This window comes from Pituophis catenifer, unplaced genomic scaffold, assembly GCF_029215685.1.
Source record: "Pituophis catenifer annectens isolate HBS135680 unplaced genomic scaffold, rPitCat1.0.hap2 SCAF_1, whole genome shotgun sequence".
NCBI classification, from domain to species: Eukaryota; Metazoa; Chordata; class Lepidosauria; order Squamata; family Colubridae; genus Pituophis; species Pituophis catenifer.
In genome coordinates this window covers 344,678,306-344,812,908 of record NW_027256881.1, presented here as the reverse complement: position 1 = coordinate 344,812,908, position 134,603 = coordinate 344,678,306, and the positions used below count along the sequence as shown (strand labels likewise).

Genomic DNA, 134,603 nt, shown 5'->3' with positions numbered 1-134,603 from the left:
GAAACGTCTGTAAGAAAACCACTAAGCTCAGAGAGCACCAAGGACCCCACAGTCCTTTTCTTCCTCTTCTTCCTCCTCTTCTTCTTCCTCTTCTTCTTCCTCTTGCTCCTCCTCCTCTCCACAAATCCCATTCCCTTCTAACACTGATGAGGTTACCTAGTTGGGTCATGAAACGTCTGCAAGGAAACAACCAAGCTCAGAGAGTGCCCCCACAGTCTTTTCTTCCTCTTCCTCCTCTTCCTCCTGTTCTGTCCCCCTTCCTCACACAGGCAAACGTAATACCAAGCACGCCTGCCAATATTTTATTAGGTAAACAGATTAGAATTCCTGGCAGGCCAAGGTTTTGGCAGCAAACTGCCGAATGCCTGCCAAGACCGTTTTCACTCCCATAAAGCAGAAGAGGACTTATCTTCAGTCCGTTCCAGGAGCAACAAATTATCCACGAGACAAGAGTTTAGTCAATGTTCAGTCCAAAATATATCCAAGCCGAATTTCAGAGATCAGGATGTGACTTTCAGGGTTTAACTTTGTCCGTCACGAAGCCTGAAGAGCAATCCCACCCACTTTTATTCCTGGTGGGGCGTGGCTCCGTGACTCAGCTCAATCTCTGGCCCTCCCACGCCTCTCCCGTTGCTGCGCACGCTTCTCCCTCCGACGCTGCCTGGGATCAAGCCAGGATTCATCCTCCTTGCTCCCTATCAATTGGTGCTCCGATATGCCTTCCACCCGGCACATCCCAGGCGGTTCCTCCTGGCCTTCGGATGGAACCTGAGGCATTGCCAGAAAGGAGGGTCCTGGAGAGGGAGTCCTTGTCAGTTCCTCCCCATCACCTTCTGAGTCCTCCTCCTCTGTTAGGAAAGGCTCGGGAGTCGGGGTCACAACACCTCCTCCTCTCCACAAACCCGATTCCCTTCTAACACTGATGAGGTTACCTAATTGGGTCATGAAATGTCTGCCAACAAACCAGGCTCAACGGAGCACCTGGGACCCCACCTGAGCTACAAAACGTTCCCTCCTATCCGTGTGTCAGTAGGAATCGTCTTAACAAAACACCGAACATCCGCCGAGCTGTTGTTGAGCCGAGCTCAGGCTGGGGTTGTTTTCGGTTGCAGGAAAGGGGAAACCCTTGGCATCCCATCGCAAACGGGCTGTCGTTTGCGTAGAGCGTACAATCGCTTTCGGCTTGGGCAGGTTCCCCTTGGGAGGGAGATTAATTGCTTAAAAAAAAAAATCAATCAATATTTGTGTCGAAGGCGTGCAGTTTTTTTAAATTGCTCATTTCTTCGCCACCGCCGTAGCTCCCCGGGAAGGGGTTATTCAGAGCGGCCTCCGATGCAGAAAACAGAACAAATCTTTACTGTTCTGGTGACAGCTGAAGGGAGGCGGAAATCGGAGCACGGATTCTGCATGATGCAGGGTTCAAAAGAAGCATCTCTCCCCCCCCCATCTTCCCTCTCTCTCTCTCTCTCTCTCTCTCTCTCTCTCTCTCTTTCTCTCTCTCCCTCCCTCTCTTTCTCTCTCTCTCCCTCCCCCTCCCTCCTTCCCCTCTGCTTTCTCTCTGCCAGAAAGCCTCCCAATGACTCAGCAGGCCAAGGAAGGAAGTCTGGCTGGAAGGAATTTCTTTCATCTGCTTTCCCTCCCTCCACACCCCCAACTCCATTTTTAATGTTTGGACTACAGTTCCCAGAAGCCCAAGCGAGCAAAGCGATGGATGGATGCAGGGGTGAAATGTAAAATGTGTTACTACCGGTTCTGTGGGCGTGGCTTGGTGGGGGGGGCAATGTGACTGGGTGGGCGTGGCCAACTTTTTTTTAAAAAAAAACTTTTCAAAGCATTTTTTCTAATGCTTTGAAAAGCCTTTGCCGATCAGGCAACTCAGCTGGGATCATCAGAGACTTTTCAAAGCATTTTTTTTAACCACCTCTTCGGCCACGAGGTTGCAGAAAAAAATGCTTGGAAAAGCCTCTGACGATCCCAGCTGAGCCGCGCGATCCTCAGAGGCTTTTTTTTCTTTTTTTTTACTTTTAAAAGCATTTTTTCATCGGAAGAGGTTGTAGAAAAAATGCTTTTAAAAGTAAAAAAAAAAAAAAAGCCTCTGATGATCGTGCGACTCAGCTGGGCATGGTGGGGGGGCGATCCGGTCTGAACCGGGAGCATTTCACCCCTGGATGGATGGATGCCTGATTGTGGGATGTTCAGAATTTCAAATCTGGGATATTCAGCATAATGGAATGGGCGGAGGACCTTGGGAGACGAAGGGAAAAATGGAACTTTAATAAAAAAAAAAAAAACATTGGAGGCAGGAGCCCCTAGTGTAGTGATGTCTAACCTTTTTGCCATCGCGTGCCAGTAGCGGGAGGGGGGAGGGGGGAGGGGGGGGTGTCGTGCGCACACGTGCCCACACACATAATTGTCTGCGCCCCACCCCCACGCATGCATGCGCGACTCCTCCGCTCCTCTCCCCCCGCTCCTGGCATAGCACGGTGGGCCAAGTAGGCCTGTTTTTCTCTCTCACCAGGCTCCAGAGCCTTTCTAGGAGCCTGGGGAGGGCGAAAACGGCCTTCCCCACCCCCATCCCCAGAGGCCCTCCGGAGGCTGGAAACAGCCTGTTTACCAACTTCCAGAAGGCCCGAAAATCAGAGCTGAGCTCACGTGACCACCGATATGGCTAGGCATGCCACAGGTTCGCCATCACGGCCCTAGTGGGTTAAAAGTGGGGTTAAAAGTGGGGGTTTTGGTGGTCTCTGAGCTTGGTGTTCTTTTTTTTTTTTTTTTTTTTTTTTTTTGAGGACGTTTTGTGATCCAGCTAGGGAACATCATCGGGGCCTAGAAGGGAGTAGAGTTTATGAGGAGGAGGAGGACTGGAGTCCTTGGTGGTCTCTAAGCTTGGTTGTTTGCTTGCAGATGTTTCATGACCCAACTAGATAACATCATCAGTTCTAGAAGGGGTTGGGGGCGGGGTGATGGCAAATGGAATAGTTATATTAAGCCTTTGCAGTGCATCTTAGGGAGCAACGTGGTATTGAAGTAACTTCCTTCCTTCTCCCCCATCCTCATTCCTTCCTTCCTTCCTCTCTCCTTCCCTCCCTCCCTCCCTTCCCTTCCCTTCTGCATCCATTTACTCCCTTCCCTTCCTTCCTCCTTTCCTTTCCTTTCCTTTCCTTTCCTTTCCCTCCCTTCCCTTCCCTTCTACATCCATTTACTCCCTTCCCTTCCTTCCTTCCTTCTTTCCTTCCCTTCCTTTCCCTTCCCTTCCCTTCTTCCCTTTCCTTCCCTTCCCTCCCTCCCTTCCCTTCCCAATGAATCCATTTACTCCTTTCCTTCCCTCCCCTCCTTCCCTTCCCTTCCCTTCCATTCTTTCCTTTCCTTTCCTTTCCTTTCCTTTCCTTTCCTTTCCTTTCCTTTCCTTTCCTTTCCTTTCCTTTCCTTTCCTTTCCTTTCCTTTCCCTCCCTTCCCTTCCCTTCTACATCCATTTACTCCCTTCCCTTCCTTCCTTCCTTCTTTCCTTTCCTTCCCTTCCCTTTCCTTCTTCCCTTTCCTTCCCTTCCCTCCCTCCCTTCCCTTCCCAATGAATCCATTTACTCCTTTCCTTCCCTCCCCTCCTTCCCTTCCCTTCCCTTCCCTTCCCTTCTTTCCTTTCCTTTTCCTTCCTTACCTTACCTTCTTCATCAATTTTCCTTCCTTCCCTTCCCCTTCCCTTCCCTTTCCTTTCCTTTCCTTTCCTTCTATCTACATCTACATCTGTCTATCTATCTATCTATCTATCTATCTATCTATCTATCATCCATCCATCCATCCCTCTATATCTCCCGTTAAGAGAATCCCCATAGTCCTTCTGAAGTTCACCCCCCAAAAGATGCTTCTATTCCTCTCGAGGCCTCTTTCTTGAGTGAGATTATGGGGGTTTGGGTTTGGGGGGGGGGGGCAAAGGCGCGAAAAACGGGGTGTTGCCAACGGAGAAACAATGAAGATGGTGTGGCGACGGCTGATTCATTGGGCTCTTATTTTTAATTTAGCGCCTCGAAATAGCAGCCGTCTCATCGGCGTGCGATCGATGTTCATTGGCACCTTTTTTGGGGAAGAAAAAAAAACGTTTCGACTGGAACAAGAGGGGGGGTGTTAAAAATCCCCCTTTTCCCCACAAATATGAGTTATCTCTGTCCGTCTTCCCGCCTTCTGTTCCATGTCGGTTGAAAAGCTTCGTATCTGCAGTGCGTCCCCCTTCAAAACCCCCAAAGGGGAAGTGGGGGGAAAAAAACGGATCGAAAATCTGAGGCGAAGTGGGGCCAGGGTCGAACGGAGAAAACCTCTAACAGCCTGACAGAATCTGGGTTATTTCTTGAGGGGGGAAAAAAATCTTTTTCTGTCAAGATCGTCAAACTTAAGAGTTAATTTGAGGTGAAAAACAGTTTGCCTTGAAGAATCTGCCAATATGGACCCAAAAAAACGCCTCATAAAAGTTTAGGAAAGATAACCGGAGTCCATTTACACTTAGTCCTCGACTTACAACCGTTCGTTTAGTGACCGAAATGTCACTAAACGAATCAAAGGGACAACGGCACTGGGAAAAAAAGCAACTTATGAGCCTTTTTCACGCTTAACGACCTTCGCGGCATCCCTGTGGTCACGTGATCGACATTCGGACGCTTGGCAACTGACTCGTATTTATGACGGTCGCAGTGACCTGGGGTCACGTAATCCCCTTTGGCGACCTTCTGATGAGAAACGTCAATGGGGGAGATAGATTCACTTTACGACGGCGTTGCCAACTTAACAGCTGCAGTAACTCACTTAACAACTGTGGGAAGAAGGGTCATAAAATGAGGCAAAATTCGCTTAACAAATGTCTCACTTAGCAACAGAAATGTTGGGCTCAATTGTGGTCATAAATCGAGGACTGCCTGTACCGTCCTAAGACTTTCCGCAAACTGAAACCCTGAGGCCTTCTCTAACCCGGGAAAAACTCAAGTAGTCCTCAATTTACAACCGTTCATTTAGTGACCATTCGAACGGCACTGAAAATGCTGTTTTACGACCAGTTCTCACACTTAACAACGATTGCAACCTCCTTATGGTCATGTGATCCAAATTTGGGTGCTTGGCAGCTGTAGTTTCAAAGTTTGCGGCATCCCGGAGTCACATGATTCACATTTGCAACTTTCCTGGCTGTCTTCCGCCAAGCAAAGTCCATGGGGGAAGCCGGATTCATTTAACAACCACATGATTCGCTTAACGACCACAGGAGGTTTGCTTAACAGCTGCGGCAAAAAATGTCGGGCGTGACTCACTTCCTTACCAACAGAATTTCTGGTACGAGTTGTGGTTGGACATCCGAAAGCCTTCTCCATCTATAGAAGTTTCCGGGTGGGAAAAAAACTCCCTGCAGGGTAGGCCAAATCCAACAACTCAGTGAAGGGGGTTTGTGGGAGTTTGCAGTAGTGGAAAAGAGAGGAGCAAGGAATGGAGCATCCATTAAGGAAAGCTATCTGACTTTTCCCCCTTCGTTTGCAAGAGCTGGTATGGTATCTTGTCTGTCGGTGCCTAGAACAACCCTCTTTAAGCTGACAACACATGGATGCAGTGGGACTACAATTCCCATAGTTCTCAGCAGCAGTGGGAAGCCTGGGAGTGATTCTCATGTTACTAGGCCGTTATGAGTTCTGTTGATTGATAACTGATTCTTACATAGAAAATCTTTAGTGCAATGGAGTTCCTTTAAGATGGGTGGACTTCAACTCCCAGAATTCCCCAGCCGGCATCCTTTAAGATAATTGTACTTCAACTCCCAGAATTCCCCAGCCGGCATCCTTTAAGATAATTGTACTTCAACTCCCAGAATTCCCCAGCCGGCATCCTTTAAGATAATTGTACTTCAACTCCCAGAATTCCCCAGCCGGCATCCTTTAAGATAATTGTACTTCAACTCCCAGAATTCCCTAGCTGGCATCCTTTAAGACAATTGGATTTCAACTCCCAGAATTCCCTAGTCGGCATCCTTTAAGACAATTGGACTTCAACTCCCAGAATTCCCTAGCCAACAAGCATTAAGATAATTGGACTTCAACTCCCAGAATTCCCCAGTCAGCATGCTTTAAGATAATTGGACTTCAACTCCCAGAATTCCCTAGTCGGCATCCTTTAAGACAATTGGACTTCAACTCCCAGAATTCCCCAGCCGGCATCCTTTAAGACAATTGGACTTCAACTCCCAGAATTCCCCAGCCGGCATCCTTTAAGACAATTGGACTTCAACTCCCAGAATTCCCTAGCCAACAAGCTTTAAACCAATTGGACTTCAACTCCCAGAATTCCCCAGCCAGCATGCTTTAAGACAATTGGACTTCAACTCCCAGAATTCCCCAGCCGGCATCCTTTAAGACAATTGGACTTCAACTCCCAGAATTCCCCAGCCAACAAGCTTTAAACCAATTGGACTTCAACTCCCAGAATTCCCCAGCCAGCATGCTTTAAGACATATGTTTTCCCAGAATTCTCCAGTTAACATGCTTTAAAAGATGGTTGGACTGAATGAACTGGATTATCATCACTATTGATTCCGTTTCAATTATCTCTGCGTTTAAACCGATGAGGACTAGAATGTTGAGCCGCCCTGCCCTGACCTCTCCTTTGGACACAGAAGGCCCCCCCAGCATCTCTTGATACCTCTAAACTGATTTTCTCTGACCCAGTTTCTTCTTCCCGTTAAGCAGGATTTGAATTCTGTCTGGATTATTCATCCTCCGAAGTTCTTCTTCTTCTTTTTTTCCCAACCGTTAAGTAAGTTCCCGTCTCAGATAAATTAGGTATGTTCAAAGGGGACTAATACAATGAGCCGCCATGTCAGGTTGGTTATAAGGCTATTACATAAATCTGGAGCAAGGATCATAATGGCATTATATAAATCCTCCACACAGCACAATTTCCAATGCAATGCAGCATTCCAGCCACCGCATTTCAAGGGGGAGAAAAAAAAGGGGGGGAGGGGGAGGGGGAGGTGGTATCGAGGAAAAGATTTCAGACAGAAATAAATGAGCAGGGCTGCAGCGCTTTCCCTTGGAGGATAGGCTGGCAAATTTTAAGGGTTCTGTGGTTTTTCTTCCCCCCCATTTTAAATATAAAACGAGGGGAAAGAACAGAGGAGAGGGTTTAGCAAGCTGCAATTCGTATTTCGGGGACGGCACCTTCAACGGGGGCGGCAGCTTCCCCAGGTAAACCAGACAGGGATCACGACCGGATGAGCTAAATCCACTTTGTTGTAAAACCTTCATTGGCAGAGTTTTGCAAGTCCAAATCTCCTGCCGTCTCCTTTACGTCGCAAGAAATTAAGGAAGGTCCCGTCTGAGTCTCTTTCTCCGCTCGTTATGCAGCAGAGGGCTGGGCTGTCTCTTATCTGACCGTTCCCTAGGCGGGATTTCTTTCCCTGTCTCCTTTACATCGCAAGAAACTAGGTACTGTAGAATCCCTTCTTCGAACAGTCCTTGGTGTCAGTGGTGGGATTCAAATAATTTAACAACCGTGGCCGTGGCCGTGGCCAGGGGGTGTGATTCAGGCAGTTCAGACTGTTTCGGGCATATCGGTAGTTCCGACAATCAGCTGGGAGCGAACCGGTTCGCTCCAACGATCAGGTGGGCCTGCCCTGCGTGCTTTACTTACCTTTATCCTCTCAACTGATTCGCGCAGCAGAGCGAATTGCCGCGCCTCAGCTGTGTTAGTCCCCAGAAGTAACATGAAAGTTTAGTTTTGTTAAAACTGTGTACACGCGCGCAGCGTGTGAAACATATGATCACCGAACTGGTTGTTAAACTGGCAGGATCCCACCACTGACAGGCAGCACTTGGCCTCCTGCACACACACCCGGGAGCAAAAATGGCCCATGGGGGGGGACGTGCTGCCTATCGTGCCCCATTTTGGGCCTAGTAGGCCTCCCTGAAGCCTCCTGGGAGTGAAAATGGGCTGGGGGGCACCGCATCACCCCCTTGCACCCGATTTTGGGCCTAGGAGACCTCCCTGCACTTACCTTAGGAGCCTGGATAGCTCTGCAGACTAAGCACTGTAATTTAACACCAGCTGTCTGCAATTAAAGTAAGTTCGAATCTCACCAGGCTCAAGGTTGACTCAGCCTTCCATCCTTTCTAAGGTAGGTAATTTGAGGACCCAGTTTGTGGGGGCAATAAGCTGACTTTGTATAAAATATACAAAAGTTTGAAGGCTATTGCTTAACGCATTGTAAGCCGCCCTGAATCTCCGGAGAAGGTCGGCATATAAATCAATTTTTTTAAAAAAAAATGGGGCACATGGGGACTCCTGGAAGGGGCGGGAAGTGGCCACCCAGCAATTTAACTACCAGTTCGCCCGAACTGGCATGAACCGGCTGAATCCCACCACTGCTTTGATTGTATAAACCGAGGCATAGAATCAAAATCACCAAAATCACCGAAGTCTTAGTACCGCTTTATAAAGCCTTAGTAAGGCCACACCTGGAATAACTCCCTTCAGTTTTTTATCCACCAGATGACAAAAAAGATATTGAGACTTTGGAAAAAGTGCAGAGAAGAGCAACTAAGATGTTTAAAGGCGTGGAGAGTAAAACATATAAAGAACGGTTGCCGGAATTGGGTATATCTAGTCTAGAGAAAAGAAGGACTAGAGCAGGGGTGGGTTCTACTTACCTTTACTACCAGTTTGCAGCGGGGGGGGGCGCTCTTCTGCACAAGTGCAGAAGCTTCTGCGCATGCGCAGAAGTCTTTTGATGACATCGGGGTCAGTGGGCGGAGCCTCCCGCCAGTTTTACTACCGGTTCTATAGAACCAGTGCGAGCCGGGGGCAACCCACCACTGGACTAGAGATGACATGATAGCAATATTCCAGTATTCCCGTCCTTAAATGTGAGATTTCAGGTGGAATTGATTCAGCGGGACCTTAGGTGGAGCATAGAAGAGGTAAAAGTGTACCTATAGTATGGCATTCACTGCAGCCAGGTGCCTTTCCACAAAGCAAAAGAGGCAGGGTGGCTCAAAGCCCAATGTCCTCCACATTCAAAGGCAGTCTACCTTACCGCAAAAATACAATTCCCAAAAGGAGTCCAAAAAGTCGAGATCGGGATCATTCATGCACGACAAAATCTGTACCTCTGTTGTTATATGTGTCCCACACGCAGAGCAGGTAAAAACAGGGCAGGGGTGCCAGCCATGCTGTCAGGACCCCAAGTAACATACCCTGGCCTCACTGAAGCCATTTTGAGACTTCAGAGCTGACACATGCTCTCATAGCTGCCATGTTGATTTTTTTTGACCTCCGATGTGTCAGCGTTCCAATTTATGATCTCCTCCAGCGCTGACATGAATGAGAGAGGGAGAAGGCTTGCTTTAAGGCTGAGATGAACTTTCACTTAGTTTCTTGCTCCTTGATAGATAACGTTACTTAGGAGATAGAGGGAGGGGGAAATTCCTGTGAATAGAAAGTGCTTGGGACGGAGAGATGGATCTGCACGATGGCCAATGGGACATTGGGGATGAAGAACAGAAAAGGAGGGGTTTGGAAGGAGATGCCAGTCTTGGCTCCATCCAGAGTTCAGGAATGACGTTTTATTCTTAAATAAAGAAAAGATTCATCAGAGACTTTGCGTTTGAGAATGAAGTTTATTTAAGATAACACCGAAACCTGACACGATGGATACTCTGGATCAGATGGGTCAGCCCCACCTTGCTGTCTCCTCAGCATCTTCTGGATAAGCGCTATGGAAGGCTGTCTGGCGGTGGAGAAGATGTCGGATTAGAGATGATGAGATCCGGGTTCTAATCTTGCCTCCTCTGTTGAAGCTCATTGGCTGAATTTGGACCCGCCCCTCCCTCTCTGCCCAACCTCCCTCACGTTGGGGGGGGGGGGCAGAAGATGCTCAGAGGGCTCCTGCAGCAACAAATAAGACACACAAATCCACCAGAAGGTCCAAACAGAACATACTACGTCGCTCCAAATTTTTCCTCCCTCCTTCGTCCTCCCCACCAGCATCTCTGACTCATCGCCACCTGCTTCTCCATTGTTTGCATTGAAACCATTTTGGGAGACAGTCCCAAGTTGTTTCTCCCACCTCCTCCGCCCTCTCCCCCAGGGGGAAGGCACCACGGCGGCTGCCATCCCCACCAGATGTTTCCGAACGCCCCTAGCCTGCCATTCCAGAAAACGGGGATGTCTCATTTGGATGCTTCCTGACAATGGGGAGAAATTTTGTCGCCGACAGCACTATTGCAACCAAAACTGTCTGTGAGCCGGTTTTGTTAATGTCCCAACAAGCTACAAGTAATCCTCAATTTACAACCACAATTTTTGTTGTTGTTGTTTAATGACCCCGTAATCCCTTGCGGGGTGGAGTCAGGGCAATTGAATGCAGCTGAGTGCTTACTGGCCAGATGCCTTTCCTGTCACCAATGTGGAGTTTTGTTCAGCAGACACATTCTCATTGTGCCCAGAGAGAGAAATATCTACCTCTACCTAGGATCAAACTCACAGCCTCCTGATTGTGAGGCGAGCGCTCCACCTCTAGGCCACCGCACCACTTGATTTATGACCACAATGAAGCCCCACATTTCTGTTGTGAAGCCAGACAGTTGCGAAGTGAGCTTTGTCCCGTTTTTACGACTTTGCTCGCCACCGCTGTTAAGTGAATCCCTGCAGTTGTTAAATTAATAACACGGTTATTAATCAAATCGGGCTTCCCCATGTCAGAAGATCGCACAAGGTGAGATCACCTGACCCCGGGAGTCTGCAACCGTCATAAATGTGAGTCAGTTGCCAAGCGTCTAAATTTTGATCACGTGACCACGGGGATGTGGCAATGGTTGTTAAGTGTTTTATTTATTTATGTATTTATTTTACTGAATTTGTATACCGCCCTACTCCCGAAGGACTCAGGGCGGTGAACAGCCATGAAATAAAACATATAAATACAAAATTTAAAATAGATTAAAATGAATTAAATAATTTGGCTGAACAAATTTAAAACCCCAATAATTTAAAACCAGATTTAAAATTTCCATTTAAAAAGGGGAAAAACTTACGTCAGGCCGGCTTGATGAAATAGGAAGGTCTTAAGCGCGCGACGGAAGGTGCGCAGATCCGGGATCCTCCGTATCTCCGGGGGGAGCTCGTTCCAGATCGTAGGTGCCCCCACAGAGACGGCTCTCCCCCTGGGGGCCGCCAGTCGACATTGTTTGGCCGATGGCACCCGGAGGAGCCCCTCTCTATGGGAGCGTACTGGCCGGTGGGAGGCCTTTGGTGGTAGCAGGCGGTCCCGTAAAGAAGTGTGAAACACAGTCATAAGTCACTTTTTTTGGTGCCGGCTCACCAGCTAGTAATGCTGATGGAAGACTTCCAGTTAGATCGCTGTTTTTCAACCTTAAAGGAGGAGAAAGAATGGCAGAAACAGCGGTCGGAGTCAAGAGAGGTATCAATCTAGAATCCCTACGTAGCCACAAGCGAAATAAGTCCAATCGCCCTTGAATTCCCTTGACCCTCATCTAACTCCCAGCAGGTTCTAATCATTCGTTGAGAAGTTTCCCCTGTGGAGGTATCAGGTGCAATACATCACTTTTAATTGGACCTTCACCAGAGGTGGGATTCAGCCGGTTCGCACCACTTCGGGAGAACCGGTTGTTAACTTTCTGAGCAGTTTGGTGCTTCCAACTGGTTGTTGGAAGAAATCATTAGGGCAGAGAACCGGTTGTTAAATTATTTGAATCCCACCACTGCCTAGTCCTACTGGATGATCTCTTGAATATGAGCCAGCCGTGTGCTGGGTTCCTCCCGGTTCGGCCCGGTTCTCCCGAGCTGGTAGTGGTGACGATATGACATCACCGAACTGGTTCTGCCCGCCCCCCACGCCCTCCCCCCAGCCCCTGCACCCCCACCCCCCCGTGTTATTCTTATCTTTTATTTGGCCCCACCCCCAATCTATTGCTGCCTCCTGAGTCCCAGCTGATGGCTAGAGGGAAAAAAACTGTAGACCAGTGCCTGCAAAAATACATGAGTAGATCAGTGCCTGCAAAAATACATGAGTAGATCAGTACCTGCAAAAATAAATGGGTAGACCAGTGCCTGCAAAAATACATGAGTAGATCAGTGCCTGCAAAAATACATGAGTAGATCAATACCTGCAAAACTACATGGGTAGACCAGTGCCTGAAAAAATAAATGGGTAGACCAGTGCCTGCAACAATACATGAGTAGATCAGTGCCTGCAAAAATACATGAGTAGATCAATACCTGCAAAAATACATGAGTAGACCAGTGCCTGCAAAAATACATGAGTAGATCAGTGTCTGCAAAAATACATAAGTAGATCAGTGCCTGCAAAAATACATGAGTAGACCAGTGCCTGCAAAAAATACATGAGTAGACCGGTACAGCTCTGCAAGCAGTTAAAAGCCTGGTAGACCAGTACCTCTGCTAAATCCTAAATCATTGTCACATGACCATCAAGCCACACCCACAAAATAAGCCACGCCCACAGAACAGGTAGTAAAAAAATTTAGAACCCACCCCTGGGGGGGGAAAACCTATTCTCCAAAGCACCCGAGGGCAGGACAAGAAGCAATGGGTGGAAACTCATCAAGGAGAGAAGCAACTTAGAACGAAGGAGAAATGTCCTGACAGAACAATTAACCAGTGGAACGACTTGCCACCAGAAATTGTAGATGCTCCAACACAGGATGTTTTTAAGAAGAGACTGGACAACCATTTGTCTGAAATTGTATAGAGTTTCCTGCTTGGGCAGGGGGTTGGACTAGAAGACCTCCAAGGACCCTTCCAATTCTGTTATTCTGTTTCCACCCGATTCTTAGCAACTTTAAGATTTGTGGACTTCAGCTCCCAGAATTCCCCAGCCAGCTTGTCTATTCTGGAGGCGGGCACACTTTGAAGAACAATCTTCCAGAGGGTAACCAAGAATTTGAAATGTACCCATTTCTTATATTAAAATAAAAAATAAAAAAATGAGAGAAGCCTGCAGAAATAGCTAGAAAAAGAAGGAAAAAAAATTCTCACTCTCCGTTTGTCCTTTGACGGCACAGATGTCGGTTTTGGACAAGATACAGAATCCAAATTTAATTATCTGGTATTGTTTGGATGTGGGATGTCTCAGGCATCATTGGCTTCAAAGCTGTTTTGGTTGAGCGAGAAGGAAAAGAATTTCTTTCGGCAGTGATGGAGGCCTCTACGGCCAAAAATCTACCAATATTAATAACCGAAGCAAGCAGCTATTTTTTTTTTTAACCAATCAAAAGCGTGTTCAGGTCAGTGGTGGGTTTCAAAATTTTTTACTACCGGTTCTGTGGGCATGGCTTGGTGGGCGTGGCAGGGAAAGGTTACTGCAAAATCCCCATTCCCTCCCGATCAGCCGGGACTCGGGAGGCAGAGAATAGATGGGGGAGGGGCCAGTCAGAATTTATATTACTGGTTCTGTGGGTGTGGCTTGGTGGGCGTGACTTGATGGGCGTGGCAGGGGAAGGATAATGTAAAATCTCCATTCCCTCCCCACTCCAGGGGAAGGATACTGCAAAATCCCCATTTCCTCCCAATCAGCTGGGACTCGGGAAGCAGAGAATAGATGGGGGTGGGGCCAGTCAGAATTTTTATTACTGGTTCTGTGGGTGTGGCTTGATGGGCGTGGCATGGCTTGGTGGGCGTGGCAGGGAAAGGATACTGTAAAATCTCCATTCCCTCCCCACTCCAGGGGAAGGTTACTGCAAAATCCCCATTCCCTCCCAATCAGCTGGGACTCGGGAGGCAGAGAATAGATGGGGGCAGGGCCAGTCAGAATTTTTACTACCAGTTCTCTGAACTACTCAAAATTTCCGCTACCGGTTCTCCAGAACTGGTCAGAACCTGCTGAAACCCACCTCTGATTCAGATGGTCCTCGCCTTACGACCAAGATTGAGCCCTACATTTCCAAGACAGTTGACAAGTTTTCTCCTGTTTTATGACCCTTTTTTACCCCACGGTGGCTAAGCGAATCGCTGCCATTGTTAAGCGAATTACACAGCCGTTAAACGAATCCACCTCCCCCCCCCCACTGGCTTTGTTTGTCGAAAGGAGAATCCCGTGACCCCCGGGACACTGCAACCGTCACAAATCCGGGTCAGTTGCCAAGCGTGTGAATTTGAATGACGTGACCCTGGGGATGCTGCAACGGTCGTAAGTGTGAAAAACGGTCACTTTTCTCAGTGCCGTTGTAACTTCAGACGGTCACTAAACGAAAGCCACAAGGGTCACATTAAATTGTTTGGGCAGATAGTCCAACGCAGTGTTTTTCAACTTTAAGATATGTGGACTTCAACTCCCAGAATTCCCCTGCCAGCATGGCTGGCTGGGGAATTCTGGGAGTTGAAGTCCCAATGTCTTCAAATTGAGAAACATTGGGCCAACCCATCAGGAAGAGAAGATGGCCCCACTCGCTCCTCTGTCCTTCTGGTTCTTGACCAACCACAACGAACAAAAACCGATATGTGTTTGTGGTTGGGTGTGCAAAGCAGACAACCTCTTGAAAAGGGAGCCACGGAGAGGTCCCAGGTCTTCCTGACAGACGAAGGTCCCCGGTGGACTTCGTTGTTGGCAGAAGAAGCTTGTTAAATCAGTGTTGGGTTTGGAGAAGGCGCCTGGGAATTTCCTGAAGAGCTGAAGAAGCAAGTCAATAGATCATCGAACGCGTCAATCCCAAGGCCTCCCTGGAGACAACATTGACCAAGCGCTAACTTTCACTTGTTGGACGCATTATGTGAAGGTCTTGTCTTTCAAGAGAAGTCCCCAATGCTGAGAGAGAGGGAAGGGAAGGGAAGAAGAGGACAACCAACAAGAAGGAGGAGTGGACTTAGTTACACAGGTGGTAAATGGACCATCGAAGGTCTGAAGGACCAGGTTGGGGGAAGAGATCTTCCTGGAGAAAATCCACCTATGTGGTTATTAAGAGTCCATACACATTTGACGATCCATGATCTTTCTTGATCAGGGATGGGAGGCAGAGGTGGTATTCAGCCGGTTTGGATCAATTTTCCCGGTAGCGGAAATCGGCTTTATGCAATCCTATTTAGGCACATTTTTGAGGCCGGGCGCATGCACAGAAGGCAGGCACGCCAGCAGAGCACATACATGGAAGGCCATGCACATGCATGGATGGGGCGCATGTGCTCTCATTTGTGAACTAGTAGGGAAAGTATAGGGATGCGGTGGCTCAGTAGCTAAGACGCTGAGCCTGTCGATCGAAAGTTCGGCGGTTCGAATCCCTAGTGCCGCGTAGTGGGGTGAGCTCCCGTGACTTGTCCCAGCTTCTGCCAACCTAGCAGTTCGAAAGCAGGTAAAAAATGCAAGTAGAAAAATAGGGACCACCTTTGGTGGGAAGGGAACAGCGTTCCGTGCGCCATTGGCGTTGAGTCATGCCGGCCACATGACCACGGAGACGTCTTCAGACAGCGCTGGGTCTTGGGCTTTGAAACGGAGATGAGCACCGCCCCCTAGAGTCAGGAACGACTAGCACATATGTGCGAGGGGAACTTTTACCTTTATCTTTTTAGGGAAAGTAAGTGAATACCACTTCTGATGGGAGGCCAATAGGAAATCTCTAGGTTAGGTGGAGGTGGACAGCATCCCTTAGAACAGTGATAGCTAACTTTTTTGCCATCACGTGCCAGGAAGGGGAGGCCGGGGAGGTTCGCATACACACGTGCCCACACCCATAATTCTATGTGCCCCGTCCCATGCATACGCAAGTGACCCCCCCGCCCCTGCCCCCCCCCGCTCTTGGCACGTGATGGCCCGTTTTTCTTTCTCACCTGGCTCCAGATCCTCTCTATGCATCTGGGGAGGGCGAAAACAGCCTTCCCCACCCCCTCGGAGGCCCTCCGTAGGCTCGAAACGGCCCATTTCCCTACTTCCAGTTGGACAGGAAGTGATGTTTTTTGCTGTCCCCAGCCTCCAGAGACTCCCGGAGCTAAGTTGGCGTGCCAAGCGACATGGCTCCGTGTGCCATCTTTGGCACGCATGCCATAGGTTCGCCATCACGGCCTTAGAAGGATGCGAAAACCGTTTCCGTGGAATTTCAGGAAATCATCGGGGGTATAATTTTGGGCTGAAAGATGATGTCACCTTTTGTAAGCATTGTGCTTCTTAACTTCCCAGTTGGAAAGGCTGATCTCCCCCCTGCTCCGTCTTGTGAAATGCGGTTAATGGAAATTTGATTCGATTTTTGAGATTTGATTTTATTATTTATATCCCACCTTTATTATATTTTTTTTGCAAACAGCTCAAGGTGCTGAACTTATCTAATGCTCCTTCTTCCTATTCTCTCCACAACGACCCTGTGAGGTGGGTTGGGCTGAGAGAGATGGACTAGCCCAAAGTCACCCAACCGGCTTTCGTGCCATCCCCTGGTGATTAGCCCAAAGTCTCCCATTTGATTTTCATGCCTTAGGCGGGACTAGAACTCACTGTCTCCTAATGATTGTCCCAAATCCACCAAGTCGTTTTTCATGCCTAAGGTGGAACTAGAACTCACTGTCTCCTAGTGATTGTCCCAAAGACACCCAGCCGGCTTTCCTGCCTAACGTGGAACTAGAACTCACCATCTCCTGGTGATTGGCCCAAAGCCACCAAGCCGTTTTTCATGCCTAAGGCGGGACTAGAACTCACTGTCTCCTAGTGATTGTCCCAAAGACACCCAGCCGGCTTTCCTGCCTAAGGTGGAACTAGAACTCACTATCTCCTGGTGATTGGCCCAAAGCCCCCCAGCCTGCTTTCATTCCTAAGGCAGAACTAGAACTCCTCATCGCCCAGTTTCTTGGCTGGTGCCTTCACCACTTGACCAAACTATACTTTCCCCACCTCCAGACTTACACAGAATTTCCCCACATCCAATATTCTTTAGACCTACGGAATCCCTTAAGGGTGAGATGGGCTGCATGTAAATTCAATGAGCAAATTAAAAATAAATTATATCTCCTTTTCTAGTTCTTTATCTAGTTAAAAGGCCTCCTGGACCTTTATTTTCTCTCTCCCTCTTTCTCCCTTTAGCTGTCACCTCCCATCGCTTATACCTGTGAAGGGAAAGTGAAAATTAGGATTTAATGGCACCTTCCTGCCTTAAAGGAGAGGAGAGAAGGATTTGCAGGGGTGTGGGGAATAAATTATTGAAATATCAATTTATTCGGGAAGCGGCGTGCGAGTGACCCAGCCTCGCCGTGTTTCAGTGCATGGACGTGTGGTGCAAAACCAGGCATTTTCGGCTTTGATTTCTGGTATCTTTTGTCAGGTCCAGAGGTGGTATTCAGCCGGTTTGGGCGAATTGGTAGTGGCGACCTGCCTGTCCGGGCGCAATCCCGTCCTATATCGCTGCTTTTTTGACGACGCACGCCTGCACGGACAAGGCACGTGAGCGAATTGCCCTGTTGTTTGATGTCGCACGCATGTGTGGACGGCGTGCGAGAGTGAATTGCCATGTTTTGTGACGCCGTGTGCATGTGCTCGTTCACATTTCTGGTCCTGGATGAACCAGTTGCTACAGTATGCAGAAGCCCACATCTGGTCAGGTCCCTCAAAGGAGTTTAGACAAGTTTTATTGATCAGGACATTGTGACCTGCAGTCAAAAGAACATCAAAACACGGCTTGGAAACAGGACCGGTGTCCCCAAGCTTCCATAAGAGACGGAGAACACGGAATACAAAAAGCATATAACTGAAGTGATGTCCCAGTGCCTGGAGGCTGTGCGGATCTGGATGGGGAGGAACAGGCTCAGGCTCAACCCTTCCAAGACTGAGTGGCTGTGGCTCCCGGCATCCCGATATAGTCAGTTGACTCCATCACTGACTATTGGGGGCAAGTCGTTGGCCCCCACAGAGAGGGCTCGCAATCTGGGAGTCCTCCTGGATAGGCAGCTGTCCTTGGAGGAACATCTGACGGCTGTAACCAGGGGGACCTTTTGTCAGGTTCGCCTGATCCGCCAGTTGCGGCCCTTTCTTGATCGGGATTCCCTGTGCACAGTCACTCATGCCCTCGTCACCTCTCGCCTTGACTACTGCAACGCTCTCTACATGGGGCTCCCCTTGAGGAGCACCCGGAGGCTCCAACTGGTCCAGAATGCAGCAGCGCGGGTAGTGACGGGAGCAGCCTGGCGCTCCCATGTAACACCGCTCCTGCGCGAGCTGCACTGGCTCCCAGTGGTCTTCCGGGTGCGCTTCAAGGTGTTGGTTATCACCTTTAAAGCGCTCCATGGCATAGGGCCTAGCTATCTTCGAGACCGCCTGCTGCCACCGACGACCTCCCATCGACCCGTGCGCTCCCACAGAGAGGGCCTCCTCAGGGTGCCATCAGCCAAACAGTGCAGGCTGGTGACCCCCAGGGGGAGGGCCTTCTCTGTGGGGGCACCTACCCTCTGGAATCAATTGCCTCCAGAGATAAGGAGAATCCAAGACCTCGGTGCCTTCCGCCGTGCCCTTAAAACCTTCCTTTTCCAGCAAGCCGGGCTGGCCTAATTTTTTAAGTGTTTTTAAGTGTTTTGTTTATTGTTTTTAATTAATGGGGCCAAATTTATATATGTATATTTTAACTGTATTTTAATATTTGTACTTGATGTTTTTACTTGGCTGTTCACCGCCCTGAGTCCTCAGGGAGAAGGGCGGTATACAAATTCAAAATAAAATAAAAAAATAAAAAATAAACTGTATGAATTTTTGCCATTTGAGACTTGAGTTGGCCGGAAAGGTCCCAAATCACAGACAAAGGATGTCTTGCTTGATGGCTGGTCTAACAAAGAGAAGGACTAGAAACACAATAGAATAGAGCAGAGCTGGAAGGGGCCTTAGAGGTCATCTAGTCCAACCCCCTGCTCAAGCAGGAGACCCTTCATTCCGACAGATGGCAGTCCAGTCTCTTCTTGAAAGCCTCCAGTGATGAAGCTCCCACAACTTCCTAAGGCAACGTCTGTTCCATGGGTTGATTGTTCTCATTGTCAGAAAGTTCCTCCTGATTTCTAGGTTGAATCTCTCCTTGTTCAGTTTCCATCCATTATTCCTTGCCTGGCCTTCAGGTGGTTTGGAAAATAGCTTGACCCCCTTCCTCTCTGTGGCAGCCCCTCAAATATTGGAATAATTACTATCCTGTCTCCCCTGGTCCTTCTCTTCACTAGACTAGCCATGCCCAGTTCCTGCAACTGTTCATCGTATGTTTTGGCCTCCAGTCCCCACATCATCCTGCTTGCTCTTCTCTGCACTTTTTCTAGAGTCTCAACCTCTTTTTTTATAGTGGGGTAACCAAAACTGGATGCAGTGTCCATTGATTGATTGTTCTCACTGTCAGAAAATTTCTCCTTATTTCTAAGTTGAATCTCTCCTTGGTCAGTTTCCATCCATTATTCCTTGTCTGGCCTTCATGTGCTTTGGAAAATAGCTTGATCCCTTCCTCCCTGTGGCAGCCTCTCAAATAGGGAGCCTGGATAGCTCTGCAGACAAGGCACTGTAATTTAACACCAGCTGTCTGCAATTAAAGTAAGTTCGAATCTTGCCAGGCTCAAGGTTGACTCAGCCTTCCATCCTTTCTAAGGTAGGTAAATTGAGGACCCAGTTTGTGGGGGCAATAAGCTGACTTTGTATAAAATATACAAAAGTATGAAGGCTATTGCTTAACGCACTGTAAGCCGCCCTGAGTCTCCCGAGAAGGGCGGCATATAAATCAAATTAAAAAAAAAAATATCGGAAGACGGCTATCCTGGTCCTTCTCTTCACTAGACTAGCCATGCCCAGTTCCTGCAATTGGTCGCATCCGATGTTTCCTTTCCTGCCCTCTGGTGCTTTGGAAAATAAGTTGACCCTTTTTGTGGCAGCTCCTCAAATACTGGAATTCTGCTCTCACGTCACCTCCTAGTCCTCCTTTTCTCTAGACTGGCCAAACCCCAATCCTGCAACCGTCCTTCGTATGTTTTAGTCTCCAGGCCATAATTCATCTCACTTGCTCTTCTCTGCGCTTTTTCCAAAGTCTCAAAATCTTTTTTTTTTTTTATTAGGGGTGACCCAATAGCACTCTTCCAATATTCGAGGGGTTGCTGCAAAAAGAGGGGGGGGATCAACGTATTCTCCAAAGCACCTAAAAGGCAGGATAAGAAGCAACGGATGGAAACGAATCAAGGAGAGAAGCAATAGAGCCTTAATAGTACAGTGGTTTAGTGCACCCTGTTATTAACACAGCTGCCTGCAATTTCTGCTGGTTCGAATCTCTCCAAGGCTCAAGGTTGACTCAGCCTTCCATCCTTTCTAAGGTAGGTGAAATGAGGACCCAGTTTGTGGGGGCAATAAGCTGACTTTGTATAAAATATACAAAAGAATGAAGGCTATTGCTTAATGCATTGTAAGCCGCCCTGAGTCTCCGGAGAAGGGCGGCATATAAATCAAATTTAAAAAAAAAAAAAATTAACCAGTGGAACAGCTTGCCACCAGAAGTTGTGGGTCCTCCCATCACTGGAGGTTTTTAAGAAGAGATTGGACAGCCATTCGTCTGGAATGATATAGTGTCTCCTGCTCGAATAGGGGGTTGGACTAGAAGATCTCTAAGGTCCTTTTTCAGCTCTGTTATTCTGCTTTGCGATGGAGAGCAAGCAGCAAGGACCAAATCTCAACTAGCCAGGTGGTGCCCATCAAACGTAATCCGATCACTTACGAAGCTTGTTTGGAAAGTAGCTTTTGCACACCTCTCAAGGCAGTGGAACTCCCTAAGTAGATTATGTGATGCTTGATGAAATATTTTCCTTTTGTTTGTCCTCAATTTGCTGATTTCATTAGTTCTCGCAGCAATCTGCCGTCAGGTGGTTGCACCGGAGGGGGGGAGAGAGGGGGGGAAACGACAGTTTCTCTCTTCCTTCGCTCTTCTCGGCACGCAATTTGGTGTCTGGGGGAAGAAAATCAGTGTTATTCACATCCTTCTCATTTCCATCTCCCCCTACTCAATACAATCGAAGGCTAGTTTGGTTCAGTGGTTGGGCACCAGGACAATCACCAGGAGACGAGAAGTTCTAGTCCCACCTTAGGCATGAAAGCCAGCTGGGTGACTTTGGACCAGTTGCCAGGAGATGGTGAGTTCTAGTCTCAACTTAGGCATGGAAGCCAACTGGGTGACTCTGGACCAATCACCAGGAGATGATGAGTTCTAGTCCTGCCTTAGGCATGAAAGCCAACTGAATGACTTTGGGCCAATCATCAGGAGACAGTGAGTTCTAATCCTGCCTTAGGCATGAAAGCCGGCTCGGTGACCTTGGGACAACCACCAGGAGACAGGGAGTTCTAGTCCCGCTTTAGGTATGAAAGCCGGCTGGGTGACTTTGGGACAATCACCAGGAGACAGGGAGTTCTAGTCCCGCTTTAGATATGAAAGCCGGCTGGGTGACTTTGGGACAATTACCAGGAGACAGGGAATTCTAGTCCTGCCTTAGGCATGAAAGCCACTTGGGTGACTTTGGGCCAGTTGCCAGGAGACAGTGAGTTCTAGTCTCAGTTTAGGCATGGAAGCCAACTGAGTGACTTTGCTCCGATCACTAGGAGACTGTGAGTTCTAGTCCTGCCTTAGGCATGAAAGCTGGCTGGTTGACTTTGGGCCAATCACCAGGAGAGTGTGAGTTCTAGTTCTGCCTTAGGCATGAAAGCCAGTTGGGTGACTTTGGGCCAGTTGCCAGGAGATGGTGAGTTCTAGTCTTAGCTTAGGAATGGAAGCCAAGTGGGTGACTCTGGACCAATCACCAGGAGATGATGAGTTCTAGTCCTGCCTTAGGCATGAAAGCCAACTGAATGACTTTGGGCCAATCACCAGGAGACAGTGAGTTCTAGTCCTGATTTAGGCATGAAAGCTGGTTGCGAGACTTTTGGCCAATCACCAGGAGACAGTGAGTTCTAGTCCTGCCTTAGGCATGAAATCCACTTGGATGACTTTGGGCCAGTTGCCAGGAGACAGTGAGTTCTAGTCTCAGTTTAGGCATGGAAGCCAACTGAGTGACTTTGCTCCGATCACTAGGAGACTGTGAGTTCTAGTCCTGCCTTAGGCATGAAAGCTGGCTGGTTGACTTTGGGCCAATCACCAGGAGAGTGTGAGTTCTAGTTCTGCCTTAGGCATGAAAGCCAGTTGGGTGACTTTGAGCCAGTTGCCAGGAGATGGTGAATTCTAGTCTCAGCTTAGGCATGGAAGCCAACTGGGTGACTCTGGACCAGTCACCAGGAGTGTGTGAGTTCTAGTCCCACTATAGGCATCAAAGCCAGCTGTGAGACTTTGGACCAATCACCAGGAGACGGTGAGTTCTAGTCCTGCCTTAGGCATGAAAGCCAACTGAATGACTTTGGGCCAATCACCAGGAGACAGTGAGTTCTAGTCCTGATTTAGGCATGAAAGCTGGTTGCGAGACTTTTGGCCAATCACCAGGAGACAGTGAGTTCTAGTCCTGCCTTAGGCATGAAAGCCGGCTGGGTGACTTTGGGACAATCTCAGGAGACAGGGAGTTCTAGTCCCGCTTTAGATATGAAAGCCGGCTGGGTGACTTTGGGACAATTACTAGGAGACAGGGAATTCTAGTCCTGCCTTAGGCATGAAATCCACTTGGATGACTTTGGGCCAGTTGCCAGGAGACAGTGAGTTCTAGTCTCAGTTTAGGCATGGAAGCCAACTGAGTGACTTTGCTCTGATCACTAGGAGACTGTGAGTTCTAGTCCTGCCTTAGGCATGAAAGCCAGTTGGGTGACTTTGAGCCAGTTGCCAGGAGATGGTGAATTCTAGTCTCAGCTTAGGCATGGAAGCCAACTGGGTGACTCTGGACCAGTCACCAGGAGTGTGTGAGTTCTAGTCCCACTATAGGCATCAAAGCCAGCTGTGAGACTTTGGACCAATCACCAGGAGACGGTGAGTTCTAGTCCTGCCTTAGGCATGAAAGCCAGCTGGGTGACTTTGGGCCAGTCGCTCTCTTTCAGCCCAACCCACCTCACAGGACTGTTGTGGAGAAGCTGGGAGGCAGAAGGCACATTAGAGATGTTCACCACCTATAATTATTTCCTGACAAGAATAAAGGCGGGATAACAAAAAATCTTTTTAAAAAAACGTGACGGCATGTAATCCATCCATCCATCACTGCAATAACAGATGGCCCTCCGTGTCTCCCACTCCTGCTTTTGACTGACAGATGACTTGCCAGTGATTTTGCAAAGGAGGAATTTGCAAACCGCTAATTATTCATTTGGAGGAAAATAGGTCCCAACGAATTTAATGGGGCTAACTTCTAAATTGATATCTTAAAATATATTTCCAGGCAGGGCTTCTGCTGGTTTTCTTAAAAATAGACCCTTTTTTTCATCCAAACCGAGTTACGTGCGGGGACACGAGGCACATGTGTGTTGGCATCCCCGCATAAGTGGCATTAGCTGGTCCTCGACTTACGACCACATTTGAGCCCAAAATTTCCGTTGTTAAACGAGACAGTTTAGTGACTTTTGCCCCATTTTACGACCTTTCTTGCCACTGCTGTTAAGTGAATCATTACCATTTTTTAAGTTACATGGATGTTAAGTGAATCTGGCTTCCCAGGGTGGATTTGATTTAAATCGAGTTGATTTAAATCACAATTTAAATCATGATTTAACTCACTAGTAAAAAGGCTTGATTTAAATCAACTCGATTTAAATCATAATTTTTAAAGAGCAACTGTCATCTCTGCTACTCCTTTGACCCACTGTTGACTCACCGATAGTCCCAGGGTTGCAGAATATACAGCCTCATGCTACATAACTTGGTAGTAGAGCCTTGGTAGTACGGTGGTCTAAAGCACCCTGTTATTAAGACCAGCTGCCTGCAATTACTGCAGGTTCGAATCTCGCCAGGCTCAAGGTCGACTCAGCCTTCCATCCTTTCTAAGGTAGGTAAATTGAGGACCCAGTTTGTGGGGGCAATAAGCTGACTTTGTATAAATATACAAAAGGATGAAGGCTATTGCTTAGCGCATTGTAAGCCGCCTTGAGTCTCCGGAGAAGGGCGGCATATAAATCAAATTAAAAAAAATAAATAAATAACTAAGCTCCATTTCATGCTGTATAAACTAAATTATTTATGTATCTTAAATAGAAAACTATTTTACGATAGATTTTTACCCCAAAAGTTTTTTATTAAAATAAATTCAATAAAAATAAAAAAAAATCCGATTTAAATCAAAAAAATCTGATTTAAATCAAAAAAATCTGATTTTTTTTATTTTTTTTTAAAAAAACCATTGATTTTTATCCACCCTGTGGCTTCCCCATGGGCTTTGCTTGTCAGAAGGACGCAAAAGGGGATTGCATGACCACGGGATGCTGCGACCGTCATAAATACAAGTCAGTTGCCAAGCTCTTAAATTTTGATCATGTGACCATGGAGATGCTGCGACAGTCATCATCATCATCATCATCTCCTTTTAATGATCCCATAATCCCTTGCGGGGTGGAGCCAGGGCAACTGAATGGAGCAGAGAGTTTACTGGCCAGATGCCCTTCCTGTTGCCAGTGCGGAGTTATATCCAGCAGATATATTCTCATTGTGCCCAGAGAGAGAAATATCTGCCTCCACCTAGGATCGAACTCACAGCCTCCTGATTGTGAGGCGAGAGCTCCACCTCTAGGCCACCACACCACTCTATGCTGCGACAGTCGTAAGTGTGAAAAATGGTCATAAGTCACTTTTTTCAGGACCGTCGTAACTTTGAACAGTCCCTAAACGGTCTGTTGTAAGTCAAGGGCTACCTATAGGGTAGTGTTTCTTGACCTTAGCAATTTTAAAGTGCGTGGACTTCAACTTCCAGAATTCCTCGGCCAGCAGGAGTATGTTCTGTCCCCGTTCCACTCACGCACCCCCACAGACGGCCCGGAGTTAATAAGCCACACGACAAAGTTCTTTGAAAATAAAGCTGGCAGCAACCCAGTGGCTAGCTGCCAATTCAGACTTTACTCACACAAAACAAAGATTAGACTGCCAGCATTCCGATAAAACAGGCAGTGTGTCAACAATACAAGGATTAATCCAAATGCAGTCCGATAAAGCAGGCAAAGTCCAGTAACGCAGAGATCATGGATTATTTCTAGTTTTTGCTCGTCACAAACTGAACCGGCCACCACACCCACATTTATACCCTGTGGGGTGTGGTCCAGTGACTCAGCTAATCTCTGACACGCCTTCCCCTCTGCTGTGCACGCTTCTCCCTGCGCCTCTGGCAAGGGTCCAGCCAGCACTTATCTCCTTCGTCGCTGTCCACCTGTGGCTGCGGGGACGTGCTTGGTTCTGAGCCTATCTTTTGGCCTTCGGTGTCCTCCGGAGGCATTGCCAGAGAGGAGGGTCCTGGAGAGGGAGGCCTTGCCAACTCCTCTTCCTCACTCTCAGAGTCTGCATCTGTCGATAGCCCAGGCTCAGGCAACGGAGCCACAACAGAGTAGAATAAAGTTATTTCTCCCATTTCTAAGGATTTCTCCACCTTGTACCTGTGGGAAACTTACTTCTTACTTATGCATAAATGAAAGGGGGATTTATACACCTTTCTGGATAGATGCTATTTTGGCCCCGGGGTACACCAAGCTGAAAATCATGATTTACGGCCAACAAGGCTAACTCCTAGAAAACAGCAATATCGGAATTGGAAATGTAACCAAAAAAACTGGCACATTTTATCATATGTGGTGGGACTTGTGTAAAAGCAAAAAAAAAAAAAAAAATTGGGCAAAAATACATAGGTGGATAGAAATGATGATAGGGAAACATATAGATTTTAAACCTGAACTGTTTTTATAATGCGTAATACCAGAAAAACTTGATAAACGAAGTAGATATTTAATATTGCATGTCTTAACAGAAGCGAGGATTATATCCTCCAAACCACCAGAAGGCAGGATAAGAAGCAATGGATGGAAACTAATCATGGAGAGAAGCAGTTTAGAACTAAGGAGAAATTTCCTGACAGTGAGAACAATTAACCAGTGGAACAACTTGCCTCCAGAAGTTGTGAATGTTCCAACACGGGAAGTTATTAAAATATTAGATAACCATTTATTTGGAGTGGTGTACGGTTTCCTGCCTGAGCTGGCGGTTGGACTAGAAGACTTCCAACTCTGTTATTCTATATTCCATATAAATGCGCCCAATATTGGAAAAATGAAGAAACGCCACGAGACGAAGAGATAATTGGGAAGATACTAGATTGTGCGGAAATGGATAGACTTACACTGAAAATTAAACAGAAAGAATATTCTCAGACGTGGAACTTATTTTACTAGTGGTTGGGAAAAAGGGGTGGAGATTAAGAATGTAATCTCTATTGTTAAGCAAATTAAATATCCAGACAACACGATATCTATTAAGCACTAACAAATGTAAACAATAGAAAATTAATTAGGTAGGTAGGTAGGTAGATAGCAGTGGTGGGTTCCTCCCGATTTGGCCCGGTTCAGATGAGCTGGTAGTGGTGACGATATGACGTCACTGAACCGGTTCTCTTTGTTCGGGAGCTGGGCCCTCCCACCTCCCCCCCACCCGCATTATTCTTACCTTTTATTTGGCCCCCAATTTTTCGCTGCCTCCCGAGTCCCAGCTGATCGGCTGGAAGGAAAAAAACTGTTTAAACTCTTGCCGCAGGGCTTCAAAGGGCCGCCTTACAGCTGATCAGTGTTAAAAGGCAGTGTGACGGTAGACCAGTGCGCTCGAAAAACAAATGGGTAGACCGGTGCCTCCAAAAACAAATGAGTAGACCAGTGCCTCCAAAAACAAATGGGTAGACCAGTGCCTCCAAAAACAAATTGGTAGACCAGTGCCTCCAAAAACAAATGGGTAGACCGGTGCCTCCAAAAACAAATGGGTAGACCGGTGCCTCCAAAAACAAATGAGTAGACCGGTGCCTCCAAAAACAAATGAGTAGACCGGTGCCTCCAAAAACAAATGAGTAGACCGGTGCCTCCAAAAACAAATGAGTAGACCGGAACGCTCCAAGAACAAATGGGTAGATTGGTACAGCTCTACAAGCAATTAAAAGCCTGGTAGACCAGTACCTCTGCTAAATCCTAAATAATTGTCACATGACCATTAAGCCACGCCCGCAAAATAAGCCACGCCCACAGAACCGGTAGTAAAAAAATTTAGAACCCACCCCTGGTAGGTAGGTAGGTAGGTAGATAGATAGATAGATAAAGAATTGACCCCTTTTCTTCACTTCCATCAAACCAAGTGAGCTTAAAAACTTTCCCAGTGGAATTCAAAGGAAAACCGGGAGGCAAGTAGAAATCGGATGATAAATTGGTCAGACACGGGGGGGTCATCCGAGGGGAGATCTATCTTGGCAACTGGCATCTTCATTCTCGCAACCAAGCGCTAAGGGAAAGAGGAAGGGGGAGGCAAGACAAGCAGTGTCTTGGGTGGATTTTGGAAACAAATCAACAATAGAACGGCAAGCGTAGGTGCGCGGTGCGGCCCGGGGTTCAAGCTATTCGGATGCTAGCTGTCTTTATTTGGGTTTGGGTTTTCTTCCCCAAGCGATACGGTGGTGTAATGTTGAGTTTCTTTGGCCTAACGGCTTAATATTCTTAATATCCATGAAATTTTTCAGGGGTGCGAAGGGCACGCCGCACGGACGCCATGAGCCCCGCCTGCCTGCCTCTCGTCTTCCTACTGCTGCTGGAGAGGACGTCTCGTGCCCACTTCCCCGAAGAATCTGGGCCCATCAGCGTTGCTCTGGACGACTGTAAGTGCCCTGGCAGGAGAGGTTTTGCCATCTGGGAGGTTTTCCAACTGGGGACATTAACAGAATCTTGCAAATCTGAAAGTACCCCCCCATCACCTATGCACCCCAAGAAACTAGGGAGAGTCCCCTCCCCCCAAGCAGGGCTGTTGGGACTTCGCAGGAGAACCTCTAGCTAAGATTCTGTGCAGTTCGGAGAACCCCCAAATCCGACTCCTGGCTGGTCCCTCCCATCCCGCCCCTCCCAGGAGTCCCCACGCGGCCCGTTTTGGATGCAGGTAAGTGCGGGGCATGTGCGGAGGCTCGGGGGAGAGTGAAAAACGGGCATACTGGAAGTTCGGGAAGACTGGAAATGGCCCGTTTCCGGCCTCTAGAGGGCCTCCAGAGCCTGGGGAGGCCATTTTTGCCCTCCCGGAGGCTCGAGAAAAGGCTCTGGAGCCCGGGGAGGGCAGAAAGACACCCCCCCACCCCCCCCCACCATGGTACAGGAGGCCGACTAGGCCATGCCCACCATGGCCACACCCACCCAGCAACCTGGCAGAGAACCCCTTGCTAAAATTTTTGAAGCCCACCCCGCCCCTAAGACATTATCCACCCCTCCATTCAGCCCCAGCGGCCTCTTATCCAATTGTTGCCTTATCTCCAGCTCTTCCTCCTGTCTCCCAAGGCCATTCGCACAGACTATTACAACTTTGCATATAGGGGAAGCAGTGATTTCAATCCAGACCTTGATCCTACACTCATCAAAAAGCACCTTGGATTTTCCTCATCCTGAGGTTGGATAACTAGACCAGGATTCCTTTGGGAAGTGCCCAATACCAGTAGTCCTTGACTTACAACAGTTCGTTTAGTGACTCTTTGGAGTTACAACCGCACTAAAAACAGCGACTGGTTTTCAGATTTACGACCGTTGCAGCATCCCCATGATCACATAATCAAAATTCAGATGCTCAGCAAGTGACTCATACTTACGACGGATACCGTGTCTCGGGGCTCACATGAACCCCTTTTGCGGCCTTCTGACAAAGTCCAGGGGAAAGCCAAGTTCGCTTAACAACTGGATTACTAATTTAACAACTACAGTGATTCACTTAGCAACTGCTGTGGGAAAGGCCGTAAAATGGGGCAAAAAGCTCACTTAACAACGGTCTCAGAAATGCTGGGCTCTGTTGTGGTAGTAAGTTAAGAACCACCTGTGACTTCTCACCCGTCGTTCCTTTGATTTCCTGCAGACGTGAAGCAATATGCGGTGTTCGTGGGCAACGGACTCGGCCGGTTCGCTGGCCAAGACGGCGGGGCCGAGCGCCTCCATATTCAACGGATGCTGACCATCAACCGGACTCTGTTTATCGGAGAGAGGTAATTCGACGCTGCCCATTTTTAGTGACTTTTCTGTGGCATCGGACATCTGGAACTTTTCCTAGCGATCGGCTGGTACAATCTAAGACAGACTGCCTCTGGCAGTGGAGGTTCTATCCTTTCTACGCTGTTAGTTTTAAGGGGGGGTGGGGGTGGTAGCTACATGATATGGGGGCCGAGGCACTGGTGAATATTTCAGCGAGTCTGGGAGAGGTTGGGAAGCTTGCAACACGAGATTGGCTAGAATTGATTGCAAAGTTGTCAATATGACTACAATAACCCCCTTGAATCCAATGTCGTTTTACAGAGCAGTCCAGAGCAATGTTTCTCAGTTTGAGGCCTGGACTTCAACTCCCAGAATTCCCTAGCCAGCCATGCTGACTGGGGAATTCTGGGAGTTGAAGTCCACTCCTCTTAAAGTGACACAGATTGAGAAATACTGTTCTAGAATATTAATATATTGGTTATGTATTGTGTTCTGTTGTGTTATTTATTTATTTATTTATTTATTTATTTATTTATTTATTTATTTATTTATTTATTTTTAAATTTGTATACCGCCCTTCTCCCTGAGGACTCAGGGCGATGAACAGCCAAGTAAAAGCATAAACTACAAACATTAAAATATAATTAAAAAGATATATATAAATTTGGCCCCATGACTAAAAACAATAACAAACAATTAAAAACATTTTTAAAAGTGTTAGGCCAGCCCGGCTTGCTGGAAAAAGAAGGTTTTAAGGGCATGGCGGAAGGCTTTTTGTGTTGTGTTGTGTTGTGTTGTGTTGTGTCTGGAATGGTGTAGTGTTGTTACGTTACGTTGTTATGTATGCTATGCTATGTTTGTTGTGTAGTGGTGTGTTGTGGTGTTATGTTGTGTTGTGTTGTTTTTTTTTTTAATTTGATTTATATGCCGCCCTTCTCCAGAGACTCAGGGCGACTTACAGTGCGTTAAGCAATAGCCTTCATCTTTTTGTATATTTATACAAAGTCAGCTTATTGCCCCCCACAAACTGGGTCCTCAATTTACCTACCTTAGAAAGGATGGAAGGCTGAGTCAATCTTGAGCCTGGCGAGATTCGAACCTGCAGTAATTGCAGGCAGCTGGTCTTAATAACCAGCTTAATAACAGGGTGCCTTAGACCACTGTACTACCAAGGCTCTTGTGTTGTTATGTATGCTATGTTATGTTTGTTGTGTTATGTTGTGTTATGTTGTGTTACGTTTTGTTTCGTTACGTTATTGTTTGTTTTATGGAGTTGTTAAGGATCAGCACCAACCTTAGAATTAGAATAACTTTATTGTCACTTCGAATGTACAACTCATCGGCATGCATTAAAATGAAATTTTATTGCATACAGCTCTCAAAGGGTCACCCCCTCCAGTATACACAACATAAACATGGCAAAATAAAGAAATACAACATTATGCATCGGCCCACATATATTATATGACACAGAGAAACAAACATACAACCTGACAGAATATTATTTTATTTATTTTATTCGATTTCTATACCACCCTACTCCCGAAGGACTCAGGGCGGTGCACAGCCAAACAATAAAACACATCCATACAAAATTTAAAAGTAAAATAAAATCAAATTAAATAATGTTGGCTACGACAAATTTAAAACCCTGAACTATTTAAAACCAATTTTAAAATTGAATGTATAAAATACTAAAAGATATTAAAAATTAAAAATCTTTTATGAAAGAGGGAGAAAATTAGGCCAGGCCTGCCTGGTGAAACAATAAGGTCTTTAAAGCGCGGCGGAAGGTGCGCAGATCCGGGATCCTCCGTATCTCTGGGGGGAGCTCGTTCCAGATCGTAGGTGCCCCCACAGAGAAGGCTCTCCCCCTGGGGGCCGCCAGTCGACATTGTTTGGCCGACGGCACCCGGAGGAGCCCCTCTCTATGGGAGCGTACCGGCCGGTGGGAGGCTATTGGTGGTAGTAGGCGGTCCCGCAAGTACCCAGGTCCTAAGCCATGGAGCGCTTTAAAGGTGGTAACCAAAACCTTGAAGCGCACCCGGAAGACCACCGGGAGCCAGTGCAGCTCGCGCAGGAGAGGTGTTACATGGGAACGCCATGTCGCTCCCATTACCACCCGCGCGGCCGCACTCTGCGCCAGTTGGAGCCTCCGGGTGCTCTTCAAGGCGAGCCCCATGTAGAGAGCGTTGCAATAGTCCAGGCGGGAGGTGACAAGGGCATGAGTGACCGTGTGTAACGAGTCCCGATCCAGAAAGGGACGCAACTGGTGAATCAGGCGAACCTGATGAAAAATCCTCCCGGTCACGGCCATCAAATGCTCTTCTAAAGACAGCCGTGAATCCAGGAGGACGCCCAAGTTGCGTGCCCTCTCCGTGGGGGCCAATGATTCGCCCCCAATAGTCAGTGATGGCACCAACTGACTATATCGGGACATCGGAAACCACAGCCACTCGGTCTTGGATGGGTTGAGCCTGAGCCTGTTCCTCCCCATCCAGATCCGCACGGCCTCCAGGCACCAGGGGTCTCCAAACTTGGCAATTTTAAGACTTGTGGATTTCAACTCCCAGAATTCCTCAGCCAGCTTTGCTGGGAGTTGAAGCCCACAAGTCTTAAAATTGCCAAGTTTGGAGACCCCTGATATAAACAGTTTAGAACAGGGGTCTCCAATCTTGGCAACCAGAGGTTCTGGGAGCTGGAGTCCACAAGTCTTACAGTTGCCAAAGTTGGAGACCCCTGGTTTAATAGACCCCAGATTATAAGAGCCACGGTTTTTAGAAACTACGATCCTCTCCTTCTACAAACCGGAATTAAGCCATTATTGGTGGAAAAGGAGCCTGTGTTAATTCAGAGGTTCTACCATTCAACCTTTCTCTACAGAGCTAGGTGCGTATTGCTCGGAAAGGTTCTCTTCACATGCTCAGAGGCTAGTGGGTTTCGGGAGCAGGCTGAGGCAGGCAGCTTCCGGGGACCCTGCCCCAGATTCAAATTAGAGATTTCAAAAAAGAAATCTAATAAAATGAAATGAAGCCCTGGAATGGGGTTCACACCCCAGATTTGCAAGTCTGGATTCTTCCAGTTTGCAAATGCAGGATGTTTAAAAGGCAGGAAAAAAAGCACTCTGTCCATGCACCGGTTCCCTCTCGTTAGCTTCCGAGGAGGCTTTGCTTTTATTATGATAGCTTTAAATCCTGGTTAAAGGAGGCCCTGTCTTCAGCTGGCTCCCCACGGGGTGGAAAGAAAAAGAAAGGTTTCTGTAATCCGAGGCGATGGCATAGCGTCCTGATACCGGAGTAAGCAGGCCGGAGGATGGAGCCAGCGGCCTGCTGCGTTGCCATGGCAACCTACAGACCACGGGAAGCGCCTGAAATGGAGAACCAGGAAAGCGAGACAAATGAGCAATGGTGGTCAGGTTGCAGCAGGAGGAAGAAGCGAGAGGTTTTCGGAACAGGTTGCAGAAAAGAGGTTGCTCAAAGGAGATGGGCATTATGGGAAAAGTTGGCGCTTTCCCCCATAATGCCCCTCTCGGATTGCCACCCCCCCCCGAAGTGAGGTCTAGCGACTTGCGGCGTCTCCTGACAAGGTTCCCGGGTCCCGCCTCCTGCCCCCTTCATTGCTCTGACAACTCAACAGAATTGCAGGTCTCTCAGGCAACTGCATGAGGACTAGCACCTTGGCTGAGCCAAAGAGACATTGAGTAACGATGGCACGATCTCGCTGGGGTTGCCATCAGGCATGCTTTTTCTACTACCCATTGTGCTCAGCAAAGCATGGGATCATGGTCTTGGGGGGGGGTTTAAAAGGGCGGACAAAGGCAAGAGTTAGGGGGGAAGTATGAATTTAATTAATTAATGCACCCGCTGTGACATCACAGGGAGGCAGTAGGAAGGGTTAAGCGTAATGGTTAAGGCATCGGGGAAGAAAACAGGAGGCAGCGAGTTCTAGTTCCATATTGCGCATGAAGCCGGCTGGTTGACTTTGCGCCAATCACTAGGAGACGGTGAGTTCTAGTCCTGCCTTAGGCATGAAAGCTAGCTGGATGACTTTGGGCCAATCACCAGGAGACAGTGAGTTCTAGTCCCGATTTAGGCATGAAAGCTGGCTGCGAGACTTTAGGCCAATCACCAGGAGAGTGTGAGTTCTAGTTCTGTCTTAGGCATGAGAACTAGCTGGTTGACTTTGCACCAATCACTAGGAGACGGTGAGTTCTAGTACTGCCTTAGACATGAAAGCTGGCTGGATGACTTTGGGCCAATCACCAGGAGACAGTGAGTTCTAGTCCCGATTTAGGCATGAAAGCTGGCTGTGAGACTTTAGGCCAATCACCAGGAGAGTGTGAGTTCTAGTCCTGCCTTAGACATGAAAGCTGGCTGGATGACTTTGGGCCAATCACCAGGAGACAGTGAGTTCTAGTCCCGATTTAGGCATGAAAGCTGGCTGCGAGACTTTAGGCCAGTCACCAGGAGAGTGTGAGTTCTAGTTCTGCCTTAGGCATGAGAACTAACTGGTTGACTTTCATCCAACCACTAGGAGACTGTGAGTTCTGGTCTTGCCATAGACCTGAAAGCTAGCTGGTTGATTTTGGCCCAAACACTGGGAGACTGTGAGTTCTAGTTCTATTTTAGGCATAAAAACTAGCTAGGTGACTTCAGGGCTAATTGCTAGGAGACTGTGATCTCTAGTCCTACTTTAGACCAGAAAGCCAGCTAAGCCAATGAATGAATCTCTCTTAAGCCCAGCCCACCTCACAAGGTTGTTGTGGTGGAGAAAAGAAAAGGAGAAAGGATCGTAGGTAATTTTTTATTTTAATTTTTATTTTTATTTTTTTGTGGTGCAAAATCATTTTATCTTACAACGGGGCTGTCCTGGCCCCACAATCTTTGCAACAATGGCCTAGCTTCACAGCCCCTGGCCCAGACTGCAACCCCCTTGCCGAAATCTGGGAATTAATTAATTTAGGTTTGGAGGGTATCTTTTTGCAAGTCGAGTTAATGGCGCCCCAAGCGCCTCAGAGACCTGGAGGTTTTCTTCAGTCGCCATTGTTCGAGTCCCAGGTGCCAATCAATCGGTGCGCATGCGAGAGGTTTTGCCGTCTCGCAACGTAGGAAATAAGGACCGGCGGGGGGGGGGGAAGGTCTGCTCGGGGGCAAATTCTTGTCTTTCTCCAGCTCAATTAGGCTAACGTATTGCCGTCGGCGATGCGAGAAATCAAATCACGCAGAATCCTAGAAATTGGCTGAGAGGGGATTTTTTTTTTTCTCCCCCCAAAGATTCTGTAGTTTGGAAATTAGGTCCCAAAAGTGAACATGTCAGAAGAGAAGATTTTAGTTCAGCCGTAAAAATGTTGTTTTTAAAAATAGTCCTTCTCGGGAACAATTCCTTGGAGTTTTTCTTTAGAGAGAAGTATACTTGCTGCTTCGTTTATCCTTCCTTCCCTCCTTCCTCCCGCCCTTCCTTTTTCTTCTTCCATCGACTTCCTACCTCCCCTTCCTTTTTCTCTTTCTTCCCCCCTTCCTCCTTCCTTCGATTTACCTTCTTCCTTCCTCTCTCCCTCCTTCCACCTTATCTCTTTTTCTTCCTGCCTGCCTGCTTTCATCCCTTCTTCCCTCCCTTCTCTTTTTCCTTCCTTCCTTCCTCTCTCCCTCCTTCCACCTTATCTCTTTTCCTTCTGCCTGCCTGCCTTCATTCCCCCTTCCCTCCTTTCTCTTTTTCCTTCCTTCCTTCCTTCCTCTCTCCCTCCTTCCACCTTATCTCTTTTCCTTCCTGCCCGCCTTCATCCCCCCTTCCCTTCCTTCTCTTTTTCCTTCCTTCCTTCCTTCCTTCCTCCCTCTCTCCCTTCCACCTTCCACCTTATCTCTTTTTCTTCCTGCCTGCCTGCTTTCATCCCTTCTTCCCTCCCTTCTCTTTTTCCTTCCTTCCTTCCTTCCTTCCTGCCTGCCTGCCTTCCTATCTTCCTACATTCTTGCCTTCCTTCATCCCTCCCTTTCTCTCTCCTCTGTTTTTCCTTCCTTCCTTCTTTCCCTCCCTCCGTCGTCCCTCCCTCCCTCTCTCCCTTCCTTCTTTCCTCCCTTCTCTCTTTCTTCTCTTCTTTCTTGCCTCCTCTCTCTCCTCCCCCCCCCTTATTCTACTTGATTCTATGGCCACCCATCTCAAGTACACTTAATTTATCTCTTTGTCAAATTTATACAGCCACCCATCTCACAAATGTGACTCTGGGCAGTGTACAATAAAATCAACAATTCAAACCATCTTAAATAACCATTAAAAGCCATTAAACCCAAATCTAAACAAGATCGCGGGAGGAAATACATGACTCTGAGCAACTCACATCATTAAAAACAAATATATATATATATATATATATATACACCCACACACACCCCGACACACATACAGTAGAAAAAAATAAGAGCATGAAAATACACAGAAGAATCATTAAAAAATACTCTTCGCTTAGCCGAGGGTCGTATTCATTAGATGGACGGTATGTAAATTTGTAGGATAGGATGGGCTGGGCTGGGCTGGGCTGAGATGGGATGGGATGGGATGGGATGGAATGGAATGGAATCAATGGTGGGTAGCTACCTGTTCGCCCCAGATCAGATGAACAGGTAGCGGTGGCGGTGGTGAGAGGCTCCACCCACCCGCCTGGACGTCTCTGCACACGTGCAGAAGCTTCTGCGCAGAAGCATAGCGCGAGCGCACCCATGACCAAACCAGTAGTGCTCAAAATTGAAACCCACTACGCTATAGCATAGCATAGCATAGCATAGCATAGCATAGCATAGCATAGCATAGCATAGCATAGCATAAAATAGAATAAAATAGAATAGAATAGAAAATACGGAAGGGAAGGGAAGGGAAGGGAAGGGAAGGGAAGGGAAGGGAAGAGAAGAGAAGAGAAGAGAAGAGAAGAGAAGAGAAGAGAAGAGAAGAGAAGAGAAGAGAAGAGAAGAGAAGAGAAGAGAAAATATGGAATGGAATAGAATAGAATAGAATAGAATAGAATAGAATAGAATAGAATAGAATAGAATAGAATAGAATAGAATAGAAAATACGGAAGGGAAGGGAAGGGAAGGGAAGAGAAAATGTGGAATGGAATAAATAGAATAGAATAGAATAGAATAGAATAGAATAGAATAGAATAGAATAGAATAGAATAGAATAGAATAGAATAGAAAATATGGAATGGAATGGAGTGGAATAGCATAGCATAGCATAGCATAGCATAGCATAGCATAGCATAGCATAGCATAGCATAGCATAGAATAGAATAGAATAGAATAGAATAGAATAGAATAGAATAGAAAATATGGAATGGAATGGAGTGGAATAGCATAGCATAGCATAGCATAGCATAGCATAGCATAGCATAGCATAGAATAGAATAGAATAGAATAGAATAGAATAGAATAGAATAGAATAGAATAGAATAGAATAGAATAGAATAGAAAATATGGAATGGAATGGAGTGGAATAGCATAGCATAGCATAGCATAGCATAGCATAGCATAGCATAGAATAGAATAGAATAGAATAGAATAGAATAGAATAGAATAGAATAGAATAGAATAGAATAGAATAGAATAGAATAACAGAGTTGGAAGGGACCTTGGAGGTCTTCTAGTCCAACCCCCTACTCAGGCAGGAAACCCTACACCACATCAGACAAACGGTTATCTAATATCTTCTTAAAAACTTCCAGCAGTGACGGAGCATTCACAACTTCTGGAGGCAAGCCGTTCCACGGACTAATTGTTCCCACAGTCAGGAAATTCCTCCGTAGTTCTGGGTTGCTTCTCTCCTTGATTAGTATCTGGATGCTCTCCGGTGTCTCATTCCGCTGACTCCAAAGGGGAGGCCTGGCAAACGCAGCTCGGCCAACTGCTCCTTCAAGCCGCTCCGTCTCGTTTTAATGGGGACGGATAAAAGTTTAAAGAAGGACAGATGTGCGCAAGATGGAGCCGATTCCCTGGAGCGTGCGTGGCCCTCAAATTGCAACGGTAACAGCCGCTTTGGTGGTGAAGCCGAAAGACACCGGCCCGGTGCTATAATTGTCTGGCCAGAGAAAGATGATGGGCATTAGATGGTACACCAGCGCTGTTCTTTCAATCATTCGTCATATGTTTTAGCCTCCGGCTCCCTCATCCTCTTTGTTGCTCTTCTCTGCACCCGTTCTAGAGTCTCAACATCTTTTTTGTATCGCGGTGACCAAAAACTGGGTGCAAAAGAGCCTTGGTAGTACAGTGGTCTAAAGCACCCTGTTATTAAGACCAGCTGCCTGCAATTACTGCAGGTTCGAATCTCTCCTTGAAGGCTCAAGGTTGACTCAGCCTTCCATCCTTTCAAAGGTAGGTGAAATGAGGACCCAGTTTATGGGGGCAATAAGCTGACTTTGTATAAATATACAAAAGGAGGAAGGCTATTGCTTAGCGCATTGTAAGCCGCCCTGAGTCTCCGGAGAAGGGCGGCATAAAAATCAAAATTAAAAAAATATATATTAAAAAAAAAATATTCCAAGTATTCCTTATCACTTCTTGTGATCTTGATATTGTAGGACGCCCCCCTCCCAGAGAATGAAATATTTTGGGGGAGATTAAAAGAGGCAGAATATTATATTTCCCGAAAAAGGAGAAATGGAGAAAAAATCTTAACAAAGGCAGAAAGCAGTCCCAACAACCTCCAGCAGACGCTTGAAGTCTTTAGAGATGGCATATTTGGCACCTGTTAAGAAATCCAGGCCAGCCTATTCACAAACAAAACACCGTCGGCTCCAGTTGATGGGATTAAGAGTTTATCTCTGCCCCCCGCCACACCACCCAAATTCTAAGAACAGGACATGACCTTTAGGACATAATAGGACTGTGATGGCGAACCTATGGCCCGTGTGCCAGAGGTGGCATGCAGCGCCCTCTCTGATGGCATGCGAGCCATCGCCCTAGTTCAACTCCGTTGCACATGCGCACACGCCTCCCGCCAGGCAGCTAGTCTTCAGGTCTCTGTCACGCATGCAGTGGGGCAGAGTGCATGCGGGGGCCCACTCACACATACGCAGGGGGTGCCTGCATGGGGGGCCCGTGCATATTGTGTCTTGGGGGTTTGGACGTGCGCACACATGCGCATTCGCAAGCACACGCACTTTGGACACTCAGTCCGGAAAAGGTTAGCCATCACTGTAATAGGATTAACCTGCTACCATTAGAATAGGAAAAGGCACAAGGCCCACTACATTATGCAACACCCCTGGAGCTTCTCAAAATCCTTGAACTCGTCAAACCAATTGCTCAGCTGTCCCAGAACGACATGCTGTTGTTGGTTCTGCTCATCCATAAAAAGAATCCTTCTTTCCAATGAGTCTCCATTTTATTTCTTTTTCCTGGATTGGGACCTTCTGCCACCAACAGCCTCCCACCGACCAGTTCGCTCCCACAGAGAGGGACTCCTCAGGGTGCCGTCAGCCAAGTTATGTCGGCTGGCGACACCCAGGAGGAGAGCCTTCTCTGTGGGAGCTCCTGCCCTCTGGAATGAATTGCCCCCGGATATTCGTAACATTTCTGACCTCCAGGTTTTTCGCTGCGCCCTCAAGACCCTACTGTTCCGACAGGCGGGGCTATCAAATTGATTGATTTTAAATTGGGTTTTAATTTGGGGTTTTAAAATTCGGCCAAAACTATTTAATGATTGTAATTAATTTTAACTAGATATTGTATATTTGTATTTTAATTTTGGCTGTATACCGCCCTTAGTCCTTCGGGAGAATGGGCGGTATATAAATAAAATTATTATTATTATTCATACAGCCAAGACTGTGTTGCCTTTTGGCGGGGGGGATTAACTCAATTCATTGAGGTTTCAATGGGTCTGTTTCAGGGGCGGTATGCAGCCAATTTGTACTAGTTTGGGCAAACTAGTAGCGGAGATCGTGGGTGGGGGTTGGCCCGCCCCCGCCCAACCGGCCACCCAGCCACCCGGCCACCCAACCTGGCGTAAAGACATCCTATTTAGCCATATTTTTGAGGTCGAGCACGTGCGCGGAAGGCTGGGCACATGCATGGATGGCGCATGTGCACAATGAACTGGTGGCACCGCTGGTCTCTTTGCCGAAAGAGAGGCCTGCCAGCTGGTGCCACATTCAAAGGATTAACCTGGAGAGTTAACCTGGAGAGGCCTGCTATCCCCTAAGGGCGTGCAATCCAAGAACTCAGATTTTTTATGCATCCATCAAGCACCTGGCAGGCCGGGAGAGGGAACAAATCTTTTGCGTGAATTTAAAATCTCAAAACAGGGCAAGGAGACAGGATATCCACGCACCCTTTAAGTTCCGACTTCAGGTTTTAAAAGAGTGGGATGTTCTCGCTTTGCAAACATTCTTTAAAAATTGCAGGCTGCTTTGGTCTTTGTTTCTTTACTATTGTTTTAATGAAAAGAAGGACTAGGGATGACATGGTAGCAGTCTTCCAATATCTCAGGGGCGGCCACAAAGAAGAGGGAGTCAAGCTATTCTCCAAAGCCCCTGAAGGCAGGACAAGAAGCAATGGGTGGAAACTCATCAAGGAGAGAAGCAACCTAAAACTAAGGAGAAACTTACTAACAGTGAGAACAATTAATAGTGGAACAACTTGCCTTCAGAACAGTGGTGAAATCCAATTTTTTTTTACTACCGGTTCTGTGGGCGTGGCTTGGTGGGCATGGTATGGCTTGGTGGGCGTGGCAAGGGAAGGATACTGCAAAATCTCCAATCCCACCCCACTCTGGAGCCAGCCAGAGGTGGTATTTGCCGGTTCTCTAAACTACTCAAAATTTCCGCTACCGGTTCTCTGAACTGCTCAAAATTTCCGCTACCAGTTCGCCAGAACCTGTCAGAACCTGCTGGATTTCATCAATTGTGGGTGCTCCAATACTGGAGGTTTTTAGGACAACCATTTGTCTGAAATGGTATAAGGTCTCCTGCCTGAGCAGGGGGTTGGACTAGAAGACCTCCAAAGACCCGTCCAACTCTTGTTATTCTATTAAATGTGGCCTGGCTGTATTTGGGGAGATCTCCAAACATTGAGGGGAAATGCAAAGTTATTTCTCTCAATGAGTTTCATTTTCTCCCCCCCTTCTCCTTCTTGTCTTTCTCTGCAGGGATAATTTATACCGGATCAGCTTGGAATCTGCTACGGCCGGAGAGATGCGATACCATCGGGTGAGTTCTGGAGCTTTCCTTCCTGCTGGTAAATTGGAGATTAGAAAGACAACAATTGTAAAGAATATTATGATTGCATTTTGGTCTATTGGTTACGGCTGGCTTTGTTGACTGAATTAATCACCAGGAGACGGTGAGTTCTAGTCCCGCCTTAGGCATGAAAGCTGCCTGAGTGACTTTGGGCCAATCATCAGGAGACGGTGAGTTTTAGCCCCGCCTTAGGCATGAAAGCTGTCTGAGTGACTTTGGACCAATCACCAGGAGACGGTGAGTTTTAGTCCCGCCTTAGGCATGAAAGCTGGCTGAGTGACTTTGGGCCAATCATCAGGAGACGGTGAGTTTTAGCCCCGCCTTAGGCATGAAAGCTGTCTGAGTGACTTTGGACCAATCACCAGGAGACTGTGAGTTTTAGTCCCGCCTTAGGCATGAAAGCTGTCTGAGTGACTTTGGGCCAATCACCAGGAGACGGTGAGTTCTAGTCCCGCCTTAGGCATGAAAGCTGCCTGAGTGACTTTGGACCAATCACCAGGAGACGGTGAGTTTTAGCCCCGCCTTAGGCATGAAAGCTGTCTGAGTGACTTTGGGCCAATCATCAGGAGACGGTGAGTTTTAGCCCCGCCTTAGGCATGAAAGCTGTCTGAGTGACTTTGGACCAATCACCAGGAGACTGTGAGTTTTAGTCCCGCCTTAGGCATGAAAGCTGCCTGAGTGACTTTGGACCAATAACCAGGAGACGGTGAGTTTTAGTCCCGCCTTAGGTATGAAAGCTGGCTGAGTGACTTTGGGCCAATCATCAGGAGACGGAGAGTTTTAGCCCCGCCTTAGGCATGAAAGCTGTCTGAGTGACTTTGGACCAATCACCAGGAGACTGTGAGTTTTAGTCCCGCCTTAGGCATGAAAGCTGGCTGAGTGACTTTGGGCCAATCATCAGGAGACGGAGAGTTTTAGCCCCGCCTTAGGCATGAAAGCTGTCTGAGTGACTTTGGACCAATCACCAGGAGACTGTGAGTTTTAGTCCCGCCTTAGGCATGAAAGCTGTCTGAGTGACTTTGGGCCAATCACCAGGAGACGGTGAGTTCTAGTCCCGCCTTAGGCATGAAAGCTGCCTGAGTGACTTTGGACCAATCACCAGGAGACGGTGAGTTTTAGCCCCGCCTTAGGCATGAAAGCTGGCTGAGTGACTTTGGGCCAATCACCAGGAGACGGTGAGTTTTAGTCCAGCCTTAGGCATGAAAGCTGTCTGAGTGACTTTGGGCCAATCACCAGGAGACGGTGAGTTCTAGTCCCGCCTTAGGCATGAAAGCCGGCTGGGTGACTTTGGGCCAATCACCAGGAGACGGTGAGTTCTAGTCCCGCCTTAGGCATGAAAGCCGGCTGGGTGACTTTGGGCCAATCACCAGGAGACGGTGAGTTCTAGTCCCGCCTTAGGCATGAAAGCTGTCTGAGTGACTTTGGGCCAATCACCAGGAGACAGTGAGTTCTAGTCTCGCCTTAGGCATGAAACCTGGCTGAGTGACTTTGGGCCAATCACCAGGAGACGGTGAGTTCTAGTCCCGCCTTAGGCATGAAAGCTGTCTGAGTGACTTTGGGCCAATCACCAGGAGACTGTGAGTTTTAGTCCCGCCTTAGGCATGAAAGCTGTTTGAGTGACTTTGGACCAATCACCAGGAGACGGTGAGTTCTAGTCCTGCCTTAGGCATGAAAGCTGTCTGAGTGACTTTGGACCAATCACCAAGAGACGGTGAGTTCTAGTCCCGCTTTAGGCAGATAAAATGAAGAATTGTGTTGTGTTACAATTACAGTAAGTCTAACAGACAAATTCTCAATAAATACAGGTTGCCCTCCATATACGGCTGTAATTAACCCCCAGTGAGGCATTACCTTGACATGGTTATTTATTAATATTATTTTCTTACAGGCAGTCCTCAGCTTACAACAGTACATTTAGTGACCATTTGAAGTTGCAAAGCCCCTGGAAAAAAGCGACCTATGACCATTTTTCACACTTTGCAGCATCCAACACAGTCACATGATCAAAATTCAGACGCTTGGCAACTGTCTCGCATTTATGACAGTTGCAGCATCTCGGGGTCACCTGATCCCCTTTTGCAACCTTCGGACGAGCAAAATCAACGGGGAGGCCATATTCACTTAACAACCGTGTGATTAACTTAAGAGCTGAAGCGATTCACTTAACAACGGTGGCAAGGAAGGTGGTAAAAAGCAGCAAAACTCCCTTAACAAATGACTCCCTTAGCAAAACATTCCTTAGTTATTATTTTCTTTCAGGGCCGTTTTAACTCTGAACGGTCAATAAATCAGCATTTCGCCGCTAGATGTTTAACCTGAATTTAGCATTATTCAAGGGAGGCGGTGGCCCAGTGGCTGAGACGCTGAGCTTGTCGATCGAAAGGTCAGCAGTTCGGCGGTTTGAATCCCTAGTGCCGCGTAACGGGGTGAGCTCCCATGACTTGTCCCAGCTTCTGCCAACCTAGCAGTTCGAAAACAGGTAAAAAAGGCAAGTAGAAAAATAGGGACCACCTTTGGTGGGAAGGTAACAGCGTTCCGTGCGCCTTTGGCGTTGAGTCATGCCGGCCACAGGACCACGGAGACGTCTTCGGACAGCACTGGCTCTTGGGCTTTGAAACGGAGATGAGCACCGCCCCCTAGAGTCAGGAACGACTAGCACATATGTGCGAGGGGAACCTTTATCTTTACCTTTACCTAGCATTATTCTCTATCTCTCGAGTCCTTCCGAGGAACCTGGGATACGCAGGTGTGGGTGTTTAATAATATTAAAGATAGGGTTGCAATACGTAAACTATTCCGAGTAAAACTACCTTTTGCAATTGACAGTTGGAGATTTTCTCAGTGCCCATTCTGTTCAAGTGGTGCTCCACTTGCTATAAATTATTATTATTATTATTGTTGTGAATCAATTGCAGCCTACCACCACTCAAAGAATTTCTTCTTTTCCTGTATATTCTCTAAAGCGCATGTCCAGGTGGCATTAGAGAGAAATAACTGCCTTTTTATTGCTATTTTTCGAGATTGTTTGGGCTGTTTTAATTCTCCTGTCGCTTACCGCCAGTAATTTAATTTTCCAGTCGCTTTGTCATGTTGAAACATTCACGTGCGTCTGTTTTAAAAAGAAATTGTCGGTTCCTTCTTTTTTTCTTATTTATCAAAGAGAGGGAGCTAACAGAAAAATCTCATGAAAAGAAAAAGCATTTTTGCACGCTCTCAAAGGGAATTTGGAGACATATATTTGCTACCTGCATTTGAATATTAACTTACCTTGTTTTGCATTTTTAGAACAATTCAATAAATGTTTGCAAGACTGGATTGGCAAACATTAGAAACAAATACGTACATACTCAAAAATATTTATATATAATATATGATAATATAATTAATATAATACAGTACAATGTAATTAATATATATTGTACTATATACAATACATGCATGCACATTCATACATACACATATGTATATGTGGATGCATGCATGTGGATGCATGTATGTATAATATATATATAATATAATGCATTATATTAATTATATTGTTATAGTAATACAATATAATATACACACACACACAAACATACAAATACACATGTGTATGTGTATATCTATCTATGTATGTATGTACAGGGAGTCCTTGACTTACAGCCCCAATTGAGCCCCAAATTTCTGTTGCTAAGTGAGACATTCATTAAGTGAGTCTTGCCCCATTTTATGACCTTCCTTTCCATGCTTGTTAAGGGAATCAGTGCAGTTGTTAATGTTAGTAACACAGTTCTTAATTGAATCTGGCTTTCCCTTTGAGTTTGCTGGTCCAAAAGGGAATCATCTGGGACCGTCATAAATACGAGTCAGTTACCAAGCATCCGAATTTTGATCACGTGACCACGGGGACGCTGCAACGGTCCCAAGGGTGAAAATGGTCGTTTCAGTGCCCGTTGTAACTTTCAACAGTCACTAAACGAATGGTTGTAAGTTGAACACTATTATACGCATACAGACACCTGCGTAGACTATAGCTATCCACCCAGGCATCTTGGTGTGTCTACAAAAATACCGTATTTTTCGGTGTATAAAATATACTTTCCCCCCAACAAAAAAAGTGGGTGGAAATGTCTGTGTGTCTTACACAGCAAATGTTTCCGAAGCCCACCCACAGTCCCCATCCTTCGGCCTCTGTCTCCCAGTAATTTACCTCCTTGCAGCAAACAGCCTGGTCAGCTTCAGCACAGCCTGATTTAGCACAAGCAGCTGATTGGCGGTTGGATCGGCCTCCCAGAATACCGCCTATCAGCTGTTCAAGGATGCAGGGATCGCCGCCGCCCATCACCCCCATCGCCGCTCATTGCTGCTGCCACCTATTGCCACCTCAGTGCGCCTCATTTTCGGCCTCCGCGTGTCCCATTTTTGGCCTGTTCCAGGGGCAGCGATCCCTGCCGCCTGGAATGGGCCAAAAACGGGACATGCGGAGGCCGAAAATGGGGTGTGCTGAGGCCAAAAATGGGATGCGCAGAGGCCAAAAATGGGGCACGCAGAGGTGGCAATAGGCAGCAGCAGCGACAGGTGGTGGCAATCCCCGCAGCCTGGAACAGCTTCAAGGTGTGCTTCAAGGTGTTGGTCACCACCTTTAAAGCGCTCCATGGCATAGGACCTGGGTATTTGCGGGACCGCCTTCTGCCGCTGATAGCCTCCCACCGACCAGTACGCTCCCACAGAGAGGGACTCCTCAGGGTGCCGTCAGCCAGGCAATGTCGGCTGGCGACCCCCAGGGGGAGGGCCTTCTCTGTGGGAGCTCCTGCCCTCTGGGAATGATTTGCCCCCGGAGATAACGAAGGATATCGGATCTCCGGGTCTTTCGCCGTGCCCTAAAAACTTTTCTTTTCCATCAAGCAGGGCTAGCGTGAAAACCCCCCCCCCTTTTTTTTTAGCTTTTTTTAGCTTTTTAAATTGTCAATGGGTTTTAGTTTGAATGTTTTAAATTTTAAATTTTGTATTGGTATGTGTTTTAGTTCTGGCTGTGCACCGTCCTGACTCCACTTGGAGAAGGGCGGGATATAAATTGAATGAATGAATGAATGAATGAATAAATGAATAAATAAATAAATAAATAAATAAATAAATAAATAAATAAATAAATAAATAAATAAACAGCTGATAGACAGTATTCCGGAGGCCGATCCAACCGCCAATCAGCTGCTTGTGCTAAATCAGGTTGTGCTGAAGCTGACCAGGCTGTTTGCTGCAAGGAGGTAAATTGCTGGGAGGCAGAGGCAGATTTTTTCCCCCTTTGTTTTCCTCCCCAAAAACTAGGGGCATCTTATACTTCAGAGCGTCTTATAGTCTGAAAAACACGGTAAATATTCTTGATGGAAAATTGCAGACACAGTATGCATGTCTCCGGCAACAGGTTTCCAAATTGAAATGCCTGTGTTTGTAAAACTGTTAATCACCAAATTGCAGACATGAGCAGTGCAAGCTAAAACAGAACCAGCTAAGACAGGTTGGAAGATTGCAAACAACAGAAACCAAGAACAATTCCCCAAAAAGGTGCCCTAATTCTCGGCAGTGCAATGGAATTGTTCCTTTTTTTTTTTTTGCGGCCTTGAGATGCATTCGAGGGGGTTTAAAATTTGCATTTTAAACAGTTTATTTATATATTTTTCGTTAACACACATACGTGCTTCATGAACAGCGTATCATCTGGGTCAGTTTGCTTACAGAATAGTAAATATATAATATATTAAACATAATAGTATTTTTCCAATTTCTACTTTTTACTTCTATTGGCCAATCATTGCTAAAATAAGTCTCATGTTTGCAGGGGTGGGCTTCAAAAATTTTAGCAAGGGGTTCTCTGCCTGATTGCTGGGTGGGCGTGGCCATGGTGGGTGTGGCCTAGTCGGCCTCTTGCACCACAGCTGGAAGGGGCATTTTTTTTTTTTAATTTGATTTATATGCCGCCCTTTTCCGGAGACTCAGGGCGGTTTACAATGCGTTAAGCAATAGCCTTCATACTTTTGTATATTTTATACAAAGTCAGCTTATTGCCCCCACAAACTGGGTCCTCATTTCACCTACCTTAGAAAGGATGGAAGGCTGAGTCAACCTTGAGCCTTGGAGAGATTCGAACCAGCAGAAATTGCAGGCAGCTGTGTTAATAACAGGGTGCACTAAACCCCTGTACTATCAAGGCTCTATTGCTTCTCTCCTTGATTCGTTTTCATCCGTTGCTTCTTATCCTGCCTTTTAGGTGCTTTGGAGAATACGTTGATCCCCCCCCCCCTCTTTTTGTGACAACCCCTCGAATATTGGAAGAGTGCTATTGGGTCACCCCTAATCAAAACAAAAAAGATTTTGAGACTTTTTTGGCCTCCCCAGGCTCCAGAGGCTTTTCTCGAGCCTCCAGGAGGGCGAAAATAGCCTCCACAGGCTCCGGAGGCCCTCTGGAGGCTGGAAATGGGCCCGTTTCCGGCCTTCCTGAACTTCCGGTAGGCCCGGTTTTATGCCCTCCCTGAGCCTCTGCATGCGCCCTGCTCTTACCTGCATCCAAAATGGGCTGCATCGGGACTCCTGTGAGGGGCGGGCAGGATGGACGGGGCCAGCCAAGAGTGGGATTTGGGGGTTCTCCGAACTGCACAGAATCTTAGCTAGGGGTTCTTCCGAACCGCTGCGAACCCCCAGCAGCCCCCCCCCCGCATGTTTGAAAATATTCTGTATTCTTCTTTTATCTTTTATCTTAATGTCAACCTATCCATTTCTGCACAATCTAGTATTTTTTAAAAAATTACGTCTTCTTCTATGGGTGGTGTACGTTAAAGGAAAAATATACAAATAAACTGTTTTTTAAAAAATTGCATTTTAAAGTGGCAGATTCACCTTGTCCGATCTGATGCAGAAAAATTTAAAGCTACGCCAGTCAGTCACAATTGGGGTTTGCAGTGTCAGTGGTTTTGTCGGGGGGGAAGGGGGTTTGGGGACAAGGGTGTATGTCGAGGGAGGGGCATGTATTTTTCTAAGCTATCCACGGTGTCTTTTTTTTTTTTAATTGATGGGGTTTTTTTGTCCTTTCTGCTCTTGACACAGAAAATGACCTGGCGATCGAATAAACACGACATCAACATCTGTCACATGAAGGGGAAACACGAAGTAAGTAAATAATTTCCATTTCAATTGACATGGTGTGGCATTTCCTGTTTGAGCGGGGGGGGGGGGTTGGTCTAGAAGACCTCCAAGGTCCCTTCCCACTCTTCTGTTATTCTGTTACATCCTGCTTTTCCTCTTGGGAACCATAAGCAGACATTGGATGTGTTAAGGATATTGTTGTTGTGTTACCAACCAGCAGAGCGTAGAGCACAGAGAAACGTTGCTGAGAGCAATGAATAAGGGATGTGCAAACTGGTTTATCAAAAGTTTACTTTATAGTGAAAAAACAATCTCATAGTCTTTTAAATCAATCCAAGTCTTTGCCAGTTAAATCAGTCCAGTGATACAAAAATCTCTTCTTACCACACAAACAGTAGTTGGTTAGAATAACAAACTCACTCTGGTTCACCAACCACGATGGTAGCAGATCCATCCAACGATGATAGCACAATGGTAGCAACTCCACACACAATGGGAGCTTATCATCAACTGAATACGTTACAGTACCTTTCTTAAATACGTTCACAACTAATTACAGCATGACTCAGCATTACAATGAATCAGCAGTAAAACTTTAAAGTCACACAATACATATTCATATTAAAATCACAGAACACATATATTGCCTGGACAACTTGTTAGGCTCAAACCATATCCTAACAGGATGCAACACCTAATCGGGATTGAACTAATGTTCTGACCCAGCTCCCCAAACACAACAAACCCTCTGGCGGGAACTCAAACGATTCCTTTATTAGGAATGCCGGCAACCCCGGCAAAAAGTTTCTCTTGCAGGCTAACAAGTCCATTCGACCGGATGTTGAATAGTTGTCTGCCACACCTGTTCATCTCCACCCCCTGCCTTTTATCCCCAGAGCTAGGGTGGGGCCTCGCTAGCAGCAGTGGCTCTTCCGTCCCAAGGACCAGCCCATAGATTTCCACTGCTCTCCTCTCCTCTGCCTTCTGGGTATCCACGCGTCAGGCACTGGACCCAGCTGTTCCTCCTCTTCCTCATCAGCCACCTCCAGACCTGGGGGCTCTTGACTCTCCATCTGAGGGCTGACAGACAGCCCGGGCTCTGCCTCTATCTCTCTCTCTCCATTCCCTCTGCCTGCCGAAACCCCACTATTGTCCGCGAAGCTCTCCAAGTTTCAACGCCTCGAAGGGTCCCCAAAACGCGGCGATAAGTGGCGTTAGGAAGGGGCGATCGTTCTTACCACGCCATGTCGCCACGAATCATCAACCGGAAGTCCCTCTTTTTTGAGGGCTGACAGACGGCCCAGGCTCTGCCTCTGTCTCTCTCTCTCCATTCCCTCTTCCCCCTCGGAACTCCCAGGTTGCCCTGATGCTGACCCTGACTCCCACACCTCCTCCTCCTCCTCTTATTCGGCTGCTGGAGGGGCCAGCAGCCAACAGGCCACAACAACTAACCATGATTAGCCGGTGGAGATGAGCAGTGCTGGGTTTTTGACAAACCTGGTTATGCTAACACAGCCTTTTTGAAGCGGGTCAGGAAAGGGGTAAAACCCTGAAACTGCAGCTGGGGGATGCCGTCTTCCTTGGCTACATGTCCATGTGTTCCTCAACTTATGACCGATTGCTTAGAGAACATCCAAAGTTACGACGGACACCCAAAATAGATGCAATTGAGATTTAAAGTTCTGACAGCTGGCCCCGCCCTCCATCACAGTCACGTGATCACATTTCAGTTGCTTGGCAACCAACCTACATTTATGGCCATGATTTATATATATATATTTTTGCTAGAAACTGATATTTACTTTTGGTTTCTGGGGGGGGGGGGTGTTAAATGTTCATTGAGCACAACGGGTTCATTTAACGACCGTGGCATTTTTTTTCTTTTTACGACCGTGCTGTTCACTTTGCAACGGCGGTGTTCGCTTTACGAGCCCCGCAAAAATGGTAAAAATCAGGTGGGTCAAATTACGACCGTCGCAACAATCCAAATGGAAATTCCAAGTTACGTTACGGGTCACAAATCAAGGACTACTTGTATTTGTTATGTTACATTTTTTTAATCTGGATTTTGTAGTCATGAAACTGGAGATCCTGTTTTCAAGGAAAGTCCGCCTCTGCAGCTGGAATAAATGATGCGTTTCTGGCAAATTTGCTAGCAATTGTCATTTTGGGGAAAGCTCAGTTCCCACGCTGGCTCGGCAAAGCTGATAAACAAGAAAATTTGTTTGCTGCTCATGGAAGTACCAAAAAAAAAAAAAAACCCAACCAGTTGGAGCAACATAATATGTGCAAACTGCTCCAGGGAAGGAAATAAAGTGTGTTTCACACCAGCCACAGAGAATGGAAGTTGTGCTAAGATCTTTTAAAGTGACCTGCTTGCTTTGCCTTGGAGAAATTACCGGCAAATCTGAAGGAAATTGCAAAACCTGTCTGGCCATAATTCCAAAATTTTGCATCTCGGACAGTCTCTGAAGCCTGTAGCAAGGTTCCTTTGCTCTTGTCGTTTGGGGAAACAACTGAGTTTACAGCTTGAATGTCTGAAAGGAAGCGAAAAGTTACCTCAGTTATTGTTGTGGTTCGCCAGCAGCCTGCGGAGCTGACAGCGGAGTCGGACAGTGAGGAGACTGGGGAGGACCATGGGCCAGTCCTGGAGTCTGGGGAAGGCCTGGACGAGGGCTCTGGGTCCGAGGCAGAGATGGGGCCAGGACCATCTGGAAGCGATGCACGGATTCCGGAGCCCTTAGAGTCGGACAGCAGAGAGGCAGAGGAACAGGAGGAGCCTGTTCCTAGTGCACGCATGCGAAGAGCTACCAGAAGGCAAGATCAGTTAAAGCAAAAAGGACGACTCGGAAGGAAGGCCAGGAGATGATTGGCCCCTCCCAGAAGGCTTCAAAGAGCAGCAAGGGCTCTTGGGATCTTCAAAACAACGTTGCTACATTTGTTTCTTGTCTGTTTCTTGGGGTTTTGCCAAGAAAAGCCTTTGGCAGGGTGCCAAAGAAGACAAAGGTTGGTGATAAGGCTGAAGGACTGTTTATGAAGGATTTGTTTTGGACTTAATTTGGACTAAGCTGAGAATGAAGTAATTCTAATAAAATACGTTTGTTTAGGACTGATTGTGTCTGGTAATAACTACTTGGGCCTAGGTCACTACAGTTATATTTTTAAGATAGAAAGAGAGAGGGAGGGAGGGAGGGAGGAAGGAAGGAAGGAAGGAAGGAAGGAAGGAAGGAAGGAAGGAAGGAAGGAAGGTTCTTAGAGACACTATAAATAAGTCCTTGACTTACAACAGTTTGTTTAGTGACCGTTCCAAGTTACAGTGGCACTGAAAACAGTGATTTATGATAGCTTTTCACACTTACGACCGTTGCAGCATCCTCTTGGTCACGTGATCAAAATTCAGACTCTAGGCAGCTGGTTCGTATTTATGACATGGTTGCCACGTCATAAAAGGGATCACGTGATCCCCTTTTGCGACCTTCCGATGAGCAACGTCCATGGGGAAGCCCGATTTACTTAACAACCGTGTGACTGACATAACAACTGCGGCGATTTTCCCTTAGTAATGCTAAGGGGAAAGAAAGGACATCAAATGGGGCAAAACTCAATAACTGTCTCGCTTAGCAACCAATGGAGGCCAATGTTGGCCTCCATTGCGGTTGTAAGTCGAGGACTATCTTTATTTAACCTCTCACGTCTCTGTTGCACTCGAATGGATTTGAGGTCTTTCGTTACTTCTTTTTGTCTTTTAAAAACCATATGCTAAATATTTAAATACCTTGCTTGGGTAATATGTAGAAAATATGGAAATTGTCGTTGTTTTAATTTGGTTAAACTTCTATATTTTGCACCTTCAAAGAGCTAATTGCCTTTGTGATCCAAGACTAACTATATTAATTGTTTTTCCTGGCAAATCTGCAAGGAACCAGCTCCATCACTTCAAAACATCCCTCGTCTCTCTTTTCCCCCCTTTTTTTCCATCTTATTACGACCATTTTGTAGATGAGAAAAAAAAGAGGAAGCCGAAACACCGGAGAACAGGGATGGCCGATGGCCAATATGGTGTGTTTTTTTTCTTCAATTCAATGCACTCAAAGGGTGGCTTTTGTCCAAGAAAATGAAATCCTTTAACGTAAAACTAGAGTAGGAAAGGAAAGTCTGTAAGAATTTAGTGCTGTGTTTTTTCAAAATGGGCAATTTTGTGAGGTGTGGACTTCAACTCCCAGGATTCCTTGGGCAGCATGCTGGAGTTGAAATGCATCCATCTTAAAGCATGCTGACTGGAGAATTACGGGAATTAAAATTCATCCAGCTTAAAGCATGCTGGCTGGGGAATTCTGGGACTTGAAGTCCATCCATCTTAAAGGATGCTAGCTTTTGGGGATTCTAGGAGTTGAAGTCTACCCATTTTAAAGCTTGTTGACTGGAGAATTATGGGAATCAAAGTCCACCCATCTTAAAGCAGGTTGGCTGGGGAATTCTGGGATTTGAAGTCCATCCATCTTAAAGGATGCTAGCTTGGGGGATTCTAGGAGTTGAAGTCTACCCATTTTAAAGCTTGTTGACTGGAGAATTATGGGAGTCAAAGTCCATCCATCTTAAAATTGCCAATCTTGGAAAAAACACAGCATTAAATCTTCCCCTAAAATAAGTTTCCCCAGCTACCCTCCCATAATCACCCCTTCTCAACTCCCCTCCCCAGATTTTATTCCAGATGCATTGGACCCAATCAATTATCCAGCCAATCAGGGAACACGCAACCTGTCTAAAAATGGTCTCTGTGCCAAATTTGGAACTATGATGGCATCCCAATTCTCCCTACACCCACACCCTTACATTTCTTTCCCAATTCACAGAAGATCGCGTCCCTCGGCTGAATTTCTCTCCCGTCTGCCACTTAAATCGAGAGAAAGGGATTTTGGCAAGCGAGCCCACGGGGCTCCCTTCACTTTGCCGCATTGGAGCCAGGAGACAGACGCGCCAACTCCCCGCAAACGGCACCCCACCCCTCCTCGAGACCCCTTGAGATCTGCCATCCCACCCTCCTCTGGGACCAGACGCTTCTGTCATCTCTGCAACCCGGCGAGGTGTTAATAGAATCTGGAAATTGGATTTCGCACTGATTACGCGATGTGTCTGTTCCGATCAACAGACCAGAAATAATTAATTACAAAAGCAATTAAGCCAGGCTGTTAATAAATCACATTGGATGTAAAATGTTTGCCCTGGAGGAGACTATGCGGAGGGCCCAGGGGTGACTCTCAGAGACCACCACGCTTGGCACCAACAGAGAAGGGTCGTCCCCTCCCCCCAAGAGGAGAAAAAGCTGGGAATTAGAGGTTTTGTTGCAGAAATGGGCATTGGTGGTTCATAATTCAATTTGCATTGGGAAAAACCAGAGCTGTTATCACAGCTCGTGTGCGGTTGCTTCCCGCACCTGGAGTAAAGGTGATCTGTAGAGCATGAAAGTTGTTGTGTTCGGAAGGAACGGAAGCCAGAAATGACATTCACGCAGGGAGGTGACCGGCAGGATGACTAATATTTATTTATTTATTTATTTGAATTTATATACCGCCCTTCTCCCGAAGGACTCAGGGCGGTGTACAGCCAGAATAAGAACACACAAATAGAAAATTTAATAACAATTTAAAATATCTATTAAACAATATGGCCCGTAACTAATTAAAAACCCATTTTTAAACCTCAAGAATCAAAGATTAAAAGTGAAAAAGAATTAGAATTTCCGCGCAGAGGTGGGTTTCAGCAGGTTCTGACCAGTTCTGGAGAACCGGTAGCGGAAATTTTGAGTAGTTCGGAGAACCAATAGTAAAAATTCTCACTGTCCCCGCCCCCATCTATTCTCTGCCTCCCAAGTCCCAGCTGATCGGGAGGAAATGGGGATTTTGCAGTAACCTTCCCCTGGATTGAGGAGGGAATGGAGATTTTATAGTATCCTTCCCCTGCCATGCCCACCAAGCCACGCCCACCAAGCCATGTCACGCCCACCAAGCCACACCCACAGAACCGGTAGTAAAAAAAATTGAAACTCACTACTGTCTCCGCGTCCCTGGAGAGGTAATGTGTTGGGACAGGGAGTTGGGACTCAGTCTTAGAGACAAAAGCAGACATGCCTTCGAACAAAGGCCGTGAGCATCCTGGATTGGGGATTCAGCCGGGGCAGATCTCTTCACGGGGACCTTGTGGAGCACAAGAGATCCACTCTGGCTAATGCAGTCAATGGAAGGATAGCAATCAAGACAGGGGTGGGTTCTACTTACTTTTATTACCGGTTCTCTTCGTGTGCGCGCTTCGTGCACGATCGCCTCTTCGGTCGTGCGCTTTGCGCGCAATCACCACGCTCATGCTCGGTTCGCTCGCAGGACACCAAACTTGCGCTTCACGCAAGCGCGTTGGGAATCTGCCCAGCTGAGGTGCGGCAATCCGCTCTGCCGCACCTCTCACCTGGGCGAAAAGACCGACATATAAGGTCGGCATAACGCCAGGGCGGGCGGGAGGGCCCAGTTCCCGAAGACAGAGAACCGGTTCGGTGACGTCATATCGTCACCGCTACCGGCTCTCGCGAACCGGGCCGAACTGGGAGGAACCCACCACTGAATCAAGATCACCAAAAAAATGGCACTTAACGTTGCACTAGTGAGGTCATGCTTGGGATACCGTGTCCAATTTAGAATAGAATAACAGAGTTGGAAGGGACCTTTTAGGTCATCTAGTCCAACCCCTTGCTCAAGCAGGAGACTGGGATGTAAACCGTCAAATCCCTGTGATTTATATTCATCAAAATCAGACAGGTGAATTTAGAGGGCTGGAGGCTAAAACAGATGAAGAACGGTTGCAGGAATTGAGTATGTCTAGTCTAGTGGAAAGATGGACAAGAGGGGACATGAGAGCAGTCTTCCAATATTTGAGGGGCTGCCACAAGGAAGAGGGGGTCAATCATTTCTCCAAAGCACCTGAAGGCAGGAGAAGACACGATGGAAACTAATCAAGGAAAGAAGCAACCTGGAATTAAGGAGAAATTTCCTTAATTAGCCAGTGGAACTGCTTGCCACCAGAAGTTGTGGGTGCTCCATCACTGGAGGTTTTTAAGAGACTGGACAGCCATCTGTCTGAAATGGAACAGGGTCTCCTGTTTGAGCAGTCGGTTGGACTAGAAGACCTCCAAGGTCCCTTCCAATCCTGTTATTCTGAGCCAATTCTGAATTCCGGTCACTAGAATACAAAAAAGATGTGGAGACTCTAGAAAGAGTGCAGAGAAGAGCAACAAAGAGGATTAAGGGACTGGAGGCTAAAACATATGAAGAACGGTTGCAGGAACTGGGCATGTCTGCTGTCAATGACCCTAGAAAGATTAGGGGTGACATGATAGCAGTGTTTTAATATTTGAGGGGCTGCCATGAAGAGGAAGGAATCAACTTATTCTCCAAAGCACCTGAAGGCAGGACAAGAAGCAATGGATGGAAACTAACCAAGGAGAGAAGCAACCTGGAATTAAGGGGAAATAAGGAGGACAATGAACCAGTGGAACTGCTTGCCACCAGAAGTTGTGGGTGGTCCAATACTGGAGGTTTTTAAGAAGAGATTGGACAGCCACTTCTCTGAAATGGGATAGGATCTTCTGCTTAAGGAGTGGGGGGTTGGACTAGAAGACCTCAAAGGTCCCTTCCAACTCTGTTATTCTTTTAAGAAGAAACGGATGGGAACATCATGGAGAGAAGCATCCAAGAACTAAGGAGAAATTTCCCGATCGAGAGAACAATGAATCAGTGGAGGCCTCCAACCTCCAGATATTCATTTTGGATAAATTTGAATCAGGGGTGGGTTCTAAAACTTTTTACTACCGGTTCTGTCGGTGTGGCTTATTTTGTGGGCATGGCTTGGTGGGGGGGAAACTTTTTTTAAAAAAAACTTTTAAAAGCATTTTTTTCTACAACCTTAAGAGGTTGCAAAAAAAAAAATGCTTTTAGGAGCCTCTGACGATCAGGCAAGTCAGCTGGGATCGTCAGAGGCTTTTAAAGGCGCTTTTTTTTGCAGAAAAAAATGCTTTTAAAAGCCTCTGATGATCAGGCAACTCAGCTGGGATCGCCAGAGACTTTTTTTTTTTTTACTTTTAAAAGCATTTTTTTGGCCGAAGAGTTTGTAGAAAAAATGCTTTTAAAAGTAAAAAAAAAAAAAAGGCTCTGATGAGGCGGGCGGGGTAAGCGAGCGGCAACTGGGCCGGGGACCGGTTCAGGGGCGTGGCCAGCCAATGTTATTACAGGTTCTCCGAACTACTACAAATTTTTACTACCGGTTCTTACGAACCAGTGCGAACCGGGAGCAACCTACCACTGATTTGAATCCATTTCCAGCTCCTTTTTCTGGTTTCAGGAGACGTCGGTGAGTTAAATGGTCCCTTTTAAAGCTTTCTATAAAAAAACAACGGCGAAAAAACCGACATTGAGAAGGAAGGAATGGTGGAAGTCACACACCCGGTTGTGTCTCTGTGTGTGTGTGTGTGTCTATTATTATTTTTTTCTCCAAAGAATGTCTTTTTTTCTCTCTCTCTCTCTTTTTCTCCGGCCCGTTCTGCAACCATAGAAACCGGGGAGAAAGGGGGAAAAGGTGCTGGGTTACAAAAGCTAAAGAACAATGAATATTATCTCCAGAAAAAGCAGAAAAGCTTCCTTGGGTGAAGATGAGAAGCTGCAAATCCAAAATAACATCGTTTCCGCCCTCGGCAACGACAGAAGAACAAACTGACTTGGAAAACAACGGGCATGTTTCTAACAGGAGGAGGAAAAAAAATGTGATTTTTGAAGGACATCATGTAACAACAGCCTTAGCACCAGGCTGAATAATCATTCTAGGCTTAAAAAACACTCAAGCACAGGTAGTCCTCGACTTACGACGGTTCATTTAGCGACCGAAATTACAAAGGCACCGGGAAAAAAGGGATTTAGGACCGTTTTTCACACCTACGACCGTTGGCAACATCCCCATGATCACGTGATTAAAATTCAGGCACTTGGCAAACTGGCTCGTATTTATGACGGTCGCAGTGTCCTGGAATCACGTGATCCCCTTTTGCGACCTTCTGATGAGCCAAGTCAACGGGGAAACCAGATTCAGCTTAGCAACCTTATTCCTTCCCTTAACGGCTGCAGCGATTCACTTAACAGCTTTGGCAAGACAGGTCGTAAAATGGGGGGAAATGCACTTAACAGCTGTCTGGCTTACAGCAACAGAAATGTTGGGCTCCATTGTGGTCGTACGTCGAGGACTTGCTGTATTATATGCACCAAAATGGAAGGAGACTTTGATTCCCACAATGGACGAATGGCTTGAAACGATGACGGAGTTAGCAGAGATGGCGAAATTGACTCTTTTCTTAAAGAAAAGAACGGAATTAATTTTGTTTTCGCTCGGAAACCACTTCTGGACTTTGTGCTTGAGGTGGGGAGACAAAAAAATGAAACTTTGATTTTGGGTTTACCGATTCGATAGGTTTGTTGTTACAGAAACACTAGCATACAGGGAGTCCCCAACTTACGGTTCATTTAGTGACCGTTCCAAGTTACAACGGCCCTGAAAAAAGTGGCTTATGACCGTGTTTCAGACTTACGACCATTGCAGCATCCCTGTGATCACGTGATCGAAATTCAGACTCTCGGCAGCTGGCCCCTCATTTATGACGGTTTGCAGTGACCCAGGGTCACACGATTCCCCTTTTGTGACCCCCCCGACTAGCAAAGTCCACGGGGAAGCCAGATTCACTTAACAACCGTGTTATTAACTGAACAGCCGCAGCGATTCGCTTAACAACGGTCGCAAGAAAGGTCATAAAACGGGGCAGAATTCACTTAACAGATGTCTCACTTAAGCAACAGAAATTTGGGGCCTCCGTCGCGGTCGTGAGTCGAGGACTAGTCGTATATTATTACGTAAAAGTAAAAAGTTGAGGTGGTGTGGTATTTACCTGTGCCCAAAAGGAGTCGGAAGTCAATGCTTTTTTTTTTAATTTGCTTTTTCCCCTTCCCCTTTTCCTCCCTCATTTCCCCCTTCTTTTCCTTTTTCTTTGTACTTTTGATAAACTGATAAAAACGTACGCCCCCAAAAGGAACCACCTTCCATTCACGCTGGAGGTGCTGAGCAGGCAAAGATGCTTGTGGGAAATTTCACTGAATTCTATATCTATATCTATATATATTTCCCTCCTCAGGCAGAATGCCGGAATTTTATCAAAGTGCTGCTTCTACGCAACGACAACGTGCTCTTTGTGTGCGGGACGAATGCCTTCAACCCCGTTTGCTCCGATTACAGTGTGAGTACCTGATCCCATTCTCTGAGCTTCCTCTGCAGGACTTCCCAACTGATAAGTACAAGCAAGCAATCAGAATAGAGTTGGAAGAGATCCTGTAGATCCGTGATGGCGAACTTATGGCACGCGTGCCACCTGAGCCATATATGTGGGCACGCAAGCATTGCCCTAGCTCACCTCCAGTTCATATACGTGCGCCGGCCAGCTGATTTTCGGGTCTTCCGGGCCCACCGGAAGTCGGCAAACGGGCTGTTTCCAGCCTCCAAAGGGCCTCCGGGGGTTGGGGAAGGCCATTTTTGTCTCCTCCAGGCTCCTAGAAAATCCCTGGAGCCTGGGGAGGTGAAAAATGGGCCTACCAGGGACAACGAGCCATCGCGGGCCAAAAGTGGGGGGACCGCAGGAGGGGTCACCCAGGCATGCACATGGGGACGTATTGAAGTATGGGTGTGGGCACACACACGCGTGACCCCCCTCCCCCCGTTTTTGGCACGTGACGGCAAAAAGATTAGCCATCACTGCTGTAGATCTTCTGGTCCAACTCCCAATCCAAACCATCTTCCTTCCTCCCTCCCTCCCTCCCTCCTCCCACTTTTTTCTTCCTTCCTTCCTTCGATTTTTCTTTCTTCCCTCCCTCTTTCCTTCTGTCCATCCCTATCTCTGTCTGTCTGTCTGTCTGTCTGAATAACAGCCTTGGAGGTTTTCTAATCCAACCTTCTACTCAAGCAGGAGACCCTCCCCCATGTCCAGACTTTTCTTGAAAACCTCCAGTGATGGAGCACCCCAAACTTCCGGTGGCAAGTCGTTCCACTGGTTAATTGTTCTCTCACTGGTTAATTCTTCTCTGCAATATCCTAACAGTGACAAACAATTAACCAGTGGAGCTGCTTGCCTCCAGAAGTTGTGGATGGTTCCATCACTGGAGTTTTTTTAAGACAAGTCTGGAGAAGCCATTTGTCTGGAATGGCAATAGTGGACTGTTCTGTCCCCAACCCCACGCACACACACCAACAGACGTTCAGGAGTTAAAGACCAAACCAGCCGACAAAATCCTTTTCCTTATGATAACGGAACTTGGCAACACCCTAGTGGCTGCCTGCCAAGAGTTTATTATTTACAAAGAGGAGAGATAACTTCTCCCCACTTCTAATACATCAAAGGAAAGCAGTTCAATAATTACGGAATTAAATCAAGTCCAGAGATACTTCCAGCAAAGTCTTAAAGCAAAAGTCCGGCAATGCAGAATGGCGTGGAAGCTTTCAGCTTTGTTCGTCACAAGGTTTGACTGGCCACCACGCTCCCTTTTATATCCTGTGGGGTGTGGTCCAGTGACTCAGCCTAATCTCGGGCACGCCTTTTCTTCTGTTGCGTGCGCTTATCTCTGCGATGCTGGCGTGGATCCAGCCAAGACTCATTACCCTCATCACTGTCCATCTGAGGCTGCGTGGACGTGCTTGGCCCCGACCCTATCTCTTGCCCTTCAGCGGACACCGAAGGCATTGCCAGAGAGGAGGGTCCTGGATAGGGAGGCCTTGCCAACTCCTCTCCTTCACTCTCGGAGTCCTCTCCTGCCAATGACACAGGCTCAGGTAACGGAGCCACAACAGTGGACATGGCAAGAGACTCAGATGAAACCTTCCCTAGTTTCTCAAGTGGGGTGGGGTGGAGAGATGCTACCTTGGGAACAATCAGATAAGAGAAGGCATAGCCCGAAGCTGCTTAACAGATGGAGAAAGAGAAGAGACCCTCCCTACTTTCTCAGGAGGTAAAAGGTGGGGGTGAGAGAGAAACTACTTGGGAACAGTCCGATAAAAGAGGACATAGCCCCAAGCTGGAGAAAGAGACTTAATCAATCAGAATATTGCTGGAAGAGACCTTGGAGGTCTTCTAGTCCAACCCCCTGCTCAGGCAGGAGACACTATCCCATTCCAGAGAAATGGTTATCCAAAACTCCCAGTGATGGAGCACCCACAACTTCTAGTGGCAAGCTGTTCCACTGGTTAATTGTTCTCACTGTCAGGAAATTTCTCCTTAATTCCAAGTTGCTTCTCTCCTTGGTTAGTTTCCACCCGTTGCTTCTTGTCCTGCCTTCGGGTGCTTTGGAGAATAATTTGACCCCCTCTTCTTTGTGGCAGCCCCCCAAATATTGGAAGACTGCTATCATGTCCCCCACTAGTCCTCCTTTTCTCTAGACTCGCCTAACCCAAACCCTTCGACCGTCCTTCGCATGTTTTTTTGTCTCCAGGCCTTTAAATCATCTTAGTTTGCTCTTCTTTGCCCTTTTTCCAAAGTCTCAGCATCTTTTTCGTAAACGTGGTAACCAAAACTGGATGCTGTATTCCAGGTGTGGCACCGGCACGTCCTGGATTTACAACCACCATCCATTTAGTGACTGTTTGAAGCTACGACGGTCGCAAGGGTGAAACCCGGTTGCAAGTCGCTTTTTGCAGCACTGTTGCGACTTCGAACGGTCACTAAACAGATAGTTGTAAGTCGAGGACTGCCTGTAGAGGTTGGGCGGGGTCTTAAATTCTTCCCTGAATGGGGGAACTCTAGCCAGGGGTGTTTGCAAAGCATGGGGGCAAATAATCAGCAGGGAGAACTTCAGGCTAGTGGCCGCCATCTTGACTTCACTGTGGCCGCCATCTTGACTTCACTGTGGCAGCCATCTTGACTTCAGCCGTTTACTGTGGCTGCCATCTTGACTTCAGCCGTTTACTGTGGCCGCCATCTTGACTTCAGCCGTTTACTGTGGCCGCCATTTTGACTTCAGCTGTTTACTGTGGCCGCCATCTTGACTTTTTTGACCTATCCGTGCCTCCCTAGTCCACTCTTTAGAGGTTTGTAAGCCTAGGGTCTTGTACCTCAGAGCTAAGCCAGTCCTGGTTTCTCCTGGGTTGGGGTTCTGTGTCGGTTCTAACCCATTCTCTTCCCAACAGATGGACTATCTGGAACCAATGGGGGACAATATCAGCGGCATGGCCAGGTGCCCTTACGATCCCAAGCACGCCAACGTTGGCCTCTTTACAGGTCAGTGCGGTGGGAGGGAGGGGCTGCTGGGTTTTGTTTCGTTTTCATTGCGTTGAAAATGAAAATTCTTCCTACCCTCACCTCTCTTCCTAAGATCTCCAAGTGGTGCACTTTCCCCCAGGAAATCTTCCTGAAATGGCTTAGGAAGCCTGGTGGATATTTCTTTTGTTTGCCTTTAATAACGCTGGTTAAGTTGGGAATGATGCCACCAAATTCCTGATTCTACTCCTTGATGGTCCCAAAACCCCTCCTCCTCCTCCTCCTCCTCCTCCTCCTCCTCCTCCTCCTCCTCCTCCTCCTCCTCCTCCTCCTCCTCTAGAAAAACCCCACTCCCTCAAGATGTGTTACCTAGTTTGGTAATGAGACGTCTGCAAGAAAACAAGCAAGCTCAGAGCACACCAAAGACCCCTCAGTCTTCCTCCTCCTCTCCACAAACCCCACCCCCTTCTAGCACTGAGGATGTTCCCTAGTTGCGTCATAAAATGTTTGCAAGAAAACAACCAAGCTCAGAGAGCATCAAGCACAGCACAGTCCTTTTCCTCCTGCTCCTGCCCTCCTCCTCCTCCTCTCCACAAACCCCACTCTCTTCGAGCATTGATGATGTTCCCTAGTTGGGTCATGAAACATCTGCAAGAAAACCAGCAAGCTCAGAGAGCACCAAGGAGCCCACAGTTGTTGTTGTTGTTCTTCTTCTTCTTCTTCTTCTTCTTCTTCTTCTTCTTCTTCTTCTTCTTCTTCTTCTTCTTCTTCTTCTTCTTCTTCTTCTTCTTCTTCTTCTTCTTCTTCTTCTTCCTCCTCCTCCTCTTCTTCTTCTTCCTCTTTTCCTCCTCTCCTCCTCCTCCTCCTCTTCTTCTTCTTCTTCTTCTTCTTCTTCTTCTTCTTCCTCTTCCTCTTCCTCCTCTTCTTCTTCTTCTTCTTCTTCCTCTTCCTCTTCCTCTTCCTCCTCTTCTTCTTCTTCCTCTTCTTCCTCTTCCTCTTCTTCCTCTCCTCCTCCTCCTCCTCCTCCTCCTCCTCCTCCTCCTCTTCTTTTTCTTTTTCTTCTTCCTCTTCCTACTTCTCTCTTCCTCCTCCTCCTCTTCTTCTTCCTCCTCCTCCTCCTCCTTTCCACAAACTCCACTTCCTTCTAGCACTGATGATGTTACCTAGCTGGGTCACGAAACGTCTGCAAGAAAACCAGCAAGCTCAGAGAGCACCAAGGACCCCACCGTTCAAACCCTGAGCCACAAGCATTGTCTTCCAACTCTTTTCCATTTTTGACTGTCGTAACCTCTTCACCACTTTTCTTTTCGTCTGGGTAGGAGGGATGCTGTTCACAGCCACGGTGACGGACTTCCTGGCCATTGACGCTGTGATTTACCGCAGCCTGGGAGACAGCCCGACTCTGCGCACAGTGAAGCATGACTCCAAGTGGTTTAAAGGTAAGGAACGTGGAACCCAAATGGTTTTGCGGTTGTGGAGTGTGAAAATGAGAGGCACAACCTCTTTCCCAAGAATTTCCTTCCGTAATTGGCATCCCTTGAAAAAAGAAAAAGAGAAAGAGAAAAAGATAGTGCTGGAAACCTTTGGATAATATTCTATTCTATTCTATTCTATTCTATTCTATTCTATTCTATTCTATTCTATTCTATTCTATTCTATTCTATTCTATTCTATTCTTCATTCCAGTATTCTGTTCTGTTCTGTTCTATTCTATATACACAACCATTATCCAGAATGGCATAGGGCAGTGATGGCTAACCTTTTTGCTATTGCGTGCCAAAAGCGGGAGAAGCATGGGGTGTGTGTGTATGTGTGTCCCCAAACCCATAATTCTATGCTTCCCACCCATGTGCCCGTGATCCCCTGTGTTCCCCCCACTTTTGGCACACGGTGGGCCCATTTTTTGCTCTCCCCAGGCTCCAGAGCCTCTCTAGGAAACTTGGGAGGGCAAAAACAGCCTTCCCCACCCCGCCAGAGGCCCTCTGGAGGCCGGAAATGGCCCGTTTGCCGACTTCTGGTGGGACTGGAAAGCTCGTTTTTTGCTCTCCCTAAGCTCCAGAGCCTCTCTAGGAGCCTGGGGAGGGCGAAAACGGTCTTCCCCACCCCCACAGAGGCCCTGTGGAGGCCGGATATGGCCTGTTTGCCGACTTCCGGTCCCGCCAGAGCTGAGCTCGTGTGCCCACTGATATGGTTCCGTGTGCCACCTGTGGCACGCGTGCCATAGGTTCACCATCACAGGCATAAGGTCTCCTGCCTGAGCAGGGGGTTGGACTAGAAGACCTCAAAGGTCCCTTCCATTGTTATTCTCTATTATTCTGTCTCTGGAAGGCATCAGGTTGATAAAAACTGCAGTGAGGGAGCTGGCAAATTAACTCCCGACCTCCAAAAATAAAAAATCACTTCCCTAATAAAGTGACTTAATCGATAGAGGAGACTTCAAGGCACTTAAATTTGAGCAGGGAATTATTTCATCTCGTATATTTCTGCGCCACAGCTTCGTGGAGAGTTCGCAAACCGGTTAAAAGAATGAAATACGCCATGCCAGGGCTGCAAAATAAAATGGCATATAAACTAAAAGCGGGAAAAGATAATCTAAAACTTTACGAGCCGGATTTCAAGTGCCTGAATGAATAAAAAGATGAGTTTTTTAACTGTCGAAGTTTAAAAAAATAAATAAATAATCTTTGGAGTTTTTGCTCTCTATTGCGATATTTATGATCCCAGAACAGAATGTAAGCATCCTTGAGAAGGCAAGATATTTTTTTTTATTAGGAAACCCTGGAAAATGTCATAAAACTAGAGGCAAGAAGTACAGAGATTAATATTTTATTAATTTATTCCCAGTCTTGCACCATTCAGTAAATATACATGTACGAAGCTAATTGGAGCCTTAGCTACTATTCCTTCCAGTCAGTCAATTAAAAGATTCTGGAATAATTTTAAAGGTTGCCTTGGAGTGTGTATGTGTATGTGTGTGTGTTTGTGCACATTTGCGTGCCTATGCGTGTTTAAAATTATAAAACTGACAAAATAAATATCAGGGACAAATTGTGGAGGCCGGGAGTCATGAGCGAAAAAAATGGAATGGAATGGAATGGAATGGAATGGAATGGAATGGAATGGAATGGAACGGAACGGAACAGAACAGAACAGAACAGAACAGAACAGAACAGAACAGAACAGAACAGAACAGAACAGAACAGAACAGAATAGAATAGAATAGAATAGAATAGAATAGAATAGAATAGAAAACATGGAATGGAATGGAATGGAATGGAATGGAATAGAATAGAATAGAATAGAATAGAATAGAATAGAATAGAATAGAATAGAATAGAATAGAATATAGAATGGAGTGCAGTGCAGTGGAGTAGAGTAGAGCTGGAAGGGATCTTGGAGATCTTCTAGTTTAACCGTCTGCAAAGGAGGAGACCCTTTTTTTCCTCGGGTGCTATCGCACGCGTGCACGTGCCCACACCCATAATGCAATGCCCCCCATGCACGTCCCACCTCCCCCCTGCGCATGCGCACGCAAACCCCCCACACACACACACTGCACTGCCCCCCTGCGCAAACACACACACCCCTCATTCCCACACCGCCCTACGCATGCACGCGCGATCCCCCCCGCACCCCATTTTGGGCCTAGCAGGCCTCCCTGAAGCCGCCAGAGGTGGAAATGGTCCGTTTCCAGACTTCCGGTAGGCCCATTTTTACCCCACCCGATGCTCCGGAGGCTTTCCTGGAACCTCCAGGAGGATGAAAACGGCCTCCCCTACCCCTCCGGAGGCCGGAAATGAGTATCATAGGTGCCATAGGTATCATGGCCCTATACCTTTTCAGACAAGTAGCTGTCCAGTCTCTTCTTAAAAACCTCCAGTGATGGCGCGACCACAATTTCTGGTTATTATTTTAAGGCCAATTGAGCCACTCTATCACAAAAAAAATCAAACTGATAATAAACACTGAGCTGCAATAATTCAATGATATATAATTTTAATATTCCTTCTGCAAAGCTCTGTAACTAAAGAGTCTAAATAAAAAATAATTCACTCTTGATCGAAATAAAATTAATTCAGCCTGGATTACAACCTGGAACATTTCCACTTCTTCCTCATTCTGAAATTCCACTTAGGTGCGGAGTAATTAACCCATTCTTTGCTGGCATTTGCGGACCCACAATTTCTGGTGGCAAGCTGTCCCACTGGTGAATTGTCCTCCCTGTCAGGAAGTTCCTCCTTAATTCCAGGTTGCTTCTCTCCTTGATTAGTTTTCCATCCATTGCTTCTTGTCCTGCCTTCAGGCGCTTTGGAGAATAAATTGACCCCCCCCTCTTCTTTGGAGCAGCCCCTCAAATATTGGAAGACTGCTCTCATGTCCCCCCTAGTCCTCCTTTTCTCTAGCCTCGCCAAACCCGATTCCTGCAACCGTCCTTCGTATGTTTTAGTCTTCAGGCCTTTAATCATCTGCACTTTTCCCGAAGCCCATCTGTCTATCAAATTCTCCCAGCTTCCTTCCTTCCTTCGTAGCGGGCCCTAAGACTGGCGGCTATTCGCTCTCATTTATTTAGGAGATAAACAGCATCTGAACTTAATCACAGCCGCAGGAATCGCTAGCTGGTTGGGGTTTTTTTTTTGCAAGATTGTCCGTAAATGGGCACGCCGCCTTCACAAAGCAGGCGACTCGTGCATGCCCATTAGTTTCTGCACAATTGGGTACATTCATGTGCTAATTGATGCCCTCGGTCACCGACTCCCGTCCTATCAATTAAGGTTTTTTTTTTTTTTAATGCCTTCATGATCATATGCGAGAGAGAAAAAAGACCTTGGAAATATTGTCAAGCTCAGGCGGCGGATGAGTCAGCTGGGCGACGTGGTTGCAAGCGGGGGAATAAAAGGAAAACAAGAGAGGAAGCAATGTTTGATTTGACATCGGAAGATGTTTTTTAACCGGAGGGTAATCGTGTTTTCATGTTGATGAGACCCCGCAGATCGGGTCTCGTTCGTGAGAATTGTACTCAAGGACCAGAGGGAGGATCAAAAGAGCAAACAGCAGGTCCCAGGAAGGATTTGCGGACTTTTAGCCTTGAGAAAAGACAAGGGAGGAGACCCTTCAAAAAAAAAACCCAAGTCTCTTATTCCCCATTATTATTCCAGAATCTTATTCCAGGAGGAGCCCTTGAGAGCTGTATACAACAAAATTGCATTTTAATGTATGCGGATCAGAGGTGGCATTAATCATAATCATAAGTTTATTTGTCGAGCATATATAACAAATAAAAGTATAAACATAATTTGAATAAATGAAAAGAGTAAGAGTAAAAAGGAATATTAAGACAGGGAAGGTAGGCAGCTGGTGCATAATGCACACCCCTTACAGACTTCTTAGGAATGGGGAGAGGTCAGGGGTGAAATGCTCCCGGTTCGGACCGGATCGCCCGATCCGGTAGCAATGACAGCAGGCGGTTCAGAGAACCAGTAGCAAAAATCCCTGTCCCCACCCCATTGCCCAGCTGAACCGCGTGATCATCAAAAGACTTTTTTTTTTAACTTTTAAAAGCATTTTTTCTACAACCTCATCAGCTGAAAAAAATGCTTTTAAAAGTTAAAAAAAAAAAGCCTCTGATGATTGTGCGGCTCAGCTGGGATCGTCAAGAGGCTTTTAAAAGCCTTGTGTCAGGCTTCGATGCTCTCTCAAAATAAATGAACTTCCAAACTGCCAATCTTTAAGGAAATTTTCTCTTTATTCGAGTACAGCAACCGGATCCTGGCTCTTTCGCCGTCAGCACTGACCTTTGCACAATCCCTCCCTTTCCGATCCCCAATTCTCTGCTTCTCATTGGCTATCTTCCAAGTCACTCTCCTGATTCCTTTTCCCATCAGTTCACAGGAATGTTTCCCCTCTCTTCATCTCCAAGGAGACCGAAACTTCAAAGGGATTTAGCAGGCAAAAGTTCAGGCTTCATCCTCCCTTTTCTGTGTCAGCGCTGAGACGCTGACACATTGTTTTCTGCAACCTCTTAAGGTTGTAGAAAAAATGCTTTTAAAAGTAAAAAAAAAAAAATGGCCACACCTACCCAGTCACATTACCCCCCTCCCCCACCAAGCCACGCCCACAGAACCGGTAGTAACAAATTTTACATTTCACCCCTAGGTGAGGTCAACAGTAGACAGTTTAAGGTTAAAGTTTTGGGGGTTTGGGGAAGAAACTACAGAGTCAGGTAGTGCATTCCAGGCATTGACCACTCTGTTGCTGAATGGACGAGGTGCGTGTGAGCGATGCAACCGTGCGAGCATTTGCGAACCAGTAGGGAAGGTAAGCACATACCACCCCGATGCCGATTAGTGTAGATTCAAAATGACAGTCAAGTTATTCTAAATTAGGGCTATCGAAGTCAAGGCCCGGAGGCCGGATCAGACCCATGGGGTGCTTAAATCTGGCCTGCAGAGCCACCCCGGGAACAGCGGAGGACCCTCCCATGGTCCCTCTGCCTGCGAGCTCCACTTTCACTGGCAGAGGGTTGCAGGAGGCCGTTGCAGCCAAAAACGGAGCTTGCGAGGGCCACCTGCGGCTCTCCCGAGCTTCATTTTCGTTGGCAGAGGGTTGCAGGAGGCCGTCGCAGCCCAAAAAAACGAAGCTGGGGAGCCCGTTTTCTCTGGCAGAGCGCTCGGGCCGCCACAGGCACCCCCGAGACGAGTGACGTCGAGCTGGCCACGCCCACCCTGGCCCTGTCCACCGCCCCAAGGTCAAACACAACCCTGATGCGGCCCTCAATGAAATTGAATTTGACACCCCTGTTCTAAGTAGGACATGGAATAACAGATTTTGGAAGAGACTCAAGATCCTGCTTGAGCAATTAAGAGAAGAAGGAATTATTAGGACTTGGTTTCAGTATGGTCAGCTGCAGGCCAGATGGAGAGAAGATCAAAAAACTGGTATTTTGCAGCAGGATGAGAATTTGATAAAGCAAATAAGAGATAAAGGTCAAATGCATGCAAAAAGGTTGTATAACGTATTAGTGGAAATAGATTCAGAAACAGAGCTAGTCAAGGATTGTATGATAAAATGGGCACAGAACATAGGTGAACCAATAATGATGAAAACATGGGAAAAGATATGGGTTAGAAATGTAAGATTCACACAAGCTCAAAATTTAAGAGAGAACTTTTATAAAATGTTTTATAGATGGCATTTAGACCGCAAAAAACTAGCCTGTATATACCCAAATTTACAACCTAAATGTTGGCGATGTGAGTGTGAAGATGCTACATATTTTCATATATGGTGGACATGTAAAAAAATTAAGGCTTTTTGGATAAAAATATGGTGGATTATTCAAAATATTTTAAGGAAAAAAATTAAATTTACACCACAGTTTTTTCTGCTGGGAATAGTTACGGATTGTACTGTAGTAGAGACTAAGTTAACAGCTGCCAGATTACTGGTGGCACAGTACTGGAAGAAGGAAGATCCACCTACCATTGAGGAATGGACATTAAAAGTTGTGCATTTGGCAGAGATGGCCAAAATTTCATCATACCTTAAAGACCATTCAAATGAAAGATACATATCGGAATGGAGAAGATGGATTGACTATATACAAAAAAAGTACCCGAACAAGAAGATACATATAGCTTATGAATGAAATATTTTTAAGTAGTTCATGTTTATAGTTTTTTGAGTTATAAGGAGTTAAAGACTTAGGGAGAATATGAATGCAATAATTTGTTAGCATATTTTAGCTTTATGTTTGTGAATGCTATACCCTGTGCTTGTTCTGGGAAGCCTAGGGAGGGGGGTGGGGGGGAGGGAGGGGTTGAGGGGGGAAGGGTGGGGGGGGGAGAAAATGTTTGTATTTCCTATAAAACTTTTCAATTAAAAAAAAAAAAGATCCTGCTCCTTGATGTCTTCTCTCTTTCTTCCCTCACCCTGTCTAGAACCCTACTTTGTCCACACTGTGGAGTGGAAGAACCACGTCTACTTCTTCTTCAGAGAGATCGCGATGGAATTCAACTACTTGGAGAAGGTGAGTCCAGCTGCATGGTCCATCAGACCAGACCTAACTTTGCGTTGTCCTCAAGAACTACTGGGTGGCTGAGCCTCTGAGTCACCATAGACCCATCTTGACAACTTTAAGACACATGGACTTCAATTGTCTGGCTGGGGAATTCTGGGAGTTGAAGTCCACGTGACTTAAAATGAGCAAAGTTAGAAACCATTTTCGGGTGCGACAGCCTCCTGCAGCCCTCTGCCAGCAAAAACAGAGCAGAGGACTGCAGGAGGCTGTCACAGCTGAAAACGGGGCCCGGGGCTCCGTTTTCCCTGGCAGAGGGGCTAGTAAAACAAACTAAAAACAAAAGAAAAGGAGAAATGTTTCCCCTTTTACATTTGAGCATGCAAGAAGGGACAGGAAAGGAGAAAGGGAAAGAGGAAAGACCAAGAAAAAGAAGGAAAGATGGAAAGAGAGCAAGGAAGGAAAAAATAAGGAAAGAGGGGAAGGAAGAAGAAAGGAGAATGAAGAGGGAAGGAAAAAAGAAGAGGAAGGAAGGAAGGAAGGAAGGAAGGAAGGAAGGAAGGAAGGAAGGAAGGAAGGAAGGAAGGAAGATTATAATGAGAGGGAGGGTGGGCCTGAGGGAAGTCCTGCCTTAGCACTTGGTCACCACAGGTGCCCCTAACAGGTGTGACACAGAGGTGGGTTTCAGTAGGTTCTGACCAGTTCTGGAGAACCAGTAGCGGAAATTATGAGTAGTTTGGAGGACCGGTAAATACCACCTCTGACTGGGCCCGCCCCATCTATTCTCTGCCTCCCGAGTCCCAGCTGATCGGGAGGAAATGGGGATTTTGCAGTAACCTTCCCCTGGAGTGGAGTGGGAATGGAGATTTTACAGTATGCTCCCCCTGCCACGCCCACCAAGCCACGCCACCAAGCCAAGCCACACCCACCAAGCCACACCATGCCCACCAAGCCACACCCACAGTACCAGTAGTAAAAAAATTTGAAACCCACCACTGGCGTGACATCGAACTGACCACACCCACCCTGGCACCACCCCCGAGGTCAAATACTACCCTGATGCGGCCCTCAATGACATCTAGTTTGACATTCCTGATATAGGGTCTCCTACTTGAGCAGGGGGTTGGACTAGAACACCTCCAAGGCCCCTTCCTGCTCTATTCTGATTGATTGATTGATTGATTGATTGATTGATTGATTGATTGATTGATTGATTACTGTGGTGCTCCTGGACTTTGTGAGGACATAAAAAGAAGCAGTTGAAGATAGTAATGCCACGTTTACAATTTTGTACAGCTTTCAAATGATTTCTCAAGAGCGTATGAGGGAATTTGCTCTGTACCGAAAAAAACTGAATTTCCATCTTTACGATCATTGTCAAATCTTTTATTTACCGATCTTTTGTTCTTTGTCGACTATACCTCTTTGTCTTTTTATTGTAGCTGTATTTATTCCGTTTCTTCAAACGTTTTAATAAATAAACCATTTCAGAAGAAGGTAGCTTATTCGCTGAGGAGGCATCACTTTAGATTGCAACGGAGTATATTATAATATAAAGCAATATGTTATTCTGTCGTATCAAAGATTTCATTGCATCGTGTTCTATATTATGTCATTCTATCATGTTCCCTATTATAGCAATGGGGTAATGAAACTAAAAACGAAATGTTTGATTTCATGCATTGCAAATCTTATCCAAACTCGTAAATCAGCAGGGAATCTAACACAAATATTACATGTATCTAAAAACCGAGCGTCTCTTTCAGGGGTGGGTTCTAAGATTTTTTACTACCGGTTCTGTGGGCGTGGCTTATTTTGTGGGCGTGGTTTGATAGTCATGTGACAGTGGGCATGGCTTGATGGTCATGTGACTGGGTAGGCTTGGTCAACTCAATGTCACTCACGTCAAGGGGAGTCATAGTTTTTTGACCACGCCCCTTGTTCCTTCCTCTCAGGCCCAGTTTTGACTCAGTCGGCCTGAGAGAAACATCTCTAGCAGATCTGGCTTTCAGCCATTGTCTGTTCGATTATCTCAGAGTCACTGTGAGTTGTTTGACCAAACAATTCTTTAAGATTTAGCAGAGGTACTGGTCTACTAGGCTTTTAACTGCTTGCAGGGCCATACCGGTCTACCCATTTGTTTTTGGAGCATTCTGGTCTACCCATTTGTTTTTGGAGCACGCTGGTCTACCACCATACTGCCTTTTACCGTTGATCAGCTGTAGGGCAGCCCTTTGAAGCACCACGACAAGAGTTTAAACAGTTTTTTGCCACTCTGCCACCACTGAGAGCATCAGAAACCGCTTTCAGGCAGCTTGGCCTCAATTGCCAATCTACCACCACCAAGCGGTTTACAAGGAGCGGATCAGTTCTAGCCAATCAGTTGGGAGGCTTCTTGGCTTCTCAATTTAAAGCGGCGGTGTCTTGTTTTTTTTTTCTCTTCTTTGTCAAGTGAGCCCTGATTTTTTCCTTCTAGCCAATCAGCTGGGACTCGGGAGGCAGCGAATAGATTGGGGGCGAGGCCAGGCAGAGGTGGTATTTACCAGTTCTCCGAACTACTCAAAATTTCCACTACCACTTCGGCCAGGCCCATCCAATCTTGGTGTGCCCGCATGCGCAGAGGAGGCAACAGGCACACATGCGCACTGGAGGTGGTCAGCGCACGCCCACACAGGCTCAGCCCAGGCTATCCTGGTGTGTGCGAGTGCGCCCGCCTCCTGTGCGCACGTGTGCCTTCAGGGATGGCATTGGCCTGATGCGGCTGCGGTCGCAGCCAGGTCAGGCCAGTGTCTCAGGGCAGAGAGCAGGTTACATGCAGGGGTGAAATCCAGCAGGTTCTGACAGGTTCTGGCGGAAATTTTGAATAGTTCAGAGAACCAGTAGCGGAAATTTTGAGTAGTTCGGAGAACCGGCAAATACCACCTCTGGCTGGCCCCAGAGTGGGGAGGGAATGGAGATTTTGCACTATCCTTTCCCTGCCATGCCCACCAAGCCACACCATGCCCACCAAGCCATGCTCACAGAACCGGTAGTAAAAAAAAATTGGATTTCACCACTGGTTGCGCGTCTCCTCAAGCAACCGAGGCACGCCCAGCACCAACAAGGGCCAGAAAAAGCTCCAAAGAGTGAGACACCGGAAAATCAGCCCCGGCCACTTCTCCATCCCCCGCTGTCGCCCTTACCTTCTCAGGCTAGGCGAGGATTGATGGGACAGGGAGCTGTAGCAGAGGGCTTAAAGAGCCACATGCGGCTCCAGAGCCACAGGTTGCCGACACCGAGACTGGCCGAAGCGACGTGGTCTGGCCCCTTATCATTTCCAGGACAGTCGCATGGGCCGGATTTGGCCCACAGGCCTTGAGTTTGATACCCCTGCTATATCTAACCAGTGGTTTATAAAGGTGTCACACTCATCCTGGTCGCCTGGTGATTGCCTGAATATGTCCCTGCAATTTTCTTGGCAAATTTTCAGAAATAATTTGTCATTGCTCCCTTCCTAGGGCTGAGAGAGAATGACTGACCCAGGATCCTTCGATTTGGTGCCCAAGATAGAATTAGAGCCTCCTTGGTTCTAACCCGATTCCTTTAACCGTTGGGCCAAAGAACCCGCAGTTTTCCAAACTTAAGCCACTCGCGAATGATGAAAAATCGTTTCTGAGAAGGTGCCAGGGGTTCAGCCATGCTGCATTTTTATTCTAATAATAACATCAAATAAACATTTTGAGTGACAGCCACTTTTATGCCACTTCATGCCTTCATCTGCTCAAAGTTAATGCAGCTGCCAAAAAAAAAAAAAAAAAAGCCAATGCAGTTCTAGGTTGCAGCAGCAGAGAGATAGTATCAACATCACCAGAAGCGTTAGTATCGCCATATACAGCACACCTGGGACCACACCAGGGGTGAAATGCTCCCGGTTCGGACCGGCTCGGGCGAGTAGGTAGCGATGGCGGTGGGCAGTTTGGAGAACCGGTAGCAAAAATCCCTGCCGCCACCCCCCCCTCAGCTTGCTTACCTTAGCTGCTGGTCGCAACGACTTGCTGTAATCCTGCAATCCATTGCATCAGCAAGCAACTGAATCTCCCTGCCTGCAATCAAGCAGGCAGGGAGTTGTGGACTTCAACTCCCAGAATTCCTCAGCCAGCAAAAGCTGGTTGAGAAATTCTGGGAGTTGAAGTCTACAAGTCTTAAAGTTGCCAAGGTTGGAGACCCCTGTTCTATTGGGTAAGGTTTTTTTTTCCCCCCTTTGGGAGCTTTAAAAAAAAATAGTTAATTGGGGTTTTTTTTAGTTGTTCTTTTTTTAGACCTAGCCATTTAAAGTTTAGGAAGTTTTAAATTTAGCTGCTTTTATATAAAAATTAAAATAAATTAAAATAAAATAATATTTGTGCAGCTTTCTGAGGGTTAGTGTGTTTCTGTAGTGTTTCACTCTAACTACACAAACACACAAAATCTCACAAAGCTGTATGTGGAATTTTGTGTGTGTAAAGTGTGAAAGTTGGTTTTTTGGGCTTTTTGTGGCTGTGTGAGGTTCCTGCTTGTTGCAGGGGCCATTTTGGATCTAGCACAGCTGCTTTTACATTGTGGGTGAGCCAGTTGTGTGGTGTTGTGTGTGTGTGTGTAAAGTGTGAAAGTTGTTTTTTTGGACTTTTTGTGGCTGTGTGAGGTTCCTGCTTGTTGCAGGGGCCATTTTGGGTCTAGCACAGCTGCTTTTACATTCTGGGTGAGCCAGTTGTGTTGTGTTGTGTTGTGTTGTGTTGTGTTGTGTGTGTGTAAAGTGTGAAAGTTGTTTTTGGGGGGACTTTTTGTGGCTGTGTGAGGTTCCTGCTTGTTGCAGGGGCCATTTTGGGTCTAGCACAGCTGCTTTTATATTGTGGGTGAGCCAGTTGTGTTGTGTTGTGTAGGTTAAAAAAGGGCAAAAAAGTGACATTGACTTGGCCACGCCCACCTGACCAACAAGCCACGCCCTCCCAGTCACCTTACCACCAAGCCATGCCCATTAATTAAGCCACGCCCACAGAACCGGTAGCAAAAAAAAAATTAGATTTCACCCCTGGATCACACCTGGAATCCTGCATCCAGTTTTAGTCACCACGATGCAAAAAAGATGTGGAGACTCTAGAAAAAATGCAGAGAAGAGCAACAAAGTGGATTAGGGGACTGGAGGCTGAAACATAGGATGAACAGTTAAGGCAATTATGTATACCTGGTTTAACAAAGAGAAGGACTAGGGGAGACATGATAGCAGTCTTCCAATATTTGAGGGGCTGCCCCAAAGAAGAGAGGGTCATCCTATTCTCCAAAGCACCTGAAGGCAGGACAAGAAACAATGGATGTAAATTAATCAAGGAGACAAGCAACCTGGAACTTAAGGAAGAGTACCTATAGAATTTAAGGGGAAACCTTTATTAATTCTAAAGAGGAACCTTAGAATTTAAGGAGAAATTTCCTGTGGGTGAGAATAATTAACCAGTGGACCGGCTTGCCTCCAGAAGTTGTGGGTGCCCCATCCCTGGAGGTTTTTAAGGAGAGATGGGACAACCATTTGTCCGGAATGCTATAGGGCAGCGATGGCTAACCTTTTTGCCATCGTGTGCCAAAAGTGGGGGGAGCGTGACGGGGTCACGCGCGTGTGTGCCCACACCCATAATTCTATGCACCCCGTCCCCGCACATGCGTGTGCGACCCCCCACGCTCCCCCTGTTTTTGGCATGCAATGGCAAAGTAGGCCCAGTAGGCCTGTTTTTCACTCTCCCCAGGCTCCAGAGCCTTTCTAGGAGCCTGGGGAGGACGAAAACAGCCTTCCCCAGCCCCCCGGAGGCCCTCCGGAGGCCGGAAATGTCCCGTTTCCCAACTTCTGGTGGGCCCAGAATGCCCAAAAATCAGCTGGCTGGCATGCACATGCTGAGCTAGGGCAATGCTCGCGTGCCCACAGATATGGCTCCATGTGCCAACTGTGGCACACGTGCCATAGGTTCGCCATCACGGCTATAGGGTTTGCTGTTTGAGTAGAGGGTTAGACTGTAAGACATCCAAGGCCCCTTCCAACTCTGTTATTCTGTATTTGTATTGTCTGTCTGTCCATCTCTGTCTGTCTGTCTGTCTGTCTGTCTACAATCTGTTTATCATCTGCCTATCTGTATCTATCTGTCTGTCAGTCTGTCTGTCTATCTATATCTATCTATATCTATTCATCATCTATTTCTCATCTGTCTATCTGTATGTCTTTCTGTCTATCTATGTCTATCTATCCATCATGTCTGTCTGTCTGTCTGTAAGTGTGTGTCTATCTGTCTGTCTATCTATCTAATTATCATATATATATATATATATATATATATATATATATATAGGTCTTTGGTTATTCGGGTCTTCTCCCACGTAAAATTGAAGGTTTCTTGGCGACGTTTCGACGAAGTCTCATTCGTCATCTTCAGGCTGGTGTTCTCGGCTTCGTGCTTCCAGGAGCAATGTGAGATCGCAGCTGTCTCTTCCTTTTAACTGCTAGTGGGGGTGTGAGCTGATTGGGTGGGGACTTGACTGTGCTCTGATTGGATGGGGGATTGGTTGTGCTCTGATTGGCTGGGGGTGTGTTCTGTTTGGGTGGGGGCTTGGTTGTGCTCAGCTTAGTCTGAGTTGCAGGGGGATTTGAGCTGGTGAGCTGTGTTGTTTTTGTTTGGCTTCATGTTTGTGGCCGTGCGAGCTCTTCATGGTGGGTGTCAGTCTGCTTCATGTATGGATTGGAGGGGTTTAAAGTGGCTAATGATGCAGCTGCGGTCTGGCTTCTGGTCCTTGGTCGTGGCTCATTATCGGTGTGGGTTTGAGTCTGCTTTCTGCGTGGATGTGTGGTGGTGACATCCTGTGTGGCACTCATGAGTGTGGGTCTGGTGTCATTCGTCGTGTTAGGGACTCGTTTGTCAATAAGGGCAGGTTTCCAAATGGCTGGTAGGCGGGAGGTATCGTCTCGTTTGTTCATGCTGTGTGGGCATTTTTCTATCTCGATGGCTTCAACAACAACGCAGCTCACCAGCTCAAATCCCCCTGCAACTCAGACTAAGCTGAGCACAACCAAGCCCCCATCCAATCAGAGCACAGCCAAGCCGCTAACCAATCAGAACACACCTCCACCCAATCAGAACACAGCCAAGTCCCCACCCAATCAGCTCACACCCCCACTAGCAGTTAAAAGGAAGAAACAGCTGCGATCTCACATTGCTCCTGGAAGCACGAAGCCGAGAACACCAGCCTGAAGATGACGAATGAGACTTCGTCGAAACGTCGCCAAGACACTTCCAATTTTACGTGGGAGAAGACCCGAATAACCAAAGACCTACATATATATATATATATATATATATATATATATATATATATATATATATATATATATATATATATATATATCATCTCTCTATTTCTCATCTGTCTTTCTATCTGTACCTGTCTATCTATCCATCCATCTATCATCTGTCTGTCTCTCACTCTCTCTCTATCATCTACAGTATATCCATCATCTCTCTGTTTATCATCTGCCTATCTCTCTGTCTTTCTGTCTATCTATCATCTATCTATCTATCTATCTATCTATCTATCTATCTATCTATATCTATTCATCTATTTATCATCTGCCTATCTGTATCTATCTGTCTGTCAGTCTGTCTATCTATATCTATCTATATCTATTCATCATCTATTTCTCATCTGTCTATCTGTATGTCTTTCTGTCTATCTATGTCTATCTATCCATCATGTCTGTCTGTCTGTCTGTCTGTAAGTGTGTGTCTATCTGTCTGTCTATCTATCTAATTATCATATATATATATATATATATATATATATATATATATATATATATATATATATAGGTCTTTGGTTATTCGGGTCTTCTCCCACGTAAAATTGAAGGTTTCTTGGCGACGTTTCGACGAAGTCTCATTCGTCATCTTCAGGCTGGTGTTCTCGGCTTCGTGCTTCCAGGAGCAATTTGAGATCGCAGCTGTCTCTTCCTTTTAACTGCTAGTGGGGGTGTGAGCTGATTGGGTGGGAACTTGGCTGTGCTCTGATTGGATGGGGGATTGGTTGTGCTCTGATTGGCTGGGGGTGTGTTCTGTTTGGGTGGGGGCTTGGTTGTGCTCAGCTTAGTCTGAGTTGCAGGGGGATTTGAGCTGGTGAGCTGCGTTGTTCTTGTTTGGCTTCGTGTTTGTGGCCGTGCGAGCTCTTCATGGTGGGTGTCAGTCTGCTTCATGTATGGATTGGAGGGGTTTAAAGTGGCTAATGATGCAGCTGCGGTCTGGCTTCTGGTCCTTGGTCGTGGCTCATTATCGGTGTGGGTTTGAGTCTGCTTTCTGCGTGGATGTGTGGTGGTGACATCCTGTGTGGCTCTCGTGAATGTGGGTCTGGTGTCATTCGTCGTGTTAGGGACTCGTTTGTCAATAAGGGCAGGTTTCCAAATGGCTGGTAGGCGGGAGGTATCGTCTCGTTTGTTCATGCTGTGTGGGCGTTTTTCTATCTCGATGGCTTCTCTGATTATTCTGTTGTTAAAGTGTTCAGTTTTGGCGATAGTTCTGGTCTTTTTAAGACATGATATTGACACCAGCCTGAAGGTGACGAATGAGACTTCGTCGAAACGTCGCCAAGACACTTCCAATTTTACGTGGGAGAAGACCCAAATAACCAAAGACCTATATATATATATATATATATATATATATATATATATATATATATATATATATATATATATATATAATCTCTCTATTTCTCATCTGTCTTTCTATCTGTACCTGTCTATCTATCCATCCATCTATCATCTGTCTGTCTCTCACTCTCTCTCTATCATCTACAGTATATCCATCATCTCTGTTTATCATCTGCCTATCTCTCTGTCTTTCTGTCTATCTATCATCTATCTATCTATCTATCTATCTACCTATCTATCTATCTATCTATCTATCTATATCTATTCATCTATTTATCATCTGTCTATCTGTATCTATATGCCTTTCTGTCTATCTATAATATCTATCATGACTGTCTGTCTGTCTATCTATCTATCTATCTATCTATCTATCTATCTATCTATCTATCTATCTATCTATCCATCCATCCATCCGACCAAGCAAAGCCCAGGGCAGATGTGAAGGAGATATTATTCCCTCCTGTTCTTTGCCCAAATGAGACAGAATCCCAGAGAAATTCAGCTTCTCTCCTCCTCCTTCTCCCCCACGTAGATGGTGGTTTCCAGAGTGGCTCGAGTTTGCAAGAATGACATGGGGGGATCTCAGCGGGTCTTGGAGAAACAGTGGACTTCCTTCCTCAAGGCTCGTCTGAATTGCTCCGTCCCAGGAGACTCTCACTTCTACTTCAATGTCATCCAGTCAGTCACGGACATTTTGGAGATCGAGGGGAGGCCAATGGTGCTGGCCGTCTTCTCCACACCCACCAACAGGTGAGCCGGATGATTAAAGGTGGGCATCATAAAATGAGGGGTCTCCAAATTGGCAACTTTAAGACTTGTGGACTTTAACTCCCAGAATTTCCCGGAGAGTCCCGCTATTTATATGTAAATTAGTCTAGTGAAAAGAAGGACTAAGGGTGACATGACAGCAGTCTTCCAATATCTCAGGGGCTATTCTCCAAAGCACCTGAGGGCAGGACAAGAAGCAATGGATGGAAACTCATCAAGGAGAGAAGCAACCTGGAATTAAGGAGAAACTTCCTGACAGTGAGGACAATTAATCAGTGGAACAACTTACCTTCAGAAGTTGTGGATGCTTCATCACTGGAGGCTTTTTACAAGAGATTGGACAGAGAATAGAATACAATATTAAAATGAAGAATCAAACAGAGAATAAGGATAGAATAGAATAGAATAGAATAGAATAGAATAGAATAGAATAGAATAGAATAGAATAGAATAGAATAGAATAGGATAGCATAGGATAGCATAGGATAGCATACAATACTGGAATGAAAAATAGAATAGAGAATAAAATAATAGAATGGAATGGAATGGAATGGAATGGAATGGAATGGAATGGAATGGAATGGAATAGAATAGAATAGAATAGAATAGAATAGAATAGAATAGAATAGAATAGTGGAATGAAGAATAGAATAGAGAATAAGGATAGAATAGAATAGCATAGCATAGCATAGAATATTGGAATGAAGAATAGAATAGAATAGAATAGAATAGAATAGAATAGAATAGAGAATAGAATGGAATGGAATAGAATAGAATAGAATAGAATAGAATAGAATAGAATAGAATAGCATAGCATAGCATAGCATAGCATAGCATAGCATAGCATAGCATACAATACTGGAATGAAGAATAGAATAGAATAGAATAGAATAGAATAGAATAGAATAGAATAGAATAGAATAGAATAGAATAGAATAGAATAGAGCCGAGGTGGCGCAGTGGTTAGAGTGCAGTACTGCAGCTACTTCAGCTGACTGCTAGTTCAGCAGATCAGCGGATCAAATCTCACCGGCTCAAGGTTGACTCAGCCTTCCATCCTTCCGAGGTAGGTAAAATGAGGACCCAGACTGTTGGGGGCAATATGATATTTAGTATACTGTCTTTGGTGTAAGCCGCCCAGAGTCCTCGGAGAGTGGGCGGCATAGAAATATGAATAATAAAATAAAATAAATAAATGAATAGAATAGAATAGAATAGAATAGAATAGAATAGAATAGAATAGAATAGAATAGAATAGAATAGAATATTGACATGAAGCAACGGATGGAAACTAATCAAGGAGAGAAGCAACCTAGAACTAAGGAGAAATTTCCTGACAGTGAGGACAATTAATCAGTGGAACTGCTTGCCTCCAGAAGTTGTGAGTGCTCCAACACTGGAAGATTTTAAGAAGAGGTGGTACAACCATTTGTACGAACCCAAGATTGTTGTGGACAATATGGTGACTCTGTAAACCGCTTAGAGACGGCTGTAAAGCACTGTGAAGCGGTATATAAATGCTATTGCCATCTGTCTGAAATGGTTTTTTAGGGTTTCCTGCTCAAGCTTGGGGTTGGACTAGAAGACCTTCCGAGGTCCCTTCCAACCCTAACATTCAATGCTGCATGTCCTATCTCGGGTTCAATCTAAGTAATTTAGAAAGTTCCGGAACGCAACTGGAATCTAGTGAACTGTAGCTGTATAGTTTTCCTTCAATACATTTTTTGTGCGTGTGTCTCTCTCTTTGCAGCATTCCTGGCTCAGCCGTCTGCGCGTACGACATGGCCCAAATTGCATCCGTTTTCGAAGGTCGCTTCCGAGAACAAAAATCTCCCGAATCCATTTGGACTCCGGTCCCGGAAGAGCTGGTTCCCAAACCACGGTAAGAGAATAAACTACAAGCCGCCTGGAAACCCCATGTGCTAGCTAGACAAAAGCCACTATGGAAATGTTTCTAGTCCTCAAGGAATTCCTCCTGATGCTGCCCCCCCTCCCCCCACTACCTCAAGCAATCCCGTTCTGATTTCCATGAGCTCAGGAGCCAATGACTTCTGCGACTGCCCACCTGTTTCGAATCATACAGAATGGTGCTCAATTTACAACCATTCATTCATTGAGACTTTGGGAAAAGCGCAAAGAAGAGCAACTAAGATGATCAAAGGCCTGGAGCAGGGGTGAAATGCTCCCGGTTCGGACTGGATTGCCCGATCCGGTAGCGATGGAGGCGGGTGGTTTGGAGAACCGGTAGCAAAAATCCCTGCCCCCCCCAGCTGAGCCGCACAATCATCAGAGGCTTTTTTTTTTTACTTTTAAAAGCATTTTTTTCTACAACCTCTTCAGCCGAAATAATGCTTTTAAAAGTAAAAAAAAAAAGCCTCTGATGATCGTGCGGCTCAGCTGGGATCATCAAAGGCTTTTAAAAGAAAAAAAACCCTTTTTTTCTTTTAAATGCCTCTGACGATCCAAGCTGAGTTGCCTGATTGTCAGAGGCATTTAAAAGAAAAAAAGCTTCTGCCGATCAGGCAATTCAGCTGGGATTGTCAGAGCCTTTTGAAAGCATTTTTTCTACAATCTCTTCAGCCGAAATAATGCTTTTAAAAGTAAAAAAAAAAAGCCTCTGATGATCGTGCGGCTCAGCTGGGATCATCAAAGGCTTTTAAAAGAAAAAAAACCCTTTTTTTTCTTTTAAATGCCTCTGACGATCCAAGCTGAGTTGCCTGATTGTCAGAGGCATTTAAAAGAAAAAAAGCTTCTGCCGATCAGGCAACTCAGCTGGGATCATCAGAGCCTTTTGAAAGCATTTTTTTACAACCTCTTCGCCGAAGAGGTTGTAGAAAAAATGCTTTTAAAAGGATAAAAAAAATTGGCCACGCCCACCCAGTCACATTACACCCCCCCTCCACCAAGCCACGCCCACAGAACCGGTAGTAACAAATTTTAGATTTCACCACTGGCTTGGAGACTAAAACATCTGAAGAATGGTTGTAGGATTTGGGTTTGGCTAGTTTAGAGAAAAGAAGGACTGGGGGGGACATGATAGCAGTATTCCAGGATTTGTCGGGCTACCCCAAAGAAGAGTGGGGGGGGGGTCAATTTATTCTCCAAAGTACCTGAGAGCAGGACAAGAAGCAATGGGTGGAAACTAATCAAGGAGAGAAGCAACCCAGAATTAAGGAGACACTTCCTAACAGTGAGAACAATTAACCAGTGGAACTGCTTGCCACCAGAAGTTGTGGGTGCTTCATCACTGGAGGTTTTTAAGAAGAGACTGAAGAGCCATTTGTCTAAAGTGGGATAGGGTCTCCTGCTTGAGCAGGCGGTTGGACTAGAAAACCTCCAAGGTCCCTTTCCTGGTCTATTCTGATTAATTTAGTGACCATTAAAAGTTACAACGGTGCTGAAAAAGGTGACTTGCGGCCAGTTTTCACACTTCTGAATTAAAACAGAATTAGATCAGTTTGGCTTCCCCAAATTTTAAAACCCTTTACCCATAAAATAGCCCATTAAAATTTTAAGCCAGCCCAGCTTGCAGAAAGAAAAGAAAGAAAGAAAGAAAGAAAGAAAGAAAGAAAGAAAGAAAGAAAGAAAGAAAGAAAGAAAGAAAGAAAGAAGAAAGAAAGGGAAGGAAGGAAGGAAGGAAGGAAGGAAGGAAGGAAGAAAAAGAAGGAAGGAAGGAAGGAAGGAAGGAAGAAAAAGAAGGAAGGAAGGAAGGAAGGAAGGAAGGAAGGAAGGAAGGAAGGAAGGAAGAAAAAGAAGAAAGGGAAGGAAGGAAGGAAGGAAGGAAGAAAAAGAAGGAAGGAAGGAAGGAAGGAAGGAAGGAAGGAAGGAAGGAAGGAAGGAAGGAAAAGAAGGAAGGAAGGAAGGAAGGAAGGAAGGAAGGAAGGAAGGAAGGAAGGAAGGAAGGAAGGCCTGGAGACCAAAACATCTGAAGAACGATTGTGGGAAATGACTAGTCTAGAGAAAAGAAGGAGTAGGGGGGTGACATGATAACAGTCTTCCAGGTTTTGAGGGGCTGCCCAAAGAAGGGGGGGATGGTGTCAAGAAGGCAGGAGAAGAAGCAATGGATGAAAACTAATCAAGGAGAGAAGCAACCTGGAATTAAGGAGAAACTTCCTGACAGCGAAAATGATTAACCAGTGGAACTGCCTGCCTCTAGAAGTTGTGGGTGCTTCATCACTGGAAGCTTTTAAGAAGAGATTGGACAGCCATTTGTCTGGAATGGGATAGGGCAGTAATAGTTAACCTTTTTGCCGTTGTGTGCCAAAAGCAAGGGGAGCGCGGGGGTCGTGCACACGCATGCCCACACCCATAATTCAATGCCCGCACCCTGCACCCCCAGTGCTCCCCCCGCTTTTGTCACGCAATGGCACGGTGGGCCTAGTAGGCCCGTTTTTTCGCCCTCCCCAGGCTCCATGGCTTTCTAGGCGCCCGGGGAGGGCAAAAACAGCCTTCCCCACCCCATTCCCGGAGACCCTCCAGAGGCCGGAAACAGCCCATATCCCGACTTCCGGTGGGCCCAGAAGGCCCGAAAATCAGCTGGCCAGCACACGCATGCGCGCTGGAGCTGAGCTAGGGCAACGCTCCCGTACCCATAGATATGGCTCCGTGTGCCATCTGTGGCACGTGTGCCCTAGGTTTGCCATCACGGGTATAGGATCTCCTGCTTGAGCAGGGGGGTTGGAGTAGAAGACCTCCGAGGTCCCTTTCCAGGTCTATTCTGATTGATTTAGTGACCTTTAATTTACGACGGCCCTGGAAAAAAGTGCCTTACGATCGTTTTTCACACTTACGACCGTTTTGGCATCCCCACAGTCACGTGATCAAAATTCAGAAGGCTTGGCAACTCGTATTTATGACGGTTGCAGCATCCCAAGGTCACAGGCTCCCCTTTTGCGACCTTCCGGTTTTCCCCATTGACTTCGCTTGTTGGAAGGTCACAAAATAACGTCCCCGAATTGCGACGGCCGTAAGTGTGAAAAACAGTCCAAAGTCACAGTGCCGTCGTAACTTTGAACAGTCAGTCAACGGACGGTTGTAAGTCGAGGACTACCTGCACGAAGATGGGACAGTGGTGAAGGAGGTTGTAGGGATGGGTGACGACAGAGGGAAGAAAGGGGTCGGGCAAAGGGTCTCCCAAAACGTCCGTCGCCCGTCTTCGGTTCGATTCACGCTCTCCTCTTTGGTTCCCCAGACCAGGTTGCTGTGCGGCGCCTGGAATGCAGCACAATTCCTCCAGTCTTTTTCCCGACGAGATCCTGAACTTTGTCAAGACGCATCCCCTGATGGACGAGTCGGTCCCATCATTGGGCAATGCCCCTTGGATCATCCGGAGCGTGGCTCGGTGAGAAATGAAGAATAATCTCCTTCTCCTTCTCCTTCTCCTTCTCCTTCTCCTTCTCCTTCTCCTTCTCCTTCTCCTTCTCCTTCTCCTTCTCCTTCTTCTTCTTCTTCTTCTCCTTCTTCATTTTCTTCTTCTTCCTCCTCTTCCTCTCCTTCTCCTTCTCCTGTTCTTCTTCTCGTTCTTTTCTTCCTCTTCTTTTTCTCCTCCTCCTTCTATTTCTCCTCCTCCTTTATCTTCTCCTTTATCTTTTTCCTCTTCTTCCTCCTCCTGCTCCTTCTTTTCTTCTTTCTCTTTTTCTCCTTTTTCTCCTTTTTCTTCTATTCCTCCTCCTTTCTCTTCTCCTTTCTCTTCCTCCTCCTCCTCTTCTTCTTCATCTTCCTCCTCCTCCTGTTCTTTTTCTTCTTTTCTTCTTCATCTTTTTCTCCTTCTCCTTCTATTCCTCCTGCTCTTTTATCTTTTCCTTTCTCTTGTTCTTCTTGTCTTGTTTATCTTCCCCTTCTCCTTCGCCTTCTATTCCTTCTTCTTGTTTTTTCTCTTCTTCCTCTCCTTCCTGTCCTCTTCCTCTTCTTCTCTCCCACCTCCTCCTCCTCCTCCTTCTCCTCCTTTCTCTTCTTTTTCTTCTCCTCCCTCCTGCTTCCTCCTTAAGCAAACCAGTAGTTAGCTATGGCCATACTTTTGCCGAAAACCTAAAAACCATCGTAAAACACAGTCACCTAACAGCGAGATTTTTCAAACGGCCATAAATGCGACACAGTTGCCATGCACCTGAAATTCGGTCACATGACCACAGGGGAGGCAACCATCAGGGAAGGAAGGAAGGAAGGAAGAAACAAAGGAAGGAAGGAGGGAAGGAGGATGGAAGGAAGGAAGGAAGGAAAGAAAGAAGGAAGGAAGGAAGGAAGGAAGGAAGGAAGGAAGGAAGGAAGGAAGGAAGGAAGGAAGGAAGGAAGGAAGGGAAAGATTTATACGATTTGAAGAGAAACCAGAGTATAAGAAGGGAAATAAAGAAAGAGGGAGGGGAGGAAGGGAGGGAGGGAGGGAGGCAGAAGGTAGGAAAGGAAGAAGGAAGGAAAGGAGAAAGAGAGGGGAGAGGGGAGAGGGGGAGGGGGAGGGAGGAAAGGAAGGAACAAAGGAAGGAGGGAGGGAAGAAGGGTAGAAGGAAAGAAAGAGAAAGAAAGAAAGAAAGAAAGAAAGAAAGAAAGAAAGAAAGAAAGAAAGAAAGAAAGAAAGAAAGAGGGAGGGGAGGAAGGGAGGGAGGAAGGGAGGCAGAAGGACGGTAGGAAGGAAAGAAGGAAGGGAAGGAGAAAGAGATGGGACAGGGGAGAGGGGGAGGGAGGAAAGGAAGGAACAAATGAAGGAGGGAGGGAAGAGTAGAAGGAAAGAAAGAAAGAAAAAGAAAGAAAGAAAGAAAGAAAGAAAGAAAGAAAGAAAGAAAGAAAGAAAGAAAGAAAGAGAAAGGGGAGGGAGGCAGGGAGGGAGGAAGGGAGGCAGAAGGAAGGTAGGAAGGAAAGAAGGAAGGGAAGGAGAAAGAGATGGGACAGGGGAGAGGGGGAGGGGGAGGGAGGAAAGGAAGGAACAAAGGAAGGAGGGAGGGAAGAAGGGTAGAAGGAAAGAAAGAAAGAAAGAAAGAAAAAGAAAGAAAGAAAGGGGAGGGAGGGAGGGAGGGAGGGAGGGAGGAAGGGAGGCAGAAGGAAGGTAGGAAGGGAAGAAGGAAGGGAACGAGAAAGAGATGGGACAGGAAGAGAGGGAGGAAAGGAAGGAAGAAACAAAGGATGGAAGGAGGGAGGGAAGAAGGGAGGAAGGAAGGAGGGAGTGGGAAGGAGGGAGGTAGGAAGGAAAGAAGGAAGGGGGAGGAAGGAAAAAAGGAAGGGAAGGAGGAAAGGAGAGAGGGAGGAAGAAGGGAAGGAAAGTAAGAAAGAAAGGAAGGAAGGACAAATCACGGTCGTAAATCGAGGACTCCCTGTAAATAAAGCACGAAATGCAAATAAATAAACCCCTCCTCCCCTGCTTTTCATGGGAGCGAGCTCTCTCCCTTCAGGGGGCTTCGCGGTGTAAGTTTCAGCCAATTAAGCCGTGGCATCTGCTCCGATTTGCAAGCGAGGGAGACGAGGCGGCCGGAGGGCATCGAAACCGTTTGAAGCAGGATTAAGTTTGCACGGAAACCGAAGGAGGCCTCTTCCGAAAGGAGCCTCTGACGTTTCCAAAATGAGCCTTCCTGATTAACCAGGTTAATCTCGGTTTACCGCAACGACCTTTCCTCACACCCGAAAGGGGTTTCATTAGGGGGCTTCCCAGATGTCTGCCTACAAAGGCTTCGGCTCCTTTCTGTAGGACATGTAGCAACATCTGGAAATCCAGAGGTCGTCCCCTCGGCAAGGCCTCACGTCGTCCTCAATTTAAGACCGTGACGGAGCCCCAAATTCTCATTGTAAGCGAGACGGCGGCGAAGCGAATTGTGCCCCGTTTCACGCCGCGTTCACGTCCGTCTCTCGCCACAGCTGGTAACCGAATCCACTGCCATCGTTCAGTTTAGGAACACGGTTGTTAAGCAAATCAGGTTTTTCCGTCGACTTGGCTTGTCGGAAGGTCACAGAAGGGGATCGCGTGACCCCCTTTTACAACGAGTCTGTTGCAAAACTCTCATAAGTATGAGCCAGTTGCCAAGCGTTTGAATTTTTGATCAGGTGACCCTGGGGAATGCTGAGACGGTCGTTAAGTGTGAAAAACGGTCCTCGGTTCCATTTTTCAATTCCATCCAGGATCGGGCTGCTGGAGGTTCGTAGGGGTTCGGGAGAACCTCTAGCTAAGATTCTGTGCAGTTCGGAGAACACCCCAATCCCACTCGTGGCTGGCCCCACCCCGCCCACCCTGCCCCCACCCCGCCCACCCTGCCCCCACCCCTCCCAGGAGTCCCCACGCGGCCTGTTTTAGATGCAAGCAATTGCAGGGCACGCACAGAAGCTCGGGGAGGGCAAAAAATGGGCGTACTGGAAGTTCAGAGGGCATCCAGACCCTGGGGAGGTCGTTTTCGCCCTCTCGGAGGCTCAGGAAAAGCCTCCGGAGCCTGGGGAGGGCTAAAACACCCCACCCACCTCCACCGTGGTGCAGGAGGCTGACTAGCTCACGCCCACCATGGCCACGCCTACCCAGCAACCGGGCAGAGAACCCCTTACTAAAACTTTTGAAGCCCACCCCTGGTTCCGTCACTAAACGAACTAAACGAACGGTTGTAAGTCGAGGATTTACCTGTACGCGGATCTCGGCACAATTCTCTTCCCAGGCAGGTGGAGGAGACCGGGGAAATGCTCGCTTCTGTTAATTTCCTCCCCGTCTCAGCCAAGACCGTCTGGATCTAATTAAATCTGTCTTAATTGCTGTTTTATGTGAAATTAATCAAGCATTATTTCTGTCGTCTTGCAAAAATTGCACACCAGGAGATGGCATGATTGGGGGGGGGAGGGGAGAGACGGGGGGAGGTTGAATTGTTCCACGCACGCGAGTTGGCTGTTTTACAATGGCGCGTAGGACAATTTGTGTGTGTTGTCCCTGTGCGTGTGTAACAACAACTTGTGGCCCTTGCCAAAAAAAAACCTTACCTCATTTTGCAGCTGTACACAGTTAGTTCTCGACAGTCGTTAAGCGAATTGAGTTTCTCCCCCTTGCCTTGGCTTGTCAGAAGGTCGCAAAAGGGGATTGTGTGAGACACACACACACCCCTGGGACACTGCAACTGTCATAAATGGGAGCAAAGGCCGGGAGCAGTTGAGAAGGAAATGGTGGAATTCACACAATCTCCCAAGTCCTAACGGGATTAAACCGGCCTCAACGGAGGAACAGGTAGTTCTCGGCTTACGACCACCATTGAGCCCAAAATTTAGGTAGCTCAGTGAGAAATTTAGGAAGCTTTGCCCCGTTTGTCGACTTTTCTTGCCCCCTTGGTCAAGCGAATCACGGCAGCGGTTAAGTTAGTAAGACGGTCGTTAAGCGAATCATGGTTTCTCCCCCCCTTGATTTTGCTCGTCAGAAGGTCACAAAACGGGATTGCGTGACACCCCCCCTCACGAGACACTGCAACCGTCGTAAATGTGAGTCCGTGCTCAAGCATCCGAATGTAAATCAGGTGACTGCAACGGTCGTACGCGTGAAAAATGGCCGTAAGTCACTTTTTTTTCAGTGCCGTTGTAACTTTGAACGGTCACAAAAGTGAACTGTTGTAAGTCGAGGACTTACCTGTAAAAGGGCAGTTCCTTTAATTCTGGTTGTTTCAAGGCATGCTGGCTGGGGAATTCTGGGAGTTGAAGTCTACCCGTTTTAAAGTCACTAAAATTGAGAAATTCTGACTTTAAGGCTCTATCAACCGTGACTTGAAAGCAGATAAAACCTGCGATTTGGGTACAGTGATGTTTGAACGACTCTTGTACAGGTGGTCCTCGACTTACGACAGTTCGTTTAGTGACCGTTCCAAGTTACAATATCACTGAAAAAAGTGACTTATGACCACTTTTCACGGTTTCAACGGAGGCTACATCCCCGTGGTCACGTGATCAAAATTTCTGACTCATAGGCATGACGTTCGCAAAGTCCTGTGTGTGTGTGTGTGTGTGTGTGTGTGTGTGTCACGCGATCCCCCTTTTGTGACCTTCTGACAGCCAAAGTCAACGGGGGGAAACCAGATTCATTGAATGACCACGATTGCTAACTTATCAGCGGCAGCGTTTTGCTCCACAACGGTGGCAAGGAAGATCGTAAAATGGAGCAAAATCTCACGGAACGAATGTCTCACATTTACCTCAGACATTTTGGGCTCAATGGCGGTCATACACCGAGTTTCTTTCTTGTACCAGATGTATACAGGGGTGGGCTGCGATTCGGGTACAGTGATGCTTGAACAACTCTAGTACAGGTGGTCCTCAACTGACGACAGTTCGTTTAGTGACCGTTCCAAGTTACATCGCTGAAAAAAGTGATTTACAACCACTTTTCACGGTTTCAACTGTGGCAACACGTGATGGACATTCAGATGCTTGACCACCGACTCACATTTACGATGGTTGCGGTGTCCCCGGGGGTGGGGTGTGTCACGCGATCCTCTTTTGCGACCTTCTAATCGGCAAAGTCAAAAGGGAGACCAGATTCGCTTAACAACCGTGTTCGCTTAACCGGCGTGGCGAGGAAAGTCGTAACATGGGCGGCAAAACCCACTTAACCAACTTCTCGCTTAACCACAGAGATTTGGGGGCTCCGTTGTGGTCGTATGTCGAGGACTACCTGTACCTTACAGGGGTGTCGATATGGCTCCTCCCTCCAACATCTGGGCCCCGCCCACAATTGTCTCCGCTGTCTTCACATGCAAATTTCTTAAGTGAGTTTTGCCCCGTTTTACGACCTTTCTCACCAGCGTTGCTGAATGAATCACTGCTCCTAACACGATTATTAAGTGAATCCATCTACTCCGTGGACTTTGCTTGTCCAAAGGTTGCAAAAGGGAACCAAGTGACCCCAGGAACGCTATTACGGTCATAAATACGAGCCAGTTGCCAAGCGTCTGAATTTTGATCCTGTGCCCCTGGGGATGCAGCCGCGGTCGTAAGTGCGAAAAATGGTCCTAAGTTACTTTTTTCCGTGCCGTGGTGACTTTGGTCACTAAACGAATGGTTGTAAGTCGAGGACTGCCTTTATTTCTAAACAAGAATTAAGGTGGGATCAAAAATATTTTTAAATAATCAGGCATGCTAAAAATAAATGGACATTATTTAAAATTATTATTATTTTAAATCATAAGTGCGTCAGTTCTGAATCCGGCCGATTAATCTTCCATCCTTTCCCGGAAAAGGTACCAACTCCGGAAGATTGTAGTGGACAACGCAGCCGGACCGGGTCGGAATTACACCGTCGTCTTTCTGGGCTCCGATTCGGGAACCGTCCTGAAATTCCTCATCCGCGCCAACCTCAGCGCCAGCTCGTCTCCCGCCCGAGCCAGTAGCCACAGCTTGCTGCTGGAGGAATTTGAGACCTACCCCAGTGACAAGTGAGTCGAAACCGACAAACACACTTGTGCAAACAAACCACAGAGACATACACACCAGTGGTGGGTTTCAAAATTTTTTAACTACCGGTTCTGTGGGTGTGGCTTGATGGGCGTGGCATGGCTTGGTGGGCGTGGCAGCAGAAGGATACTGCAAAATCTCCATTCCCACCCCACTCCAGGGGAAGGACACTGCAAAATCCCCATTTCCTCCGGATCAACTAAGACTCGAGAGGCAGAGAATAGATGGGGGCGGGGCCAGTCAGAATTTTTACTACCGGTTCTCCGAACGACTCAAAATTTCCGCTACAGGTTCGCCAGAACTGGTCAGAACCTGCTGAAACCCACCTCTGATACACACCCCTTCGTTTTTCAAAGTTGAAAAGCAAGAAGGCTTCATTCCAGCTGGGGAATTCTGGGAGTTGAAGTTCACTCATCCCAGCTGGAGAATTCTGGGAGTTGAAATCCACCTATGACGACTGGGGAATTCTGGGAATTTTTAAATTTTGTTTTGTTTTATATTTTATTTTATTTATTTATTGTTTTATTTTGTTTATTATTTTGTTTTGTTTTGTTTTATATTTTATTGTTTTATTTTGTTTTGTTTTATTTATTATTTTATTATTTATTTTATTATTTGATTTTGATTTTGATTTTGATTTTGATTTTGATTTTGATTTTGATTTTTAGAGCTGTCCACCTTAAAACACAACTCAGGGAGTTTCCCAAAGACATTTTTCATGTTTGTCTACCGTTTTTTCCCCCTTGTTTTTCACATTTTTATTTGTAAATCCACCGCCATCGTTCCTCCCCCTCCCCACCCCTGGAGTTGTTAGGCATTGAGTGGCATATACATTATATAAATAACAACAACAATAATAATCCCTTAGGTCTTTGGGAACGACTCGACAGAAGGATGGATACACATGCCAAGTGCCGACTAAACATCCGGCTGATTCTGCAACCCACCATACTCATCCTCCCCTTCCTCTTTTCCCAGGTGCGGGAAGGATGCAACAGGTGAACGGAAACTACTGAGCATGGAGCTGGACAAGGCTACGGGATCGCTGCTGCTGGCCTTCCCCCCCTGCGTCGTGCGGGCCCCCGTGGCCAGGTGCCACCAGCACTCCACGTGTATGAAGTGAGTCCCCACTTTTGCTTCTGCTGAACTGGGGGTATCACTCAATCCGTGTCCTGCTTTAGGCATGAAAATCAGCTGGTTGACTTAAGGCTCATCACTGGGAGATGGCGAGTTCTAGGCATGAAAGCTGGCACAGTGACTTCCAGCCAATTGCTAGGAGATTGTGAGTTCTAGTTCCATCATAGGTATGATAGTTGGCTGGGTGGCTAATTGGCTGGGTGACTTTTGGCCAATCACTAGGAGACTGTGAGTTCTAGTTCATTCTTAGGTATGAAAGCCGGATGGTGACTTTGGGCCAATCACTAGAGACTGTGAGTTCTAGTTTCACCTTAGGTATGAAAGTTGGCTGGGTAACTTTCAGCCAGTCACTAGGAGATTGTGAGTTCTAGTTCATTCTTAGGTATGAAAGCAGGCTGGTATGACTTTGGGCCAATCACTAGGAGACGGTGAGTTCTAGTTCATTCTTAGGTATGAAAGCCGGCTGGTGAGTTTGGGCCAATCATTAGGAGATGGTGAGTTCTAGTTTCATCTTAGGTATGAAAGCCAGCATGGTGACTTTCAGCCAGTCAATAGGAGATGGTGAGTTCTAGTTCCATCTTAGGTATGAAAGCCAGCACAGTGACTTTGGGCCAATCAGTAGGAGACGGTGAGTTCTAGTTCCATCTTAGGTATGAAAGCCAGCACGGTGACTTTGGGCCAATCACTAGGAGACGGTGAGTTCTAGTTCCATCTTACGTATGAAAGCCAGCATGGTGACTTTCAGCCAGTAACTAGGAGACGGTGAGTTCTAGTTCGTTCTTAGGTATGAAAGTCGGCTGGTGAGTTTGGGCCAATCATTAGGAGATGGTGAGTTCTAGTTCCATCTTAGGTATGAAAGCCAGCACGGTGACTTTGGGCCAATCACTAGGAGACAGTGAGTTCTAGTTCCATTTTATGTATGAAAGCCAGCATGGTGACTTTCAGCCAGTCACTAGGAGATGGTGAGTTCTAGTTCATTCTTAGGTATGAAAGCCGGCTGGTGTGTTTGGGCCAATCATTAGGAGATGGTGAGTTCTAGTTCCATCTTAGGTATGAAAGCCAGCACGGTGACTTTGGGCCAATCACTAGGAGATGGTGAGTTCTAGTTCCATCTTATGTATGAAAGCCAGCATGATGACTTTCAGCCAGTCACTAGGAGACGGTGAGTTCTAGTTCATTCTTAGGTATGAAAGCCAGCATGGTGACTTTCAGCCAGTCACTAGGAGATGGTGAGTTCTAGTTCATTCTTAGGTATGAAAGTTGGCTGGTGAGTTTGGGCCAATCATTAGGAGATGGTGAGTTCTAGTTCCATCTTAGGTATGAAAGCCAGCACGGTGACTTTGGGCCAATCACCGGGAGACAGTGAGTTCTAGTTCTGCCTGAAGCCCACCCATCTTCTAGTCGTCCACGTTGAGAAACACTGATGCACTGGGAAAGTAACACAGGCAGATAAACCACAAATCTGAATGATTCTAAAATTAATATATTCTGTTACGTCATTAGAAGTTCTCCATATGATGAGATATTTTATCTCCCTTTCCTAAGCAACATCCATAAACCTGTTCGGTTTTGAGCAAAAAAAAAAAAAGAAATGCTTGGTTAGCACTCTTCAAATCATTAAAAGGAAACTGTAGGTAATAAATAATGCATGAAGTCAATACTGTACTATAAATTATACATCAAATTAAAAAAAATAAAAATAATAAAGGACTTTGAAGCCCCAATTTACGATGCGGCACAACTGCGGGTATAACATTGTAGCTCTAGAAGGGTTTCCAATTAAAAATGCCAGGTCAAATTTCATTTTTAAATACAAGGTTATTCTATTCTAAACATCCACATTTAGTTAGCCAGAGAAAGGTCAAAAGACTTTTCCAATAAAAGGCATGTAAAAAATCCTTGCAGCCATTAATATAAACAACACCAGTTCTGTATATTTGGTATTTTAGTTCCTTCTTCTCTCCTTCCTTCCTTCCTTCCTTCCTTCCTTCCTTCCTTCCTTCCTCCCTCCCTCCCTTCCCTTCCTTCCTTTCCTCCTCCCTCCCTTCCTATCCCTTGTTTCTTTTTCCTTCCTTCCCTATCCTTCTCCCCTCCCTTCCTTTCTTCATTCCTCCCTTCTTTCCTTCCCTTCCTTTTCTTTCTCCTCCCTCCCTCCCTTTCTTTTCTTTCTCTTCCTTTCCTCCCTCCCTTCTTTCCTTTCTCACTTCCCTCCCTCCTTATCGTTCCTTCCCTCCTTCCTTCTTTCTCCCTTCCTCAATTTCTCTTCTTCTTCCTCCCTCCCTCCGTCATCCCTCCCTTCCTTTCTACCACCCTTCCATCCTATCCCTTGTTTCTTTTTCCTTCCTTCCCTATCCTTCTCCCCTCCCTTCCTTTCTTCATTCCTCCCTTCTTTCCTTCCCTTCCTTTTCTTTCTCCTCCCTCCCTCCCTTTCTTTTCTTTCTCTTCCTTTCCTCCCTCCCTTCTTTCCTTTCTCACTTCCCTCCCTCCTTATCGTTCCTTCCCTCCTTCCTTCTTTCTCCCTTCCTCAATTTCTCTTCTTCTTCCTCCCTCCGTCATCCCTCCCTTCCTTTCCTCCTCCCTTCCATCCTATCCCTTGTTTCCTTTTCCTTCCTTCCCTATCCTTCTTCCCTCCCTTTCTTCTTCATTCCTTCCTTTTTTCCTTACTTCCTTCCCTTCCTTTTCTTTCTCCTCCCTCCCTTTCTTTCCTTTCTCTTCCTTTCCTCCCTCCTTTCTTTCCTTTCTCACTTCTGTCCCTCCTTATCGTTCCTTCCTTCCTTCCTCCCTTACCCTCCTCCTCCTTTCCTTCCTTCTTTCCTTCCTCCCTCCCTCACCCTCCTCCTTTCCTTCCTTCTTTCCTTCCTTCCTTCATGCCTCACCCTCCCTTCCTTCTTTCCTTCCTTTCCTCCCTCCCTCCCTTCTTCCCCTTCCCCTCCTTCTTTCTTTCCTTCCTACCTTCCTTTCTCCTTCTGTCCCTCACCTCCTCCCTTCCTTCTTTCCTCCCTCCCTCCCATCCTCCCTTCCTTCCTACCTCTGACCCTCACCCCCTCCCTAACCACTATCCTACCCCACCGTTGCATTTCCAGCCTTTGGTCCTTTGGTCACATGACCCTGATTGACGGCATCTTTGCCAACACCTGGCCTTTACTTCCGCTTCTTGGCAAAACCACCCCAATGGCTTCATCTAACAACCACCCCTCCTAAGCCTCATAAAATCGCTCACAGGACGACCCGCTTTTTGACCCTCACAAGGTACGACGTCGTAAAGTCGAGGACCCCCTGTACTACCGCTGTCCTCCCACAAAGAACATTTTTGGCTCAGTTTCACAGCCCTGCTCGCCAACTGATGCTCCTTGGCCACGTTCCCTCAATGCCACGTTTCAGGGAGGCGGTCAGCGGCCTCGCACATCCGTCTCTGACGTTCTTGGACCAATTATCGGGGAACGCTGCCGGCTCTGGCGACCACGAAGGCACCTTTGCTTCGTTCATCACTCACCACAGCAGCCTTTTCCCTCCCTCGGCTGTCCTGGCAACGTTTCTGCACTTAATTACCAGCTATGAAAATCCTGTTATTCACCGGTTCTCTCGGCTGAAATGCCTGATCCCTGGACAAGGACTGGCAATAAAATCAAGGATACAGCCAAAAGGCAGGCTTTTCAAAATCCGAAATAAACATAAAATGCAAATGCCGCAGAGCAGAAGGTCAAAAATCCCAGGGTTGCGGTTTTTTTGGATTAGCAGATGGAGCAGAATCCGGACGGAGTTCCTCGGATTCTTGTCGTGAATGTTGGACGTTGCGTTTGGAAATTGGGAGGGGGAAAAAAAGGGGAATGCTTTTTGGGACACGCACGCCATTCCTGTATTGAATTCTCTCAAAGCCATAAACTCCATTTAAACCCAAAAGAGATTTTTTTTTTCCCTGCAGATTTGAGGAAAATAACCAGAAAATGTCACTCCACCCAGAAAGACACGGATTCCGATTTGCATCTCTTGAGCATAGGATGTTTGCAGAATCGGAGTTTTGAGAGTAAAAATAGTCCTTAGCTTACAACAGTTCATTTAGTGACGGTGATCACTGCGGTGATTCACTCAACAACTGCGGCAAGAAAGGATGTAAAATGGAACAAAATTCACTTGTGAAATGTTTCACTTAGAAACAGAAATTTGGACTCAATTGTGGTCATAAGTCCAAGGACTATCTGTACAGGAGAGATAACAGAGAGATAAGAGATAGACATGTTTGATAGATGATAGATAGATAATAGATAGATGAGAGAGAGAGAGAAGAGAGAGAGAAGAGAGAGAAATAATAAATAATAGATGGTAGGTAGGTAGGTAGGTAGGTAGGTAGGTAGGTAGGTAGGTAGATAGATAGATAGATAGATAGATAGATAGATAGATAGATAGATAGATAGATAGATAGATAGATAGATAGATAGGATAGATAGGATAGATAGGATAGAGAGAGAGATAACAAAGAGAAATAGAGAGATAGACATGTTTGATAGATGATAGATAGATGAGAGATGAGAGAGATAATAGATGATAGGTAGGTAGGTAGGTAGGTAGGTAGGTAGGTAGGTAGATAGATAGATAGATAGATAGATAGATAGATAGATAGATAGATGCTAGAGAGATAGAGATAGCTAGGATGGATATAGATCGATGATAGATAATGTAGAGAGATGTAGAGAGAGATGATAGAGATAATAGAAAAATAATGATAGATGATAGATAGATAGATAGATAGATAGATAGATAGATAGATAGATAATAGATAATAGATAGATAATAGATAGATAATGAGAATGGTAGATAGATAGATTATATATATATATATATATATATATATAGAGAGAGAGAGAGAGAGAGAGAGAGAGAGAGAGAGAGAGAGAGAGAGAGAGAGATGACAGATGATAGAGATAATAGATAATAAGATAGACAGCTAGATGATAGAGAGATAGATGATAGATAAATAAAATAAACAAAACAAAAAATAAATAAATAAAACAAAATATGAAATAAAACAAACCAACAAAATCAAACGAATAATGATAAATAGCATAACATAAAAATGAAATGAAATAATGAAATAAAACAGTTGAGCCATCCGTAGCTCATTACAAGGTCTTCCATCAACGCTGCCAAAGACCGCCTAACCCCAAAGTTGCAAAGCCTCAAACTCTGTTTGAGAGGATCCTTGCCCAAGGGGAGGGGGGGGGGGTCGGGGAGAGGGGTTGTGGGGAAGAGGGGCTTTGACAGACGTTCGAGTTTGATCTCTTCCTCCATCTGGGTTCCAGTCACCTCCTCATTACATCTCGTTTGTCTTCTGTCGTTCAGGAATTGTTTGGCCAGCAACGATCCGTACTGTGGCTGGACGCCTGAAGGGTCTTGTATTTTTGTGGAACGCAACACCAGGTAATCTGAGGATTTGGAGGGCCTTGCTATGGGGCAGTCCTCCTCCTCCTCCTCCTCCTCCTCCTCCTCCTCCTCCTCCTCCTCCTCCTCCTCCTCCTCCTCCTCCCAACAAACCCCACTCCCTCCTAGACTGATGATGTTCCCTAGTTGGGTCATGAAACGTCTCCCCGAAAACAACCAAGCTCAGAGAGCACCAAGGACCCCCTCATGTCAACCCCGAGCTACAAATATTCTCCTTTATTGATATATTAAGAGTTTTTATACAATTCTACTACGGTTTCCGTTGTAAACTGCTCAGAGGCAATGCAGCTGAGAGTAATGTGAATGATGTAGGAATAGTACAGGGTCAGCTATATGAACACTGAAGGACCCTCTTTATTCACATTATTATACGAAAGAAATGTGCTTGTTTAGAGATTACACAAAGTCAGCTAAATTCCATTCTTGGTAATATATATCTTCTGAGGGGCCTAGCTGTCAAGGATGCAAGGACATCCATCTGAAACAAAAAAGTTACTTATTATCCAAAGCAGCCATGAATCTACGCATCAGCAATTACAGAACTGAGGAAGGTTGTTTAGCTAAGATAATCTTATGAACTAGAAAATAATGAAAGAATTTAGTAATTAGAAAGTGTCAATTAACATGTAACAAATGTACGTTAACCATATATGGAAAACTGCTGTGCTCGCAAAATCCTTTGCCTTGGAGATGTATAAAAGCAGTTGTATCAGAGCTCTTCTGGGTTCAGAATTGCAGATACAAATCTGGTTCTGAAACTGCGCAATAAACTGTCTCTGGCTGACCCAGGAATGTTGTTTGGTCCCATCATTCCATAACAAGAGGGGTGGCATAGAAATACGATAAATAAGTAAAATTAAAAAAGAAATAAATGTCATTAAACATTTCCAATTCCCTCTCCGTGAATTTACAGGCTGGCGTTTGAACAAGATATCGGTGGCATCAAGACCTCTTACCTCGGTGACTGTGAAGGTGAGCACCACTCTACAAGTCAAGTCTACCAGTTTTTGCTGAGTCAGCCTGTTTCTGATTTTTTTTTTTTTTTTTTAGTTCAGTTCCTGGAGATCTGAGATTAACTGCCTAACCCTGATAGAAAACCAGACTGACTGACAAACAAGCCATCTTCAGCTAGAGAGTATAAATCATCCATTTCATTTTAATTTTGTTTGTTTATCCAATTTATTGGCCCGACCATCTTACCTCAGGATAACGCTGGGCGGCGTACAATATTAAAAAGAAAATAGAACTGCAGATAGTCCTTGAGTTCCAACCGTTTGTTTAGTGACCACTCAAAGTTAGAACGGCACTAAAAATTGACTTACACCCATTTTTCACACTTACGACCACTGGAGCATGGTCGCAGGCTCAAAATTCAGAGGCTTGGCGATGAACTTGTATTTATGACGGTTGCAGTGTCCCGGGGGAGGGGGAGGATGTCACGTGATCCCCTTTTGTGGCCTTCTGACGAGCAAAGTCAACGGGGGAAGCCAGCTTCATTTAACGACCCTGTGACTAAATTAACAACTGAAGTGATTCACTTAACAAATGTTGCAAAAAAAAAAAAAGGTCGTAAAATGAGGCAAAATTCACTTAAATGTCTGAATTAGCAACCTAAATTTTGGGCTCGATTTTGGGCATACACTGAGGACGAGCAAAGTCAACGGGGAAGCCAGCTTCGCTTAACGACCCTGTGACTAAATTAACAACTGAAGTGATTCACTTAACAAATGTTGCAAAAAAAAAAAGGTCGTAAAATGAGGCAAAATTCACTTAAATGTCTGAATTAGCAACCTAAATTTTGGGCTCGATTTTGGGCATACACTGAGGACTATCTGTATGTAAATAAAATACTAGCAAAGTAGTGTTTATTCCGCAAAATTCTTAGGCTATGTTTGTCAGTCATACCTCGGCCAATTTTATTTTATTTTATTTCTATTTGTTATATATTGATTCAATTTATTTTAATGAAGAGGAGGACTAGGGGTGATGCGATAACCGTCTTCCAATATTGGAGGGGCTGTCACAAAGAAGAGGGGCTTGACCTATTCTCCACAGCACCTGAGGGCAGGACAAGAAGAGAGGTCAAACCTAGAACTTAGAAAAAATTTCCTGACAGTGAGAACAATTAATCAGTGGAACTGCTTGCCACCAGAAGTTTTAGGTGCTCCAACACTGGAGGTTTTTAAGAAGAGATTGGACAACCATTTGTCCAGCATGATGCAGGGTCTCCTGCTCGAGCAGGAGGTTGGACTAGAAGACCTCCAAGGCCCCTTCCAACCTTGTTATTCTATGTTATTCCTACAGGCCTGGTGACGGAAAGCTTTGTGGATGAACCTAACGGGCTGGTGTCCGTCAACTTGCTGGTCATCTCTTCTGTGGCGGCTTTTGTCATCGGAGCGGTGATCTCGGGCTTTAGCGTGTGCTGGTTCATCGGACATCGAGACCGTAAGGAACTGGCCCGCCGCAGAGACAAGGAAAACATCCTCGCGCATGGCGAATCCGTGGTCAGCGTCAGCCGGCTGGGAGATCGGCGTTCCCGGGGACCCGGTGGCCAACCGGAGAACTTGTTGGCTCCACTCATGCAGAACGGGTGGCCCAAAGGACTGATTAAGATGGGCCAGCATGACCTCGATTCAGGGGTACTCCCCACTCCGGAGCAGACCCCCTTGCAACAAAAGCGGTACCCCCAAGCCGTGCAGCTGGGAATACAGCCACAATCTCATCAACGCTTCCCTGCGCGGAGGAGAACCGCCGTCCTCGGTTATCCTTCTCCACACGGGACATACCCCGGTGCCGTCGCACCTGAGTTCCGGACGAGTCATCCCCATTTCCTGCCAGTCCGTGTTGATGGACCAAGAACTGGACAGCGAAGGAGCAGACCTCTCGCTAGACATGCGTTATCTCCCGGTTAGTGGTGGCGAGGGACCGAGAAGTATCCAATCACATCCAGGCCCGCTGACCCATCGACCTTGCGGGACTCGGAGCTCGTACGGCAGCGAGCTGCCGATCACGCCGCATGACAGCCCGGATCGGCGGCGGGTTGTATCCGCTCCGACCGGGGACACAGGCAATCAGTGGAATCCCGAGAAGCTGAACTTCAATAGTAACAGCACGGGCAGCAAGGGAAGCGCTCACCTCAGGCGCACCCACACGTTCAACAGCGGGGAAGGTCAGACCACCCACGCCCGAGCCCAGCGGACATCGACGCCGGGACCTCACCACACCCTCACAGACTACAGTCATCTCTTGAAATACAGTGGCGCAGAGAGGACTCCGTCTTCGGTCAAATAGGGCTGGTCAGGGTTGTGTGGCTTGGCTTGGTAACCTTCTTCCTCACATGAGGGGTGGGGTTTTGCTGCAGAGAGGAAGAGGAAGAGGAGGAGGAGGAGGAGGAAGAGCAAAGCAGGAAAACGACAGTGAGAGATGCTTGATTCCCCCGTAGGTGGTCTGGAGGGACCGGAATGCCCCACTTCCCAAGCGTTCCAGATCTGCGCGAGATACAAAAAAAAAAGGAGGTTCTTTTCTTCGTGTGTGTATGTGTGTTTTTGGGGTTCTCTTCATCCTGGCGCTTCCTCATTGGATTCTTCCTTGCCTTTGCAAAACTCCTCCTCCTCCCTGAGGGGGTGGGCAGGCAGGGGCAGGCCCGGGCACTGCCCCCACCCACCCGCGTGTGGGCAAAGGTACTGTCGGTAAGTCAGGAAGGAACAGCGATCGTGAAACGAGTTGCAACGATTATCTGCTGCTAAGGAAAAAAGGAACGGGACGGCTGCACAACGCATTGGGGGTGGCCCTCCTGGTTTCTTTACTCATTCTCTCTTCCCCACCCCCCTTTTATTTTTATTTTTGGCTCTGGAAGGGTGGGGGGGTTCTGTTTCGGACTGTGAAAGAGTTCTCCGAAAATTACCATTGTCCGTTTTGTTTTTTCCTCTTCCTCTTTTTGACGTGGTTCCAGCGGGTCCCACACATGCCAACACGCACAGAAGTGAACCCCACTTCCTGAGCTCCTGCAGGGCTGCTGTTCCTCTCTAGGAACAAGAACTTTATGGGGAGAAGAGACCCCCCCGACTCCCCTTTTCCTTGGTGCTACATGTGGGTCCCACCACTGCAAAAGTTCGACTCCAGTCACACCAGCTCTGAGCACAGAAGTCCTGGGCATTCCACAGTTGGCGGAAAGGCTGATTGTGATGGGAGAGAAGTGGGTCAGGCTGGATAATTCACCCTAGCTTTCAGCAGTCCCGGCTGGAAGCCCACCTTGAGAGGGTTTCCAGGTTTTTTAAAATGCCGTTTCTTACCGAGTCACTTGGGTTGAGTTCGCACAACATGCTAAAGCTGCCAATTCCTGAACTGTGCTTTAGAGAACGAAATTCCCGGGTTTTATCAAACGACAAAGCGAAGCGCCGGAGGTACGCTGGTTTCATTCTGGGTTTCCAAAGGACCGTGACACTTTGGCAAGTCCTTTGCTGAGCCTTGGGGTGTTGGAAGGGGAGGTTGCCTGCAGCTCCTTGTCCTGTCTCTGCACTCCATGAAAGTTCCATGCGTTCCTTGGAAGTTCTGCACGGACTCCGTGGAAGTGCATGCATGGACGTGCCACGCACTTCATAAAAGTTCCATGCAACCTGTGGAAGTTCTGCGCACTCTGCGAAAGAACGTTCTATGTACTCCCCGAAAGTTCTGTGGGCTTCATGGAAGTTCCACGCACTCCGTGGAAGTTCTGTGCCCTTTGTGAAAGCTCCAGAACTGTGACATGGATGGAGTTATTTGGGGATGTTTTATAAACTGTGTGAGAGTTCTGTGCATTCTGTGGAAGTCACACACACTCCGTGGAAGTTCCATGCATTCCGTGGAAGTTCCATACACTCCATGGCAATTCCATACACTCCATGGAAGTTCCATGCTCTCCGTGGCAATTCCATATACTCCGTGGACGTTCCATATACCCCATGGCAGTTCCATACACTCTGTGGACGTCCCATACACTCCATGGCAATTCCATACACTCCATGGATGTTCCATACACTCCATGGCAATTCCATACACTCCGTGGATGTTCCATACACTCCGTGGACGTCCCATACACTCCATGGACGTCCCATACACTCCATGGCAATTCCATACACTCCATGGCAATTCCATACACTCCACGGATGTCCCATACACTCCATGGCAATTCCATACACTCCATGGCAGTTCCATACACTCTGTGGACGTTCCATACACTCCATGGCAGTTCCATACACTCCATGGATGTTCCATACACTCCATGGCAATTCCATACACTCCGTGGATGTTCCATACACTCCGTGGACGTCCCATACACTCCATGGACGTCCCATACACTCCATGGCAATTCCATACACTCCATGGCAATTCCATACACTCCATGGATGTCCCATACACTCCATGGCAATTCCATACACTCCATGGCAATTCCATACACTCTGTGGACGTTCCATACACTCCATGGCAGTTCCATACACTCCGTGGACGTTCCATACACTCCATGGCAATTCCATACCCTCCATGGACGTCCCATACACTCCATGGATGTTCCATACACTCCATGGCAATTCCATACACTCCATGGACATTCCATACACACCATGGACATCCCATACACTCCATGGCAATTCCATACACTCCATGGGAATTCCATACACTCCGTGGACGTTCCATACACTCCATGGCAATTCCATACCCTCCATGGACGTCCCATACACTCCATGGATGTTCCATACACTCCATGGCAATTCCATACACTCCATGGACATTCCATACACTCCATGGACATCCCATACACTCCATGGCAATTCCATACACTCCATGGGAATTCCATACACTCCGTGGAGTTCCATATACTCCATGGCAATTCCATACACTCCGTGGAAGCTCCATGAGCTCTGTGGAAGTTGCCTGCACTCCATGGAAATTCCATATAATCCGTGGATGTTCCATACAGTCCATGGCAATTCCATACACTCTGTGGATGTTCCATAGAGTCCATAGCAATTCCATACACTCCGTGGAAGCTCCATGAGCTCTGTGGAAGTTGCCTGCACTCCATGGAAATTCCATATAATCCGTGGATGTTCCATACAGTCCATGGCAATTCCATACACTCTGTGGATGTTCCATAGAGTCCATAGCAATTCCATACACTCCGTGGAAGCTCCATGAGCTCTGTGGAAGTTGCATGCACTCCATGGAAGTCCCATGGAACCATGCCAGAACTGGCTTCCATGGAGTTCCTTGGGCAGACAGCATTGTCTTCTATCCAGTTCTTCCATCTTCATTTTGAGATTTATTTATTTTTAAAGGAAACCTTGGCAGCTGCATACACACGGTAGAAGCGATGTGCAGAACCAAGGCAGAAGAAGATCCACCATCTTCTCTTTGACAGTCACGAGGTCTTGCGTCCTGTACAGGAGTGCAGACTGTGTCCTTCCTTCTTCTTTCCTTCCTTCCTTCCTTCCTTCCTTCCTTCCTTCCTTCCTTCCTGGAAGGCCACTTTGGTCATTCACACAACTTCCTTAATCATTCACGGGGCTTAACACATCTGAATCTCCAAAAGGAAACACGGAGGCGTGGACTTCACATGATGTGGTTGGACAAGGGCGGGAACCCCCACCCGTCCCAGTACATTCCCAAACCTCCGATAGCTAAGCCCCCGCCATAATTCTTGACGTGCACGCCCCGTTTCTTTCTCATTTGCAGGTGTATACATCCAGGGGTGGACTTCAAACATTTTAGCAAGGGGTTCTCTGCCCGGTTGCTGGGTGGGCGTGGCCTAGTCGGCCTCCTGCACCAGAGGGGGATCATTTTTGACCTCCCGGGCTCTAGAGGTTTTCCTCGAGCCTCCGGGAAGGTGAAAATGGCCTCCCCAGGCTCCAGAGGCCCTCTATTCTTCACGAACCTCCGGTAGGCCCATTTTTCGCCCTCCCTGAGCTTACCTGCATCCAAAACGGGCCACATGGGGACTCCTGGGAGGGGCAGGGTGGGCGGGGCCAGCCAGGAGTCAGATTTGGGGGTTCTCCAAACTGCACAGAATCTTAGGTAGAGGTTCTCGTGAAGCCCCAGCACCCCACCCCTGTATACACCTGGTACAAGAAAGAAACTCGGCGTAGATCACAATTGAGCCCAAAATGTCTGAGGTAAACGCGAGACATTCGTTCTGTGAGGTTTTGCTCCATTTTACAATCTTCCTTGCCACCATTGTGGAGCGAAACGCTGCCGCTGATAAGTTAGCAATCGTGGTCGTTCAATGAATCTGGTTTCCCCCGTTGACTTTGGCTGTCAGAAGGTCGCAAAAGGGGGATCGCGTGACACACACACACACACCCAGGACTTTGCGAACGTCATTCCTATGAGTCAGAAATTTTGATCACGTGACCACGGGGATGTAGCCGCCGCTGAAACCGTGAAAAGTGGTCATAAATCACCTTTTCCAGTGATATTGTAACTTGGAACGGTCACTAAATCAACTGTTGTAAGTCGAGGACCACCTGTACAAGAGTCGTTCAAACATCACTGTACCCAAATCGCAGGTTGTATCTGCTTTCAGTCACAGTTGATAGAGACCTGAAGTCAGAATTTCTCAATTTTAGTGGCTTTAAAACGGGTGGACTTCGACTCCCAGAATTCCCCAGCCAGCATGCCTTGAAACAACCATAGAGAATTAAAGGAGCAGCCCTTATACAGGTAAGTCCTCGACTTACAACAGTTCACTTAGTGACCGTTCGAAGTTACAACGGCACTAAAAAAAAGTGACTTACGGCCATTTTTCACGCGTACGACCATTGCAGTCCCCTGATTGACATTCAGATGCTTGAGCACGGACCCACATTTACGACGGTTGCAGTGTGCTTGGCGGGAGTCACGCAATCCCCTTCTGATGAGCAAGGTCAAGGTGGGAAACCCGGTTCTGCTTAACAACCGTCTTACTAGCTTAACCGCTGCCGTGATTCGCTTAACCAAATGGCAAGGAAAGTTGTCAAAATGGGGCAAATTTCTCACCGAGCAAACCTAAATTTTGGTCGTACGTTGAGGACTACCGGAATCTCCGTTGAGGCTGGTTTAACCCCGTTAGGATTTGGGAGATTGTGCGAATTCGGCCGTTCCCTCCTCAACTGCCCCCCACCCCCTGCCTTTGCTAACACAACTTCACAGCTTTGGTGGATGCAAAGTTGTTTCCCCACAACTATATCCGCTTGTCATTTCTGACAATCGTCCTGGGAACTGGCACAGCGGAAAGCAGGCCCTCTCCACGCTCGGCTGTCAACCGAAGTTTCTCCTACCTCACCAACTTTAAAGACGTGTGGACTTCGACACCTTTAAAGTCGCTAAAGGTGAAGCAACATTGCTCTAAACCAGGGGTCTCCAAAACCTTGGCAACTTTAAGACTTGTGGACTTCAACTCCCAGAATTCTTTGTTTTGTCAAACTGGCTGAGGAATTCTGGGAGTTGAGGTCCACAAGTCTTAAAGTTGCCAAGGTTTTGGAGACCCCTGCAATAAAAACAGACGGAAGGGATTCGAACCAATTTGGCAGGACTGTGCTTCCACCACCGTGCGCATTGGGGCTGCGTGAAACCTCCATGTCTCAGGGCAGTGTATCTCCGCTGGGATCAGCAAGTGTGTGGGTGGGTGGGTTTTTAACCTTTTACCTTCCCACCCATCCTTGGTGAGCTTCCCACCAAGGGCATCCGATGGGCCACTGTAGGAACGAGATTGATCGGATCTATTTTACCTTCTGTAAAACAGAAGGAAGTCATTTTTTGGGGGCGCGGGGAGCAGATTAACCTGGTGGAATTTGGGCAGGGATGAACACCCCCTCCCCAGGATTTCATGTTTGATGGGAGGGGGTGATGGCAGCTCTATCGTGGGCTCAGAGGTTGTCGTCGACCCCGGATTTCTTCCCCCCTCCCCGGGCAACACCCCTTCCCCATGGAGACGAGAAAGCACACTGTATATATAAAGTGTGGGGCGCATGTGGCCTTGGGGGAAGGGGGTCTCGTAGAATGCAAGTTCTCCTACCCACCCACCCCCATCCCCCCCAACCAACCTGGTCATTTTTTCATCTTTGTGTTCCTGCATGCAATAGCAGTAACGGATTCTCTGTATCACTCAAGAGAACGAAATTTCCCTTCCAATAAAAACCTTGTTTACAACAGTCGGTCTGGCAGCATCATTTCTGCGTCCGCTTTCGGTCCCCACCAGAGGTGGTATTCAGCCGGTTCGGACCGGTTCAAGCGAACCGGTAGCAGGAAATTTTAACCAGTTCAGAGAACCGTCAAATACACCTCTGGCTGGCCCCAGTCCCTGGTCACCCGGTGGCACCCCACCTTTCCGTGAGTGACGTTGAGTTGGTCATGTCCACTCAGTCACATGACCACCACCACCACCAAGCCACACCCACAGGACTAGTAGTAAAAAAATTTGAATCCCACCACTGGGACTCCCCACAATGCAAAGAAATGTTGAGACTCTGGGAAGAGTGCAGAGAAGAGCAACAAAGATGATTAGGGGACTGGAGGCTAAAACATACGAAGAATGGCTGCAGGAACTGGGTATGTCTAGTTTAATGAAAAGAACTAGGAGGGACATGATAGCAGTCTTCCAGTATTTGAGGGGCTGCCCCAAAGAAGAGAGGGTCAACATATTTTCCAAAACATCAGAAGCAATGGGTGGAAACTAATCAAGGAGAGAAGCAACCTGGGATTAAGGAGAAGCTTCCTAACAGGATAATTAACCAGTGGGACAGCTTGTCTCCAGAAGTTGGGGTGTGTTGTGACCCAGGCCCAAGTAAGTAGTAGGAAAATCAGTCAGTGAAAAAACAAACGAACTTTATTAGAACCGCTGAGAATTACTTCATTCCCAGCGTCGTTCAACTAAATTAAAGCAAATTCCTCCCAACACAAATTCCTCAGTCCTATCACAAACCTTGGTCCAATTAGGCAAACTGCCAAAGGCCTTTCTTGGCAAACGTTCAGAAGTCACAGATACAAAAATAAATACAAGACGTAGACGAAGAAGAAGACGAAGCTACCAACGTTGTTTTCCGGCAAAGCCCAAACGCTGTTGCTGGTCCGTTTTAAGCCTTAGGGGAGGGGCCAATCATCTCTTGGCCCTACTCCTGAGTTGTCCTCTTTGCTTTAGCTGCTCTTGCCTTCTGGCAGCTCTTCTCATGCGTGCACTAGGAACAGGCTCCTCCTGTTCCTCTGCCTCTCTACTGTCAGCCTCTGGAGGCTCCAAAGTCCGCACCTCACTCCCCAATGGCCCTGGCCCCATCTGTGCCTCAGACGCAGAGCCCTCATCCGGGCCTTCCCCAGCCTCCAGGACTGGCCCATGTTCTTCCTCAGCCTCATCACTGTCTGACTCCGCTACCACCTCCACAGGCTGCTGGCGGACCACAACAGGATGCTCCATTACTGGAGGTTTTCAAGACTGGACATCCATTTGTCCAAAATGGTACAGGGCAAGGATGTCAAACTTGCGGCCTGTGGGCCAGGTGTGTCACACCCTGACCACGCCCACCCCCATCTTAGCCAAGGGGGAAAAAGTTGTGATACATCAGGTGACGACAATGTGTCGTCGAAAGTTTGACACCCCAGGTATCGGATTTTCTGCCTGAGCAGTGGGGGCGGGGGGTTGGACTAGAAGACCTCCAAGGTCCCTTCCAGCTCTATTCCGATTGATTTAGTGGCCATTAAGTCAGTCACTAAGAAGAAGGGGGGTCAGAAGAAGAGGGGGGTTCAACAGAGGGGGAGGGATCATCTCTCTCCAGTCTACACCACAGTCCTTTCAGCAGTTCCAAGAAGGCTCCATACCCATTTGCACCACTCAGGTGACCCTGAGGACACAGACAAACCTCCAAGTGGCCTCAGCGACTCTCTGAAAGGATGCAAATGACCAGCTGTCTGCAAGGAGTATCAATCCTTCCGTTTCCCACTATCCAGTCAGAGCTGAAGAAGCTTCTTGGATGAGAAGTGAAACATCTTCAAAGAAAAAACCAGAAAGTCCAGTTGCCTCTTGGGAAAAAAAAAACAGCGCTGGGACAACCATGATCTGGATAACTGAGAATCTCCATAGACCAAAAGATAATAGGTAAAATCTGGCGTTTTGGTCGCAATCCGGCAATCGGAGCCGCGTGAAATCCCTCCAAATGCAGAAACACAGCATTTTTGAGGTACGGCCAGGGGTGGGTCGCTGGGGGTTCGCCAGGGGTGGGTCGCTGTGGGTTCGGGAGTACCTCTAGCTAGGATTCTGTGCAGTTTGGAGAACCCCCAAATCCCACTCCTGGCTGGCCCCGCCCACCCTGCCCTGCCCCTCCCAAGAGTCCCCACGTGGCCCGTTTTGGATGCAGGTAAGTGCAGGGCGTGCACGGAGGCTTGAAAAGGGAGAAAAATGGGCCTACCGGAATTTCAGGAAGCCTGGAAACAGGCCCATTTATGGCTTCCAGAGGACCTCCAAAGCCTGCAGAGGCCGTTTTTGCCCTCCCGGAGGCTCAAGGAAAGCCTCCAGAGCCTGGGGAGGGCATAAACGCCCTCCCACCCTACCATGGTGCAGGAGGCTGACTAGGCCACACCCACCATGGCCACATCCACCCAGCAACCAGGCAGAAAAACCCCTTGCTAAAATTTTTGAAGCCCACCTGTGGGTACGAGCCAGCCCACCCAACTGCCTCCCTGACCTCATCCAGATCACAGAAAAAATGCGGAAGGATGCAGGGACAGATTGCATTGCGTTTCCCGCGAGCAGCGTCTGCAGTCGGACGCAGAACTATTAATAAGGGGTTCGCGTGCACACACTTGTTTAACCAGCTGTCCGACAGCACACGGTTGTGGATTCTCATTGCGTCGTCCCGCCCGGAGCCTTTCCGATGAATGAATCTGACATTGGAGGCCTCTCTGATGTACCGCGAGAAGATTCGGCCTTATTTTATTTTATTTTTAAAATTTGTATACCGCCCCTTCTCCCGAAGGACTCGGGGCGGTGAACAGCCAAGATTAAAAAACAAACAATATAAACATTAAAATACATTTAAAACAAAATTAAATCCCTAATGGCTTTCCCAATTTAAAACCCCTTACCCATAAAATTCACCAATAAAAATTTTAAGCCAGCCCGGCTTGCCGAAATAGAAACGTTTTCAGAGCCCGGCAAAAGGTTCGGAGGTCCGGAATCAGTCGTATCCCTGGGGGTAGCTCATTCCAGAGGGCGGGTGCCCCCCCACAGAAGGCTCTTCCCCGGGGGGGTTGCCAGTCGACATTGCCTGACCGACGGCACCCTGAGGAGACCCTCTCTGTGGGAGCGAACTGGCCGGTGGGAGGCTATTGGTGGCAGAAGGTGGTCTCGTAAATAACCGGGCCCTAAGCCATGGAGCGCTTTGAAGATGAGAACCAATACCTTGAAGCGCACCCGGAAGACCACTGGAAGCCAATGCAGCTCGCGCAGGAGAGGTGTTACATGGGAGCGCCATGTCGCCCCCATAAGTACCCGCGCAGCTGCATTCTGCACCAGTTGGAGCCTCCGGGTGCTCCTCAAGGGGAGCCCCATGTAGAGAGCATTGCAGTAGTCCAGGCGGGAAGTGACGAGGGCCTTGCACCAAAGCTCACAGCTAAAGGTGGTGCTGAGGTTTTTTGAGGGGGCGGGGTTAATACAGGTACTCCTCGACTTACAACCGGATGCTAAGCGACCGTTTGAACTTACAACGCCCCTCCCCCTCAAGATACAGGTACCGTGTTTCCCCGAAAATAAGACTCTGTCTTATTTTTTTTTGAACCCTGAAATAAGCGCTTGGCCCTATTTTCGGGGAGGTCTTATTATTTTGGGGCGTGTGAAGCAAGATGGGACTCCTCTTGCCGTCTTACCTGATTTCCAGTTTTGTGTTTAAATATTTTTGGGGAGGAGGCTTATTTTAGCGCATGCGCTCAAAATAAGCCGATTGGGCTTATTATCAGGGGATGTCTTATTTTCGGAGAAACAGGGTAGTCCTCGACTTACAACCGTTCGTTTAGTGACTGTTCAAAGCGACAACAGCACTTTAAAAAGTGACTTAGGGTGGTTTTCGCCCTTACGACCGCTGCAGCGCTCCCGGGATCTCGTGATCAAAAATTTGGATGCTCGGCAATTGACTGATATTTACGACGCTTGCAATGTCCCCGGGGGAGGGGGTCATGTGATCTCTTTTTGGGACCTTCTGACAAGCAAAGTCCATGGGGAAGCCAGATTCGCTTAACAACCATGTGACTCACTTAACGACTGCGGCAAGAAAGGAGGTACAATGGAACAAAATTCACTTATGAAATGTTCCACTTAGAAACTGAAAGCTTGGGCTCCATTGTGGTCATAAGTCCGAGGACTACCTGTACAGGACTTAAGACCGGATGCTTAATGACCGTTTGAAGTTACAATGGACAAGACCTCAGGTAGTCCTTGACTTACAATCGTTCATTTAGTGACCATTTGAAGTTACAAAGGCACCGAAAAAGGGGACATATAACCATTTTTCACACTTATGACCATCGCAGCATCCCCATGGTAACATGATCAAAATTCAAATGCTTGGCAACTGACTCATATTTACGACAGTCGCAGTGAGGGTCACGCAATCCCCTTTTGCGACCTTCCGACAAGCAAAGTCCATGGGGAAGCCAGATTCACTTAACGACCAAGTTCCTAACTTAACGACCGCACAGATTCCCTTAACCCCTGGGATGGCGAACCTATGGCACACGTGCCACAGGTGGCATGCAGAGCCTTCTCTGCGGGCACGCCAGCCATCGCCCCAGCCCAGCTCCACCGCGCACGCGCAGGCAGTGGGGCCTTCCCCGATCTCCACAGATTCCACCCCCCCCCAGTGCCCCCTACCTTTCTACTCCATTTCTACTGCCCGCAACAACCTGGAAGCCCAAAACGGGGCACGGGGGACTGGGACACATGCGGAGCGGGGGCCGCATGCACAGGGGATGCACGCACATGTGTGTGGGGGGTGTTGTGGCCTGTACACGGCCTGTGCGGCTGGTGGCTGATTCAGACAGCAAGGAGGCTGGTGTGGTGCTGCGCCAGCAACCTGTGCAGCTGGCACTTGAGGCGGACAATGGGGAGGCTGGAGAAGATGTGGTGCCAGAGGCGGGGATTCAGCCAGGGCCTTCAGAACCTCCAGAAGCTCCCATAAGTGAAGAGGAAGAAGAGGAGGAGCCTCTTCTCAATGCACGGGCACACAGAACTGCCAAAAGGCAGGAATGGCTCCTCAGGAGGAGGTCTCCTCAAGAGTAAGGCTTGGGGCTAATTGGCGACACCCTTACCCTATTTAAGGAGGAACGCCGACTGAAGCAATTTGCAGGGAACAACTTCGTTCCCTCTCCTTCGTGCCTTGATCTTAGTTCTCTGCAAATTGCTTCTGGGCTTTCTGCCAACCATAGTAAGATTATGATTATTTATTCTTTGGATTCTTGTAGGCTGTTAAGAAAGTTAATTGTTTGGAAAAAAACCTTATTTAATTTAGTAAACTAAGGTTTGTACAGACTTTGTGTGTGCTGCGTTCTTTGGGGTCCGTAGCTGGGGCAGAACAGGGTGGGGTGCATGGACGGGGGGGTGCTTGCATTGCATTTTGAGGGTTCAGGCACACACCCGTGCATTTGCGTGCCCACACGCTTTGGGCACTCGGCACCAAAAAAATTAACCATCACTGCCATAACCGCTGCGGCCTAGGAAATTCGTAAAACGGGGCAAAATTTCACTTAGCGACGGTCTCGCTTAGCCACGGAAGGTTTGCCCTCGCTCCTGGTCATAAGTTGAGGATTACCTGTAATTGGATGGAAGGAAAAAACAAAGAGCTCTCGCAAATCCGTCCGTGAAAAAACCCGGTTGTCTTTAACGACGCCGCGACTCGTGTTGCAACCCATGAAGATGTGAAGACACAAACACACAGAGACTCACACACACACACAATGCGACGGGAGCCTTCACAACAGCTGACAAAGCCCTTGCGTTCCGCAGATGCCCTGCTGTTTGGAAGAAATCATCGTTTTGGCTTCAGCCGTAGCTTGGCAGCGTTTCGCTGGTCATCGTGTGCCAATAAAGATGATAGGATTTAATAGAAGGGAAATTGACTGTGTCGGAAGCAAATGTGCCTATTTGGGGTGACGCCCCCCCCCTTTTCTCCTTCGATGTGCCTGGGCCTGGTTCCCACTGACCACGATTGCAAAGCAAACATAGCCACCATTCGGGGGACGGAGGCTAAAACATACAAAGAACGGTTGCAGGAATTGGGTATGTCTAATTTAATGTCTAATTTAATGAAAAGAAGGACCAGGAGTAACATGATAGTAGAGTTTTACGGTAATATTTGAAGAGCTGCCCCAAAGGAGAGGAGAGGTCAACTTATTCTCCAAAGTACCTGAGGGCAGGACAAGAAGCAACAGGTAGTAACTAATCAAGGAGAGAAGCAACCTGGAATTAAGAAGAAATTTCCTAACAGTGAGGACAATTAACCAGTGGAACAGTTTGCCACCAGAAGTTGTGGGTGCCCCAACACTGGAAGTTTTTAAGAAGATGTTGGACAGTCACTTGTCTGGAATGTATAGGGCAGTGATGGCTAACCTTTTTGCTGTTGCGTGCCAAAAGCGGGGGAAGCATGGGCTGTGTGTGTATGCGTGTGCCCACACCCATAATTCTATGCCTCCCACGCATGTGCCTGTGAACCCCCGTGCTCCCCCCACTTTTGGCACACGGTGGGCACAGTAGGCCCATTTTTTGCTCTCCCCAGGCTCCAGAGCCTCTTTAGGAGCCTGGGGAGGGCAAAAACAGCCTTCTCCACCCCGCCAGAGGCCCTCTGGAGGCTGGAAACCACCCATTTGCCGACTTCTGGTGGGACCGGAAGGCTCATTTTTTGCTCTCCCCAAGCTCCAGAGCCTCTCTAGGAGCCTGGGGAGGGTGAAAACGGCCTTCCCCACCCCCCAAGAGGCCCTCTGGAGGCCGGAAATGACCCGTTTGCCAACTTCCGGTCCCACCGGAGCTGAGCTCGCGTGCCCACTGATATGGTTCCATGTGCCACCTGTGGCACGTGTGCCATAGGTTCGCCATCACAGGTATAGGGTCTTCAGCCTGAGTAGGGGATTGGACTAGAAGACCTCCAAGGTCCCTTCCAACTCTGTTATTATTCTGATAAAGGTAGTCCTTGACTTACAATGAATTTGTTTATCAACCGTTCGAAGTTACAACAACACTGGAAAAACAGCATGTTCGGCAACGGGTTCATTCTTATGACCGTTGCTGTGTCCCGAGGTCACATGATCACCCCCTTTTCCCAAACTTCTGACGAGCAAAATCAACGGGGAAGCCAGACTCACTGAACGACCGCAGGACCAACTCACCAACTGCAGTGATCCGCTTAACACCGTTGGCGAGCAAGGTCGTAAAACAGGGCAAAACTCACTTGGCAAATGTCTCACTTAAGAACAAAAAGGTCGGGCTCCACCGTGGTCGTATGTCGAGGGCTGCCCGGATACGGTTTTCCTGCTTGAGCCAGGGAGTTGTTCTAGAGCAGTGGTATCAAACTCAAGCCTCGCGGGCTGGATCTGGCCCCCGTTAAATCTGGCCTGCGGGGCCACCCTGGAAATGGCAAAGGACCGGCCCTTGGTGGCTTGTCTCGGCCCAGGGCAAGCGCCCACTGATCTACAACCTGGTGGCGACCATTTTCATTGTCAGAGTGCTGGAGAAGGCCGTAGCAGCCGAAAAGGGAGGAAGGAAGGAGGGAGAGAGGGAGGGACGGCGGAAGAAAAGAAGGAAGGAAGGAAGGAAGGAAGGAAGGAAGGAAGGAAGGAAGGAAGGAAGGAAGGAAGGAAGGAAGGAAATAAAGATGGATGGAAGGAAGGAAGGAAGGAAAGAAAGATGGAAGGAAGGAAGGAAGAAAGAAAGGAAAGAAAGAAAGATGGAGGGAAGGAAGGGAAGGGAGGAAGGGAGGAAGGGAGGGAGGAAGGAAGGAAATAAAGATGGAAGGAAGGAAGGAAAGAATGAAATAAAGATGGAAGGAAGGAAGGAAATAAATAAAGATGGAGGGAAGGAAAGAATGAAATAAAGATGGAAGGAAGGAAGGGAAGGGAGGAAGGGAGGAAGGAAGGCAGGAAATAAAGATGGAAGGAAGGAAGGAAGGAAAGAATTAAATAAAGATGGAAGGAAGGAAGGAAAGAAAGAAAGAAAGAAAGATGGAGGGAAGGAAGGAAGGAAGGAAGGAAGGAAGGAAGGAAGGAAGGAAGGAAGGAAGGAAGGAAGGAAGGAAAGAATGAAATAAAGATGGAAGGAAGGGAAGGGAGGGAGGGGGAAGGAAGGAAAGAAGGAAGGAAGGGGGAAGGAAATAAAGATGGAAGGAAGGAATAAAATAAAGATGGAAGGAAGGAAGGAAAGAAGAAAGGAAAGAAATAAAGATGGAAGGAAGGAAAGAATGAAGGAAAAAATGAAATAAAGATGGAAGGAAGGAAGGAGGGAGGGAGTTAAGGAAGGAAGAAAGGAAGGTTATAATGAGAAGGAGGGAGGGCCTGAGGGAAGTCCTGCCTTAGACTTGGCCACCAGCAGCCCTACTGCCCTTTGGTCATCCCCTTGTCTCCTCCTGACCTTTCCTGGTGGCCTCCCATCCTACCACCGAAGGTGGTTTGCTTACAAAGCCGGGTCTCCTCGCATGGAGAGGGAGTGGGCCTCCCTCTGACCCACACCCTTCACCCTCCCGCACAGCAACCTGGCCAAGGAGAGGGAGCACAGCAACAGCAGCCTCAAAGAGGAAATAAGCGCAGCTGGGCACCCTCTCGGGGGAAGCGGGGCTGGGCTGTAGGGTCCCAGATGTGCCCTGGCAGCTCGAGGGCCGGGATGGGGGCTTGCCCTCCGCTGCCTAGGGCTCCGGACAGCCTGCGCCACCATCCAGGGGTCCTTTGCATGGCCTTAGAGGGACAGCAATGGATCCTCCCAGCCCCACCCAGGCCCCCACGAGTGCCCCCAACACGAGTGGCGTCAAGCTTGTCACTGCGTTTTTGTATTTACCAGCTGAGCTCTTATTTTTGGACTTTCAGACTTACCGTAGCTTGCCAAGTTCTTATCTTTAAGCTAACTGCGCATGTCCACATTCCTTCACTTTCTTCTAATTTTCTTTAGTTCTCCGGCCAAGAACAGGTGGCCGGGAAAGCTTTGCCAAGATGTAACTAATTAGATCAGTAAGATGTTTTATTTTCTTTATAACAAATAAATGAGTTTTTCTTAGAAAACATCTCTTTGGGTTTATTTTCTTAATGTATATGTCAAGTTTCGTTGCTATCTTAAATAAACTTCATTCTCAAACGCAAGGTCTCTAATGAATCTTTTTTTTTTATTTAAGAATAGGAGAACGACATCCCTGAACTCTGGGTGCAGCCAAGACTGGCACCTCCTTCCAAACCCCTCCCTTTCTGTTCCTCAACCCCAATGTCTCATTGGCCATCGTGCAGATCCATCTCTTCGTCCCAAGCACTTTCTTTTCACAGGAATTTCCCCCCTCCCTCTGTCACCCAGCTAACGCTATCTACTGAAGAGCAGGGAACTAGTAAAAGTTCATCTCAGCATTAAAGCAAAGCTTCTCCCTCTTTCATTCATTCATGTCAGCGCTGAAGGAGATCATAATTTGGAACGCTGACATCACACTTCAAGGGACGGTCACGATCCACTTCTCTAAATCAAGGTGCAATTACCCAAAAGCAGAATGGGATTAATTGCCACCCTGACAAAGCTGGCCGTTCCCACCCCGGCCACGCTCGCCCGGTGCCCCGAGGTCAAACACAACCCTGATGCGACCTTCAATGAAACCAAGTTTGTTAAACCTGGTTTAGAGCACTGGTCACCAACTGGTGGTCCGTGGACCACCAGTGGTCTATGAGAAAATGTTGGTGGTCCTGGGAATCCTGAAAATAGAATATGCAAAAAAGAAAAAGTACTTAATTATACATATTGTATATTGTAACGCTCTCTACATGGGGCTCCCCTTGGGGTGCACCCGGAGGCTCCAACTGGTGCAGAATGCGGCCGCGCGGGGGATTATGGGAGCGACGGGGCGCTCCCATGTGACTCCTCTCCTGCGCGAGCTGCATTGGCTTCCGGTGGACTTCCGGGTGCGCTTCAAGGTGTTGGTGATCACCTTTAAAGCGCTCCATGGCTTAGGGCCGGGGTACTTACGGGACCACCTTCTGCCACCAATAGCCTCCCACCGGCCAGTTCGCTCCCACAGAGAGGGCCTCCTCAGGGTGCCGTCGGCCAGACAATGTCGGCCGGCGACCCCCAGGAGGAGAGCCTTCTCTGTGGTGGCACCTACCCTTTGGAACAATCTACCCCCAGAGATATGAGTGATCTCTGACCTCCGGACTTTTCGTCGGGCCCTAAAAACTTATTTTTTTCAGTTAGCCGGTCTGTCTTGATTTTATGGTTGGTTTTAAAATTTGATACGGATTTTAAATTGATAAGTTTTAAATTACGGGCCAAATCTATTTAATTATTTTAAATCTATTTTTAACTGTAACTTTATGTATATGTTTTTATTTTGGCTGTTCACCACCCTGAGTCCGAAAGGAGAAGGGCGGTATAGAAGTTTGAATAATAAATAAATAAATAAATAAATAAATAAATAAATAAATAAATAAATAAATAAATAAATAAATAAATAAATAAATAAATAAATAAATAAATAAATAAATAAATAAATAAATAATATAATGACAGCCTCTAGAATTTCCTTTGCCCAGTATTGGAAAGAAAAACAAATACCACCCCAAGAACATGTTATCCGGAAAACGCTGGAGTGCGCCGAAATGAACAAATTGACCTTAGAAATTAATGACAGAGAAGATTCGGGATTTTATAGCATGTGGGACATGTGGTACGAATGGATGGAGAAAAGAAATAAAGAAGGAAATAGAGCATAGAGGTTAAGTATGAATTAATCAACAAAGACTATAGAGAAATGAACAGTATTACATGTATTTTTAGAGATTAGAGCACTATTATCCTTAATTGTCTTAAAATTAAACTTAACTTTAAGAAACAAAATCAAATAAAAGACAAGTAAAAAAGTATGTATATATATATATAGGTATGTATGTATTTGCACCACGGAACCGAAAATGTTTTGAGTGTATTACTATGTGTTATAATTTTTTTTTTTTAATTTGATTTATACGCTGCCCTTCTCCGGAGACTCAGGGCGGCTTACAGTGCGCTAAGCAATAGCCTTCATCCTTTTGTATATTTATACAAAGTCAGCTTATTGCCTCCACAACTGGGTCCTCAATTTACCTACCTTAGAAAGGATGGAAGGCTGAGTCAACCTTGAACCTTGGAGAGATTCGAACCTGCAGTAATTGCAGGCAGCTGGTCTTAATAAACAGCTTAATAACAGGGTGCCTTAGACCACTGTACTACCAAGTACAGTGGTCTGTACAGTACAAGTTTTGTACAGTACAAAAATCAAATTAAAAAAAAAGAGAGAGAAAATGTTGGTGGTCTGTGGAAAATTATATTGCACTAAATACTATTTATCTTTTTTAAAAATAAATAGTATTTTATGCGGGATTTAAAATTATGAATTTAGTGGTCCTTGAGGTCCGAAAGGTTGGCGACCTCTAGTCTAGAGGACCTCTAAGGTCCCTTCCCGCTCTGTTATTTTTGTTCTACGCCCTGTGTGGATGCTCTGTGCTGGCTAAGGTCAGGAGAGATTGGCACGGCCTTTCTGGGCAAGCCAGGTCCTTCGGCATCTTCCCATGTGCCCCATCAAAGTCAAGGAATCGGGGACCGAAACGCCCCTCCACCTCCTTTGCAGGCGTGAAATGGATTTTCTCCTCGCTGGCCAAGACTGAATTTTCTTTTCTGGGTGGGTGGGAGGCAAAAGGGGAGGGGGCTCAGCTTCCGAGGTTTCCAGATAGCTCTCTGGAGAAAGGAAGGAGAGTTGTCGGCCTGCAATAAATCTTCGGCCCGATGGCTCCCTCGGAGCCTGCAAAGAGAGAAGCAATATTGTCTGCCCGGCAAGATGCTGGGTAGCGGCGCCTGGCTGGGTGGGGAAGGGAGGGAGGGAGGGGAAATGGGGTGGGTGGGTAGAGAGGAGAAGGTGGGGGGGGTGACAGGTGAAGAGGAACCTGAGTCCCTCTTGGAGAATGGGGGAGAGGGGGACAGCACAGCAGGTAGAAAGGAGATCTGGTCTGGGGGTCTTTGAGGGTGGCGTCAGAGGGAGGTTGGGCCTGACTAGGTGGTCTCCCTTCAGATCAGCTGGCAAGTCTTTTTCCTTTCATCGTCCCTTCTTTTTCTAGCCACTGATCGTCTTTTTGCCCTTTCTTTCTTCCTTCCTTCGTTCCTTCCTTCCATCTCTCTTATCCCACATCTCTTCTTCCTTCCTTCCTTCCTTCCTTTATCTATTCCTTCCTTCCTTTGTCTATCTCTCTTCCTCTCCCTTTTCAATCCATCATTTTTCTCCTTCCTTCCTTCCCTTCCTTCCTATCTCTCTTATTCATCTCTCCTTCCCTATTTCCTTCCTTCATCCATTCCTTTCTCCCTTTCTCTCTCTCCCTCTCCCTTACTTTTCTATCTATCATTCTTCTCCTCCCTCCCTCCCTCTGTACCTCTCTCTTATCCCTTATTTCTTCTTCCTTCATCCATCTCTTTTTCCTTCCTTTACCTATCCATCCATTCCTTCCTTTCTTTCTCTCCCCCTCTCACTTCCTTTTCTATCCATCATTCTTCTCCTTCCTTTCTCTCTCTCCCACTCTCACTTCCTTTTCTATCCATCATTCTTCTCCTTCCTTTCTCTCTCTCCCCCTCTCACTTCCTTTTCTATCCATCATTCTTCTCCTTCCTTCCTTCCTTCCTCTCTCCCTTTTCCATCTATCTCTTCTTCCCTCTTTCCATCCTTCATCCTTTCCTTTGTCCCCTTCTTTCTCTCTGTCTCCCATTCCATTCCTTTCCTATTCATCATTCTTCCCCTTCCTTCCTTCCTTTCCCTCCCTTCCTTCTCCCACTTTTTCCTTCTTTCCTTCCTCCCTCCCTTTCCTCCCTCCCTTTCCTCCCTCCCTGAAATACAACCATCTTTTCTTCTTCTTTTCCCTTCCCTTCCCTTCCCCTCCCTCCCCGCCAAAGCCCCCTCCAGTGTCTCCTTTTGGCACCCCTCTCTGCCATGCACACTCGCACACCCACCAAAGCCTCAGGGGCGCAACCAGCCGGCTTCACCAGAGCCGAGGTTGCTGGGCAGAGGGCAACAAGCAGGGCCGTTTGCCAGCTCCTTCCACCGCCTCCCGCAAAATGGGGGACAGGAGGCAGCAAGCCACGAGCTCCCAGCTGCTCTCCATTTTTATTATTTTCTCATTGACAAGTTTTATGTCCTGCCACTTCCTGGGCGGTAGTTGAGACAGCTGAGAAGGAGACGGAGAATGCAAATTCAGACTCACAGCACAACCCACAACTCGCTTCGGCCGTCTGCACAATTCCACCCCAAACACTCAGCAAATCACTGGGTTTCCCCCCCCCCTCATTTTTCAAAGGCCAGGACAGTCAGTGAGGGTCAATTTAGGTGGGAAAGGGGTCAAATAAAGTAACACTGGCTGCCACAACCACGTCAAGGAAGTCCCCAGGCCAGAGGTGGGATTCAGCCGGTTCGAACAATGTTAATTTTAATCTGGTTCGCCGAATCAGTTGTTCCAAGGACTGGCTCACCCCGCCCACCCTGCCCTGCCCTGCTGCTCCCAGGAGTCTCCACGCAGCCCATTTTGGATGCCAGATAAGTGCAGGGTGCACACGGAGGCTCTGGGAGGGTGAAAAACGGGCCTACCTGAAGTCCAAAAACAGGCCTGTTTCCGGCCTCCGGAAGTCGGGGGAGGCCGTTTTCACCTTCCCAGAGGCTCCAGGAAAGCCTCCGGAGCCTGGGGAGGGCAAAAACACCCTCCCTACACCATTTTGCAAGAGGCCGAGTAGGTCACGCCCCCATGGCCATGCCCACCCAGCAACTGGGCAGCGAACCAGTTGCTGAAATTTTTCAATCCCACCCCTACCCCAGGCCTTTTTTGTGTACGTTGTTAGCTGGGGAATTCTGGGAGTTGAAGTCCACAAATGCTGGCTGTTGTTTTATTATTCCAAAACTACAGAACCCCGTTAGCCACTTGAAGATGGGTGGACTTCAACTCCCAGAATTCCCCAGCCAGTATGCGTGGACTTCAGTTTCCAGAATTCCTGAGCCAGAACGCATGGACTTCAACTCCCAGAATTCCTGAGCCAGAACGCATGGACTTCAAGTTCCAGAATTCCCCAGCCAGCATGCGTGGACTTCAACTCCCAGAATTCCCCAGCCAGCATGGGTGGACTTCAACTCCCAGAATTCCCCAGCCAGCATGCGTGGACTTCTACTCCCAGAATTCCCCAGCCAGCATGCGTGGACTTCTACTCCCAGAATTCCCCAGCCAGCATGCGTGGACTTCTACTCCCAGAATTCCCCAGCCAGCATGCGTGGACTTCAACTCCCAGAATTCCCCAGCCATCATGAGCAGACTTCAATTCCCACAATACCTCAGTCAGCATGGACGGCTGTCAACTTCCCACAGCTGCCTGGGGTCTTCTGGGATTTGAAGTCCACCAATCTTCAAGCGCCCAAGGTTGAGAAACACTCTTTCATAAGGTACCAAGGTGTGTCAGACTACCCTGGCATTTTTCACCCGTGCACATCCCCGACAAAACCCATCACCCCCAGTTGTCAATCAAGACCACTGAACCATGGGGTGAAAGTGAAGAAAAATGCACCCTAAAACTCAAAACGTCTGTATTTGGCAATTTTACTCTGCAAAGGTCGGAATCTATTGCTCCGTGATGTAATGTAGAGTTTCTTTCCTGTTTTATGCAAAGCTTAGACTGATGAGCCCCCTAGTGGATGCAACTTCTTTTGAGGACTTGGCAACAGCACGCCCTGGTGGCCAACTCTGGATAAAATCAGATCCTTCTCTAAGAACGAAGCAGGGGACAGATTTCAAAGTTATTTATTTGATTTCATTTCAAATACAGGTAGTCCTCGACTTTAGCCTTTCGTTCAGTGACCAAAGTTACAAAGGCACTGGAAAAAGTGGCCCTTTTTTCACACTTACGACCATGGCAGCATCCCCAAACTTCGGACGCTTGGCAACCGAATGATATTTATGACGGTTGCAGCGTCCCAGGGTCACGTGATCCCCTTTTGTGACCTGATGAGCAAAGCCAACGGGGGGGGGGGAGGGGGGGTAATCTGGATTCACTTAACAATTGTGCCACCTAGGGAGCCGAGGTGCCACCTAGGGAGCCAAGGTGGCACAGTGGTTAGAGTGCAGTACTGCAGCTACTTCAGCTGACTGCTAGTTCAGCAGATCAGCGGATCAAATCTCACCAGCTCAAGGTTGACTCAGCCTTCCATCCTTCCGAGGTGGGTAAAATGAGGACCCAGATTGTTAGGGGGCAATGTGCTATTTAGTATACTGTCTTTGGTGTAAGCCACCCAGAGTCCTCGGAGAGTGGGCGGCATAGAAATATGACTAATAAAATAAATTGCGCACAAGACTGTGCCTTGCACACAGTCACTCACGCCCTCATCACTTCCCGTCTGGACTATTGTAACGCTCTCTACATGGGGCTCCCCTTGAGGAGCACCCGGAGGCTCCAACTGGTCCAGAATGCAGCAGCGCGAGTAATAATGGGGGCGATCCGTCGCTCCCATGTAACACCTCTCTTGCGCGAGCTGCACTGGCTCCCAGTGATCTTCCGGGTGCGCTTCAAGGTGTTGGTTACCACCTTTAAAGCGCTCCATGGCTTAGGACCTGGCTATCTACAAGACCGCATTCTACTACCGATTGCCTCCCACCGACCGGTACGCTCACACAGAGAGGGCCTCCTCAGGGTGCCGTCAGCCAAACGGCGACCCCCAGGGGGAGAGCCTTCTCTGTGGGGGCCCCTGCCCTCTTGAATGAATTGCCCCCGGACATACGAAGGATCCCCGACCTCCGTGCCTTCCGTCATGCAGTGAAGACCCTGTTATTCCAGCAAGCCGCTCTGATGGGATAAATAGTTTTAATTTGGTTTTAATGGGGTTTTAAAATTGGTTTTAAATGAGAATTTTAAATTCGGCCTATGATTTAATTATTTTAATCTGCTTTTAAATTCTATTTTGTACACTGTTTTATTATGGCTGTTCACCAGTCCTTCGGGAGAAGGGCGGTATAAAAATAAAATAAAATAAAATAAAATAAAATAAAATAAAATAAAATAAAATAAAATAAAATAAAATAAAATAAAATAAAATAAAATAAAATAAAATAAATGAATTGAATGAATTCACTTAACAACTGCATGATTCACTTAACAACTGCATGATTCACTTAACACTGCATGAATTCACTTAACAACTGCACGATTCACTTAACTGCACAATTCACTTAACAACTGCATGATTCACTTAACTGCATGAATTCACTTAACAACTGCATGAATTCACTTAACAACTGCACAATTCACTTAACAACTGCATGAATTCATTTAACAACTGCATGAATTCACTTAACAACTGCACAATTCACTTAACAACTGCATGAATTCACTTAACAACTGCAGGAATTCACTTATCAACTGTATTGATTCCCTTAGCAACTTGCAGGGATTTGTTTAACAAGGTGATCAAATCAGGCCTCATAACTCATGTAGCAACCACCTTGCTTAGCAACAACGGAAACTCTGTTCCCAATTGTGGTCGTAAGTTGAGGACTACCTGTACACAGTTATACAAAGAATCCACCCATGAATCTTTTTTTGGGGGGGAATGAAAAATTATGCATATCATTAAATTCCCCTGCCTAAGCCGGGGGTTGGACTAGAAGACCTCCAAGGTCCCTTCCAGCTCAGTTCTTCTATTCTATTCTAAATGCTTTTTTGTTTGTTTGTTTGTTTCAGGGAGATGTGGAAACCTGGCAAAAACTCCAGCCTTGTTTTTTTCCTCTTTTCCAAATAGACATAAGGGAAATTTCTCCACTCAGAATTCAGGCAAATGTTCATTTTTGGGGGGGGGAGGCATTTGCTTTTCAACATCTAGGTCGCCTTTGAACCAAGGCTGAGCTCCACCCAGAAGTTTAGCCAAATTTGTTTCTCAATATTATGTAATCAAGGGGAACTCTTTTTTTCTATATTCTTTCCGGGAAGGTTTTTGAGAACAGAACCTTCCTCCTTTTGGTATATATTGCAAGAGACTTCCTGCTGGATGCAGCGTTCCAGAGTCTGGCAGAGGGAAGAGAGAGTTGGAGAGAGTTCCAGGTAAGTCCTGGAAGCCACGGTAAACTTAGGTTTTTTTTTTTAAAAAAAAGAAAATTGCACAACCTGAGTGTAGGTGTCTTTGGAAAGAAAGGGAAAATGGCAAAGGGGAGGGTGGGAATCGTAGCCAGGGGGGCTCAATCTTGTCTCCCAAAGGCAGGTTTGATTCTGATTCTGCAAAATGTCTAGTCCTTAAGATTCCCTATTGAAGAAACCTAGGGAGGGAGGGAGAGGGAGAGGGAGAGGGAGAGGGAGAGGGAGAGGGAGAGAGAGAGAGAGAGAGAGAGAGAGGGAGAGAGAGGAAGAGGGAGAGGGAGATCATGATTGTCCCAAAGGTGATTTTTTTTCAGGAGGCAGTTGGACTTTCTTATATTCCGGTTCAGTTCTGAAGAAATTTCTTGGATGAGAAGTGAAATGTTTTCATAGATAAAAACCAAAGAAAGTCCACTTGCCTTTTGGAAAAGGATCTTTGAGAGAGAGAGAGAGAGAAAGAGAAAGGGAGAGAGAAAGACACAGGAAAGAGAAAAGAAAGAAAGGGAAGGGAGGAAAGGGAAGGAAAAAAGGAAAGGAAAGGTGGAAGGAAGGATAGAAGGAAGGAAGAAGGGAAGGAAGGAAGGAAGAAGGAAGGGAAGAAAAAAATTTGGGAATAAGGAAGGAAGGAAGGAAAAAGAAAGAGAGAGGAAGGAAGGAAGGAATGAAAGAAATAGAGAAAGAATAAAGGGAGGGAGGGAGGAAGGAAGGAGTGGGAGGGAGGAGGAAAGAAAGAAAGAAAGAAGAGAAAGAAGGGAAAGAAAGAGGGAGGGAGGGAGAAAAAGAAAGAGAGAGAGAGAGAGAGAGAGAGAGAGAAGAGAAGGAGTTAGATAACACTTCCCCAGCCGCAACCTAATCTGACCTTCTTCCATTATGTACCCCTCATCAAGTTTGTAGATAACCTTAAAGTCATCTTAGCTAGCGGTTCTCCTGAACCCCTGTGAACCCTCAACATCCCACCCCTGGTCTAGTCTCTTCTTTAAAACCTCCAGTGATGAAGCTCCTACAACTTCTGGTGGCAAGCTGTTCCACCGGTTAATCATTCTCACTGTCAGGAAGTTTCTCCTCAATTCCAGGTTGCTTCTCTTCTTGATGAGATTCCATCCATTGTTTCTTGTCCTGCCTTCAGGTGCTTTGGAGAATAAGTTGACCCCCCTCTTTTTGGGGGCAGCCCCTCAAATACTGGAAAATTACTATCATGTCCTTCTTTTCTCTAGACTGCCCAAACCCGAATCCTGCAACCATTTTTCATATATTTTAGTCTCCAGGCCTTTAATCATCTTAGTTGCTCTTCTCTGCACTTTTTCCATTTCTTCATGAGATGCTTTTTTTCAGGGTCATGTGGAAATGGGAGCAACCTGAGGCCCAGGTGTTTGTTTTTTTTCACCTGTTTTAGGCCAGAGGCCTTCAAACTTGGCAGCTTGAAGACTTGGGGACTTCAACTCCCAGAATTCTCCAGCCAGAATTCTCTAGCTAGGCTGGCTGGAGAATTCTGGGAGTTGAAGTCCCCAAGTCTTCAAGCTGCCAAGTTTGAAGGCCTCTGTAATTTAGGCACTGTCCCAAGAGAGATGAGGAAATTGTTTCTCCTCCCCTCAAAAAATCCAGAGAAATGTTCTTTTTGGGAAATCACTTCAGGTAAAGAGAATGTCAACATTTGTCTTTGCCGTTGAACAAAGGTTGAGCTGTGCACAGAAATGTTTTTTTTTTTCCCCTCACCGTGATGCAATTGGGAAATCTTTGTTAAAGTAAGAAAAACTTGCATGATTGACAGCGCATCCCTCCCTCCCTCCCTCCCTCCCTCCCTCCCTCCCTTTACTGTCCACAGAAGTACAGCCTGTCCCTTCGGAGATGCTTTCTCCACCCAAGTTCCTCCTTTGGACTCCGTGTACTCTCACCAAACTGATGGGTAGGGCGAGGCACTCCCTGCTGTCTCTCTTTCAAAGCTGCATTTTCACAACCCACGAAACGAAAAACTGGCCCTTTTCATCCACAAGTTTGTTTTTTGTTTTTTTTAAATTTGATTTATATGCCGCCCTTCTCCGGAGACTCAGGGCGGCTTACAATGCGTTAAGCAATAGCCTTCATACTTTTGTATATTTATACAAAGTCAGCTTATTGCCCCCACAATCTGGGTCCTCATTTCACCTACCTTAGAAAGGATGGAAGGCTGAGTCAACCTTGAGCCTGGTGAGATTCGAACTTACAGTAATTGCAGACAGCTGGTATTAATCACAATGCTATCAGTCTGCTGAGCCACCAGGCTCAAATGTTTAACCAAGTTAAACATTTATTTTTATTCTTATTTTTAATTTATTTCATCAAGCATGCGTTTTATGACAGATACATTTTTTCATTTTCATTTCATTTTATTAAATTTGTATACCGCCCTACTCCCGAAGGGCTCAGGGCGGTGAACAGCCATAAAATAAAACATATAGATACAAAATTTAAAATAGAGATAAAACAAATTAAACAAATTTGGCTGAACCATTTTAAAACCCCAATAATTTAAAACCAAATTTAAAATTCCCATTTAAAAAGAGGAAAAGTTTAGGTCAGGCCAGCTTGATGAAATAGGAACGTCTTAAGCGCGCGACGGAAGGTACGCAGATCCGGGATCCTCCGTATCTCCGGGGGGAGCTCGTTCCAGATAGTAGGTGCCCCCACAGAGAAGGCTCTCCCCCTGGGGGCCGCCAGTCGACATTGTTTGGCCGACGGCACCCGGAGGAGCCCCTCTCTATGGGAGCGTACTGGTCGGTGGGAGGCTATTGGTGGTAGCAGGTGGTCCCGCAAATAGCCAGGTCCTAAGCCATGGAGCGCTCTGAAGGTGATAACCAAAACCTTGAAGCGCACTCGGAAGACCAAGTGTTTACAAGTGTAAACATAATTATAAATACATGAAATGGATACGGATAAATGGGGATAGTAGGAGAGGGATGGTAGCAGTGGTGGGTTCCTCCCGGTTCGCACCGGTTCGCAAGAACCGGTAGTAAAAATTTGTAGTAGTTCCGAGAACCGTTAATAACATTGGCTGGCCACGCCCCCGAACCGGTCCCCGGCCCGGTCGCGGCTCACTTACCCACCCACCTCATTTTTTCTACAACCTCTTCAACCAAAAAAATACTTTTAAAAGTTAAAAAAAAAAAGCCTCTGATGATCGCGCGGCTCAGCTGGGATCGTCAGAGGCTTTTCAAAGCATTGTTTTTGCAACCTCTTAAAGTTGTAGAAAAAATGCTTTTAAAAGTAAAAAAAAAAAGCCTCTGATGATCGCGCGGCTCAGCTGGGATCATCAGAGGCTTTTCAAAGCATTTTTTCTACAACCTCTTCAGCTGAAGAGGTTGTAGAAAAAATGGTTTTAAAAATTTTAAAAAAAATTACAACCCCCCCCACGCCACGCCACGCCCACAGAACCGGTAGTAACAAATTTTACATTTCACCACTGACTAGGAGGGACATGATAGCATCATTCCAGTATTTGAGGGGCTGTCACAGAGAAGGGGGGGGTCAATTTATTCTCCAAAGCATCAGAGGGCAGGACAAGAAACAATGGATGGAAACTAATCAAGGAGAGAAGCAACCTGGAACTAAGGAGAAACCTCCTAACTGTGAGGACAATGAATCAGTGCAACTACTTGCCTTCAGAAATTGTGAGTGCTCCATCACGGGAGGCTTTGAAAAAGAGATTGGACAGCCATTTATCTTCTGCTTAAGCACGGGGTTGGACTAGAAGACCTCCAAGGTCCCTTCCCACTCTGTTATTTTGATTTTCTTCTAGGGAATCTTATGGACAACTACTTCGTTGTACTTCTCTTTTCTCCCTTCTCCCCTTTTCCACATTATGCTTAATTTGTTATTATGCTTAATAATAACTCCATTATTCTACGTATGCATTCTATGTATTATAAATGCAATCGCATGTGGCCATCAGAACTTTGGACTCATGTCGTAAGTACCTTTTGGGGTGGTCTGTCATGCTTCCAAATGTTTGCTAAGCAGCCAGTCGTTAAGCGAGGACTACGTGTAATCTGTCTTGAATGACTGAATGGAGGTAGTTGTCAGCATTCCAAGTAATGCACCCCATTGAAAGAGGAACTCCAAGGCAGGTAGATTCCTGAAAGAACAATTTATTGGGTACATCATTTTGGCACGGCTGGTGAAAACCGACTCTGAAAGTTTCCGCGATTTTCACCTGATTAAAAAATGAAAGTTTTCCCCTTCCCCCTAGTCATCAGTCACATTGCCCAATAGAGGTGCTGGCCGGTTGCTTGGTTACTTCGCTCCTCCTCTCCCAGCCACCTGTTGGAATGACCTTGGTTCCCACAAGAAAATGTTTTTGTTTTGACTGCAAAACCCCAGCTAACTATTCCCGCTCCTTGTCCCTTCTTCTGCCTTGTGGCAACCCTGAAACCACAAAGATGGCCTCAGCCAGGTAGATAAATCAATATGTTTGTCTAACTTATCTTCCTCTCCCGGCTTCTCCACAGGATGAAGTCTTCGGTTCCATCTCTTCTGATCGTCTCCCTTGTGATGTCCCTCAACAGCTACACCCAACAGGTTCTTTACTGCCCACCTGACTCTGCTCCAGAAAATATCACGGAGTTTGTCTGCAACTCCCCATCTCTCCATGAATTTCCCACCGGTTTCCCTGTACGAGCCAAAATAATCTCCGTTGAGTTCACCCAGGTCTCCAGCCTTGGCGTGGAAGCCCTCCAAGGTCTTCCAAACCTCCAGGAACTTCATCTGTCCAACAACAGGCTGAAGACCCTTCTGAGTGGCCTCTTCCGTAACCTCCCAGAATTGCACATCCTGGATCTGTCCACCAACCTCCTGGAAGATCTACCTCCAGAGATCTTCACCAGCGCAACGAACCTGACGCTTTTATCCATCAGTGAAAACCGACTGGCTGAACTGCGCCTATCCTGGTTCGAAACCCTGAAGGAGCTAAGGATCCTGAGCCTTGACAACAATCAGCTGAAGGAGGTCCCAATTTCTTGTTTCGATAAGCTGGAGAAGTTGACTTTTCTAGATCTCTCCTCCAACCGCCTCCATCGCCTCTCTCCAGACATGTTCAGCGGCCTAGACAATTTGGAGAGGCTGAGCCTGGAAAACAACCCAATCCGATGTATTGCCCCGAAATCCTTCCATTGGAGACCCAAGCTGAGCAGCCTCTCCCTGAAGAACTGCAGCCTGACCGACATCATAATTGGAGTCTTTCAGCCATTGGACCATCTGGTGCTGCTAGATCTCTCCGACAACGAGCTCACCGTGCTGGATCCTCCGGTCGCCATCCCGTCTGCAAATCTCAGCCTCGATCTTACAGGAAACCCCTGGGCGTGTGACTGCCGCATGGACAAACTTCTAACCTGGGTCAAGGAACACAAGATCCATTTATATTCTAAGGAGGAAATTGTCTGCGCTTTCCCCAAGAGTTTCAAGGGTGAAGCGGCAACCTCGCTTCATAGATCCCAAATTTGTCCCTGCTAAACCTTCAAACTGGATCCTTTCCCCAGCCGATTCCTAAACAGCAGGATTTCCCAGTTTGGAGGCCATTTCCAGTTGAATGGACTTCAACTCCCAGAATTCTCAGCAATGGCCATGCTGCCTGGGGAATTCTGGGAGTTGAAGTCCACATAGCTGGATTTAAAGGAGAGGGGCCAGAACATGATTGGGGGGGGGGTGGGGGGGGAATAGGGAAATAGGAGCCTGGAGCCTGGTGGTGCAGTGGACTAAACTATTGTTAAAGTAGTATTTAGCTGCCAGCTGCCTGCAATTACTGCGAGTTCAAATCTCACCAGGCTCAAGGTTGACTCAGCCTTCCATCCTCCCGAGGTAGGTAAAATGAGAACCCGGTTTGTGGGGGCAATAAGCTGACTTTGTATAAAAAAGAACACCGTTTAGAGGGCCCCCGAAAGCCCTACTAAGCAGGTATATACAAAAAGTATGAAGGCTATTGCTTAAAAGCATTGTAAGTCGCCCTGAGTCTCCGGAGAAGGGCGGCATATAAATTGAACTAATAAATAAATTTTAGGGAGAAAAAGGTGCTCAGAAAGAGATGCTCAAAAAACCCAACAGTATAGGTCAGTGACGGCTAACCTTTTTGCCGTTGCGTGCCAAAAGCTGGGGGGGGAGTGCGGGGGGTTGAGTGTGCGCGTGCCCACACCCATAATTCAATGTGCCCCACCCCCATGCATGCATGCACGACACACACACCCCCGCGCTCCCACCATTTTTGGCCCATGATGGCACGGTGGGCCCAGTAGGCCTGTTTTTTTGCCCTCCCCAGGCTCCAGAAGCTTTCTAGGAGCCTGGGGAGGGCCAAAATAGCCTTCCCCATCCTCCCTGGAGGCCAGAAACGACCCGTTTCCCGATTTCCGGTGGGCCCGAAAGGCCCGAAAATCAGCTGACTGGCGTACGCATGCACACTGGAGCTGAGCTAGGGCAACCCTCGCGTGCCGACAGATATGGCTCCGCCTGCCACCTGTGGCACGCATGCCATAGGTTCGCCATCACGGGTATAGGTAGTCCTTGACTTACAACCCATTCAATTAGTGGCCTTTGGAAGTGTCAACAGCCCTGGAGAAAGTGACCTGGGAGTGGATCAGAATCAGAATAGAGCTGGAATGGAGCATGGAAGTCTTCTAGTCCAATCCCCGGCTCAAGCAGGAAACCCTATACCAGTGTTGGCTAATTTTTTTGCTGTCACGTGCCAAAAGCGGGGGGAGCGCGGAGGTTTGTGCGCGTGTGTGCCCACACCCATAATTCAATGCACACCACCCCCCGCACATGCACACATGACCCCCCCCGCGCTCCCCCTGATTTTGGCACGCAATGGCATGATGGGCCTGGTAGGCCCGTTTTTTCGCCCTCCCCAGGCTCCAGAGGCTTCCTAGGAGCCTGGGGAGGGTGAAAACTGCCTTCCCCACCATCCCCAGAGGCTGGAAACAGCCCATTTCCTGATTTCCGGTGGGCCCGGAAGGGCCAAAAATCAGGTGGCTGGCGCATGCATGCGTGCTGGAGCTGGGCTAGGGCAACGCTCGCGTGTCCACAGATACGGCTCCATGTGCCACCTGTGACACGCGTGCCATAGGTTCGCCATCACGGCCCTATACCATTCCAGAAGAAGTGGCTGCCCAGTCTCTTCTTAAAAACCTCCAGTGATGAAACAACTACAACTTCTGGTGGCAAGCAGTTCCACTGATTAATTATCCTCACTGTTAGGAAGTTTCTCCTTAGTTCCAGGTTGCTTCTCTCCTTGTTTAGTTTCCATCCGTTCTTTCTTGTCCTGCCTTCAAGTGCTTTGACCTCCCCTCCTCTTTGTTGCAGCCTCTCAAATACTGGAAGAGTACTATCATGCCACCCCTAGTACTTCTCAGAGCTGTCTTTTTCACTGTTACTATTATTATTAGCGTCGGGCACTGTTACATTAGCCACGTGACTGCGCTGCTATTGAAGAATAGTACTTTGCCTGCAAATCTGCTAGCTCTGTTATGTTACATGCTCACGCACTTCCCAAGGTGCACCACAGGAGAGCGAGCTAGCTTTGCAACAGGAAAAAAAAAAAACCCAAGCAGCCCTTCCAAGGCCTTCCCTCCCTCCACTGGGAGAGGGAATGGAGATTTTGCAGTATCCTTCCCCTGGAGTGGGGAGGGAATGGAGATTTTGCAGCATCCTTCCCCTGCCACGCCCACCAAGCCAGAACTACAGAACCGGTAGTAAAAAATTTTGAAATTTTGAAAATCAGAAATAGGCATCACAACCAGGAAGGTTCAAAGCCAGCAGAAATCTGACTGCCTGCACAGAGCACCAACTCATCTCCCCATTGAAGTGGTACCTATTTGTCTACTCACACAGAACATGCTTTTGAGCTGCTAGGTAGGCAGAAGCTGAGACAAGTGTGGGAGCTCACCCCGCCATGCAGCGCTAGGGCTCGAACCACTGGAGCAGAGACCATCTCCAGCATCATTAAGCTACTGAGCCAAAGTGCTTCTCTGTTTTGCTGTTGAATAAACTCTATTTCCGCTTCAAGCAATTGTCCTGTGCTCTTTGAAACCCTGCTCAGAATGAGCCAGAATTTTCTTCTAATGATTTGGCAACCCCGTAGGGACACCAAGTCTAATCTGAATGATACCGTGTTTCCCCGAAAAGAGCCAACCATAAATAAGCCCTAGCATGATTTTTCAGGATGCTCGCAATATAAGCCCTATCCCAAAAATAAGCCCCGGTTAAGACTGTCAGCTAGACGGATGCATTTACTGTAGTACCATGTTTTCCCCAAAATAAGACCTAACCGGAAAATAAGCCCTACTGCGTCTTTTGAAGCAGAACTTCATGTAAGACCCAGTCTTATTTTTGGGGAAACACGGTAGATCTGGTCTGGGCAATTTCACTCAGTCAGCATTAAACCATTTGTCTGGAGGGTGGTGCTTTGGACTCTGCCTGTTTCAACGCAGGTAATAAAGGAAGTTTTGGGTTGAGCCAGGCCAGTGGTGAAATCTAAAATTTGTTACTACCTGTTCTTTGGGTGTGGCTTGGGGGGTGTAATGTGACTGGGTGGGCATGGCCATTTTTTTTTTTTACTTTTAAAACCATTTTTTCTACAACCTCTTCGGCAAAAATGCTTTCAAAAGGCTCTGACGATCCCATCTGAGTTGCCTGATCAGCAGAGCATTTTATTCTTTTAAATGCCTTTGACGATCCCAGCTGAGCCGCGCGATCATCAGAGGCTTTTCTTTTTTACATTTTAAAGCATTTTTTCGGCTCGAACAGATTGTAGAAAAAATGCTTTTAAAAGTAAAGTAAAAGCCTCTGATGATTGTGCGGCTCAGCTGGGCATGGGGGGAGGGGGTGTCAGGGATTTTTGCTACCGGTTGTCCATCGCTACCGGATCAGGCGATCCGGTCCGAATCAGGAGCATTTCACCCCTGAGCCAGACCCTCCCCATCGTACTCTCTAAAAGTGCCTCACAAACACTTTTGTAAATGAATCTTGCTCTCTTCCACGCAATGTACAAGACCTTCACCCAAGGAGATAGGATCCCACAGAAGTTAGGTTTTACAGAACACAACTCTGGTCAAGTAAAACCGGGCGTCAACTTTGAAACGGATCGAGCTTTCCGCAGCTGTTTTCCGTTTCCCAAGTCGCCACACAGTTTGGGGAGGAGGGGAGAACAATGGAATGTAGCCTAGTCAAAACAGAGTGTTATCTCATGAGAACCAAGGTCATCCCAATTGGTGGTTACCAGAGGCTGGATCCGGTTCCCAAGGGGACGCTAGACACCTAATTGGACAATGTGACCTGTGACACTAAGGGAGGGGGGATGTCTAACGTTTAATTAGACATTAGACATGAAGAGCCTTGGTGGCACAGCAGACTAAAGTGCTGTTAAGTAGCACCAGCTGCCTGGAATTACTGCAAGTTCAAATCTCACCAGGCTCAAGGTTGACTCAGCTTTCCATCCTTCTGAGGTAGGTAAAATGAGGACCCGGTTTGTGGGGGCAATAAGCTGACTTTGTATAAAAAAAAGAACACCGCTTAGGGCCCCCCCGAAAGCCCTACTAAGCAGGTATATACAAAAGTATGAAGGCTATTGCTTAAAGAATTGTAAGCCACCCTGAGTCTCCAGAGAAGGGCGGCATATAAATTGAACCAATAAATAAATAAATAAATAAATGAAATATATAAATAAATAAATAATGGGGATGCTGCAATGGGCATGTGAAAAGCAGTTATAAGTTACTTTTTTCAGTGACGTTGTAACTTCGAGTGGTTACTAAATGAACTGTTGTAACCCAAGGACTATCTATAAAAGCTTATTTAGCACCAGAGGTCCTACACAAATAGACATAACCCTTTGTTGTTCAGTCACTAAGTCATGTCCGTGTCTCTGCGATCTCGTGGGCCTCAGAATGCCAGATCCCTTTGTCCTTCATTTTTTCCCGAAACTTGCCAAAATCCATGTTCGTTGGGTCAATGACACTAACCATCTAACCATCTCGTCTCCTCTGCTGTGCCTTTCTGTTTCCGGCTGCATTCAAAACTCGAGACGTACCTTATGCAGCTATTCAAGGAACCCATCCATTAATCCTTTTTTGGAGGAAAAAGAAATTGAAAACTCATCCATTTTCAGAATCAGGCTAGAGTAGAGCTGGAAGGGACCTTGGAGGCCTTCTAGTCCATCCCCCTGCTCCAGCAGAACACCGTATACCAGGGGTGTCAAACTCGATTTCATTGGGGGACGCATCAGGATTGGGTTTTACCTCAGTGTGGGCATGGCCAGGTGTTGTGGCCCATACGCGGCCTGTGCAGCTAATAGCTGATTCCAACAGCAAGGAGGCTGGTGTGATGCTGCGCCAGCAGCCTGTGAAGCTGGCACTCGAGTCGGACAGTGAGGAGGCTGGAGAAGATGTGATGCCAGAGGTGGGGATTCAGCCAGGGCCTTCAGAACCTCCAGAAGCTCCCTTAAGTGAAGAGGATGAAGAGGAGGAGCCTCTTCTCAATGCATGGGCGCGCAGAGCTGCCAAAAGGCAGGAGTGGTTCCTCAGGAGGAGGTCTCCTCGAGAGTAAGGCTTGGGGCTAATTGGCCACTCGCTTAACCTATTTAAGGAGGAACGCCGACTGAAGCAATTTGTAGGGAACAACTTTAGTTCATTCTCCTTCACGTCTGGATTCTCTGCAAATTGCTTCTGGGCTTTCTGCCAACCCTAGTAAAATTATGATTATTTATTCTTTGAATTCTTGGCGGCTGTTAATGCAATTAATTAACAGCCTTTGTTTGAAAAAGACTGGTTTATTCAGTAAGTTAAGGTTTGAATGGACTTCGTGTGTGCTGCGTTCTTTGGGGTCCGTAGCTGGGGCAGAATACCAGAGGTGGGCGTGGGCGTAGCCAGCTCGACCTCCTGCAGCCTGCGCGTGGCCCTCCCGGCTGTTTTCAGCTATGACAGCCTCCTGCAGCCCTCTGCCAGCAAACACGAAGGTCCACACGTGGCCCTCCCGAGCTCCGTTTTCGCTGGCAGAGGCACCACGGGCCGGTCCTTTGCTGTTTCCAGGGCAGCTCCGCGGGCCAGTTCTAAGCACTCCGCAGGCTGGATCCAGCCCATGACCCTTGACACACTTGCCCTATACCATTTCGGACAGATGGCTGTCCAGTCCAGGGGTGGGCTTCATAAATTTTAGCAAGGGGTTCTCTGCCCGGTTGCTAGGTGGGCGTGGCCATGGTGGGTGTGGCCTATTCAGCCTAATCAGCCTCTTGTACCACAGCAGGGGGGTGTTTTTGCCCTCCCCAGGCTCCGGAGGCTTTCCTTGAGCTTCCGGGAGGGCGAAAACAGCCTCCCCAGGCTCCGGAGGCCCTCTCGAATTTCCAGTAGGCCAGTTTTTCACCCTCCCTGAGCCTCCATGCATACCCTGCACTTACCTCATCCAAAACAGGCCACGTGGGGACTCTTGGGAGGGCCAGGCCAGGGTAGACGGGGCCATTAGGAGTGGGATTTGGGGGTTCTCCAAACTGCACAGAATCTTAGCTAGAGGTTCTCCCGAACTCCTGCGAACCCCCAGCAGCCCACCTCTGGTCTAGTCTCTCCTTTAAAACCTCCAGTGATGAAGCTCCTACAACTTCTAGAGGCCAGCTGTTCCACCGGTTAATCATTCTCGCTGTCAGGAAGTTTCTCCTCAATTCCAGGTTGCTTCTCTCCTTGATGAGATTCCATCCATTGTTTCTTGTCCTGCCTTCAGGGGCTTTGGAGAATAGCTTGACCCCCCCTCTTCTTTGGGGCAGCCCCTCAAATTCTGGAATATTACTATCATGTGTGCCCACCCCCCCACAAGTCCTTCTTTTCTCTAGACTGCCCAAACCCGAATCCTGCAACCGTTCTTCATATGTTTTAGTCTCCAGGCCTTTAATCATCTTAGTTGCTCGTCTCTGCACTTTTTCCATTTCTTCATGAGATGCTTTTTTTCAGAGTCATGTGGAAATCGGAGCAACCTGAGGCCCAGGTGTTTGTTTTTTTTCACCTGTTTTAGGCCAGAGGCCTTCAAACTTGGCAGCTTGAAGACTTGGGGACTTCAACTCCCAGAATTCTCCAGC

General features: G+C 47.1%; 2 protein-coding genes across 2 annotated transcripts; both read left to right on the top strand.

The window, feature by feature from the left end:
- The first annotated feature begins 27,648 nt into the window (after positions 1 to 27,648).
- SEMA6B (semaphorin 6B) lies at positions 27,649 to 99,483 on the top strand. The gene is given in 17 exon segments (XM_070931904.1): positions 27,649 to 27,754; positions 28,984 to 29,110; positions 40,227 to 40,287; positions 47,398 to 47,460; positions 57,653 to 57,754; positions 60,688 to 60,778; positions 62,077 to 62,196; positions 68,695 to 68,783; positions 77,996 to 78,213; positions 79,982 to 80,113; positions 83,423 to 83,572; positions 89,406 to 89,600; positions 90,598 to 90,738; positions 96,094 to 96,171; positions 97,106 to 97,164; positions 98,497 to 98,876; positions 98,878 to 99,483. Coding segments are annotated over 17 exon segments (2,718 nt in total).
- Positions 99,484 to 122,437: 22,954 nt separating this feature from the next.
- LOC139308382 (phospholipase A2 inhibitor beta) lies at positions 122,438 to 128,173 on the top strand. Its single transcript, XM_070931902.1, has 2 exons — positions 122,438 to 122,497; positions 127,009 to 128,173. The coding sequence occupies exons 1-2, from the start codon at positions 122,445 to 122,447 to the stop codon at positions 128,006 to 128,008; spliced, it is 1,053 nt and encodes a 350-aa protein (XP_070788003.1). The 5' UTR covers positions 122,438 to 122,444; the 3' UTR covers positions 128,009 to 128,173.
- Positions 128,174 to 134,603: the final 6,430 nt, after the last annotated feature.

Bases quoted from the DNA above. Each gene is read 5' to 3' on its own strand.
- LOC139308382 (XM_070931902.1), top strand. From the start codon at position 122,445: ATGCAGCGTTCCAGAGTCTGGCAGAGGGAAGAGAGAGTTGGAGAGAGT. The intron at 122,498-127,008 runs GTAAGTCCTGGA...GCTTCTCCACAG, and splicing joins AGAGTTGGAGAGAGTTCCAG to GATGAAGTCTTCGGTTCCAT.